This window comes from Caloenas nicobarica, chromosome 7 (genome assembly GCF_036013445.1).
Source record: "Caloenas nicobarica isolate bCalNic1 chromosome 7, bCalNic1.hap1, whole genome shotgun sequence".
Lineage (NCBI taxonomy): Eukaryota > Metazoa > Chordata > Aves > Columbiformes > Columbidae > Caloenas > Caloenas nicobarica.
In genome coordinates, this window is record NC_088251.1 from 35,247,443 (window position 1) to 35,369,363 (window position 121,921).

The 121,921-nt window shown below is 47.0% G+C and overlaps 4 protein-coding genes and 1 long non-coding RNA gene across 10 annotated transcripts; 2 read left to right on the plus strand and 3 right to left on the minus strand.

Moving 5' to 3' along the window:
- Positions 1–2,509: 2,509 nt before the first annotated feature.
- LOC135990623 (collagen alpha-1(XIII) chain-like) lies at positions 2,510–64,960 on the plus strand. Of its 2 annotated transcripts, XM_065638417.1 has the most exons (42): positions 2,510–2,530; positions 3,734–3,769; positions 4,387–4,413; positions 6,146–6,196; positions 9,958–9,993; positions 11,039–11,065; positions 11,840–11,866; positions 12,959–12,985; positions 13,090–13,116; positions 13,403–13,429; positions 17,143–17,208; positions 20,615–20,731; positions 21,205–21,246; positions 22,116–22,142; positions 22,840–22,875; positions 23,986–24,048; positions 24,630–24,656; positions 27,498–27,542; positions 29,243–29,275; positions 30,050–30,076; positions 30,725–30,787; positions 32,780–32,833; positions 33,577–33,663; positions 34,361–34,414; positions 34,622–34,666; positions 35,288–35,356; positions 35,915–35,938; positions 36,987–37,040; positions 37,566–37,610; positions 37,953–38,096; positions 38,884–38,982; positions 39,370–39,423; positions 40,223–40,264; positions 40,778–40,804; positions 42,550–42,630; positions 45,534–45,569; positions 47,578–47,631; positions 47,890–47,943; positions 48,629–48,664; positions 51,353–51,439; positions 55,656–55,694; positions 59,397–64,960. In XM_065638417.1, the coding sequence occupies exons 2-42, from the start codon at positions 3,749–3,751 to the stop codon at positions 59,427–59,429; spliced, it is 2,034 nt and encodes a 677-aa protein (XP_065494489.1). In that variant the 5' UTR covers positions 2,510–2,530; positions 3,734–3,748; the 3' UTR covers positions 59,430–64,960. The 2 variants fall into 2 exon arrangements, with proteins under 2 accessions (XP_065494489.1, XP_065494491.1); XM_065638419.1 differs by lacking the exon at positions 4,387–4,413 and having other exon boundaries at positions 2,513–2,530.
- On the minus strand, positions 31,627–72,414 carry LOC135990627 (uncharacterized). 2 transcript variants are annotated; one of them, XR_010606444.1, is made up of 4 exons: positions 72,367–72,414; positions 69,198–69,287; positions 49,165–49,273; positions 31,627–31,666 (listed from the first exon to the last, which is right to left on the minus strand). It is a non-coding gene; the product is annotated as an uncharacterized LOC135990627 (long non-coding RNA). The 2 variants fall into 2 exon arrangements; XR_010606443.1 differs by lacking the exon at positions 31,627–31,666 and adding an exon at positions 42,333–42,478.
- On the plus strand, positions 71,612–97,938 carry LOC135990625 (core histone macro-H2A.2). Of its 3 annotated transcripts, none has more exons than XM_065638422.1 (9): positions 71,612–71,686; positions 78,018–78,250; positions 86,329–86,435; positions 87,808–88,005; positions 89,634–89,744; positions 91,468–91,567; positions 92,485–92,574; positions 94,600–94,774; positions 97,228–97,938. In XM_065638422.1, the coding sequence occupies exons 2-9, from the start codon at positions 78,079–78,081 to the stop codon at positions 97,391–97,393; spliced, it is 1,119 nt and encodes a 372-aa protein (XP_065494494.1). In that variant the 5' UTR covers positions 71,612–71,686; positions 78,018–78,078; the 3' UTR covers positions 97,394–97,938. The 3 variants fall into 3 exon arrangements, with proteins under 3 accessions (XP_065494494.1, XP_065494495.1, XP_065494496.1); XM_065638423.1 differs by lacking the exon at positions 71,612–71,686 and adding an exon at positions 72,495–72,805; XM_065638424.1 differs by lacking the exon at positions 71,612–71,686 and adding an exon at positions 74,446–74,485.
- Positions 94,910–103,871, minus strand: AIFM2 (apoptosis inducing factor mitochondria associated 2). 2 transcript variants are annotated; one of them, XM_065638421.1, is made up of 9 exons: positions 103,620–103,871; positions 102,650–102,765; positions 101,864–101,983; positions 101,385–101,477; positions 100,964–101,072; positions 100,600–100,752; positions 99,641–99,841; positions 98,621–98,822; positions 94,910–95,462 (listed from the first exon to the last, which is right to left on the minus strand). In XM_065638421.1, exons 1-8 carry the CDS (start codon positions 103,792–103,794, stop codon positions 98,668–98,670), a joined length of 1,122 nt encoding a protein of 373 aa, XP_065494493.1. In that variant the 5' UTR covers positions 103,795–103,871; the 3' UTR covers positions 94,910–95,462; positions 98,621–98,667. The 2 variants fall into 2 exon arrangements, with proteins under 2 accessions (XP_065494493.1, XP_065494492.1); XM_065638420.1 differs by lacking the exon at positions 94,910–95,462 and having other exon boundaries at positions 98,379–98,822.
- A 6,858-nt stretch (positions 103,872–110,729) lies between these two features.
- On the minus strand, positions 110,730–119,299 carry CHST3 (carbohydrate sulfotransferase 3). The gene is made up of 3 exons (XM_065639080.1): positions 119,017–119,299; positions 112,684–112,895; positions 110,730–112,533 (listed from the first exon to the last, which is right to left on the minus strand). The coding sequence occupies exons 2-3, from the start codon at positions 112,818–112,820 to the stop codon at positions 111,303–111,305; spliced, it is 1,368 nt and encodes a 455-aa protein (XP_065495152.1). The 5' UTR covers positions 112,821–112,895; positions 119,017–119,299; the 3' UTR covers positions 110,730–111,302.
- Between the last annotated feature and the right edge of the window lie 2,622 nt (positions 119,300–121,921).

A 121,921-nucleotide genomic window follows, 5' to 3' on the forward strand; every position in this document is an offset into this window, starting at 1 on the left:
AGAAATCAGAGAGAAATCAACAGGTCAGTGCAGACGTCTCCTGGAGGGCGGTCTGCACCTTCGCAGGGTGAGGAAGACGCACACTCCAGGCTTTCCCTGCAGCAATAAGGGTTAGAAACTTAATATTGTAATGAGAGACTGAAGCCTGGCAGAAACACATGGGACCACCTGAGAAGTGCTGACAATATATGCTACTGTATCCCGGCTTATTGCGACCCCTGAACCTGTCTCCACACACAGACTTTCGGGACGGGCCGTGAGGAAAGCTGCAGCCAATGGAAATAACATGAGGAAGTCGGGCAGACCGAGCGTCGTTAGCCGAAGTGGAATTTGTCTTGGGCTAACAGCACCCTCGTCTCATTCGGGACCTCTGGGTTTTCTGGTCGGCTGGCAAGCGAGACCTGCTCAGTCAGCACGAGCAAAAGTTCACTGCTTGAAGAGTCAGGCAGAGTCCTACATGTCGCCATAGGAAATATTTCCCCCCCTCATATTTGTCGTGATTAAAACTGCATGGACACTCAAGATTATGAGCAACAGACCTGGGCTGGCTGATACACACAGTGTTCTGGATAGCGACCCCAAAGCACTGATGACCACATATTTCTCTCCCGTTTTTTTTTCCAGCTTGCAAAACACAACATGCCAGGCGGCAGGGCTCAGCCCCTGGTGCCGGTGTTGGCTTGAGAGTGGGAATAGGCAGAAATACTCATAAGAAACGCATTGAGCCCTGCATGTAGTCTAGGATGGCCAGGAGAGAAGCCAGGGAAATGGATGAGCAACACCCCAGCAGCAAAAGGGGCCTTCATGCTCTCCTCTTGCCCAACAGATGCTCCCACCGCTAGTCTTGAAGTCAGCTGAGGCTTTGGTGAAGACAAGGGCAACCCGCAGTCATGTAAGAAATTTGGTAAGATTGGGACTAAAAGGGGTGAAGGAAGGAAGGAAATGATGAAATAGTGCAATAGTCCTGAAGTTCCCGGACTCTTGCCGTCTGGACCACATCCGAAGGAAAAGATCCTCTCACGGACATTTTCTCTCCCATTTCTGAACGTGCAACATTTCTGTGGCGACTGCAGCAATTCCATACATGGAAAAAATAATATTTAGCAGATGGAAACTAAGGAAGAAAGTCAGAGGCCTGTAATTAGCTCGTTCTCCCTGGACGTGCAGATACCTTCAGAGCCCGTGTGGAGAGCTGTGGGTAGAACCACGCTGAAAGGAGACAAAACTTCACAAACAGGAGATGAGGAGACCGAAGTGATCAGAGCTGATGGTCAAGGAGCTGTGGAGAGTTTTTTAAACATTCTGTTTCCTAAGCCATTATATGTGATTTCGTCCCTTTATCAAGCCCTCCCTTCAGAGTTTGAAGCTAACTTTTGCCTTTTCTGTGTATTTTGTTTCAGCGCCTTACAGGAAGACTAGGGCACCCAGTAAACACTTAATTCGTTGTTGTTGTTGTTCTCTCTCATGCCCTCTGTCTGGCAGCACTTTTGTCAGCAGGTCTCCAGAGTTCGTAAGCTGGAAGAAGGTAGTGATCTCGCACAGCAAACCCAATGTGGAATAGCATATTGCAAACAGGCTGTGGCTCGTAACAGAGCAGGGGACACAGGACCTTTGTAGGACCCAGCTTAAGGGTAACACAATCCCTAGGATCCCTCCTGCACTTGGAAATGTGCTACTTTTGAAGATGCCTGTGTCAGCTTGAGGGTCTGCTTGAAAAGGCACAGCGTGCAGTGTTTGTTCTTGCGGATGGGGCTTGCTGATTGCAGCAGGATTTAAAAGGCATAAGTCACTCTGGGAGAAATGCAGAAGTCCGTAATAACAGTATTTGCATCTGAGGTAGATAGTCACGAGTGAAGAAGGAGCGTGGATTTTAGGGTTTGTCGTAGACGAGCGATTTAAGGTCCTTTCCTTATAAACATCTGGCATCTATTTGCTGTCCTACCGGGAGCTCCCCCTTCACTGTTCCTGCTTGGAGGGCTGTAACGCTGCGCGGTCACATACCAGACACGGTGCCGTCACGTACTGCTCCGACACCAGGTCCTCACCGGAGACCAGTCACAGCTCAGCCTCGACCTTGGGCTCTTCCTGCTTGGGCACCGGCTACAGCAGAGCCAGGAGAAACAAAATCAGCTTTTACCTCAAACTGTGAGGGAGCTCAGCTCTGGAGGAAAGCAGCATTTAGGGGACTAAAAGCACAGGAAAACTCAGCATTTTCTGGCAGCCACAAAGTAATCCCAGGGCAAGATGCTGACACTGGGAGTTTTGCTCACTGCCGGCACATAGAGATAGGCAAATATTAGCGGGACTGAGAACCTGCCTAAAACCCTAGAAGAAAGCGGCTTCCCATAACGCATCATCTACAAAATTTAAAATCAAACAGCTGTTCAGCGCTTCATCCATCTGCAAGGGATGCTTTTGTAAAGCATATATTGCTTTCAACTTATCAAAACTTATGCTGCATGGGAAGGAATGACTCCAGTCCCGAACAGCCCCTCAGCTCTGCAGAGGGAAGCAGCTACGCTTTCACCAGGTAATGGTTTGATCCTGGCAAACAATGTCTGAGTTTGGGATGCACAGCCAAAGGATGCTCTGTGTACACCTGGCAAAACAAATTCCCTTTCCAGAGATCTCAGACAGTGTTCATGTGCACGGGGACTGAACATTTTGGAAGGCACAAAGAGGTAGCATCCGTGGGGCTGGTGTCTCCAGCTACAGAAACCAGAAAACTTGTTTTTTGTCTGCAGATGCTGGCAGCCACAGGCAGGGACACTTTGTTTTACATATGGAAACGCCAAACATTGCTAGAAACAGAACTGAGAGATTATCATCACATCATTTTTGCAAAATATAGAGCAAAAGCTACATGGCTGCTGAGGACATAATCATCCAGATCCTTTACTAATCAGCTGCTATCTTCCAAATCTGCACAGCCTCCAGTTTTGGTGACCAGGAATGCAGAGGCTTTAAAAAAAAAAAAATTATTGCATAATTAAATTTAACTGTAAGAGGTAGAAAACTGCCTTCTAGGTAAGTGGCTGAAGAAAATTGCCACTGGTCTTGTGTTCATGTGTTTACGAGGCTCTGTTCAGTGTCACCTGACCCAAAATCATTCCCCAAACCGCTCTTAGGATCGTTCACACCCTGACAATGCACTGGGAAGGATCTCAAAGGGGTAGAGGACACTGAACACAGCTGCTCATATGTCTTCTTCCAGACGTGCTTTTTCCTGTGTCAGCTTGTTTTCCCACATTTTTCTCTTGCTTCTGGACAGGACTGTATTTTCAAGTCTAAGAAAATCCTGGTTTAAAGTGATAACTCTATAAATAAATAGCTAACACCCAGATGACTTCAGTAAAGAAAGAGAAAAATGTGACAGTTGGCTACTGCAGGAAGCCAGTTCCCAGGACTCGGATTTTATGAAGTGTTGGAAATTGGGATTATATTTTGTTAGACTGAAAACTCTTGCCTTTCTTTTGCTGCCTCAATCTCCACATGACATTTCTGTTATGAGATGTGCTGGTTTGTTATATGCACAAGCAAACTGGTGGCTTAAGTGTGTTCTTAAGGACACGTCTGGGCAAAAGCAAACACACTTGCCTCTCCAACTTGCTCTCTCCCTCTCCCAAAATCCCTGAACGCTCGCACCACAGTGTGAAGCTGCGTCATTTGTGCTGTTTTATAACCTTGCTTTTGGCCAGTTTCCAATTGCCTCTGATTTTGCTTTAATTACCAGGGAGACAAAGGTGCGATGGGGATTCCTGGGCGGCCGGTAAGTCGAAACCTCTTGCATGTGCCTTGTCCTCCCCATCCTCTTCCAACCCCCAAGATTTTAGGGGGGGGCTTTCAGGACGAACCTTGGCAGGTGTCAGCCTGAGCAAAGCCACCCTCCCTGAGCCCCACACCTGAGAGGATCTCCTGGTTGCAGCAGGGTGGCCCTGCAAACCATGCTGGGGGTGGGGGGGTGTTTCCATCCCCTCTGCCATATTGCTCAGACCCTCTGCTGGTTCAGCATCCCCCTGGTTGGGTGCCTCCTGGTGCCACCTCGTGCGCTGGCTGGGCTTGCTAGCTGTGGGCTTGCTAACACACACCCCTGCAGCTGCCCTTTCCAAATAACCCTGCCCCGAACGAGGCAGGGGCATCCCCTGCCTGGCTGAGTATTGTATTTCAAAGCTGCCCTTCGCTCAGACATCCCAGGGTGAGGATAGGGAAGAGGGCTGGGGTGGGAGCTGAGGCCAACCCTACTCATCCCAGCCCCATAGCCAGGGTTTCGGGGTGGAGGAGCGTGCCCTTGCCGCTGACGCCTGTGTTTGTGTGTCTCTCTCTCTCTCTTTTTCTCCCCACCTTTTGCCCTCTTGCATGTGGCTGTGACGGCTGCCACTGACCCAGGGACTAAAAGGGCAACCTGGAGAGAAGGTGAGTCTGCTCCTCGCAGCATCTCTGACTGTTTTCCTTTAGGGCCAGCCGAGCCCCCAGGTCACAGTCACAGCCGCTGCAGCCAGCTTTGGGCTTTCACCTCCCTGGGCTGCCCCTTCTCTCCCCCGGCAGCGCGAGTTTATCTCCCAAATTCTTTCCAGGCCACTCAGCCTCTGAAGATGCTGTGTTTCTTGACAATTTACTAACAGCGTAAGAGCCATCAGGGCACACGCAGGGCTCCCCTCAAGGCTTCCTGGGTATTAACTGTTCAGTTTCTTACCCGCTGGCAGTTCCACTTGCCCTAATCCACCCTCAGCTGTCTCCCACCTCCCAGGTTAGCCTGATTCCCCAATGCAAGCCATAGCAAAAAAGAAAATGGCACGGCACACTCCTATTTCTGACATGCTTGGACCTCTTCCTCCTAAGAAAAACTAGTATGGTTTAAGTTTGTGGGAGACCATCTCCCAAACTGTTTGTCATGCAGCAAATGGGTGTTTTGTCCATCCGAAGAAGTGGTGGTTTGCAAAGCATCCTACGGCTGACCCCCATGTTTTGAAGTGTTTGACACTTCGCCGTTAGTGTATTTTCCCCAGAGCTGTGAGTATCTCCCACCCACATGAACAGCGGGATGGAGGTGTAGGGGCGTATAATAACTGAATAATGATGTGTAGAAATAGGTAAGCGATGAATATTCACCTGATGGGGGGGATCATCCGTGCAGGGCACTGCTGTACCAGATCCATTCTCTCCTATTCATAGGAGACAGAAAAGCGGCAAGGTAGAACAGAGATTTTTCCTTCCTTGCTTTCAAGCTTCTGCTTGCTCGTTGGAGCCAACCAACATTATCTAAGAGACCAAGATTTCAATGCCTGAAGCCATTCTGCTTTTTCTCTGTGTCTCCTTGCATTTTTCCCTGGCCAAAGTTTTCAACATGAAAGGACAGCAGATAGATACAAACAAGGGAAAAATCACTTGTAATTGCCCATGCCCTCTGTGGCAGTCCCAGGTCCTTGGCAGGCTTTGTTTTGCAGAGAGGTTTGTTCTGCAGAGAGCTCTGCTTGCTCGCAGGCTGCTTAGTTTATCGGATCCTCCATCCCAAGGCTCCTCAGCCCTGGGCACTTCTGGAGCTGCCTCCTAGGAATACACCATGTTTTCCAGAGACCAGGGATGTGTCCTGCCCATCGCACGTCGTGGGTGGCTAGGAGCTGGAGAGGCAGCTGTTTTCTTTTCCAGCAAGGACTTTGCTGTTTTCATCCCCATCCCAACTGTGTTTGAGAAGCACACAAGTGAGGCGTTTCTGGAGGCAGCCAGTGAGCTGCCTGCAGCTCCCATGTCCCTGGAGCCCAGCACATCCCTCCTTCTTTCCTTTGTTGTGCAGGACTCGGTCCTCCTGGGCTCGCAGGAAGGAAACAGCAAGGGTTTCAGGCCATCTTTCACACTTGTAATGGGGCAGAACCTCTGTTTTGCCAGAAAGTGTTTTATATGTTTATAGTATTCCTTGCTGTGCAGCTTCCATTTTCCGGCACGTCTGATCAGCTTCAAATGACATCTCTTCTCCCAGATTGCAGGGCAAGAGCTGGGGGAGGCCGGAATGGCAGCTGCCCCATAAGACCTGAAGGTTTCACACCTTGAGCATGCTCATTTAACCCCAGTCTTGATGGAAATATTATTTTCTTTGTATTTCCCTCTCCTCCTTTTCTCATCCTTTTTCCTCTCCCTTGTCTCTCCACAGGGTGCTCCAGGAGAAGCGGGCATGTCTATCATTGGGCCCCGCGGTCCACCCGTAAGTGGCTTTTCTTTCTATTTTTGACTGATGCAGGATGTGGGCAAGTTATAGGGAAAGGCTTAGGAGGGGCATTAAGACACAGCATCAGCTGGAAAGAGCAAAAACCCTGTATAATGTGGTTCATGTGCTGAGCCAGGCTTGGTTTTATACCGCTATTATATACTATATATAATAAAATTACAGCTCATACTCCAGAACAAATGTGGAAGCTTTCTATTGCAAGGAAATCATATTCCTGTATTTAAAAAGAAGCAGCATATTTCCTTCTTGCAACAGGGCTGCTATTGCTTTTGGAGAAAATACACCCTTTGCCTGGCTGATCTCAGCCTTTGGTTTCATTAGCAGAGGACAAAACCCCCTAATTTTGCAGATGAGCAGCATCAGAGCTAAGCTGGTGACTGGGGAACTCACAAAGATGGGTAGTTCAAAGTTGTTCAGAGGTGCTTGTCAAGTACCTGAAATCTCAGAAACTTTTTGACAGCACTGTTACTGCTGGCTGGGAAGCCGAGGAAAGCGTAGGCAGGATTTCGCACCCTCTTCCAGCAAAAGTGTCCCTGCAAGGTGCAACAATTCAGCCAGACAAAGCTTTTTGCAAGGATATGGCCATAAAAAAAGACCAACATGAAGGGCTGGAGCATCTTTGTGCCCTAAATGCTGGATGTTTCTTGCACTGCGGTTCAGCCATCAAGTCTCTGCTTTCGTGCAGATGCAGCCAGTCCTCTGCACTCCATCCCCGCATAGCCTCCACTGGAGATTTCCATGAAAAAGACGTGGAGACTCAATTTTCCCCCTTCCAGCGGGCACTTCCGATTTTGATTAACCTGTGAAGAGCACCGTCCTTGACCTGCAGAGAGGATGGGCCGCCAGCAACTTTTGTTTCACAGCGGAGGTCAAGTGAGAGAGACCCAGGCCGTGCAAACACTTGGCTACATCTGGCTTTCCAATTAACTTTCTAAAAGCCCCATGATAAGTGTTTCTAATAAGAAACAGCTTTGCCTGTTCCCAGGCCCACCTGCCCTGAGTCTGAGAAACCACAGAACCGAAACGCAGGGCACAAATGGGTCTCCCCGAGTGTTTTATACCCAGCAGACAGTCCAGGGACACGTGGAAGGGCTGGCAGGTCTCTCCATGACAAGCTCTTCGTGAGGCCACCCTGCTCCCCAAGCAGCAGATTCTAGAGGATAAACGCCCCATTGCTTTTGCTATTTCTCACAAGTTGTAGCTCTCAGTCTTCTAAATAGTGTGGTTATGGTAATCGGAGAGAAAAGCCATCAGTCCCTGTCACCGTAGGTCGTGCAGAGACAGACACCACTGTTTTCCTGAAGGACACATGCCTGGTCTGCAGGGCAATTTTTAATGTCTGCTTTGATGCTTCTGCTGCTGTTTGGGAAAGTGCACAACACGTTGCCTCTCCAAAGCAGCAGAAAATTTAGATGGCAAATGATATTTAAAATGGGCTTTTGCCTACCCCAGTCAAAACCCCGAAGTGCCAGGACTGGCACAGCTCCACACTTCCACCCCCAAAGCCTGCTGTGAAGATGATCCAGTTTCCCGGGGAGCTGGTGATAGGTCAAAAGGATGGCTGAGTACTGAAGACAAACATGGAAACCCCGGCCAAGGGGCCACTCGGAAAGACGTGGGATGACAAATAGTTTCCAGATTTTTGTTTGGAGGTTAAAGTTTTTGCTAGAGCTCAGGGCTGCTTAACTTTTGGCCAGAGAGGGACAGTGCGCCGATAGTGGCAGAAACAGACGGTCTCCATGATTTGGCAGCTCCCGGGATTACATACTTCATACAATCAACATTTTAAAAGGAAGACAAGGAAAAACAGCCACCCAACAAAAACAGTCTCTTGGAATCGCTTGCTGCTGAACTGTTGTTTTGGCCCGATACCATGCAAATCACTCTGCCGTCCTCCAAGGAGAAAGCAGCAACAGTCTGTAGTCTACAGAGGAAGCCAAATTGCACAATTTCCAGGTTTTCTCCCTAATTCTTTTTTTAGCACTTCTTGTCCTGGGAGGTATCCAGCAGGGAACCTAAATTAATGAATTGTGGCTAGGCTCCTCTTGATTCTTGCCTTTTCAGAAACCAGCAGTGGACAGATCCTTTAATTTATAGCCTATCTCCCCTCCTGGTCACTGGCCAACAGGACCAGGTGGTTTTATATGTATCTTGCAAAGTGAGGCTGACCAAGTTCAACTTCGCAGCACTGAAAAAAACCAGTGCAAACGGGATTAGGTCCTGCTAGTATTGTGTATAAAAACACAACTGTTCAGCACAACATGAGGCATCTTGTGCTAGAAGCGTCCCTCAGACTCTGCAAAGAGGTTATTTGGCCCTGTCCTCTGAAGGGGCCAACCTTCATCGAGTATCTCTGCAGATGGAGGGAGGCTGGAGGAGACGTAACCCGAAGGTGAAGGTTTTCCCTGCCAATGTGGCTCTGAGCTCTCTCCCACGGGATTATCATTGCTTCACTGGTGCAAACCTCAGCCTCGCAGGGCAGCGTGCCCGTCCCCTCCTTCCCTTCCCTCGGCAGCACACAGGATCACTCTGGTTAAGGTCGAGATGCACCCACGTGTGTTTCTTTTCAGAAGTGAACCTTTATTTATACCAAGCTCTTACCTAGGAAGCCCTTGTGGGACTCAAACAATCCAGTCATGATATCTCAAATTGCTTAAGAAAGCATTTTCTTCCCCAAAACAAAGCACGAGAACACATAAGAAACCTGGGCTTTTTGGCATTGAGGCATGGCTTTCAGGGAAGGGAAGATGCCGCAGTGGTCACTCAATGTGCGTGGTACAGGATTTACCTCATCCTGCTGTTTCCATTGACATGGATGTGCTTCCAGATCTGCTGCAGTCTGGTCCATATTGCTTCCTGACTTGGCTGACATGGGTTTTTTGGAAACTGATATTAAAAAAAATCCTTCAATGAAGTGGTATCCAGTAAAGATACCCTACAAATCTAGGGTAACTCTGACCTGGGATGTCACAGGTCCCAGAAGCTGAAGAACCATGAAAAGTTAACAGCCAAGACAATTTCTTTTTTTCAGTGTTTTTAAGCGAGTGATGAAGCAGCTGCCAAATGCATCCCAAGCCAGTGTTTGCTGTACCTGATCCCAAACCGGTAGCCAATGCTGGCTAGCCAGAAAGAGGCAGGGGAAAGGACTTGCTGCTTATGTTCCTCTCATCACACTACCTAACTCTCCTTTTTCTCCTTGGTCTCAGGGGAAAAAAAAAAAGAGAAGGAAAAAAAAATCGTATCTTTTCCAGAATTATTCGTGAAGGAAAACTAATGCACTGGGACATGAGATTAGGGGAGGAGGAGAAGAGGGATGGCTGTATTTAGACACCAGTGACCTGCAAGGTTTGTCTTGCACAGAGCAGCACCCTGCACTAAACGCCTCTGGTTTATGGCAGCAAGAACTGCCATAAAATGAGCTCAGCCTCTGGAATACACTCCAAAAGCCTAGTCTATGGGCTAGGGACACCCATTTAATTAATGCAGAAACTTTGTGCAGTCCAAACTGGACTTGCTCCAGTATTTTCTTGGCCCTGTACAAATCGGAGTGGGGATGAGAGATTTCCCCTCCTTCCCAAGATGCTTTCCCCTTGCAGGGGAATTGGGTCTTGGGTAACTCTTCAGAGAGTCGCAGCATAAATGGGCAGAGGCTGGAGGAAAGGCTCTGTAGAGAGGACTTAGGGTCAGTCAAAATCCACTTCAATTCCTCTAAACTGTCTCCGTTTCTTCTTTCCCAGGGACAGCCTGGAACAAGAGGTTTTCCTGGATTCCCAGTAAGTGTAACTGTTAATTTATGAGGTATGGGTGAGCAATATTACTAGGAAGTATCCTTAGTGTTCACTGTATCTCATAATTTCTGTCTGAAACCAAGGACCTGATCTGATATCACTGGAAAAAGTAACTTCTTCTTAATTTGTTTTTCTTTTTTATCTTTTAAATGATACTTAGGGGGAAAACAAAACAAAAGAACCTCCACACAACACCGAAAGGAAATTAATTTTTTTTAAAAGTGTTAAAATAACATAGTTGAAGCCAGATCTGTTCAGTAAAAGGAAACCATCTTGAGAAATACCCCCAAACAAAGAAAATAAACCCTGGGCAGGTGAAATTCCAACCTTAATTGAGCTTTTAGGTGATATTGCAATAGCAGTAAGCGCCTGTGATCCAAATGTGGCCCTGCATGGTGCAGGTCAGCTGGGGACCGCACTAGGCTGAACACTCTGTTCACACCAAAGCGAAAGGATAAAAAGCACGGGGGCGGGAATTCTTCTCCAACACTGTTACAGATGACAAGGGAACAGAAAAGAAGCCCAGCAGAGGACAAAGCTGTCTGACCAGGCTCTGCAGCTCTGCCCTTGGCGAAAACAGAGGCTTTCAGCTGCCCCTGGGCTGAGGAGAAGCAGATCTCTCCTTTGCCTTTGTGGTCTTTGGCTTTTGGAGGAGCAGAAAACAAATCAGCCCGGCTCACGAGCAAACGCTGGGTGGGACAGCGCTCTGCGGAGCCTGTTTCTCATCAAACGGTACCTTCAAAATGCTGCTGAGCTGTATGTCACCTCTTCCCTGGGACACTTTTATTGTTCTGTCATTTGCAAAAATTCTTCTTCCCCCAGAGGTGGGTGTCTTTTTAAAGTCTTGAGAAAACTGCTGATTTTCAACTAGTTTACAGGATGCTGCAAAATTTGAAATGCTGAGAGTTTTTTGCAAATTGCCCACAAATCCCTCTTGCCTTTTCTTCCTTTCTTGTGTCTGGTGTTGCTGCCAATGGACAGATAGCCCAGTGAAAGCACTTCTCGTCATTTATCCTTTTTTGTATTTCAGGGCCCTATTGGCTTGGACGGTAAACCGGTAAGCAAACAGCTTCTCTAAAGCCTTTTTGCGCTGCCAGCCTGCCTGTTACAGAGTGTTTTTAAGAGGATTATTTTCCAATGTTAGGCACATGCATGGATTAAAAGAAAATTAGAAGGCTGGCAGGCAGGAGGATGCCACAGATGCCTTGGGGCAGTTGCAGGAGTCAGGAGATTAGGGAAGGCAGAGTGTGGCTGCTTCCTTTCTCGGCAAATCTATAAAATAGCACTTCGCGAGTGCAACAGCCTGGGTGCTGCAGGGAAAGCCCTAGCAGGCGCTCCCACCACAGCCAGCCAGCCAGAGCAGGTCCTCTGGGCACCAGCCCTCTGCCTTGGACAGCCAACAGCTTCCTTTGAAGTTGACCCTACAGCTTCTTTCTCTTTGCTGCTGTGCTGTGAAGACTTGCAGTAGAAGAGGAAAGGACTCTAAAGACCTCCACGCTGTCCTTAGAGCCTCCTTATAATCAGCGTTGTATTAGAGACCTCAGTTCTCATCCTTCAGAGAGCGAGGCACAAACTGCTTTCCTCTGAACCCAACTGACATGAAACCTGTAGCTCCTTCGTCCTCCAGAGCTTTGTTCTTGGCGTTTTGGGTAGCAGAGAGCGGTGTCCTGCCAGGTGTGTGAGCAAAGCTCCACATGCACTGTGTTGCAACTCCGTTGACAAGATGTAGTTAACCATGAGCACCTCCCAAGGCAAGGTTTAAGTGGGCTAAGAGAACATCTTCTAGAGACTGTAGTGGCCAAGGCTGATGTGTGTTTTCTTTCTTTTGCAGGGCCATCCTGGACAGAAGGGAGAGATGGTAAAAAAAAATATACGTTTGTCGGCGGGTGACGGGTTGGTTTGAAATGATGTTGCCTCTCAGCTGGAAACGAGCTCATAGGCAGGGTAGTGATCTTAGTTCAGCTAATGCACAATCTGTGTCTCTGATTCTGTAAGCACATAATAGCAGTGCTGGGATGCATGTCTGTAATTTTTACATTATGGCTATCAGATTAATCATGCGACAACAGCAACTGTCTAGTTACGCATGGGATATGTTTTCCTTGCAGTTAGCAATTACGTTCTTTAAATATACTCTAGGAGCTGACATTTTTTGTGGTTGGCCTCATAGCAGAAGTAAAATTTGATGGAAAGATTTCTGAAAGCCTATTTGGCAGCTTTCAACTTATCTAACAACAACAAAACCCCCATATTTTTTGTATTAAATGTCTGTCGAAGCTCTGTTTCATATGCGCATTGTGCTTAAACGCTTTTGGTTGAAAATGGTAAACTAAGGCCACACTTGATGGAAACCCGAATGCAGCCTTGTTCCTCTTGACATCTCTCCTCATGATGAAATCCCCAAACACGAGTACGCCAAGCTAGGAGCTCTGTAGTTACCTTCGCCTGCTGAAATGCTGAATGTTTTCTTCTGCTAATTCTGTTTTTCTGAGCCTGAGTGTCAGCGTCACCCTCTGGCGAGCACATGTTGATGATCCCCCCTCCCCTCCCTGCTCCTCAGGGAGGGGTGAGATGACATCCCCCTGTTGCACAATCCCAGTTCAGGCAGTTGCAGCTCAGGCTTCAGCCCTGGCTGCTTCTGGTTCCATCCCAGCGCGTCGTCCGACCAGACGTGCTGTCAACTGAGGTCCTGGGAACAATAAGGGTGTGTTTTCCTGATGATTTTTTCCCCTCTCCTTTTAATAATTCTCCCCTGCGGTGCAGCCAGAACATGTGTGCGTTTTCACTCCTCCAGAGTAACAAAGGGAACCCAGATCTCTCTTGGGAACTTTTCTCCACAATTGTTTTTAAAAGCCGAGTTTCCACCTACTCCATAGGCTGAGAGTTTTTGTCTTCTTGTCACTATAAACGGGAATCCATCTCGCTTTCATGACAATGTGTTTCTTTAAAGGGTGCTGCAGGTCCCAGGGGACAACCTGTAAGTATCCCATCTCTTGCAATCACACCTCCTGCTTATCACTTTCCCCTTACGTGCACTGAACTCCTCCATTTACTGAAGGCTTTTTGTTTTCACTTTTATAGGGACCCCCAGGACAAAAAGGAGAAAAGGTAATTTTTATGGGAGATGTGTTGAAAATTAAATGTAAAAAGTAAGCAGGGAAGGGATTCGATGGGCTTGGTGCTGCTCGGTCTGGCTGAGAAATACAGCAAGAGCAGAGGGCTGTGGGGATAGCGGACAGGAGGCAGGGTGCTTCTCGGGTGCAAATTGGCATAGCTGCACTGAATTCAATATACCCACAACGATTTACACCTTCTGGATCTGACAGTGTGTGTCTATTTCAGTCCTCTCTGTTCGTGGTTTAACCTCTTTCCTTTTAATCCCCTTCTTTCACAGGGTCAGTGTGCAGAGTACCCGCACAGGGTAAGTTGTTAGTGTTATTATCGTCTGTCCCGTGCCTTCCTGCATGTTAATCCTCCTTGGTTTGAATGGCTTTTTGTTGGAAATATAGATTGTTTCATTAACAAGATGCGTCACTGGGGCCCTGAGGGCAGCACTGGGCCGATTGATGTGTTTCGAAGAAAAGCAGCAGATAAGGTTTTCCAGGAGGGATGTTGGTTCTCCGGTCTGTTCCTGCCCACCGGGGCTGACCCCCAGCTAAATGCTGTCATCACTGCTTCCTGCAGACCATCCAATGCTCTGTGCCGGAGCGGGTTAGGTCTGTGTCCTCACCCCAAAACTCAGGGAAACCTGGGGTTTCTGGAGGAGGAGAGGTCATCCACTCGCACCTTGCACTGCAGCACCAGCTCTGTCCTGCTCCCGTGGCCTCTGCTGTAGTGGCATGGTCAGGAGAAGTTCAGGGTTTGCAGACCTTGGGGAAACTCTTATCATCATTTCTCCCTTTTCTTCTCCCTCATGCTGGCCTCAACCCTGCACAGAGACAAGGGGAAGGGTTGTGCTCCCTGTCTGAAAGTGACCCTGATCACCCCTGGCCACGGTGCTCTGGCCGGTCCCTGGTAAACCGGTCCCCACGCTGGTCCCTCAGCCTGGTGGGCTTTCTGCCCGCAAAGAAGAGGCGGAGAGGGAGGGTTGATGCCAGCATCTGTTTAATGAAAGCCAGGATGTTGCCTCTTCATCCTGGCCTGGCTGGCATGTACCGCAGCCAAGAGAGGAGAGAGTACATCATGGGGTTTGAGGGGATTACAGGGGTAAGATTTAACCAGCTCTAAAAACAACCGGAGTGCTGAAAATCCACTGGAAATGTGTTGGAACGACATCATATGATGTGGCTGGAATTTGCAATCTGGATGTAGAGGGAGACGGGCTTAAGGGCTTTCTTTTTATTTTCGATGGGCCTTTGGGCAATTAGCTGGGCTCTGGTCCCTGGCCCCAAGGCAGCAGGTCCCAGGATGCTCTATGGGGCAGAGGCAGGGGAGAGAGCTGGGCTGGCAACAAGGGAGAAGGGGCCATGGGTATGTGCCAGCCCCGGTACAATAATAGCTGGTCAGCTGTGTTTATTTAGGCGAGCTGGCTCACTAGATTGTTATGTTAAAAAGAAGCTAACAATATTCACCCAAGAGGTATCCTGGGATCCTGTTACAGCCCTTGGCTCCAACTGTCCTCAGTGCTCAAGGTGAAAAGCAGCGGCAGGATCCGCAGCAACACTGGGAAGCGGAGATGCAGCTTGTGCATTGCTGGCAGTAGCCAGGGCTCAGACCTGGGGGCAAAGACACACTGGTTTGGTGGGTCGGGGCTGTAGGCACCCTGGGGTGATATGCCAGAGAGTTGCGACAGCGAACAAAGGGCAGGTGCAAAGCCTCACATCCCAGCAAAGCCTGGTGATGCTTCCTTGGCTCTCATGGAGGTATTCTGGTCTCATGAGGCAGCAAGCTCAGCATTTTATAGAGCCCATGAGTTGTTCCAAGGCAGAGACATACTCACAGGAAGGGTGGCTGTCTCAGCAACTCAAGTGTGGGCTGTCACAGGCACAAATCAGCCAACAGAGGTGCAGTTCCCTCTCTTCCTTCCCAAAATGAAAATTAGGATGAGCATTGTTGTACAAATGCTATACATTTGACTGAATTGCAATTTGTTCTTGCTTTACTGGTTGACAAGGTCCTTTGTCAGATGTTCTGGGCGAGGAAATGAAAACCAGCATCCTGAAAATCCAGGGGTGTTGTTTCAGTTTTGTTTCGTCTTTGTTTTCTTAGGAAGGAAGTGTAAGGTTAGGATGTATGCCTTGGCTCCTGTTGTAGTTTCCTATTTTTTTTCCTATACGTCCGGCGCTGCTGTGAGGGACAAGACCAGGCACGGTACTATCCATTTGGTGTGAGCTGGCCCTTCGAGCTGCTCCTAGGTGCTGTCCTGGGGAAGGGTGATTAGCTCAGGGAGAGCGGGGCCCAGCCGCGCTCCGTCTGCTCTCAGAAATGCCGCGTGTCTAACTGTGACCCCGTTTGTGTCGTGTGTCTTCACCGTCCCCTAGGAATACCTAAGTACCACCCTTGCAGCCCTGCGCTCTAACCAGATCCTTACGCTAAAGGTTTGTGGGTAACGGTCTGAGGGGACCCAGTTCTGATGCAAAGGCATGAGGATGCGGATCCAATATTGCACCGCTGAAAAAACCTTGCCATTGGGACACAGAGGGGGCAGGGCAAGAGCCGGGTGGAAAAAGCTTCAGGTTTCTTCTCTAAACTCTCCCACTTGCACCTGAATCCATTGCTGGGTCTTGTTTCTCTGTTTTCAGGACTTCTTCCCTCCATTTTCCTCCTTATCCTTTCCAGCATCCTTCCTCTGTTTTCCTGTAAGTTGCATAATATTTCAGAGACACTTCAGGGGTTGAGGAGCCAGGTGTTCCAGCAGCGCTGCTTTTGTTGTGATAGCCTGTGGCTGTCTGGATCAGTGTATTCGAAAACAACCACCTGATCACAGGGCGGTGAGGCTGCAATATTGGGTCGCCACCTCACTTTGCAACAGGACTGGATCCTTGCTTCCCCTGCAAACACAAAGAACGGTGTTTAAAGGGATTAAAGTGCGCTGCTTCGATGTGCACGGTTACCGTGGTGGGAGACCTCTGGGCACACCTCTCAGATCTGAGCGCACAGCTCACACAGGGGAACGTTGCACTCAGGGGGGACATTTTTGTGTTTGAGCACAGAAAGCTTCTCTCTCTTCTTGTGCGTTCAAGAGCAGCTTCAATGGCAAACTGCTAGGAACAGGAAAGTGGATCAGGCCAGAGGAGCATTCCTGGGCCTGGAGCCGGCACGGTGGGTGCCAGGCGGACAGCAGCAGGTATGCAAGTGGAAACTGGATACAGGAGAAGGATGAACAAATGCTCCTGAGCTTTAGTGCATTTGATTTCTCTGTGTCCGGGTCAGCTTTTTGCCCTAGGGCAGCATTCCTGGCTATAAGCATTCAGTGGCTGATGTTACTGTTAGCCAGGAAAAGCAAAGCGCAGGCTCCCAAGACAATACCCTGCTCGGGGCTCACACGCACCAAGGTCTAAGTCTTCTCCCTTGGCCATGGTGGCAGAGTCTGCTCAGCTAAATGAACCACACCACGACCTGTTTTGTTCACTGATAAGCATCTCTCCTCTCCCTTCCAAATGCTGAGGAAGGGTAAGGCCTGGAGATACAGCGTTTCTTGTAAGGGAAGATGGAAAGAAATTGGAAACTGTACTTGGAGAAAATTGGCATTTTGATAGTTACATCAAATCTGACAATGAGAAATTAAGAGAAACAGTCCTGCGACCAGTGAGCTTAGCAGAGCCAGTGGGGGAATGTCTTGCAATAAATACTGTCTGAGGAGAGCATCAGAGATGAGTCAAAAATCCCCCGGGTGAGTTTTATCTTGGAGAAACAGGTAAAATCTGTGTGGTGGGAGCAGCGGGTTGGCGAGTGGCCACCCTGCACCTGCCAGAGCCGGCACATGGCAGGACCCCTGCGAACAACGCGCGGCGTGGAGATGCTCAGAGGTCTGCCCACAGGTACCCGTGCCATGGGCCCTCTCGCATGGAGGGTTATTTTCACAGCAATCTCTCTGTTCCCCTCTTCTTTGTTCTCTCCCCTGGCTGCTCTCTGACTCTCGTGGGCCCCAACGGGCTCCTTTGCCCCGCGACCTTCTGGTTTGATCTTCTTCAGCTGTTGCCTCTCCTCAATTCCGTGCGGCTGGCTCCACCTCCGGTCATAAAGAGACGCACTTTCCAGGTAGACTTCTCCTCATTGCCTGTTTCTAAGCCTACCTTGATTAATCAGTTTGCTACCTGTCTTTCTTCCCCTACAGAGGGCTTTCCAAGAGGTTCGGGTAGAGCTGAGGGGTTTTCTTTGAAGCGGAGGAAATCTTTGATGTGATAATGTGGCTAAAAAGAAATGCACCGAAGCCAGTTTTTTTAAGTAAAAGAAATGGGCCATGAAACTGTTCTTGGGACTGTTGACAAGGAGTCTCCTACCTTAAGGAGTCAGTTCCTGCGTATTCAATCTCCAGAAGTTAGAAACCGCTTGCTGAAATGCAGCTAATGTCTGTGAAAGTTAACTGAGATGAATGAATAGGCAAATGCTTCTTCCAAGGGCCAGTCTAGTCTGAGACACTTGGGAGAAGTGTTTAAATAAGCTCTTATAATGGTTTCATTAAGTTGCATTAAATCTTTGTGTAAACACATGTAGTTTGGTTTCCAGGGCCATAATTCCTGTTCAGTTTAGTTTGGGAATGAATTCATAAAATGAATTACGGACATATGAATAGTGAATGAGAGCGTCCATAGTCAGGAGTTCATGTGGCTTTTAATGAGCCCACTTTAAGCTCCCTCGTTTCTTCAGTCGGGATTAACTTTCCTGCGTGGACAAACCGCTGTAATTACCCCGCTGAAGTGAGCTGGGCACCCTCAATTAAGCGGCTGAGTTTTGTCACCCCGCTGCCTGTCTAGACAGTCAGATGCTTGCGGGGAGCTGCCATCTGCGATACAGGACTTTACCACGAGGTGCCCGGTCCTTGCCCAGAGCTGGTGAAATCCTGACGTTATTGCTCGAGCCCACAGTCAGTTCGGTTTTCTATCAATTCAGCATTCACACCACACAGAGCCCGACGGCTTGTGCTTGTTGTCCTTCGAAGCGACAGTCCGAAGAGCCAGGCCAAGGACTGAGCCCTTGGGAAGGCTGTGAAAGCTGAAGTTTGTATCCAGGATGAAGTGGGAAACTTGAATAGCAGCCCTGCGTCCTGTCGTCAGCCAGGGCTGCAAATTCCCTCTGTCCCCAGGGACTAACTTCACCGGAGAATTTTGCCGTGATCCGTTTTGCCATCGCTGTATTCATTCCCCAAGTGCAACAACGTGTAATCCACTCCCACAGATCTGCCAGCACCAAGCAATTCCAGGAGCCTGATGTATAAATACTGATAAAAAAATGTGAAGCTGCAAATTAAATGTTAGCACTAGTGCCTGTGAGAGGAAAGTCCTGCTGCTGCCTCTGAGCACATTGAATGCTTTGGCCAAGGGCTCGGGCTTAGCTGAGACCTGTGTCAAGAGGCTGAACAAGCATTGCATTGCTGAGGCACAATTAGGGTGGCTAACTGGTGTTTAAAAGAACTGCAAAATAGCTCTAGTCAACAGCTAAAAATATAGAATGACATCTAATGAAAATGACACCTTATCTCCCACTTACTGTATCCACTCACCGTCTAGTTAGATCTGTGGGAGTCTTTTTGTGCTGAATGCATTAATAAGAATATAATAATGTGGCAATAACGTTTTGTGTGTTTAGGGATCTGCGCAGACAGGCACTCACTTACACAAAGCTCGTTCCGTCCAACGCATTCCCTGCTAGGGTGCCAGCACCCATTCCCAGCACTGTGCTGCATTTTAGTGCCCTAAATCTGGATCCCATGTCCCCTCACATGGGCTACAGGATAGAGCCAGGATCCACTTGTAAAATGGGGAAAAGAGAGGGCACCTTCCCAGCGTGGGCGGCGAGGCGGCGGCTCTCGAGGGGAAGGACACGACACAGCTTCCCGTGAGCCTGGCCCGCGCGTTGGAAATTTTCTTTTAAATAGACCTTGTGGCAGAAGGGATGAAATTTGCAGCTTATTACTTTCATTTATCATTCTAAATAAAGCAAACATCCCTGTATCTGCATGTTTTACTAAAGGCAGCCAAGATAAACAGCACACTTGGTCTGAACACATGCAGGGGACAGATTTCGTGCGTTCTCCTGCACACACAAGTGTGTGAGAGAAGACTTAGTTTTACCAAGCAGAAGCGTATCAGGCTGTAGAGAGGATAAATACAGCGGAGACCAAACTGCCCACCCATTGATTTACGATTGAGAAATGACAATGTTTGATTTCTAGCTTCCTGTGGATCTACCAAGGAGAGATTTTCATATTTAAATTGGGTCACTAGCAGTAGGATGTCACGATATTTTATCTATGGAGGGGGGCCCACGAGACTAACAGCTCAGCACGGGTGCCACGGTGCCCTTAGGAGTTTGCTGGATCCATCAATTATGGATCAGCAGTCTGGTATTTAAACGCAGCGCTTCCAACCCACTGTCTCCTCAGCGCCGCGCGGTCCCAAGTCCAGGTCCTTTGGGCCAGATGACATTGCTGAGGCATGAGCCACAGCTGCCAAGCGGCTACTGAGGGGCCTGGGGAGGAACCGGCTGGAACGGCTTCGTTCCGAGAGCTTAAAACGGCAGGTGGCTCCGCACGCACTGGTGTGTTAAATCTTACAAAAACAGGCTCTGCCTGGCGTACATGGGCCTGTTTTTGGGCAGGCTCCAGAAATGCCATGATGATAGTGTTATTTTCTTATGGTTTTGCGGAGTTTCTTCTTTTGGTCCTTGGCAAAACAGAGGGAGTGTTGTCCCAACAAATATAGCACGGGGGGAAAAGCTTGGGCTGAGGTAAGACACTGTGGCTCTGCCTGGAATTGCCAGCATGGTCACGGGAGGCTTTGCTTCACATATGACTGTCAAGTGCTTTGGAAAGCCTCCTCAGAAGCTTCAGAAATGCTGGTCCTTGACATATAAATTGTACTCGACTGACTCAATGAAGAAAAAGATCTCTTTGGACTGTTCAGTCACCTGTAGGTCCCTTTTAAAGAGAGCTCTAACAAGGTGGCCTCAGATGTCTTTGTAAACTGTAGGGTGCGGGCTCCTGCCACCCAGGCAGCCTGGCCATCATAGAATCGTTTTGGTGGGAAGAGGCCCTCAGGATCATTGAGTCCAACCATAACCTAACCAACTCTAGCACTAAACCATGTCCTGAAGAACCTCGTCTAAACACCTTTTAAACCCCTCCAGGGATGGTGACTCCACCACTGCCCTGGGCAGCCTGTTCCAATGCCTGACAACAGAATTTTTTCCTAATATCCAATCTAAACCTCCCCTGGTGCAACTTGAGGCCGTTTCCTCTTGTCCTATCACTTGCTACTTGGGAGAAGAGACCATCCTCGCTGTGGCTCTCCCTCACTCTTGGAAACCTCTCCTGGCACTAACCTGGGACTTGCTTCTACTTCTGCTTCAGCCAAGCTGAGCTGCCTTGGTCCCTTTCGGGGGAGGAGGGGCGGGTATGACGGGTTTGCACTGCTTGCTCATAACCCCTTGTTTTAACAAACCTCAGGGTGAACAAGGACAAGCAGGAATCCAAGGTCCCCCGGGGCCCCCTGGCCCACCAGGGCCCATTGGACCAGCAGGACCCGAGGGAACCCCAGGACAGCCGGGGCCAGTTGGGCCACCTGTAAGTCCAGTTACAAAAAACCCTTTCTCCTTCCTCTTTCTAGATTCTTCTGGCCTTTTTTGCCCCTTCTGAAGCCAAGATAGCCATGGCCAGGAGATTTGCAGGGTGTGCGGATGTGTGGGGAGGAAGAAGTTCTCAGGAAGGCGGGGAGGCGGAGGTGCGCGCCCTGCACTGTTGCTATCTGGACACACAGGCGTGAGCAGGTGGCACCAGCCCCATTTCCTTCTCCTCAGTCTCCACAGACGGCCATGGGGAGGAAATAACATGAGGGGTTTAATTGCCCTGCTCACAGCAGAAACCTGACTGATAAGGATCCCCGTGACCCCTTTGAAGTCCTGTCCTCGTCCTGTTCTCAGGCTGGTAGTAAGCAGCCAAGGAAGGTGAAAACAGAAGCACCGTTTAAAATAATAGTAGTGCTAAATGGCAGGGGATGGGGCAGAAAATTCTGTTAATGTGCTTCTCTCTTGCAACAGGGCAGAGCGGGAGAACCTGGGAAGCCTGGCAGAGATGGAAAGGTAGGTACCAGAAACCTGCTCTGTTCCTGGGAGCTGTGGGGAGAAACGTGACACGCTGGCCCTGCAGCAACTGCAGCGTGAAAGGAGTTTCCATCTCCAAGAGTTTCCGAGGCCAGCTAGCAGGACAACCAAGTCTTGTCCCCTGAGGCAAAAGTGCTTCTCCACACAGCCCAGAGGGGTTGGATGTCCTGCCAGCATCCTCATCTTGCTTTGAGCTCCAAGGAGCCAAAGATGTGATGACTAAACATCTGAATTGCCATAAGCAGGCAACATCAAGGGTGCCATAGATGTCAGAGCATATCTAGACTAGTTTTCTCCTTCCATCTGCTCATATCAGGAAGGCAGGTCCTGTATGGATATTTTGTTTATTTATGTTTAGATAGACACATATCCGGTATGCTTAAGGGTTCATATCAGGTAAATTGTTTGGTTATTTCTCATTTAAAAACACAAGTGGTTTGTTTGTTAATGTATTCTCCCTATTTAGCTTGTCAGAAGGAGCTGCAGAAGCCTGATTTACTCCAGAGCTGCACTGTGGGCTGGGAACAAGTTTCCCAAGCAAAGCTAGAGAAACAGAAAAGATGCTGGAGCACAATGTATAAGGCGAAGCAGCTTTTTGGTTTTCTGATTCCACGAGACCATGCCTGGGGGCATGGAGCACGATGGGCATGAATTTATTTGGGAGTGTGGGTTAAGAGAATTTTCATCTATGTGAAGAATAGATCAGGGATGTTTGAGTTTGCCAGTGCCAATCATCTCTGTCAAGCGGCGTTTCAAATCAAAGCAGTCAGCATCTCCCATCACCCTGCAGCCCATGAAATGTTGTCTACGTGTGCCAACTCCAGTCTCTGTTTCGATTTTATCTACAGGGCTTACCTGGGCCTCCTGGACCAAAGGTGAGACATCTCACGTTGCTTAGAAGGGAGCAAGGTGATAAACAGAGAGGTGGACACTCCTGGCAAGGAGACTTGTGTACATTTTAATGGATGGCGGACGGGGAAAGGAGGTTACATCAAACAGCTGAGAAAGATTTCTAACACAGCTCGGTATTGCCTTTGGGGCTGGGCCCATGTGCTGACTCGTGGGTTTTGTCCGGGCGACACGTCTGAGTTGCATCTTGACCGAGCAAGGCACGCCTCTTCAGCCCCTCTTGCAAAATTCTTTGCCACACACAGCTTTATTGGCTTCTTCCACTCTCAAAGCATTTACCAGCACTTCAGGAACTGATTTTGCAATGCTATTGTTAACTCCGCCACAGCTTCCCATTTATTCAGTTGCCAAAATGCAAGTGGGGAGGTGGTGGTGGTTGTTTTTCAGCTACACACACCCACCCCCATTTGTTTTTATTCGAGATATTGGGCCAGGGTGAGGAGATGGGAACCGCAGAGCTAGGGCATGGAGCTGGCAGCAGTTGCCAGTGCCTATTGCAACTTTCCTGCCAGGGCTCAGTCCACACTGCAGGTAACAGAGTCACTCTGAGCAACAGGTGAATTTTCCCTATGGAATGTCCTTCCATCCCAGCATCTCCTCAGGGAAAAGGGCAGGGATTTGTCCTTCCTAGGCCAAGCCTCACTGTCTTTTTGCCTTTTGCAGGGAGACCCTGGGGTTCAGGGATACCCCGGCAGAAAGGTAAGAAGGGGAGCTCCAATATTGTTAAATGAATTAAGGTGCACTGATGCCTTGCACGATCACGGCTGCAAATCTTTGGACTCCTCTGGAGCCCTCTGAGCTCTGCTACTGCTGGACACAGGGCTGTGACAGGAAAGAGTCGATCCTGCTCCAGGTTAAAAGGCAGAAGCTGGCAATGCCTGAATGCCTTCAGCAGCAGCTAATTAACAGTAGGGTCATCAAGCCCAGAGGGTGTAATGAAGAGACAGAGGAAAGACACAAAGGAAGATCAAAGGGGAGAGAGGGAATGAAGAGATACTGCAAAAGCGATGGCAGCTGGAGAAGGGGAAGGCGAATGTTCCCAGGGCGGGAGTCCTGTGTCCCCTGTTATCTCCGTGTTGCTTTATGGCTGCTCTGTGAGCAAAATGGCAAGACCTGAGAGCTTCTCAATTAGTTCTGTATAAACTGAGAAGTTTTTGTTATGTCAGGAAGTGGAAATTATAGCCCCCGCGGACCCACAGCCCACTTCTGCAGACAGACGCAATTTATTGCCTCTTCTTCCAGTGAGCTGTCGTTTTTTCCATTAAGAGCCCATCCTGTTGCATGTGCGCTGGGCAGGTGGCTTGCAGCAGCGGTGAGGGGGTCCCCGCAACGACCTCGCAGCGAGGGCCTCTCCTACAAGCTCCTCTTACATGAAACAACTTGTCTGGCTAATTTACTTACCAAGCAAAGAGCCTGCACTGATGTCAGAGGGATGAGCCTGAGGTTGTGACCTTTCTCTGGGAAAGGTGGAAGGAATAGATGAAAGCAGAAGAGAAAATCCTCCCTGGGGAGTGGGCCAGGGGAAAGGGGAAAAAAAAGCAAAGAGTTGAACAAAGGTGTTCACTCTGATATGACATAGGATCGTGGGACTGTTCCCTTCAATCCATACATTTTGCAGCCTGAATATCTTGATGCGGAATGGTGTTCCTCTCCCAGAGAGACCCAGGTGGTATGTTGGTGTGTGGTGGGCTCCTCTGTATGGGACACCCCTTACAAAACTTTGCTGACCTTTTAGGCATCCCACAGGCTCCTGTTCTTGCTGCTCACTGTGTTTGCTTCTTCCTCCGTTTTCTTTCTTCTCTTCCTCAGGGTGAGGTGGGTGAGCCGGGCCTGCCTGGTGCACATGGCCTCCCTGGAGCTACTGGCCCCAAGGTAACCCTTAAACCCAGAGTCAGCGGGGCCGTCTCCCAAGGGCAGAGAAGTGGCACCCAAGCCTAGAGATGTGCTAAAGGAACACAGCGGGGTCAGGGGCTGGAGGCAGTTGTCTGCTGTGAGCCCTGGAAACAGAAAGACTTGCTCCTGTGTAAAGAGACTGAGCAATTTTTGGCCAGAGCAATTCCCTGTTGTGCTGAACCAGGGCCAGGCGCAGTCCTGCACAGGTCTCCATTAAAGATTAAAACTGACCTGGCCTTTAGAGGCTTTTGCATTAAGGCTGGGAGAAGGAGGATATTCTGGTCCATGGAACGGATCAATAGTTTTTCGACACCCAACACATGTAGGAAAGCATCAGTATGGGTGACCTCCAGCATCCACTCCAGCAACGAAGTGGGCTGGTACCATGTTATTACCAGGAGCCAGTTGTCTCTGGTGGCCTGGGGTTGCATTTATTGCACCCTCCCTCCTTCAACTGCTTTCTCCTTGGCCCTCGCTCTTATGATTTTACTGCTTGCTTGATTGTTCTTCGTGTTCACTGTCCCTCTCTGTTTCCTCCCTCTCTGTTCTTCGCTGGACAGGGCGAAAAAGGGGACGCTGGCATAAAGGTAGGCATGAGAAATACAGTTTTCTACCATGGCAGATCATCTTGGAGATGCTGGTCCTTGGGCTGATGGGTTGTAGGAGGAAGTTGGGTCCGAGGCAGCTCTGTGGGGTGTTTGATGGAGTACACATCTGTGCTCTGATTAGCCACAGACAGGCACTCCAAGCAGCCTTTATCCATTTGGTGGAATTAGATTCTTACCAAAGGCATTTCTCTGACTATGAAGCTTGATGGTGATTTGTTACAGCTCTCCATTTGATGGGCTGGATTGGGGTTTCCTCATAAAATCTGGTTAGCTGACGCATCAAATCCGCTCAAACTCTGCAGCTCAGGCTGAGGTTTGGCACTGGGTTTTTTTATCTGCTGCTGGACACTTTTTACAGGCTCATATGGTCTATGCCCAGATGTTATCTATTTGACTGAAATTTACTGTACTCATATATTTAAAGTACATTACTCAATGCAGACTGTGCTTAAAACATTACAACATTGGCAAGTGTTCATGACAGTCTGAGCATACCGTGTCATGCCGTACATCTTAAACATCATGAGAAAAGACTGGCCCTGTAATATTTTGAAAGGCATTACCAGTGACACATACATTTCAAGTATTTAACATGTAGCATGCATCTCATTTATTGTGCAGCATATACATTTTCTATATTTTTTCCATCTGGATGGATTACTGTTTGAAGGGAGAAAAGGCCCCTTCAGAACTTAACATGGATGAGTTACATCAAGTTTAAAGAAATGTTCTTGGGGAGTGCAGGATCTGGGTTAATAGTTGAACAGAACAGCAGCAATTGTCCTCCTACAAGGAAACAACGCCTCCTCAGAAATAATAAAGTCAAGTCTAAAGGCTCCCCCGTGTCCATCTTCACATCAGTGTAATTCCATCAAGTACAAAGGCATCGCTCCTGGTGTGCGCCTGTGTAAATGAAAGCAGAATTGCACCCAGACCCTATATCTGTGTCCCATGAAGGTCACTAGACAACCAGTAAGTGTGATCACTTGCATCATTTGAATAAGCATTTGACTCACAGCCCCCCAGCTTAGCCATCACATTCAGCTTTACTGACATATTCTTTCTTTTTTTTGAAAGCTCCTTAGATTGAGGCTTTTTCTCATGCTCTTGAGGAAAGAGTAATAAAGAAACTGGCCACAGCCTTGCTCAATAACCCCCTCATAATCTGCCTTCCACAGCAAGGAGCAAAAAAGGAAGGGTCTCTATTTTAATTGGCAGCCAGTAGCCAGTACTGCTAATGAGCTGATCTGGACAGGGCATGCTTGGTCGTGATTGGCACCGAGTGGGTATAAAGCTGTTCACCAGCTGTAGGGGAGGAAGGTGTGAGGGTTTTGGCTGGAGAGCTGTAGTGTCTCTTGTCCAATGAGAGAAGGGGAGCATGGAGGTGTTACCTAAATCAGTGTGAAGTTTAGGAGAGCTGGGAGATGCTGCTGACTGTCCTCCTGGAGCCCACCAGGGATCTGAGCCTTTCATATCTGCCTCTGGTGATGTTTCCCAGCTTCTGGCTTGGCTGTGCCACTGCAGTGTTACTTCTGGTGGGTTGCTGCTGCCTGGCTGTGGCATCCTGTGCAGCCCTTTCTCAGCCCAAAAGGCGTTGGGAGATCACAAAGGAATCAACCTGGTGGGTGCTCACTGTATTACCATGGCTTTCAAATACATAGGGTTCAAAGATGTTCTGCGGAGTTGCTTTTCCTGCTTATTCTCTGGCTTTGGCTCTGGGCTTTCTTTCTGCTCTTTAATGGTGCAGGGTTATGTTCGTTGCTCCTGCTCTCTCATTAGCTCTGGTGCCTGTGTGATCCTGCTGGTGGGGGCTGCGTGAGCCAGCTGAGGCCATCGTCAGAAAACACGGTTCTGTAACTTGCCCTCTGTAAGGGGCTACCTTTCTCCTTCTCCCTGAGGTGGCTTTGCTTTTGCAGGGCTAAATAATTAAGCGACTCTTCAGGCAGTTTCCTCCAGGAAAGTGTCAGAGATGGGGAATGACTTTCCCATGCAGGGCTGCTCTGTGGGGGCAGCCTTTGCAAGCAGCATGGGTGTCTCCAGGTGGAAAGCATTGGCCCTCTTGGTCTCATTTAAGAATAAAAACAGGGAGCACAGTTGGGAGGGAGGGACTGAGAGTGGTCCCCAATTCTTCAGTATGGAGCGTTCATAATTACTAGTTTATTTTTCTTATGGCTGAAAATACCCTAGTTAAGTATCTTGCCTAGGGTAGGAGGTGCCCATGCTGCCTAGATCTTGCATATTATAGTACTAGACAGTGTTTTATAAAATACAGTTTGCAAGATGTCGTACTTGCAAAAAGTACTTTTTAAAAAGAAGTATATACACGTATCCCTGCTTAACAGTCCTTCCAAGCAAGGACTAAACACCTAGAATTAAAAAAAAAAACAACAGTAAGCAGTCTGTCTAAAGATGGTTTATTTTCTATTTACCATCAGATAAAATTCCGGCTAATAATACAAGGCAACACTCGGATTCTGTGTCTCACCAGATAAGCTCATTCATGCTGTAGTCACTGCCGACCGGCTCCCTATGCCCTGTAGAATGCCGTGGCAGGGGATGCGGCAGCAGGATACAGAGGCTGTGGCAGCCCAGCAGGGTCAGTCCTGCTGTGCACAACAGGCTTGAGAGGCACCGTGATGGGAAATGCCCCCAGCCAGGGCAGTCGGCTTGGTGAGAGTCAGGCAGGGAAACGGGCTGTGCCCTGTCTCACCCAGGAGGGTTTCTCACCACCTGTGCCCTGGGAGCTCCTCACAGAGCCCTGGGAGGACTCACCTCGTGTCTGTTGCTCTCTTTTCTCTGTGTTTCTCACTCTGCTTCCAGGGGGAGAGAGGCATGCCAGGGCTGCCAGGAAGACATGGCACTAAGGTACCTTGTAAACAGCGGAGTGACGCTTGTCTGCCTGATCTCACCCACACCTCTCGACTGTCCCTGATGCACAAGCATCACCTGGATTTGTGTGTGTGTGTCTGTTAGTCAATGACTCTCCTCAGCTGAATTCTTTCTGCTTCTCAATTGCAAAATACAGGGCCTAATTTATGAAGGACATGGTGGGAGAGGAGGTGCTTACAAAGCAAATGGCATGCCCAGTCTGATGGTGTCTTGCAACATCAGGATTTTAATGCTTTATGCTAGTGAGAGCGGCCAATTGCCGACATTTATAGGGAATTGGTGTTTTGTAAATTGGGGGCCTTCAGCGATGTGTGGTCAGTAGGGTTACACAAGTGTGAACCTGCACTAATGCAGCAACAAATCAGGGTCAGCGTGTGAGCAAGCTTGCATGTGTGTGCATTGCAGTTTGAGGATAAATACTAGAAAATAACATAATCTGCCACTTAAAGGCCAAAGAGTGAGGAACAGGCATCCCAAATGCACTGCGAAAGCCTAACCCAAGCCACTTGCTGCATGTCATCCCTTTCATGACTCTAGCCCGAATTCACTAAAACCTACTAACCCCTGAGACGATCTGGAATGCTTTTTCCCCCTTTTATTGCATAGAATCCCTGATCTCCATCTTCTGTCCTTGTGTTTTTTAGCTTTGTCCCTGATTTCTGTTTCAGAAAGCTGAGAGGTATGATCCTGCTGCTCTCTGGCTCCCCACTCCTCCTTGTTTGAACTTTTTGAAGCTCTTTTCACTTTGAACTTGGCTCCCAGTCCTCCTCTCTGCCTCATGTGCTACATCCCAACTCCTCTCATTTCCCAGCTTCTAACATTGCTTCACCCCTCCTCTCTCCTTAGACCCTTAGTATCCCTCATATTTGCTTTACTAACTGGACCTTTGCACCAGGACCTAACTAATATTAACACAGGGCATACAGAGATTTCAGAGCAAAGGGCTGATAGGGAAGACCTGCTTTTTATACCAGCACTGTCGAAGAAAATGTGACTGTCCCTGTGGGAGCAGCTGCCTCCTGGGGTTTCGAAGCAGCTGTGTCGGATTGCTGGACTCCGTGGTCTCATGGCGGTGGCTTGCTCGGTGCTGCAGAATTATGCCCAAATTGCAGTGCCTGGAAGTTTGTTTGTTTGGTTGGTTTTTTTCCCCCTAAGGTGGTTGGCTTCAGAGCTCTCCTGAAAAATTTACTGCAGGGTTTGGCTTTGGTGAGAAAAACAGAATGGCTGGAAAAAGCAAGCTCTGGGGTACGAGCTAGCCTTTCTCAGGATGCTTGAGCTGATGTACCTGGGATCAAGCGCTGAACTTGGTGTTTGGTCCTCAGTCTATCATTGCATTCCTGAGTTATTTGACACTGTTCTGCTTGTTGGCTTTTGATTCATTTGCAGGACTCAAAACGGAGGGGGGTGGAAATCTGGTTGTCTTGACCGGGTTGTGCTCACGATATGTGTCTTTGGAGGAGCTTTCTGGAAAGTAGAGCCACTGCCATAGGTGAACAACCTGCACAGGGAAGGAGGATGCGTGCTGTGTGGTGTTACAGCATTACTTCTGAGTTTCGGAAAGAAAAAAATGTGGATTTTGCCTTTTTAGTTCCACCTGGCTGATACTATTTTGTTTTTAAAAGTTCATGTCCGATTCATTTCAAACAAGGTGTTCCTGTCTTTCCTCTCTCTGCCAGGGTGCTCCTGGGATGGCGACTGCAGGGATGAAGGTCAGTATTACACTGCGCTGCAATGGCTTAAGTAGGACACGCTTAAGAGCAAGGCCTGGAGTTAGGAGAGCAGAAGGCACAGGAAAATGGTCGGGCAGCTCCCACTAAAGGGGAATATCGGAACTGCTGTTGCTTTCGGCAGGGTGGTCGGTGAACTCCTGATACGCCACAGCAGTGATGGGATGGCAACAGAGCAAAAGGCTAAGTGCAGATTTAGGGGCTAAAGTTACCCCAGGGATCCAAGATGCACCATGAGACAACGAGCTGTTGTCCCGATTCCCTCCAGCTGCTGGGGAAAAAGAAAGAAATAAAGAAGTTATCTCCAGGGCTGGTGGGGAGGGGTTTCTTCCTTGATCCTATATTAACACTGCTTCCCCACCACCCCAGCTGCAACCACAGCCTTGCTCTGCTCCTGTGCGCACAGAGTGAGGAGCACGCAAATTCCTTAATGCCAGCGGATGAGTCTTGTCTTATTATGCCCTCTTGTATCTGGTAAACCTTCTTCTGACATACTGCAATGTGGCTCCTCAGCTTCATAAAAGCCTCTTGTCTGAGGCTTGCTGGTTTCCTACAGCGGCCCAGGAGCTGGCTAATGAAGATAAAACAAGCTCTAGCCACAAATACTAATATGCATTTAAAGCATCATCATGCCCTTATTTACAAGTCCAAGGCCTCCATAGATGAACATTCTTTTCTCTGCTCTGATAGCTCTAGGAGGTTTTGTAGTCTCTCATCCTGATTTTTCACTTTATTTGCCTGTCTCTTCTATTCCAGGGCGAGCCCGGGACTCCAGGAGAAAAGGTACTGTCAGAAGACTTTGCTTTGAGCCCGCACTTCGGGTTGGTTTGTGTATTTTTTCCCCTCATTCCCAGAGCATCTGCGGGACCTGAGGAATGGCTCTGTACTTCCTAGTGCCCAAATCCAGGCCCTAGTGGCACTTGCCAGCATAAGATAAGCGGTGGTAGCACACAGTGATGCCAAGTGAGAGGTGGGGCTGTACTGCAAACAGATTCCCTCCCTCCTGCTCAGGTCTGTGTTGATGGGAATACCCTCCAGCTGCCTTCCTCCTTTTCCCCCTACTCCACAGAATACACACAGCACACTTTGCTTAGCAAGTATAAGTATGTTCCCTCTCCCCCTTCCCTTGTCCCTCTTGGCCTCTGGGTACTTGTGTGCCCACCAGAAGTCTCCCCGTGCTACTGCAGGGAGCTATTCTGTCATGCACCGTGTGAGCTGCCCTGCACAGCCGCCCCATCTCAGTGTAGCGTGACCTGGCTTGAGTTCCTGTGGTGAGCACAACACAAAAATACCCCATTGCTCTCCATCACTAAGCAGCCAGCTTGGTTTCTGAACAGCTGGCTTGTCTTGTTTGAGGCTCGCTGGGTTATGTTACGGCATGCGATGGTCATGTAACAGACACATTCTCTGTCTCTTTTCTTCCCCATGAAGGGAGATCCTGGAGTCCCAGGGAGGATGGGCCCCCCAGGTTTGCCAGGGAAGAGGGGGCAGCGGGTAGGACATTGCGTGTTTGGGCTTGGTGTCGTGGCAGTGCTGTGTTCCCTGTGAGCAGGAGCCCGCTTTGCGTTGCGTTGTCGTGCTTGCGAGGGATTATGTGTCCTTCTCTGGCTCTTGCCCCACTTGGTGAAGTGTGTTTGCGTGTTCCTGCTTGCAGGAGGTGGGGGGCTGGTGGCAGGCAGGGTAGCATGGGATGCCTGGGATGTAGTCTTGTCCTGGGAACGATTAAGGACAGTGCTGCATCTTTTTGATTCCAGAAATAACACCCCAAACAGGGACTCAGTAATTTGACCTCCCTTCTCAAGCAATCTGCTGCTTTACACCGTTGTTCAGGCAGCACAGGATGTTTTCTGTATCCCTTATGGGCATGTGTATTGAAAACTAGTCCTTGAATGAAAAGTAGGATACCAAAAGGGATTCACAGAGGCCTGGGACAGAGTTAGACATTATATCCTAACAAAAACCCCAAAGGCCAAACCTTCTCTTTGGGTATGAGATCCTGCAAACGTTTTCCTTCTTTCCAGGGCAAGAAGCAGTAATTTACTGCAGCAACGTGCATGCTCTGGCAGGGGAGGAAAGCTGTGTGGCAGCCTTACAGGTGGCTGGAGGCCAAATGACCTTAGAGAAAGAGGTCACTGCACTGTAGAATTGTCTAAAAAAACAAGAAAAAGATTGCTGCTGCTTAATTATTTTCCATGGACCCACCAGTGCATGTCTGTTCCTGGAGCATTGATGCAAGTCCCCTGCATGCCAGATGTGTGCCCTTGAGCACTGGTGTGCAGCACCAGCCTCTGCAGGCAATGGCATGGCACCACGACGAGCTCTTTGCTAGCTTTGCTGATCTGGTGTGCTGCTGCAGTGGCGAGAGCTGGGCACCTGCTGGGGAAAGAGGTTTTGAATTGTTCTTTGTAACCTGTACAAGTTGTTAAGTCTTGAAGGTGTGAGGGTTGCAGGTAAGAGCACACCTTTCTCTGATGATGTGGTTAAAACACCACAGTAACAAACCTCTGGTATCACTCTCTGTCCTTGCAAGATGCAGACTGCTGAACAGGACACTGTAGCTGGAAACCATGGGTTTAGCAGCTGCATGGAATGGACTGACTAGAACTTAACTTCAACATAAATCCCACTAACTGAGCTCCGGCACTTAAAGGATGACCCAGATGCCATGGTGAACTAAGCAAAGTCACTTCATCAAGTGAATGCTGGTTGCCCTTCGTTGCTCACTGCCCCATGGTGCTTCCCGCAGCTCAGGCAGCAGGTCTTGCTCTCCAGGCATTGTTTTACATCATCATCTTCAGTCTCTGCTGGTTTTGCCACTCCTGTTTTCACTGCTTTTCACGATCAGTATGTGTCACAGAGCTTGGCTGCTGAGACACTGCACTGCCTTTTTTTTTTTTTTTTTTTTAAGAGCATAACGAGACTGGGAGTTGGGGAACAGGAGCAGGAAGCGCCTGTTGTGAGAGGTGCAGGAGTGTTGGTTCTGAGATTTTTGCCAAGGTGAAGCAGTGTAATTCAAACTGTAATGAGGAGGTGTGAAAACTGGGATGGACTCCAGCAGTGTACAGCTGTGAAAAGAGCCGAACTCGATCAGGGTGCAGAGAAAGTCCTGCACTCCAAATCAGATTTGCCCTGGGCAAGAACTTCTCTGTATATATGGAATGGGGTGAGCCTGTGCCGAAGGGCTGAGAGGGAAAATGGTTTAGCAGACCAGAGTGATAAGGCAGATGCACAGGTGAGATCCCGGATCCCTTTTCCATCCACCTTCCTTTGGAGAGAAATAGCAATGCTGTGCAGGGATAGTCTGAAGGACAGGAGAAAACGTTCACTGTCCTGAGTAGGTACTGCTGGAGGATGCCTTGTCTATGCCTAAAATAAAATTGCCTGGGGAAGGGAGAGTTTGAAACCAGGAGCAGGTCATCCTTTGGCTGCTCCTCCAGGACAGAGAGCCTGCAGAGTCAGCCCCGACCATGTCTGTGTTGCCAACAGGGTGAGAAGGGACGAGCTGGTGACCCTGGGCTTCCTGGACTCCCTGGTATGAAGGTTTGTATCTTCTCTGACTTTTTTGGGGGGCCACTCTCACCTCCTTTCCTTCCTGCCTCCTGTGCACAGCTCATGCACTCCTGGGTCACTGTTGCAGGGTGCAGCATGTTCTGCAGAGCTCAGCTGGATGTCAGCCCCAGCCAGGGATGTGACAAAGGATCCCTTTTTGTGAGGAACCGCGTGCTTTCATGAAGCGAGGGGGAGGCTGTGGTCCTGGGAATGTGACCACGGAATTGTGGCATTTCAGCCCCCTCCTGCTCCAAGATGCACGTGTGAGGAGGAGATGGGCTTTTGGGGAGCTGCACTGATGTGCTCTGAGTTGGGAGAGTAGCCTTGTGCTTGGAGAGACCCAGGGCAGGTCAGCTAAAGTGAAGGTCTGAAACTGTGGTGGTTTTTTTTTTCCCCCTGTGCTCTGGGATATGGATAGAAATCCCACCTTTTGAATCAGACTTTCATAAGGTGCTTTTCCTTTGGGAAGGGGAACAGTGCACCAAACGGCAGTGGCCATTTCAGGAAAAGATGAGGGTGTAATGACAACTCGGTGCAAGCACACCCAGGCAGAACTATTATATATTGGCCTGGTTCCTGGGCAGCTGGTGGCTCTGAACTTTCTAGGCTATCAAGAGGCCAGCTGATGGACCTTGTCTTGGGCCCTGTCTCTCTAAGCCAACAGTTTGGCAAGTGAAATTACGGAGATGCAGAGACTAAACTGCGGTGCATGGCTTGTTCTTCTTTGCAAACAGGGAGATAAGGGAAATGCTGAGAACACCCTGGTGGGAACTAAAGGAGAACCTGGCCCTCCAGGTCTGCCAGGGCCCCCTGGACAAAAGGTGAGTGTTTTTTCCTCCAGTGATGTGAGGGATTGTGCCCAGCACGAGGTGTGTGGGAAGGGGAAAAGGTTGCATTCATCTGCACCTACCTCTGATTACCTGCTGAAGGGGTTCTGCAGGGTGTTCTAGTTTCGTTGTTTCAAATGCTGAAGATGAGAGACAGGTTCATCTCATCAGAGATGAACTGTGTTTCTGGGAGGAGAATACCCTCCTTGTGCTCAAATAAGTCCCCTCTAGGCTCTGTGAGAAACCAGTCGCTCAGAATCAATGACAGCCTCTAGTCCCTGTGGTACTCAAGGCAAGGAGGACATGGGGAGGCAGGATGGAGCCCCTCCAAGTCTCCTCTCGCCCCCCTCCTCTTCTACCTCCTCAAAAAATCCTGTCCCTTGGCAAACAATACCAGGGACACTTACATCTGAGATCCTGTCTCGATATACTTGGAACAGCCCTCCTGTGCACTTACTCTGGGTCTGAATCAGGTGCTTTCCTTCATGCTGAACACTCCCTCCGCACTGGGTAGAAGAACAGGGCAGCTGGTGTGAAGTCACAGCGGGAGATTTGGGTTCCCTGAGGAGACCTGGGCATGGCAGGGGCACTCGGATGGTGTGTTTCTTCCTCCTGGAAGTGCAAAGCTGGCAGTGGAGTCACACCCCTGCCACACAATACAAACCCATCCCTTTCCCTTGTTTTCTCTCAGGGAGAAGCTGGTGACATTGGCTGGCCTGGCACTGCAGGGCCACGGGGAGAAAAGGTACAAAGTGCTTCTGCACAATCCCACTCCAGGTTCGGTAGCTGCAAATTTGTTCCTACATGTGCAAAACTTAGCTGAAGAGGAGCATTTTAAAATTGAGCTGTCTAGTCCCAGACGGTTTCAGAGAACTAGCAGAGAACAACAATTCCTAGAGCTAGAGCAAGTGAATGGATAGGCTTTGCTAACAGCATGTTCTTCTTGTTACAGGGGGAACGTGGTTCACCAGGAGACCAAGGACCCATGGGGCCAAGGGTAGGTGTCCCTTCACTGACACTTGAAGAGTTTTGGCACTTCAAAGGGATCTAAGGACAGTGGGACCACACTGACAGTCCGGATTTGGCCTCTGCTTGCTTGGCAGATGTTAGCACTAAAAGTGCTTATAGCTGCTCAATGGCTAAGTTGAGACTAGCCATTTCTCTACTCCATACCCTCATCAGAAGACACCCCTGCCTTGGGGGAAAAAAGTCTCCCGAGCCACCTCAGGGTGAATGCTTGGCTCATTGGTAGAGGGAGGTGGATCTGGACGCCCCTGTCCGAACTCAGGCCCTTGGCATATCGGCAAAAGGCAGCAGGAGGGTGTTTGGTGTGTGCCCAAGTCCGATAATCAGTCAGACAGTCCAGTTCTTGGATTCTGGCCTGAATTTCACCACTTCCCAGACCTGCCAGCTTTGATGGTCATGGCACGGTGATCTAGGCTTGCCTGGCTACACTTCTGTAGTGTTTCCTCTGTAAAATGTGCTTTTAAAAGCTTTGTTTAATAAATGAAAAACTGGAGGCCCCTCTGAGAGCCCCTTTTCAGGGTGAACCACAGCTCTGAGTACCCTATGGGAAGGGCAGTCCCCAAGCCCTGGCTGAAGAGCTGGTATTTTGCAGGGCCCCAAAGGAGAGCCTGGGAAGGATGAGATGATGGACTACGATGGTAACATCAGCGAGGCTCTCCAGGTGAGCAACTGCCCTCCTGTCCCACGAGCTGACTTCTGGGGGTTTTACTGTTTCCCAGGGGATGCAGGCAACCAGGAACAACCATAACTGCTTCCTTGGTAGTAGCAGCAAAAGGAAGTACGTGGTTATTCCATAGTCCCCTTCATCCCACAGCTCACTGCCTATAGTGCTTTGGTAAACACTTTGTCTACCTTGTTTAGTTGATATATTAACACTGGTGGGTGTAGAGGTCATGCGAATCCCCTCAGGAGCAGTGCATGATTTGGGTTAGATGGTGGATAAAGGGCTGCAAAGCTTCCTCGGGAGCGTGCACTGATGGGCTGCGGTGACCGAGCGGCTGTGCCCAGCTCTGGGTTAGCCTGGATTCTACTTGGGAAATGGGGAAATCATAGAATAATAGCTCCATGGGAGCTCCCTGGGTTTTTTGTGTTTATTCATTTTGTAGGCTCCTTGCTCATTTGGGCCAGTGTTACATTAGTGGAGAACAAACTGCCTCCAAGAAAAAGCTTAGTTTTCAAATCGCTGTTTTCCTTTTTGATTTTTTTTTTCCCCCCTTAGGAAATAAGAACTTTGGCCTTGATGGTGAGTTCCTAGCTTTGCTGTGTCATTTTAAGCAAGTAGCCATATGTTCATCCTAAGCAGATGGCCTGACAATTTAGGTGCAGCTAAAACATTTGGCCTTTGCTGTTGGGAGCTAAAGGTGGGGCTGCTGACAGCTGAAGGAAGAGCTCATCTTGCCTTCTGATCATGGCACTCAAATTCTAATCAGGCCTTTTATTTCACTGCTTTAAGAGGTAATACATGTTCGGAAGGGGCAAGGAAGAGTAATGGGGCTGATGGCAGCAGAGAAAAGGGAGACCTTGGGTGCCTTGCACCAAGCTTATACTGGCAGTCTGTAGTGGACACTTCCTGTGATGAGAGAGGATCTGTGATTCCACCATTGATAAGTATAACTTGACATAACAGTCCTGTACAAAACTGATCATTTAAAACAGCAGTGACTACAGGCCCTTTGAAGACAGAGGGAAAGTTGTTATTTTGAGCCAAAATAAGGGAAAAAGTGTCCTTGTATTTTGCTTGTCAGGACAAGAGACCCGGTTAGGAAAAAAGATGGATTTTAAAAAATGTAGCATGACAAGGCAGCACAGATGTAAGCAGCATCACTGGCTAGGCCAAACTGCTCCCTCGGTCTCCTCAAAGTGGTAATTGCCCAGACTGATCAGGAAATCTGCTCAAAATACTAGGGCCGTCTAGCTCTGCTTAAGCTGTGCTTGGGACCTAAGTAGTACGGTGTTTCCTATGATCTTTATTCTAAAAATATACTTTTGTAGATAGGAAGGGACAACCTTGTTAAACTCATTTTGGTTTCAGGAGCCAGATAGCTGTGGTCATTTTCATTTTCTTCCATGAAAACATAAAGAAATGCACACATAGCTATAACTCACTTTGGACCAGCCTCCCGCTCACTCAGGACTCCCTGTTGTTCAGCTTTCCAAGCAAAAACAATTTTAGGAGTCCCTGAGAAAATTCCCCTCACAATTTCCCCTTAAACTCAGAAGAGCTGTTTGGTTTCAAACCACGAAAATAAAAGCCCTATTGATAATCTGAAAATGTGATTTTCTTTACCTAGGGACCTCCAGGACTTCCAGGTGTGGCTGGACCTCCAGGGCCACCAGGACAGAAGGTATTTGCTCTGCTCAGCACTTGCAGAGCTGAGGGAAACACACGAGCTGTCCACAAAGAATTCTGCCCCACAACCTGCCCCAGTGCTCCTATTCTGCCTGCCCAGCACTATCAGACTGTCCCACTGGCTTCTACCACTCCTCCTCATGCACAATATTCTGAAAATCTCTTTTCCCACAATGATAATGCCTCATCTCAAAGATGAAGGATCCTTTCTGCTTGCCCTCCCCTTTAGGAAGCAGTTTAGGGAAACTGATCTCTATGCAGGGACTGTGTCAGTTGGGGACTATGTTATAGCACCGGGACCCTGAACTCTGTCAGGGTAAACAAGGCTGGTGAAATCCTTAGGCAGTCACAAATGTATTGTTTCAACAGGGATTTCTATGCTTTTTTTTCTGGGTCTATTAGTTACCAGAGTCCCTGCAGACTATTTTGCAATGCCCACCCTTCATCATCATAGTGCCATGCAGAAGGAGTCAGAATAGCTGCTTTTGAACTGCCAAAGTACCAAAATTCTCTGTTTCAGGGTGAAATTGGCTTGCCAGGTCCTCCAGGCCACGATGGAGAAAAGGTAAGACACGGTGTCTCTGCGGATTGCTCTTTCCTTCAGTGGTCTTATCTGGAGGTAGTATTTTCCATCTCTGTCGCTGCCATTGCACAGCTGCTTTTCCCACATGAGAAAAAAAAAATATTTTGCTTCACAAAAATGAGCATTCATGGTTTATCCAGGTCCCAGCTTATAAGGAGCAGCTGGGATGGCATGGCAAATGTACTTTGTCCTGCCCATGACTCCTCAAATGGCATTACTGTGAGTAAGAGGATGAGCAGTGAAAGGGTCTCCAGGTCAGGGAGTCGCTCTGCAGGAGTAACCTTAATCCCGGCAAATGTTTCACTCTGTGTGGATTTATTTTAGGGACCACGTGGCAAACCTGGAGAAATGGGTCCTCCCGGACTGCCAGGAAGGGATGGACCACCTGGAATAAAGGGAGAGCCAGGCCATGTCGGGGCCACAGGAGAAAAGGGCGAAAAAGGAGAGCCAGGACAAGCCGGCTCACCGGTGAGTGAACCAAAGCCTCTCGGGGCACTGCTTGGTATTTAGGTTATGGGGCAAAGCCCTGGGACTTCTCAAGTCCCTCAGAGCCCCTCTGAGGTGGGTGCTGGAGGCACCTCATCGCTGTTGTATCAAGTGAACCAATACAGAAGCCAGGTCTTGGCTCCCTGGCAGATGTGTTGTCCACCTTGCTAGAGTGGCTGTCCCCAGCTGCCTGCCCTGCTCTTTGGGCACTGTGTCTTTTCCTCAGCTTGCTGCCTGGCGTATTGCTCGCACCGAAATGCCGCTGTAAGCAAGCAGGCCTGACTGTGAGCAAGGCAGCTGAGGTACCAGCACACACACCTCCCTAGGATGGAGTAAGTCCCTGGATCCCCACCACTAACTGGGGCAGGGTGCCCAGTCTCCCATTTTCAGTCTGTCACAACTTCTGTGCCCCCAGCACCAGCCAAGAGGGTTTTACGCAATGAGTTTCTGCCTCTCTACAAGACTACTAGGATAAAACTCTTGCTGTCACAACAGCTAGCTATTGTGAGCAGAGCTTGGAGGCAGGAAAGCAGTCCTTATCCCCGCTCTGGGGACTGGCACATCTACAAATGTCTGGAGGGTGTCCAGGCATTTGAACATCCAGTTTCAGTACTAGCGAAGCCCTGCATTTCCATGGGCATCTGACGGTTGTGTGGGGTTTCCATTGTGTTCTTGGGATGATAGCCAGTCTCAGGTCTTGCAATGATGTCTTGTATGTCTGCCTGACTTAGTTGTGCAAAAAAATCCACAAGTCTTTCTTGATCCATAGGGTCTTGATGGCCCCACCGGAGAGAAAGGCGAGCGAGGTGACCAAGGGATGCCAGGACCGTCAGGATTGCCAGGTCCCATTGGACTTCCAGGATTGACAGTAAGAATGAAAAAAGACAGGCTGCTCTTTCCTGCTTGGCAAAGAAAAACAGCATAGAAAAACACACAAGGGTGCATTTGCTAAAGCACGGAGTATCTCAGGAGCCTCAGACCCCTTAGTTAGGTGCTTAGGTGTCACGGAATGTCCTGTGGCACTGCCCTTGGGCAGCCATGACCTCCTGGAGGTCTCCCTGTTTGTAGGGTGTCTCCTCTGGAAGCAGAGGTGCAGGAGAGCTACCGGTGAGCTGTCTGTGAAATACATGATGTGTTCCCACTCCTCCTTTGGGGAACTGCTGCTTCTCAGCACATGGGTGGGTCACAGATGGCTTCTGATGGAGCGAGACTCCGGAGTGCAGCTGGTGGTGACAGGGTCTGTCGTTGTGTACAGGGAGAGAAGGGCGAGCCTGGGGAGCGTGGAAACAAAGGAAATCCGGGAGAATCGGTATGTCACCTTCCTCATCTTCCTTCTGCAACCTCGGCAGTAGCGGAGGGATGATGTGGCAGCGGTGTTGCGGAAAACCAGCACAACCCACCCTTCGCTAAAGAGCAAAACTCATCTTGTGGGACTGAGCTGCCAGCCACCTCTAGCTCCTGGTGCCCTACTTCTCCCTTACACGTGATTGCTTGTCATGAGCTAGATTTTTCAATAATGAATGCCTAGGGAAGAATAGAAGCTCACGGAAAGCATAACAAATATTTTCCTTGGCATTTTCAGTGAAGAGATTTCCTGAACAAGACTTCCATGTGTCTACCTATATATATTTATATATATATATATGGGTTCTTCAATTTGTCTGTTCTCCCCTCAGAATTCACCCCTGGCTTTTGTGGCACCCTGCAGCAAAGAGTCCCATGGGCTATCAGTACACTCTGCATGTGTGGAGCCAGCCACCTTCTCTCCTACCTTCTGAAACAGCTGCTTGCTGTTGACCTTGTGCCTTCTTGCAGGAACAGTGGTAGAGTAGTGGAAGTGGACATGTTCCTGAAAAAAAAATGCCCTGCTTTCCTTCCTCCTAAATCTCTGCAACTGCTGCATAACCCTCCCCAGAGTCCTGCTGCTGCTTCTCACCCTCTCTGTCCTTGATTGCTGCCACTTCTTAACGCAGTCCTTAGGGGAGTCCAGGTTTCCAAGCCCAGCAGAGCTCAGCTGCATCCTGTGCCCTGTCTCCCCTCTCAGCAGTTCCCCTTCACCTCTGAGGACAGCAGACTATGACAGTAACTTCTCTTGCATTGCTTTCCAGATACCTGGTCCCCCTGGACCCCAAGGCCCACCAGGACCTCCAGTAAGTTTTGAGTGATTCACCTGAGGAGCAAAGCACTGGGAATGAGGATAGAGTGGGAAGTGGCTGGGGAGGATTCTGGGTGGAGAAAACAGCCAGAAACACTGTGGTGTGGAAAAAGGAATATGCTTAGGATCACTTCCAAAACCACCCCCAGGGTAGGTCAGAGCTGCGATGGGCTGGGTAGGTAAAGAGAGAAGGTTATGTTGGTCTGAGATGAAAGGGAAGACAGTGGCAAGACGGGATGGATGGGATTAAAGGGATCAACTGCAAAAATGGTCTTAATAGCAAGCCTGGCCTGCTGCCAGGTTGTTCTTGGCGTGAGCCTCCTCATTACCAGATGAGAACAGTACATGAAGTGCCCTTTACACAAATAAAGAGGTTCCTGGGCTAAGCATTTGTGCCCTCTGTGTGTCAGAAAGCGAACGCTCTATGCTGCACACTGAACTGGGATACCTGGATTTTAAAGCACATCCTTAAACATGACTCATATTTTGTCTCTCGTCCCACACACAGGGTCTTCAGGGCCTCCCAGGACCGAAGGTAAGACTGCAGAACATTGCATCCTGAAATTCTGCTAGACTGCCCCAGGTGCAAGAATTTTTCAGTAAGAACTTTCTAGCTCGCAACTGTTATTTTCCGTCTTGGTAAGAGGACAAGTACTTGTGAATATTTTCTTGAAGGAAATGGATTAGCAGCTCTCACTTTAGGACCCAGAAAACTGGTCATTTTCTCCAGTTTTCACCCAGAGAAGTGGGAAGTCACTAGCCCTTGGAAATCTTCCCATGAGAACGTAGTTGAAATCTCTATCCGAAGAATGAAGGTCTGTACGGCGGGATGGACAGCCTGTCATACAGTCCTGAGTAACTGAGCTCTAGCTTAAAATCAGCCAGGTTCTTTACCCTGCAAATTCTGCTGTAAAGCCACCCAAGAACTTCACTGTTCGTGGTGATTAGCAGCTTTTAAATCTCCATCTACATGTGTTTATGTTCAGCCTGCATCATTGGTTTGCCTGTAGTAAAACAGTACATCTAGATGAAAAAAATATTTCAGTGGAAATCTTCAAAGAGGAAGAACGCGGTGCTCCAACGTTATTCTTGACAAAGATAGAAAAATGTGGCAAATGTCTTCCGGTTATGCTTAGTATTTGGCTGCCAGTGCTATTTGGTTGCTAAATGAGATGGTATATTTACCCCGATTCATCTTCCAAATGTTGATTACAGATACAGTTGTCTATCTTGCTTCTCTGTAACTTGCTAGCCACTGCTACCAAGGGCCTGGGAAATTTCCGAAAGTGCAGTTGTCTCTGGAATATGTGCCAAACAAATGCAGATGAAAGTCTTGCACAGCACAGACTGGATTATAGACAGAGGAAATACTGCACTGGTTTCTCCTTGAACAGAGGATCCATGTAGTCTTAATTAGCAGGTGCAAAGAGATGTCTAAAATGAGGAGGGTTTTGTTCCATCCCTGCAATTTGTAATAAGTCTTTTTATAATGAGGCTTTCGGTAGTGGCAAGGAAGAGCATTTTATACCCTTTGCAGACATGTCAGAAATAAGTAACTCTGCTAGGTATGTGCCCAAGCCAAACAGTGTTGTAGGGCATGTGGTTGTATGGAAACTGGAGTGCCAGTAGAGTGAGGCAGCAATGTTACGCTTACTGTTTCTGTACAAACTTGGTTCTTCCAACACTTCTGTTTCAAAATGCAACCAAAATAGTGTTTTAAAATGGCGAGGGCATGGGGTGTGAGGCTTTGGGTTGCGTTTTGAATTTATGAAAAAAGAATATTTTGTTTAATAGTGCTTTCTAGTTTATAATACAGAATTTTAAAAATACCATTGGAAAAGGAATTATGATTTTTTTCCCAAATTTTGAAACTCATACTTTTCCATTTACAAAAACAGACACCTGTCATTCACTTGCATTGAATCTGCATCTTAAAATGTAACCTCACCCTACCGGACAACTTCTGGCTACTTTTATTTACCCTGACACTCCATGTGGTAGCAGGGAGAGCAATGTAGCAGCGAGCTCAGTTCCCCTTTGACCATCTTTACCCACTAGGCCTGAATCTCCTCTTACTGCCTTTGGCTTAAATCAGGTGCCCACACAGAGGTCATCTGTCCGATGCTGGTTTTCTTCAGATTGGGCCGAGAAATGGGGCTTGAGCATTGCTCCGCAGTCTCTTGGGTTCTCTCTGCCTCTTCAGTGCTCTCTGAAGGGAGGAATGTTTGTTATATAAGTGGTGTTACAGTGGGTTTATTTTCTGCTCCATCCTTCCTTTAGGGGGAAGCAGGGATTGATGGAATGAAAGGAGAGAAGGGTGCCCAGGGTGAAAAAGGAGACAGAGGGCCACTGGGATTACCCGTAAGTATCCAGGAAGCAAGCAGCACTTCATGAGCCAAACTTATATCAGCTGTAAAATGATCCCTCAATAGGAGACGCATGCAGGGATTTGATATGTAACGTCAAAGAAAGAGATGACCTATGAATACCTGTGCCTTTGCTTTTTAAACTTAAAACCTCAATTTCTGTACAGAACCTTCATCTTTTAGATCTGTTAAATAGATCATTGATCACTTTAAAACTTCCTGCTTCTGTCAGGATCTGGAAAAACAAGCAGCAGCTTTCCTGGGCGTTCTTTGCACTTCAGGGCAATGGGGCAAGACAGAAACAGAAGTAAAAAATATGTGGAAAAGGAAGATCCTTCCCAGCAGTTTGCCACCTGGGCCAGGCTTTGTACAAAAGCTTGCTGGTTCTGAATGCATCTAGCTTCTTCACTAGCCAAAATTTTCCTGTCACTTCTTTGATGGAGTCGATGCTTTCCCTGACATGCTAGAAGCCTCTGCTGCGTTCCCTGCTGTATGTGAACTCAGCCGCATTAGACTGGTGTTAGTGCGCTGCTTTGCTTAGCATGAGGGAATTTTGGCAGAATTATGAAGAAGCTACAGGAGCTTTAGATACAAACCTGAAGACTTTGTGAAGCTCTTAGCTCGCATCTGCTAAAAGCCTCTTCACCCGGTGTCTGAGACTCAGCTGACAGCTGATAATGAATCACTGGTTACTCAGTCCCACCCAGTTGCTCTCTCAGCCCCCAAGTTCTCTCATAAAAAGCACTTGCTGAATGTACTGCCTGGAAACCAGCACCGCAAAGTGTGTCTTGTGTACTGTGTGACTATGTCAGCCTGTGTTCGATCACCCAGATCCCTTGTCCCTAACTTTGGCTGAAATGTGTGTGTCTTTGTAAAATGTTTTCCTCTTGTAGTTGTGCTATACAGCAGTTACCTTCCACGGCCTGGATACTTTTTATCTGACTCTCGGCACTCGAGCTCATTTTGAGTGTATTGACTGCGGCTCCACCCACAGCCCGTGGGCTTTCGGAAGGCTTAAATGCAAAGGATAGGGCCACAAAGATGATTAAGGGAGTGGAGCATCTCCCTTATGAGGAAAGGCTGAGGGAGCTGGGTCTCTTTAGCTTGGAGAAGAGGAGACTGAGGGGTGACCTCATTAATGTTTATAAATATATAAAGGGTGGGTGTCACGAGGATGGAGCTAGGCTCTTCTCGGTGACAACCAACAGTAAGACAAGGGGTAATGGGTCCAAGCTGGAACACAAGAGGTTCCACTTAAATGTGAGAAGAAACTTCTTCTCAGTGAGGGTGACAGAACACTGGAACAGGCTGCCCAGGGGGGTTGTGGATTCTCCTTCTCTGGAGACATTCAAACCCGCCTGGACGCCTTCCTGTGTAACCTCACCTAAGTTTTCCTGCTCTGGCAGGGGGATTGGACTAGATGATCTTTTGAGGTCCCTTCCAATCCCTAACATTCTGTGATTCTGTGTGTGATTCTGTGATTCTGTGATTCTGTGATTGTGCTTCAGTGAAGCTGAGAGAACTAAAAACCTGTTTTGCCCTGAGAAATGCAAATGGCAGCTTCCCGTGTCAGTGTCAACAGTTATTCCCTCAAATCTGTGTGGTATCAGCGTAGGGGAGGGAGGTCCCTGTGACAGTCGGAGCAGAAGATGCTCCAGCAATTATCCTGACAAGCTCATCAGTGTGGCGAGGAATGTGCTAGCTGGTTCTCCTACAGCAGTGAGCCCCACGAGAAACCAGGGTCCCTTGGCTTTTCACATCACTCTTCCTGAGCTGTGGAGTGGGGAAGACTGGCTCAGAAGTCTCCTCTTAGAAATGTTTTGCGTTTAGATCAACAATACCAGCTGGCCAACTAGAAAGCACAGTTCCTGAGCTGTTCGTAAGATCAGAGAGAGGTTGTGGACCTTGTATCACTCCTCAGAGCTACCTAACTCCATAAGATTTTCCATGCCTGAGCCAGTGTGTTTTCAGCCCATCAGACTAAATGCAGTGCCAAACAGGTACTGAAATATTTCAAAGACTGACTCTGTATAAACCCCAGAGCTGGATCTGCTGCCTTTTCGTGTGTTACTTGGGGCTTGACATCATGCCAGAATTTCAGGACATTTTGGCACTGATTGCAGTAGCCTTGAGCTTCTCTGTATGGCTGACAAGCTGAGGAATTTGTCATACTCAAGAGGAGGAAAACTCAGTATTTGGTACTTATATTCTACCAAAGCTTTCTTCACTGGCCACTCTCAGAGATGAGACACTGGGCTAGATGGGCCTTGGGCAGAACCACTGTTAGGTCTTACGGATGAAGAAATTCAGGGCAAGAGCCAAGCAGACAGAAAAGGGCCACTTAATCAGGTGGAAGTCTGCTCTGGTGACACAGGAAGATAAGCCACCTGTTTTATAAGCCTCCAAACAACTGGATGTAGAGCGGAACAAGTTAAGCGTGCACCTTGGTTTCTTGGAAGGAACTGGAACGGCTGATGGCTCTGCACTGCTTGTAAATGCCTCTGACCACGGGCCTCTGAGACTTGTGTCTCATCTGTGTTGCCCAGCCTGCTGCTAAGGCAATGCAGGTTTCAGCTCCACTGGCACGTTGTCCTTTTCATCACCTGTCACAGAACAGCTTGTTCCTCAGGGGTTTTCGTGGTGGCACTGAGAGAGGGACATTTGTGTTCTTAAGGGGATCTGAAAGTGGCAGGTGAATATTATATCTATTCGGTGTTTCTATGTTTTTGTTGGTTTGCTTGTAAGTACCATCACCTGTCCATGAGATCTTAATTTTTGTTTATTGCAAGCATATGTTTGTCTCAAGTCACTGCTTCACTCATGTCTCCCCTCTCCTTTCCCCCTCACCCTCCCCTCTCCTCTTGCCTTGTTTTTGTTAACCCTACCCCATCTGTTCAGGGTGCTTCAGGTTTAGACGGCAGGCCTGGACCACCGGTGAGTTCTGTTTCTCCATTACCTTATGTTCCTTCTCCCCAGTATCGTGACTTGTCTCGTCTTTTCCACCAGAGTCTTGTTTATGCCAGGAATAACCTTATTTTCTCCAAAGCAGGCTTGGGAGGTGGGGGTTAAACTTAGACTGAGAAGTGATGTCACACGCTTGTCTTTTTTTGATGCTACAAGTCTGGATCCTGGGCTCACAGCCTATTTGTTCTACTTTATCTTAATAACAAGATGAATGAAACCTCTGCATGGTTCCATGATGGTCTGTTCTCTTGCCCTCTTTACCGTGAGGGGTCTCCATCCTGCTGTTCTCCATGGTAGCCTTGCTTACCACCTTTTCACGACAGTAGCTCTTTGGTTTTGTCTTGGGCACAATAATGCCAGTGTGTTTTGTCTCATGAGCAAAAAGCTTTGTGCATCGTTTTCACACACAGTGCTTAAGGCTGCATTGCCATGTCCAATCTAGTACATATAGTACATATGCATCTGAGAGGCAGCGACAGCTAATAGTGGAGCAGGAAGATGCAAGATTCCCACTTCTTGTTGCTAACTCGCTGTGAGATGTGAAGGAAATAAACTCCTTGTGCCTAAGCTTCTCAGTCTGTCAAATTCAGAATGAAACAAGTGATGCTAACCTGGTTCTGCAAACCATTTGCTAGTCTTTGGTAACAGCTATTAAATAAGGGCCAAATATTTTTAAGCCCTGTTGGGAAATCACGCATCACCCATGTACAATCCATTTGGCTATTTAAAAAGAAAAGGCAATTTTGCCTAACTGGAAATAATTGAGCCACTCGAACTTCTGAACAGAATCTGAATGGCAGCTTATACCCTCACTTGTTTTGGGGAAATGGTAGATCTAATTTTATCAATATGCAGGTGAGATTTCAATGTATTTCCTGGCACTAAATGATCTTAAAATGATGTGTATGTGTAGGCAATTAAGATGTCCATGATGTGAACTCCTGTGCAGGGATGTAAGGGAAAACCTGATTTTTCTCACTTCCTTCACTGCATTGAAGTTGTGTGCTGCACGGACTGCTTCTCCACTTACATTCTGCAGACCGTGTCTGAAAAGCTCTCCTGCCCCACATGAGTCATCCTGCTCACATCAGAGGGGTTACTTTAGTGACAAAAGATTGCAAGTTCACTTTAGAAAGTGCAAGACCCTTTTCCTTAAAGCTATTGGAAAAAGATTTCCCTGTTTCAGAAGCTTCATCCTTTGTTCTTCCCAGAAGGCAGGTTATGGGCCTCGAAAGTATCCCTTTCCTGAGGCTCCATGAAGAAATTGTAAGTTTGGGATGCTAGGGAGAGATGGCCCCTGTGTCAAGGGGTTAGCAAAAAGACTGGGTTTTCTTGCTAGTACGATTGAGAGCCTGGCGGAGTGACAAAAATGGCAAAAAGGGGACAGGGACTGAACGATGCCTCTCTGAGTTTGCATCTGCCTATGTATGCATCTGCGTTCACCTCTACAGCATGGTGTCTTTCGACTTGCATGACTGACGGCTGCCTGCCACCAAGTAACCAAACTCTTCTGGTTTTGCTCAACTCAACTGACTTAACAGGGAAAACAGAAAATAAGGAAATAAAGAAAAAGAAAAGAAAACTGCTTATCATATATCTAAATGGCCTTTAATCTGCTACAGCTTTCAGCCTTGTCTGATATAAACCAGAGAGGAAGGATTCCCTCCTGTGGAACTGGTAGAAATAAATGCCTGCTGTAATGATTGTCAAGAGATAGTTTCAAACTTTAAAAAAAGGCTCTGTAAAATGGTGCTGGTGTGATCTGGCATAGCAGCTCCCATGTTCTTCAAATTGCCTATAACAACTACTTCAAACCTGTCGCCACCAACACTGAAAGCTGTAGTGATGCTAGATGCCTCCCACCACCAGACTGTCCTTCCCAGCTGTGCGTTTTCCTACAGGAGCAGCAGTGTCTCCTAGCCTTAAGGAACCCCTAGAATAAAAATGTCCTGATGTGTTTTCCTTCCTACAACTACAGGGTACTCCAGGACCAAGTGGGGTTTCAGGACCAGCAGGACCAAAAGGAGAAAGGGTGAGTTTCTTTCAGAAGCGACCAGTGCTCTGTGACTTCTTTGAACATACTCCAGCTCCCTGGGATAGAGAAGCTCCAGGTTTTCCTAGAGCTGGAACTGCTCACCCCTTGTGCATACAAGCTGGGCCTTTAATTTTTGAGTATCTCATCCCTGGGGTTTTTAGGTGCTTCGAAACGTCCTTTACATTTCATCTATAGCACTGCTGTGCTGCACTGAATAGGAGTGTAATGATTTCTACTCTTTTGTCTCCATTTCAGGGCAGTAAAGGAGATCCTGGAGTTGTAGGACCAATGGGGCCAGCAGGGCTTCCTGTAAGTATGGGGGTACCAGGGATTTGTTATCTTCAGTGCCTGTTTCCTTGCTGTGGTTGGTAACTTAATATGCTGCTGTAATACAACATTTGCGATTTCAGCTGGGTTAGGTGTTGAAGACCCAAAGTTACAAGCTTATGTGCACCATGGGAGCAATAGAAAGAGCACATTTGCTCCGTTTACCTTTCCACAGCTTGGGTGCCTGCCTTCCACCTGTCTGAGGTGAGGGGGCCCTGTCCTGTCGTTGCTGTGACAAAAGCTGCCTTCAGTGAGTTTACTGCCACCGTTGGGGATTACGTTTTGCAAAATTAAACCAGTGTTGGAACTCTAGTTTTGTGTAATCATGGAGCTGCTTCGTTGTTTAACACAAAAAAAATGAAGTTTGCTGCTTTTTTTCAGACTGCATTCTCTAAACTAGTTTGTGATTTATTTGAAGAACCCTTAGAGTAGTAGTTGTGGTGTTACAGCCTGGATGGTCTAATGGAGATGAAGAGGAGGTGGTCTGCTGGAAAAGTTTGTGTGTTTGTTTTGTGTGGGGTTTTTATTTGGTTGGTTTTTTTACCATAGAGCAATTGGTAGGAATGGAAAACAAACAAACTCTTGGACATGCATTCTTCTTTTTGAGTGGGAATACAAGGGGGCCTACTTGCTTTAAAATATTTCTTCTCATGTTGATGTATTTCAGGGTTTACAAGGTCTACCTGGTGACAAAGGAGTCCGGGTAAGTTACCAGGCAAACTTCTTGTATTTAGTTACTAATGTCTTCACGTGGTGACAGACCGGTTAACTCCTGAGCAACCTCAAGTAGCTAACATGTAATTCTGTCTGCTAGGCCTTCATATAAGTAACTTTACGAACTTGTATTTTAGAAAGTGATACGTGTATCTCGTATAATCACCTGGGACAGTGTGATACATCTATCTGAAAGCTGTAGGAGGGATTTTCTAACAAGTTCATTGTTGTGATAGCTCTGTTCTCACTGAAGCATGGAACTTCATGTGTAGCAGAGTTAGGCCAACGTGCATGCTTTAGGAAATCCTGCTTGTCTATTTACTGATGTAAGGATTCCCGTGAGAATTAAATGAGGTGGAGCCAGCGAATCTTACTATGTTTCTTCTAAATTCCCCCTGAAACATGCAAAAGAAGGTTGCCCTCTACCAAACAATCCTCCAGAGAATTTGGAATATAGAAATTTGGAAAAGATAAATTAAATTAGTTTACCTTAAAGAATCAGAAATGAAGTTTCCTCAGGCATTGTCCTGAATGGATGCGATGGTGAAGAGTTGCATCAAAATCAATAACGTAAATGGCTGCTTTTCTGTCATACCACCTGTGTTATGGAAAGATAAACATTACTAAAAAGTGCATGTTGAGAAGCACCTTGCTTTTTCATCAGGTTTTCCACAACATAAGGAATTTCTTGCCTGTTAAGGCTCTGAATCTTTTTGATAAAAACAGCTGAGAGCTATAGTTGAATATAATTTATATTTAGAAATATAAATGACTTATGGATTAGAGTCTTACTGAGATTACAATTGTATAAATATGTCAAGCAGTTCAATATAGTACACATGTGTATGTCTCTATGCATGTACTCACACATACACATATATCTTCTCTTCATAAGACTTTGGTATCACCTAAGTTTTTCTGAAAATGTAAAGTTTTACAGTGCATGTGCCCATGCAATGATTTCTTTATGTGAATTTGCTTTTGATATATAGTGAGTGTTCTTTATCTGTCCTTTATCTGCAATGTATTTCTGACCTTACTCTGCACAGAATGGGCAGTTTTGGAAAGCAAGTAGCCAACTGGCATCTTAAACTAGGGGAGAAAGGTCCAAGTTTCATAGGAGTTCCAAAGTTCTCCCCTTTTTTAATCATTGCATTTCTGGCTTTGCTTCTTCTTCATTAAGGTGTGTTTTGCTTTGTTTGTGTGGCTTCTAAACAAAAAAATAACCTTCCTAGACTTTTTCAGTTGGTTTGTAGATTGGGTATTTTATTTAAAAGAAAGGTCTCTCACCCGCTGCAGGCAGACTGGTAGGGTTTTCATGAGCTTTCACATAAAAGCAAATGAAATCTGGGAGAAACTGTACCTCCTTGTAGAGGCCGAGTTGGAAGTTTTGCTGGCCCCTTGAAGCCTGCATGTGTTTTGCCTCGCTGCAATCAATATTTTGAAAAGAAAAGGCATGAAAAACTCGGGACTGGAAGTGGGCAAGTGCAATATCTCTGCACGAGGTGAGATCCTAGAAATTACCATGTTTCCCGCTAAGTCTGTGTACAGGGGCTTCCCCTCGCTCCTGCCCTCATTCAAAAATTGTGAACAGATCACTACCACTTATAGGAGTTAAACAGCACACGTGTTCATTTGAAATGCCTCTCTTTTAGACACCAGCAGTGTGCACCGCACTTCAATATGAAGATTTTAAGTGTCGAGCACACTAAACATGAGAATTTGCTTTGCCAAAATCCTCTCTGTTCCTGTAGGCAGAGCGGTGCCTTTCAAATCCCAGAAATGCTCGTGCTGCCCGTTGTTCAGTGTGTGGGAGTTGAGCACAGCTGGGCCTGGGGACAGGCAGAGATGATGTTGTGGCACCAGGTAGTGATGAGACCTGGTAGCCTTTAGAGCAACCCAGCTGAAAAAGTGTAAACCCTGGACTTGTGCTACCAAGCTGATATTTTCACTGTTATTTTAATGCCTTTTTTTTTTCTTGTGTGTATGTGCATCTTCCTCGCTCCTACAGGTCCACCTTTGTCCCCTTTATCCCTTTCTCCTCTTCCGCCTTTCTTCCTGGTTCCTTCCTCCTTCCTCCAGAACAGCCCATGCTGCATTTTCCTGGATTATCCTCTTTGTCCCAGTGCTTGGTTCTGGGTGACTTCTCCTTGCCTCTCCCATCCATTTCTCTCACCAGCTTTGGGTTTAACACCTTTTTTTAAGAAGAACCAGCAACCTGTGCTCTCTGATTTTTATCCCTTAATTCCCTTAACCTTCTCCACAAGGACCCTAAATTCAATTCTCTGTGCAGCAGCCCCTTCCCTTGTTTTACGCGCAGCAGTTTTGAGAATTTCCTCTGTTATACAGCAAGATTTAGTATAGATATAAGTGTCAAATGCCCACGTTATACCTTGCCTTGGCTGACCTGCTATGGGTGGGATGTTTCCCCCACTGCCCTGGCTCTGGAGCCTGCAGAGAAATTGTAATATCAAACCATTGTAAGAATCACACCTTCCTGGGGTATGTCTGTGCTGCTAAATACATTGTTTTTCACTTAACATCTTCTTTTAAAATGGTTCCTAAATGTTTAATTTAAAAAAACAAACAAACAACTTTCACTGACATTCGTTTGAAATGGATGATCCTAAAGCTTTTGTGTATTCTTTTTTTTCTTGGACTAAACTATTATTTACAGGGGGAGAGGGGCAAGAAAGGCTCTAGAGGGTCTAAAGGGGATAAGGGAGACCAAGGAGCGCCTGGATTAGATGCACCCTGTCCGTTGGTATGTTCTGTTTCATCAAATGTATTGTTTTAAGATCTGTTGATGGGGAAGAAAGAAGGAAATCATAAATAGTGGTCTCTTAAAAGTGCAACACTTGTATAAGGCCCAGCTTGGTTCCCAATGCAGTCTATGGCAAAGCTGCTTTCTTCAGTGGGCAACCACTGAGCCTTGGAGCAATCAGGCTGAGTGACCATGGTTATGTTCCTTCTTCCACACCTCACAAAGGTTTGGGATACATGGGGGTGTCCCATGTGCTGGGAGCCCTGGGCTTTCTCCTTTGCGGATAGAGCCCTGTGTCTCCTTTGCTGCTGGTTACGGCTCTTCTCTGGAGATGTTTCGTGTCATCGTGTCTACGTAACGGCAGAACCTGAATGATGTTTCTCTGGCCTTGGAATAACAGCCAGACGATGTGATCGCCTGAGAGCGACACAGGGCACTCCAGCTGCATTACCCAGAGGGAAAACAAATCTCAGTTATTTCAAATGGGTTATGTTTCTGTCAAAATACATTGTCTATAAATCTAGACACATGAATAAAGACAGGAATATGTATGCATTTTCATCTACACTCAAACGCTACAGTAAACACTGCCAAAAATCTGTAGTACTGCCATAAATCCCAGGAGTAGCTGTGGATCATGCATCTAGAAATCCAGCTGCTGGGTTTGCTAGTGAGAGCAGTAAGAATGGATGATTTCAGAATGGAGGAGACACCATTCCTATCCTCTTAGGTTTAACTCCGAGAAGTACCTCTTGGCTCAGATCACAGAAAAACAGAAAGGAAACTGCTACTACTGATTATGCAGACAAAACTAAAACTAAACCCATGAGCCATCTGTGTTCTGGCTATGCAGCAGAGTGCCCTGCGCCAGTCCCCGCGGGGGACTCGGCCTCTCCTCCCGTGACATGGAGGTGACTGGCATTAACTGAAATAACGATAGTGGTTGATTTCATGAACAGGGTCTCCGAGGTTTTAAAGGCGAGAAGGGTGAGCCGGGGTTACCTGGGCTGGACGGCCTGGATGCCCCATGCCCATTGGTATGGCGTACCTTCCCTTTCCTGCATGCTCGTTTGCTTTTTTCTCTATCTTGGTTGTTATTTTCTGACACCTCCAAATAGCTGCATGCCCTAGAAACCCCTGGCAATTCCTTCCTTACCCATCTCCATCCTACCTTCCTCACGCTGCTGGCAGAAACAGGCCCTTCCCTTCATGCTATGATTCACAGCTGCTCTCAGCATTCCTTTGTGGCATGGGAAAAATGTGGCGGGAATGTGAATTTACTTACAACTGCTTCAATTCTTCCTTTGCTTGCACTTTGAGAGCTTTCAGTAGACTAAAATATATGAAGACCTGCCTCTGCACCAGCTTGGCTTTCTAGCAAGAAGCTGCAATGTTCTCACTATTTTTAAGCGCTTGTATGTGGCTAGTGCAGCCTGATGCCAAGCAGTATTACCTCTGTCACCCTATACACTGCGATGACTAAAAACAATAGTTATTCTGTTGTTAGTGAGCACATGTGAAACATAGTAACTGGATACTTATCTCCCTTGATTCCTGCCAGAAAATTCCTATTTGTGACCCTTCCTAGAAGTCCAAATGTTACCCGTAGCGTCCAATATCCAGCTTATTCAAGTATTAAAGGATGATTATTGTATTAGTGCCTCATCTAACCCAGCTACTGTAGGATAGAGGTATTTAGGAACATGTAACTGCAACTGATTTCGAAGTATCCCATTAAACATCACCAATCTACTTATTTACTCTGAGATTTTCTGGAGATGCAGCATTCAGGTGAGGCTTTTGCTCCCTGTAGCTGTCTTGACAACTCCAAAATACATTGAAATTTGTACTCCACTGCCCTTTCAGCCCCCATTTGCCCTGACTGCTTGAGTACAGTTAAGCCAAGCTTTATGCTCACTGAAAGGTGTTCGATGCCATTTACAAGGTATGGGATATCAGTTAGTTCAACTAGCTGGGAAAATGTGTCCCTAAGAAAAAAGCCACATTTAGTTTGGAAGGTTTTTTTAGTTTGTGGAGGAAACTAGCCCTGAAATTGCCATTGAAAGCTTTTGTTATTTGACCTTTGTGAAGAGCTAAATTAGTCTTCCTTCCAGCATTCCCTCCTTTGGGTGCTGCCATTATCTCTTTGGAGCAGCAACTGTAACGTGACCACTTGCAAAGTCTCAGCTGCTGCTCTGTAAATTCTGGGTAACAGGAAGAAATTCTGCCAATCCCACAGGTGAAGCAACACCTGCCCAGAACAGTCCACAAAAGAGAAGAAACACTGACCCATTGTGTTTTGCCCCCCACTGATAATAGCCAGGTTTCTATGGAAAAAGTTTTGGCTGAATAAAGCACCTTAATTTCCCAGGCGCAAGGATTCTACTGGTGCCCTGGAAGCCTACCTTTCTTTTTTTGTCCTGCTCTCAGTTAGGATTCACTCTGCATGGCCGTATTAGAATGTGTACCTCTTTTCATACCTATTTTTGTTAAGGGAAACTTGCCAGAAATCTGGTGAAATAGAGATGCCTTTTTTTTTTTTTTTAATATATATAGTGTTCTGGCATGCAAGCTAGCTTGGGAATGGAAATAAGCATGTTTTTTGATCCAAGTAGGTTAAAAGCTTAGCATCCAGCTGATGCATCCGTGTGTGTAACGTACAGAGGCCGTGAACTAATGCTTTCCACACCCGAGCTATGTGGAAGGAGATGCTTGGTAGTAACGAGCACGTTGCGTTTTCCTTCTTGGCAAATTTGCCCGCAACAAACACTTCCTTGTGACCCTGGTCTTCCTTTGATCCCTAAGCTGTAACTCCCTGGCCTCCCATGCCTTCGTACACCTAACTTCCCATCTCCTCCTGCCATGCACCACACCAGTCATTCCTACCTTCACCAATGTACCAATGGGAACGCCACAACTGACCCACAACTCAGTATTTCCACATAATGTGGGGGCAGGAAATATCGCAAGGAGACCACAGTCTAAAAAACACTTTCAAAAAGCAACATGGTTGTAGCATCGTGTCAACATTTACTTAATCAGTCCCTTGAAAGTGCATCTCCTTTAAATAGTTTAATTCTCAATATACTACCGCGCATTTGGTTTTTTATTTGTTGTTTTTCCTTCCCCCTTCTCAAACGGGATGATTTGCACTGCAGATTTCTCACACGGTACTCAAAGAAGTGAGAACTGAGTCATTTGAATGAAGAATCGTGTGTTGTACAATTTCACTCCCTGTTTTCCTGGGCAACAGCAACAGCCCATGAACCTGACATGCACACACAGCAGAAGTATTTGACTTCTCCTGTCAGAGGTGCATCTCCATCCTTACATCTGACTTCATCTCCCGCTCAAGAGCACTTTATCATTGACATAATTTCCTGTTTTCTCACATCAAGTAGGGCTGCACTGAGATGAAATTCATCGCACTAATTCACAAAAGCATTTCCCAACCACATAGTCTCAGTCTTTCAGTAGCACGGCCCTTGAAGTATCCAACCTTCCTCAACATCAAAAACAAACAAAAAAACCCAAAAAAACCCTATCACACGCTCACCTTGGGATGTGTAGCCTAAGACTTCAAGGTCATAGAAGTGCCAGGGGATTTTTGCAGAAATCTCACTGACTTTATTGAGGTGTCAGCTGAGACACCTCAAACAGCACAGGGTCTGCTCAGCTGCTCCCCTTCTTAATTTCCCTGGACTAGGATCTTTTTGGAGGCAAGAGGGGATGGCCAGGTAATGTCTCACGCATGATAAAGCAAACTCTTTAATAAAAAGGGCAGAATGGAAATGGAGGTTTTTTCCAGACCCTTCTTAGGACTCAGATTTACTGCTTATCACCTCCACGTTATAGAGTCAAGCTTGAGGACACAGACCAGCCATCTGGTCTGTGACATTTTCCTGGCTGAATGGGACCTCCTGTGTCCCCTCCTTCCTCCAAGGAAGCCTGGCTAAACATCTCCCTCAGTGAGGAATGAGAACAACCTCATGTACATAAGTTCCCCCTCTTCGGCCTCAGCCCTTGCTTGGAGCTACACTGGTTATGTGAGCCAGGAGCCTGGGTCACTCCAAAGGGGCAAGGAATATCTGTCAGACTATTCCTCCAGCCCCGGTTCAGACTGTTTGTTGCAGCCGTAACAACCCGCTCCTTCTTTCCTCATTCTCTGCCTTATTTTCTGTGCCCTAAGCTGCTATTTCATCCACCTTTTTTGCAGGGGGAAGATGGCCTTCCAGTTCAAGGCTGCTGGAATAAGGTAAAATAATCCTGGAAATGTTGTGACCGTGCCGAGTTGGCAGTGCTACAGGTCCTGCTGATGGTTTTCAATAAGTGTGGCTAAGAGCAAGTGAGGTGTGGCGTGCATGGGATTTCCAGGACCAGACCCCTGAAAAGCAGCACGCAAAACCCTCTCTTGTTTGTATATTGCTGTTTAGTTTTATAGGCTGAACGAGAGAGAATTTTTATTTGCGGCCTTTCAGCTGTCTGGCCTCAAAGTGCTCTAATACTTGCTGAGCTGTCACTAACAATTGTTGGTGAATTGTCACTAACACCTGTTTTTGTTTTCTTTTGCAGTGAAGAGTCTAACCCTGGACTGGCCTGTGTGTGTTATTGTACATAGGATATTTATTTTTATACAGTGTTCTTCTCTGAAATGCCAAAAGTTATGCATTTTTACAAATTATCAAAAAGCTGCATATTTTTTGTACAGAAAATACTAGATCTCCCTTCCTTCCCATTTGTCAGTCCTCTGTATAATTCTATGTCCGCATTATGCTTGTTTTGTCATGGACTACAGCTGTAATATTTACATGATATTTGTACACACATGATGAATATAGGAACTTAATAAATTATTGCATTAAAAGTGCCCAAAGGAACTGTCCTGTATAGATTAAAATGTCATTTTCATTTTTCATGCTGGAATCATTCCAGACTATTCTGAAATATTACGTATTTTTATTAAAGTAACATATCAACAATTTTGTGGTGACAAAATTAAGGTATTTCTGGAAAAATTCACAGTAGCCACTGTACACTGGGAACTGTACACTGATTAATAATTATCAAACAAGGCGTGTTCCTCTGCAGGCTCTGCCTTGGGCATGCAGGAACGTTAACACCTTCCCCAAGAGTTGTGGACTTAGCATGTGCAAAGAGAATTGCCTCTGGCTAAATCAGAGCCCCTCCCATGAGTTGGAAATAATAGTAAATAAAATAATAATTTAAAAAATCAATAAAAGTAAAATAGAGCACCTCCCGCAAGCTGGAATAACTGTCATGACAACGAGCCCTGGTCAGGAAGAAATTCTAACATCTTTCTGAATTGTAAGCCTGCAAGTAGCTTAATTAAAGGCTCATTTACAATTGAGCACATGGCAGAATACCTCAATGATATCCTAATGAATGTTTATTAGATAAATCAATGCACATGGCTTTTTAAAATGTTAACCAAAGGTCACAAGCAAATTTGTGGAGTGTGTCATTATAATTTGCATATGTACATCTTTATTATCCTTCTTGACCTACCTTTGTTAATGTCTCAAGTCTAAACTACCCATCAAGAAAAATTACACTACCAGACTAAAGTGAACACCAAAATATACTTTTCTTAGAAAATAAGCAAAAGAGTGGAAGCTTAGGTTTATTCCCTGAAATACGTCTGCTTTCCTTGGGCCTTCATGCAAGGAGAAAGACAGTTTGCAACCCAGAAGTTTCTGGGATAGAGCAGCTGTCTGTATTTAAAGATCACAATAGAGAAACACAAGCAGTAATTAGTTGGTTAGACTGATCCACTCCAGTCCCGCTCTTTGCATAATGTGGCCACTACAAGAGGAGCTCAGCACCCTCTCTGCAGCGTTGCTGTGTAGTTGTTCACCCCAGAGAGAATTCTATGTATGGATCGCAGGCGGGGTTCACAACAGCTTCTCCTGGCCACAACTGAGCCAGCTGGAGTGGTCACCACCACCTCCTACACTCACCTGTTCAACTCCTGCATGCAAGTTTCCATCTGTGCACAAGCTATTCAGTAGTTATTTTTTCCACCTGATTCCATACAGCCTTTTAGCACCATCAGAATAAAACAGTGCAGTAAGAGATGTGTTTCTACCACCCAATGTCCCTTGCCTCCCCGTCCCACAGGTTGTCCCCAACTCAGATAGCTCTCACAGTCTGGAAACTCCTTGCAACTTTCAATCTAAACTAATTCACGATATTTACTGCCATGTTTTCTCATGCTAACATTGTCCTTTGGATGAAACTTTGCCATGGATGATGTTTTCATGAGATTGTTGGTGTACTAGAACTGAAATGGCACAGAAAGCAAACAAACTGCAGAGCAGTAAGGAACTCTTGTTTGTGTTCTCAGTAATCACTCTCATTAAGGTAAGACCCGGCTCCTCGTTATAAGGCTTTGCAGCTGTGAAGCTCAGCTAATTGGATCAGCAGTTATTTAAATGAATGCCACACAACTCTGGTGTTTTAATTACACACCTGTTAAACACAAAACAGTTACTAAAGACCCAACCAGTAACACTGGTAGCAACCTTGGTTTTGGAAGGCTGTAGTAGTGGGCAATGAATTTCTACTCTGGTCTTGTGCTCAGCCTGCAAGGTAGGTAGTTTGAATGCTCCAACTCCTTCTAAAAATGCTGGTTATGTTTAATCCTCAAAAATGTATAGATCCTTAGAAGAATCTAACAACACCTTCTGTTCCCTTTAGTGTCTGGAGTGTATTTTTGGTTTATCTGTGATTGCACTGCATGGGATTCTTTGCTTGGGTTCGTCTTATCTAAAAGCAAACAAAACACGCATCTGTTATCTTGTCTTGACACAGCTACTGAAAGGTAAAGGAGTTTTGAGGTGATGCTGTATCTGCTTTATTTCTTGGGCTTTTTTTTTTTTTTTTTTTGACTGATACATTTGTGAGAGAGAAAGCTTTTGCCTGAGGCATTGGGGACCTTGAAATGCAATTGCCAGAACTCTTGAAAGTCCCTGACTTGTGTCAGCACAGAGGCAGGAGAGGAGGGATAGTGTGAGCAAAACAGGCTTGATTTACTTTATTCCCAGCTTTGCCCCAGCATCATTTTTCTGCAATCAGTGGAGATGCTTCTGACTTAAACCAGTGCAGACCACAAGAGTCTCTGGTGCCACAGCTTCCATAAGACTCAGCTACTTGTTGTCAGCAAAACATATGTGCGCTGTCAACGCATACTCTTATCCTTATTACCTTTTTTCTTCTTTTTTTATCTCAGATCATTCTGTTCATATCATTGGTTTGGCTTCAAATTAGCTGCTGGACTCTAAAGGTGCTTATTGTGGGCTGCAGAGTTTATGACCTTCGGAGGCTTGTTTAATGCTTCCTTTTGGATTTCCTTTAAAAAGCTGAACTTAATTCAGCAAAAAGCATTTTAAAGCCTTTCTGAGAATGATATTTTGGAGTAAAGTCTACTAATGCAAAAACTTCTTTAATTTCTACTTTCAATTTGCAAACCAGCAGCTCCTTTTGCACCACACAAAAGGGATTGATATGATAGACTTCAGCAGTGGAGAAAACTCAGCTCACGCCTAATTCTCAAGGGCACTGAGGTGGCCAATTCCACAGATTTCTTTAGGAAGCAGGCACTGAGGTAGGAGCGGAGCACTTTTTTTTTTTTTAACTGAAATAGAGAACCACTTCAGACTGCTGCTCCCACAGCCTGTAGCCCCTTATACTGATATAATAAACCAGAGGCTGCAAATTGGTGAGACTTTTACCGATTCTTTGCTCTTCCCACGCACAAGTGCTTTGCATTTCAAGAAAAAACCCAGTGGCAGAAGCTGGGGCTGCACGACCCTGAATGTGAGAGTTTCATTCGAGGGTCCACCCCTACTAAAACCTGTAACTGGGTTGCTCTCGCTGTTGTTGACTGTTACTTCTGCCTGGCTGTTTTCACATCACACTGTCTGTCTGCCACTTCAAGGGTCAGACTCCTTGGCTGATAGCCAAAAAGTGAGCCAAGCCTGAGGGTGGACACGCTTGGGACACGACAGCAGAATGAAAGGAGAAGAACGGACCTTCCTGAAGGTTTGCTGGAGATGTTTTGTGAGTTCCTTCCCTGGAGCTTGGGAAGAGTTCTTCAGCTGCGCCCCATGAATCCGTGCCCAGCCGCTGCCCGCTGGGGCTGCGGGAGCTTGGCGTGCCAACGCTTTCTGCTTTGCTTTCTGTCTTCTCCCACAGGCCAGTGGCAGGGTTTGAAAATGACACCGTTTATGTTCTTTTTTCCTTTGGTCATCTTCACTTGATTCTACTATTGTGGTCAGACTCTTCAGATGAAGAATTAGGCTCATTTTGCAGCAGCTGCTGTATAAACGAGTGCAAGACTTGGACAATATTTCTGGGGGGGGATCCTTTGATCCAAGAAAGAAATCCTTCTTGAGCAATTATCTTTAGAAAAATCAATCAAACCCCACATGTTCAGTTCAGAGTGCTGCTCAGAAAGGACATGGTAAAACGTTTTGCTACTGTTTCTGGTTACCAGATGACAAACTTCCACCTATATCATTGATGATTCCATCTTTAACCTTTTCATCACAAACTTCTTGTGTTATATTATAAAGAAATGAACTTTTTATTCCAAAAAAGGAAAACCACACTGGATTTTGAAGGCATGAGGTATCTTGTCTGAGAAGGAAAATATGGAGTGTGGAAAAAAATCTGGTTTCACTGAATAATTCCTTTGCTTTGGTCTCCACCATGCACCCTGGATGTATTTTGTCTGGAGCTCTCCAGAAATATTATTCTGCTGGCCTAATGAGGCCCTCTTGTGGGTACCCCTCAACAGATGTACCTCCAGATGGAAAATAAGGATCATGAGCATTAAATTCCACTATTACATGTTTGAATACATTCACCGAAGGGAAATAAAGATTTGGCAAAGTGCTGAGGGGTGCAGAGGAGGTTCCCCAGCTGCCTGAAGGGCAGGATATATAACTCTGGATACTTCGTACCAGCGGCCATGCAAATCTGGCATTCCTTACCCAGCTCCCAGTGCTGAAGGTTAAATTCTGCTCACATTTACACTGCAGTGTCATTTCACCACAGCTCCTGCAATTTATTAAAAACCCTACAATTAATTGTTAAGTACATATATTACAAACACGACTCACAACTTTTCTACTTCATTGAGTGCATTGGGAATCCCATTTGCCCAAGCACGAAAACACATATTTAACTTTCAGTGTGTGGTTCCTGTAGGCCTAAATGATGCTATTTGCATATTTAAAGTACTCTGGTGAGTCAGGGCCATTATTATTAGAGTTAATGAATGATATTATCTAAATCATTAGGCAGAACTAAATGATGAGCAATTCACATTACAGTTCAGAGAGAAAGAACTGATTTCAAGTTCAAAGTGATGTCTTGTAAATCAGAGCAAGTCCCAGAAAGGCAATAACCTTCATTCAAACAGCTCCTATCAGCTCAGCTGGAATAATCCTGACCTTCTCATCAGGACACCTGTACCCGGCACACACTTCCTCTCACCAGCACAGGGAGAGTCCACTGCTAAAATAATTCCAAGGAAAGAAGTTCTACTTTTGGTTTCATTCGAAGAATTGCAGGGTTTTTTTTCTTAAGACTTCTAACAGATGTATTCAGTAAATAGAGTTACAGGAAGAAATTGTTCCAGTCATGAACTAGGCTGATGAAAGGGTTAATTTATTTTATTTCTATTTTTTATTTGTACTTTTTTTGTGGGGGGAGGAGGGAGAACCAGGCCAGAACTGCAGGCGGTAGGTGTGCTTTTTTTCTTCTTTTTTTAATGAAAACAATTATATATATATAGTTTGATAATGTTACTTTTCTTTTTATTAACGATTTTTAGGAGCGATTTGTTCGCTCTTTTCTGTTTTCTTGTGTTTTCTTTTAGGTATATTTTTAACAGGCTTTTGGAATAAGTTTGTAAAAGTTCCTCACCCAAAATGTCCTAAGGACATTCCTATTGTGTTTTGTTTTGTTTTTCTCCCTAAGTTCAGTAGTAAAATGGTGCTTTCCATAGGCAAACCATTTTTTGTTGGGGGTAAACATATCCACGCAGGCCAGGGACCAGGTACCAGTGACCTCTCCCAGACAGACTGGTCTCTCCAAAACTCTTTTACATTTACAGAATTCAAAAGGGCTATGTTAGGGACCACTTGATTGAAAATGGTCTCTTCTGATCTTAGGTAGTCTGTCGTAAAGCAATTAGTCTGGCAAGAGTCATTGTGTCCTCTTCAGCAGCATTCTACAGCCTGAAATCTCAGGCTTAGCTAGAAAGCTCTGAAGTAGCAATTACAAGAAATGTGTTTTCTTGAGAACCGTAAGCTCTTACCTGCTAAAGTACTGTTGTCTCTTGCGATTGTTTTCCCTCCTCGAAATCCAGCAATGCACTCATGTTGGAGCTTATCTTTAGGCTTTGCTTCACGCCGAACCTATGTGCAAACGCTTTGCTGGATTGAGGGTCTCCCTTTCTTTTACGCTTCCCTCCCCCCTCCACTTGCCCAAAAGTTCCTATTGCTTCCAGATGTCTTTGTCCCAAGCAAAACAACTTTCTTTTCTGCATTTGCAGAAAATCTCTGATGGTCCCACGTTGATCATTTTTCCACTCACTCTTATTATCTGTACTTCCTCCCTTCTTGTACCCCTTCATTGTCAAACATTTTGACCTGATGGAGAAACATCATGGCAAAACATGAATTAAGATTGTAGGTATCTGTTGATAGTTTTTGGAGTTGACTGTAAAGCTTCTACTGTTTAAAATGCTAGGCAGCAAAACCAGTTTAGCTTTATAGCTTTCTTATTATTTTGCTTGCTTGTGGAAGTTATTTGATAGTGAGCTAGTCAGAATATTGCAGAATTTTTTAAAAGATAAACCTGCTAAACGTTTTTGTTTGCCACAAAATATGACTTTGAACTGCCATCACACCTGAGTTTAGTAGGTTAGACATATTTTAGGTATGACAGGACTGGCTGTGAAACTTGTGGAGCAGAACTCGCATTCTTGCTTTCCATCACATGCTGTTTGTCAGTCCATTGTCTCTGGTGGGGGTTTGCTGGGAGTGTGAAATTCCATTTTGTGATAATTCCATTGTTTTCTCAGAGTAATGTTTCAAAACATTGCTTCAGTAAATCTTTCCTTCTACTCTCCTGCAAAGATTTGCTTTTACCCTGATGATGTGCACCAGCAGCAGTGCCACAGACCAAGCAGTTTCACACTTTTGGGGAGTATTCCAAACGAAGCTTCCTATCTCAGGAGTACACTCTTACCCTCAGGAATTCTTGCCACTTCTCTAACCAAACAGGATTCCTCTATTATTCCCTCTTGTCCCTCACTGTTTTAAATTTAAAGGTAGGAGAAACTGCAGTAGAACATCGTTGTTGTTGTGTTCCCCCCTCTCTCAATAAAAGGAGGGCTGAGCATCCCTTTGATGCAGGGTGGAATGGCCTGATTCCACAACATTCTCCTAGTTTTTAATGATGCAAAATTGACTCCAGATGTTGAGCAGCGCAGCAACGGGAGGGGTTTTTGATTTATGGGGGAAGCCTGCAGATGTCACAGGCTCTTCAGTGGTGCGACATGCAGTGCCAGAGTTACAGGCCACATCTGCATCACGAGTCAGTGCAGCATGAGAAGAGTAGGTCTGGAGAACAAAACGGGTCCTGCCAAGGAAACCTCTTGTGTCAGGAGGTTTAATTGTTGACTGCTCCAGCCTGGCATTGTGGTCAGTGAAGCACTAACTACTACTGGTAGTGGTTTGGACAGTGTGGGGTCAAGTAGATACCTCCCTGTAGCGTCCACTGTCCCTGCTTCTCGTCTTTGTACAATTTGGACACCAAATTCTTTGATACTGGGACACTTTTCCACTTTTCTGTCAAAGATCTGCTCATCAGCCAACATCAGGCAAACATTTATGACCTAATCCCTGTAGGAGAGTGACTTCTGAAACAACTTGTTGTTGTTACATATCTGGTTTTCTTGAATTTTACAAGAGAGATTTTACTTTTTTTTTTTTTAATTTGGTGGCATAGAATGTACAATATTTAATATACCTGTAGTAAATTGATGACTTAGGAGTAGAACGTGACAGGGCATTGTTTCTGCGTATATCTGACAAACACTGATTGAGACGTTTAAATCTGAATACACTTTTTACATGGTGGGTTTTTTTTTTCATATTGAACTTTTCAGCCTGTATATTAAATATCCAGTGTTATTTGGCATTCATTAATGTAAGTGCTGTATATACTTTAGTGTTACCAGTAATTATTACTGTCATTGTGCTGATTCAAAGGCATTATTTCAATTTCTTTTGACACAGTTTAGCTACTTGGAATTTTTTAGCCTTCAATAATATTTCACACTAAATAAATGCTAGAATGAAAAGAAAAAAGGGCTGTCCTTTCCCATAATCTTTTCAAACCCAGCAGGAGCTTCTTCAGCCAAAAAGAGCATTTCCTTTTTCTTTTCCATTTTTTTCCTCAGTAATAGGATAACATTGATTTGTTTTGGTTTTTAATCCTGGAAATTCTGAATTCCATGTTGACCATTTCTAGCAATATTTTAGAAAAGTAGAGGTAGCTGTGCCATAAGGATTTACCGATCATAATGGAATTGAAATATTGTAATAATTTTGTTTTTCTTTATAAATATTTTTTCACTATTGTTTTTAAGCAAATCTTTTCTCAGCATGATTAAAAATTGAAAAGACACTAAAGGATTAAACACTAAACATGTATGAGGAAAGGGATTCCGTTAAATTATTTCCATCCATACAAATGAAAAACAGCTTATGAATTTTTAAGTCAGAACAAAAACTGTACCTCAGTTGCCTATTTCCCATGTCCATTAACTAATGCAGTGATTTCAGTGAAACCACACCTCTCCTTAAAAGTAGGGATACACGTAAAGAACTCACTGAATCACTGCTCAGTAGTAAGTAAAGTTCAGTTTCATAAAAGTAAGCTGCTGCTTAATTATAGTGCCTTTAAAACATTTCTGCTTTCTTGTAAAAGATGGCAATTTTATATGTTTAATCACCAAGTATCCATTTATCGGATAAAGAAAATAGTGCTTGTCTTATTTGGAGGTGCTGTTTAATATTATGATGAAAACCGCTACGTGAGAGCTGTATATTGCTATTTTAAATACCTTAGCCTATTCACTACATCATTATGAGAATAACAATGAAAGATTCCAGGAGGAAGTTAGTTTGGGAATGGACTTTTGGAATACCAAAGGAGGGCTGAAAAACCGGACAGGACGTAATGAAAAATGTCTTGGGCTGGATGGTTGTTGCAATGGTAAACATGACACCATATTTAAAGTGTCATCCCATTGTTTTCCAAGAGGAGTTTGATGAATTCCCTGTGCCTTGTGTTGATGCTTTACTCCTTTGTGTCAATGTTTTAGTGAGGTTTCTATTTTAACTTGTGTGCCATACATATTCCAATACTATCTGCATTTGTTACCTATGATGTACATACTTTGTTCTCTCTTTTATAAAAATACCTGTTTACTTACACACGGTTTCTGTCTTTTGTAAATGACAACTTATGCAAATAACAAACCATGAATTCACTTACACATCATACTTCTATTTGGGGATGGTTTTTATGTTAATATCCTAGGGAAATCACGCTATCTGCTGTTTGCCAGTCAGCCCCAGTAACTATGGAACTAGGTAGCAAATTTCAACAGATTTGGCAGCAGGACAGAAGTCTCAAAAATACTGTTTTCACCAGCTCCATGAAAACAGATGGCTGGATAGAGGAGAGAGTTCTGCTTAGTGCCTGTGCTGAGGGAAAGGCAGCAACATCAGCTGAGCTGTATTACTGGACACTGGGAAACCTGCATAGGAGAAAGCCTGATTCCTACTACTGCATAAATAGCCTTATTGGAGCTCTTTCTTAAGACATGAAATTAATCAACTACAAAATCAAGCTATACAAATTGTGGAACTGAGAATGAGCGCAAACAGGGGATAGAGCCAAGACGAGAGGAAAGTAGAGACTGACTCTCTGGTTATGCACATGCTGAAATGATTGTGATTATCAGCTTTGTGTAGTCTTACTTTCCTCAAAATGAAGAGAATGAATAACAAGGCACACATCTGACTCAAAATCCAAGAGTCAGTGGCCATTTGCTGAGGGACCCTATCTAAAGTAAAACGTTTGCTCAGTTTCTAAGAATGCCTGCTAGTGTGGGGAAACAAAACAAATAAACAAAAAACCACAACAAATGAGATGACTGAGCCTTTGTCAAATTGTCTGAGGGTAGCAGAATCTGTCCTGTTGACTTGGTCTTGGCCAGGCATGGTAATAAGGGGGAAGGTAACTTTGGTTTCCAGTGCCACAACAGCTATTTCGATGATTGCAGTATATACCCCGCAGTGATATATTCCTCACATCTAACTTTAGACATCTGAAAATTAGACATCTACATCAGAGCAAGTTGCCCTTGGCTCCTTTTGCAGCCAAAGAGGAAAAAGAGGCAGCTCTGGGAACATCCATCTCTCCCTTCCTGCTCTGTTTAGAGCCTGCTGGTCACTCCTGTACACTGTGGTTTGTTTCTGTGTCCCCAAAGGTGACATATGTACTGACACAGTGGTGATTCCTTGAAAGGAAAGTGATCTGATGAAAAACCTTTAGCTCTTGAGTTGCCAGACAGCAAAAGTAAGTGCCTTGCTCCTCACCTCCTCCGAGTATAGATATAATGAGCCTTGGATCATGAAGCAAAATCCTCAAGGATCTGGATGTTTAACAGCGATCGATGCATTAAGTTACGCAGAAAAATGAACAAGTTTGGATGCTCCAACTTGGAAAGGACAATGTGTTTGAAACATATGATTTCTCTTATTTCTTAAGGCTTTAAGGTCACTCTTGCTTTATAAAAATTATGGCTCATGGATATAGATCGTTATACCTTGGGAGAGCAGTAAAATTCTGCACTTGTGCAATAAATAAATGTTTTGGAGGTTTGCTGTGTACTGCCTTAGACAAACACAAGACCCAAAGGTAGGTTTATTTCAATGTATCTTCATTTATTTATTGGTCACAATTCTAGATTTCTTTTTTTATTACCCCACAGGGCTCTGTAGTTAGCAGGAAAAAATAGTCAGTTATTTTAAGGATGTAAATTGATTTTTAAATCAAACTGAGGAACAATTATGAAAGCAGCCAAACAAGCAGTGCTGTCCTGTCCTGTGAAGTTCCTCTGAAAAGAACTAGGAGCTTAATGGTCCCATTCAGAAAGACAATGTGCTTGTAAATGTCATCAGAGGAAAAATTAAATGCATATCACAGCTCCAAACTACAAAAAAGAGCGTAAAACAAAAATTGCTACTAGCACAGGAAAAACTGATCAGACATAACTACAAATAAATCCCTTTGCAAAATCATGAGAAGTGGGAAATACAATCTAGTTTTATAAGTGAGACGCTAGTTTGCTAAGAAAGTATCCTGCAGTACAGACCTGGAGTGATTTGTAGATGAGACATTTGATGATCAAACGGTGCAGTGACACAGTGCTACATCTTTGTTCCTCCAACAAAGAAATGTAGTTCTGCAAATGCCAAAACTGAAACATAATTGCATCAAAAGTCCCCAGACACCTGCTGGGATGTGTCACTTTCTGCATTTAAAAACTGTGCTATATAGTAAAAGCACATTTTGTTGCAAATAGTTTGCTTCAAGAAATTCACATGCATTACAAAGAGAAAGGCTTTTTTGCCTCTTAGATTGGCAGTGCTTTATTATCATATTAATCTGTGGCCAAATGCATCACTCACAAATCTATCATTTTATGCATCCAGCTTTCCTTACAATCAGAAACAGCTTTTTATACTAGTTCATATCAAAACTGCATTCCTTTGGAGGCGTAGGGCAACATCCCAGACAATCAGCTGCGTCCTTTCTCCTATCGCTCCTCAGTTTTCTTAGCTGGAAGCCCTAACCTGTTTAATTCTTCAGAGAAGCCATGCCATACATGTGATCACCACACCACTTTTCCCTGTACCTCACCCATTTTTGGTTATTGTTTCTGAGCTGTGGAGAGGAATCCTACAGAGGATTCCTGAATTGAACACAATATTATTTTCCAAGTTTTGTTCCCTTATTCTTTTTTCTATAATTATGAAATATATATTTGTAAATCTCCATTTGACAAAAAAACCCCACCATTTTTATTGTGAATAACCATGACTACTCAAATATTTGTATTAAATGAGTATTTTTACTTGTATGACTACGAAATTATTGAGTCAAGACAATGATCCCTGCAGTCTGCATTGACATGTTTAAGGCTAAGTAACAAGGATGAAAACACTCTTTTTTTTTTTTCTTTTTAAGCTAATAGCAGCATTTAACTTTTCGAATCAGTGGGTGTTTGCGCAGGAAACTCTCCTCCTTGCTTACGTGTTATCTAATCTGTGACTTTTGAAGACACCCAAACCATCAGACTACCTTAAACACCATGTCAGAACCTGACACAAACAGAAATGTTTAATTCTGAAGTACGTGGGATGATCTAATTTTAAGAAAAACTGCTATAAGAGAGTTACCAAAAAAAAATATTAGGATTTAGCTTTTCTGGTTTCTTTAAGAAGAAAAGCCCATCATACACAATCTACAAGCATAACAAGCTCATAAGCAGCACGGAGGGTGGAGGAGGAGGCATTAAAAATGACTCAAAGTGGGGGGAAAAAGTAAATACAGAAGTCTAGATTATTTGCAGAACTCAGTTATTACATATGTTATCTACTGCCATAATATAGACATCCATCAGCTTTGATTATGTTAATGACATGACAACACACTGATTTGATAAAACTCCTGGATTACAGATGCCCACAAGACAGAGCTTTCAGGGTACTTGACATTACTGTTCTGCCAGGAGGAGCCTGGATGCTGGCCAGCCTAAGCAAGAGTAAAGCCGTATCTCTTGGCTCTGAAGCTATGAAATATTCATTATAATGTTTGAGATATAACAGCTTCTGTCCAAAAGTGAGAGTGCCACAAACAGGCTGTTTTTCCAATAGTCAGGCAGTCAGCAGTCTATATACGCTCCATCAATAGACATGTTGTTTATTTTGACAAAGTAACAGATTGTATTTGCACTCTGAAGTCAACTGGCAGATGGTCTTTGTACAACGTAGGGAGGGCAGACTCCACTCCTGCTGATTGGGGAAAGCTCTCTTGATTCAGCATTGCAAATTTTTGTCTTGAAGAATGTTAGCTTGTAACAGTTCTTTCCCAAACAACTAGGTCTAAATGGCTAGAACATACAGCTATGGTGACCAAAAATCTTGGCCTTTCAGTCATCTGCATTACAGAATTTGTAAAGGTATCCACCCTGCCAATTCCTCACCATGGTGTTGAGGTGACCTGCTGCTTATTACTTTTCCATTGCAGCCTTAGTGTTCAACACCAAACTTGGAGCTGGAAAAACCCATGTATCTTAGCTGCACTGAAAAAGCAGGCAGTTCCAAAAGTGCAGTTACTGCAGAACAATTCACATGTGGTAACTCTCTGTTGAAATGCTGTCTTGCTTTGATGTGTTCTGCACAAAAATTGTTTATATTCTTGTGTCACAAAGCAATTCAGAATCTTCCAGAAATACTTGAGGCAACAAAAAACGTACACATAATCCTGCTGCCGTGAACACAGAAACTTTTTCCAGATTGCAACTCCCCCTGAAATAATGGAAGTAACAGCAGAAACCAGCTGCAAAAGAGAAGATCTCTCATACCTGCTCTGCTGCCCATAGCACAGTGGTTTGCTCAGGGATGTGACTACTTCTGGGATGCACTGCTCTTACAATGTGAAAACTGGCAGTAACCTGCATGGGTGAGAAAGAAGAAATTGAGAGAATTAGACTCTTATTTCAGGGAAGACAAAAGCTGCATTAGGAGGCTGCAGCCCAGCGCTCACTGAATTAAGGGGTTTTTTTTAAGGCTGTGACACTTGATGACCACACTGTACTGTGATAGACAAGTGTGAAGAGGAGCCCCACCCTTACAGCAGTTTATTTCATCTAAACAGCACATACCTAGGTGGCGGATATGAAAAACACAAAATTAAAGCTAAAAATAAGCCTGAAAGTAAGCAGGATGTTTGTTTACAAACAGAAACATGTTTTTGTAAGCAGAATGAGTTCTAATGTTGAAAGTTTGTCTCACACAGAAGACATTATTTTCTTTAGACCTCCTACATGTTTGTGTTAACACACAGCAACCATTTGATGTTAATCTGTAACAAACTGGGAATGTTTTCAAAAATTTGTGCTTATTTTGTCCCATCTCAGATTATTTTTAATTACAAAGCTATGTATCACATGCGTCATTTTAGGATTATTGGATGCGATTATTTGCATCTCTAAACAGAAAAATGCTCTTTCTCCCTTTTCACATGCGTTTTAAATTTAATTGAATTTTTATGCTTAGTACTTGAAAATCTTTGTATTCCTCCTATCCTCTCAATGTGGTTCAATACACTTATAATTCTACAGATAACTTTTCCTTTGCTAAGTTCCAAGTCTCAACAGGAAAGATCCAAGTCAGACTTCCCCTTACGTGTAAAATAATTCAAACTCACACCTGTGAGGGGTTTTTTTCCTATGGTTTCAAAGCATTTTGACCTTGTTTTCAAAAAGAAGTGAGGAATAGACTGCAAAGCATTAATCCACAGAAATGCGTCAGATCTCTTACTTATTGAATGGCTTCCTTAAAAACAGGAAAGATATCTTTATTTCTGTTTTAATGACAGTCAAGATACAGCTGGTGCTAGTGAAATGCTTTACCCAGGGTCAGAGAGCAGCTGAGAAAACCCCAGGTTCTCAATTCACGCCCCCTTTCTTCTGGAGATGGTGTGGTCCACAATTAATATCACCTGAAGGAATACTTCATTGTTTTTCCCCTACCAAATGCAATTCTATACAGACAGAAAAGTTTACTTTGGCAGAGCAAAAAACAAACTCTGGGAAGCCAGTGAATCTTTACGATTTTTTTACAGTGACAAAGGGAAAGCTGAAAGCACAGATGCTTCTTTATCACTCTGTTCTGTTGTTTCCAGCCACTGTCCTAAAGGATTGCATGTGAGCTGGAGTGGTCAGGGTTAATAATGTATCTCCTAGTGCATTACAGTAGACCCCAAATATCCTTCAAGTGAAATGAGTGTGACAATGTGAAATGTTTGTTGAGGAACGACTGTAGACCAAATTTCATGTAAAAATATCCCCGAGATTTGTTTAAGAGGCGTAGCCCAGCACTCTTCTGTTTGCATCAGTCTGTGATCACATATTTGGAGCTGCCAACAGACATACTGTGAGACTCGGAATACAATAACTTATTGCATATCTTAAAGCTGAAGCTCTTGAATCTGTGCAACTGCAGGAAAACAAAAACCAAACACAAACCTTCAGCTTTGATTTAGAAAGCAAGTTAAGTTTGCAGCCCTCGTGGCTGAGTTGAAAAGCTTATGAACACCTCAAACGCTCCAACCCAACAAGACACAAAGAGCTGCCAGTACTCTTTGTTACGGCCGTTTTAAGCCGTTTTCGGGATACTGGTACATTTGGATCAGATGCACTGTACCAAGGCGTGCAGGTCACCTTGCTTAAGGGCTACAGGGTGGGCGGCTCCCTTCCTAACAACAACCGGGCGGGGTGCGCAGAGGACACCTCAAAACCGACCCTCGAGCATCACCCCAAGCCGGGACTCCCTTTGAAACCTCTGTGGCTCCAAACTCCCCCATCCTGCGACCAGGGGAAAGGATGGGAAGCCGCGCTTTCCTCCTTTATGCTCCCGATTAACAGCTTGCGGGGTCTGGGGTTTAGGGGAGCCCTTTCTCCCCCGGGCGGGCGGCGCTGGAAGGGGCGGGGAGGGGGCGCCTGTGGGCAGCAGCCCGGGGGCCCGGGCAAGGAGGAGCGGCGCGATGTCGGGGAGGGCGGCGGGGATAGGGGGGTTGTTGCGAGGCCCGGGCTGCGGTGACTCCTCCTAGAGGCGGTTATGCGGAGCGGGAGGAAACCCCTTCCACCCCCCCTTCAAGAGGAGCCGCCGCCATCGCCATTGAAACATACAATACGGGAGGAGAGCCGGCGGCTGAGGCGGAGCGAGGGGTGGGGGAGCCAAAAAGGGAAGGGGGGTGCGAGGAGAGGAAGAAAAGAGGGGAGAAAAAGGGGGGGGGAAAAAATAAATAAAAAGAGGAAGGGAAGAAGAAAGCGGCGGCGGGCGCCGGCAGGTGAGGGGAGCGGCGGCGCGGGGGCTCCGGGGCCGCGGCGAGGCCCCCTCCTCTCCTTCCCGCTCCCGGCCGCCCGACCCACCTCCTTCTCCTCCTCCCGCCGCCGCTGCTGCCTTTTTCCGCAGCCGCCCGGGAGGGCCCGGCCATGGCCGGGGCGGGGGCAGCGGCCGCCGTGCGGGGAAGGGGGCGGAGGTGGCGGGGCTGTGTGTGGGGGGTGTCCGGCTGTGGGGAGGAACCGCCGCGGGCGACGGTTGGGGCGCGTGGCGGCGGCGGCGCGCGGGGCCGGCCCCGGGCGGGGGGGGGGGCGGGGTGCGGGGCGCGAGGCCTCCCCGGGGGCTGCGCGCGGGGCCGGCGGGTCCCGCTCGGTGCCTCCGCCGCCCTGCAGCCCAGCCAAGCGCCGGCACTTCCCCTTCCGGGGGCGCGTTTCGCGGCGGACCGCCACCACCGCCGCCGCCCCTCGCGAGAGAGAGGGCGAAGCCTTCGTGACGGAGGGAGCGAGCCCGCTGAGGGGAGGGTGACCGGGGCGGGGGTGGAGGAAAGGAGGTGGAGAAGGAAGGGGGAGCGTTTGCGCGGGAAAACCAACAGCCACTCCTCCTCACACTCCGCCGCGCCCCCGGGCGCCTGCGCGGCCGGCAACGGAGCGCGCACGCGGCGCCGCCGCCCCTTTCCCCCATGCTCACCGGCTGCCGGTCGGTGGGCGCGCGGCCTCCTCCTCGGCGGCGCTCTGAGGGGGAGTGGGCGGGGCGGGCGTGTCCAGGCAACGGCGCGGCGTGCGCGGGGCGGGGCCGCTAACGGCCGCTAACGGCCGCGCTCCTCAGCGGCGAGCGCCGGGCGGCCGGGTGGACCGCGCCGCTTCGCCGGGCCTTCAGCTGGCTCCCAGCGGGCTCAAAAGTAGACTCGGTCTGAGACGGCACCAGCCCCTCTCAGCGTGAGAGCCGTGCGGCGCTCGGCATCTGCGGTTTGTGAGGGCAGCTGCTTCCTGGCTTCAGTGTGACCGGGAAGCTTCTTTCACCAGAAATGCGCTCTGTGTTTATTGGCTTGGAGTGGGTTGAGTCCAGGAGACCCACCGTTTGCCCATGTAATGTTTGCGTGTTGGTCGTGCCTTACCAGTTTATTCAGGTAATGAGCTTCTGTTCTGAGTTATTTTGACAAAGTAGTGTTTGCATATGAGTGCATGGTCTAAGTTGACCCCCAGGTATAATGTCTTAGGATTGCTCATCAGCTCCTAACTGAGGAAGTGGATAGTCCGGCATATCCTTGATTTCAGTCTTTGCCTGCTGAGTTTGAGTTTTCTCAGCGTTTGGAATTCAAAACCCCTGGATGCCAAGCACACGGGAACGGTCCAGAAACAGTTTCAGTAGAAACAGTTACGGTACAAAGCTTTGCAAAGCTTCAGGTCTTAGTGCTGTGAGCCAGGTCAGCACCCAGCCCTGCCTGAGTGTTTGAGCCTGTGCGAGCTTTTGGCGTAGCTCCCATGTAGTGTCCGCTTGTGGATGTCTAGCCGTCTGAGGGAGGGCACTCAATGCACTATGCCAAATTTTAGTCCTCCAGATGATAGTAGCCACCTGTAAAGTCCAGAAGGATAAGCTGCAATGCTAGCTGTTTTAATTTGACTGGGGATTTACCTAATCATTGCTCAAATATTTCATGATAACTAGTTGGTAGCGCGTGTGTGATCTGAGATGTGAAGGGGAACAGCCAGAATTTACTTTTCTCCACAGTGTTCGAACAGTTTTGGTGCTACGTAGTGCAAAAGCAGCTTTCTTTTACTGTTTTCTGTGATTTTTCTCAGAGAAAAAAAATTAGGCATTTTGTACCACACTGAACTTTCTGATTTGCATCTGTGCTTTCTTGCCAGATTTTGACATGTTAATCTCTGGAACTGTTTCTGGGCTAGCTTTTTAGGTTCAGGCTCACTTGGAGGTCACAGTCTGGTTTTGTGTTTGCAGCTTATTCCTTTCTAAAAATTGTATGCGTCCTTACTGCCTAAAGATGATTATGAGATTTTTGTTCTTCAATGCATCTGTGTAGGAAGGGCTGGAAAGTGGTTTTAAGATTGCTTTGTTAAACCTTGATCCGTCGGGTTGTGGTGTGGGATGCAAATTGCAGAATGGTGGGAGGAATGTTCCGGGGTGGTCTGTTATTCCGATGTCCTTGTGTAGCAGTTATCACACTCTGCAGATAACGATGGTGGAAGAAAATGAGGTGGTAGCGTCTGTAGCGGAGGGACCCTCCAAGTGGCCAAAGCAGATGCCACCTGGGAGTGGCAAGGAGGTAGAACTCTTTCCAGCAGGATAAGAAAAATATTGCTGGTCATTTTGGGCTCTGAAGATTTAATTCACAGAGGAAGGCCCAGGTTGCAAAAGTCTACCCTATTTTCATCGTATTGTGGAGAGCTCTGGGAGATTTGATAGCTACTAAATCCACCATAGCAACACAGGGATGTTGGATTCATGGCAGAGTAGGAGTGTGCCGTGACCAGTTAAGGGATTAGAAACATTAATTGCTTTAAATTGCCCGAGCATCGTGATGTCGTGGTAGCCAGATATAGACACAGTTCTTCTAACTCAGTGAGGATGGACTTCACATAAATAACATGGCTGTACTTTTTAACGGAGACTGTAGTTTAAAAGGACAAATGTAGAGACGATGAATCAGCTGGCAGTGAGGGAAATAGTGTGGGTAGACTCAAGTGATTTTCAACTGCCAAGCCCTTGACGCTTAGGTGCATCACCCAAAGAGAGCAATTAGGAGAGCAGTGCTAAACTTGTAGCTGCTTGCAGCTTTGGAACAGTTCAGGTAAGTGCAGTACTCAGCTGTGTCGAGGCTGAGCTGATGTGCATCCTTCAAGGCAAACCAAACCGCTGCCCTGGGTAGGAATAAGCCAGCATGGCCTGAACCCCTGTGGCCCCGCTGCAGGCCAGGTGTAGCTCTTGAGTGCAAGACAGCTTTGTGATACCAAGAACTGACTGTCACCTGAGCCTGTGAACCATTCCCTTAGCATCCACTCTCCAAGATCCCTGGCATAGATAGTTGGCAACCCCAGCATACCACATTTCTTTGTCCAGGTCCACAGGAATTTTTTTAGTACATGCGATGCTTCCATAGCTTGCTGCTTCTACCAAAAATTGCCTCCCATAGGAGACAAGTTGTATATGCCACTCTTCAGTATATCCTGGTCCACATAAGTTGCAAAGAAGAGAGAGACAGCGTTAGCAGAATTTTGAAACCTCTTTTGTATTTAGACTCTCACAAAATTGTGCAAACATACCTGATCTGTTACCTGCAGTGTATTTGGAAAAATGTGTTGGGATTCCAAAGGTTGCCTTGGCAGCAGGGGGAAAAAAAAAGGAACAATAACGGGGTGGAGAGACAGGGGTGGAAAGTTCAGTGAGGCAATGGAAGAATGAGCCAGAAGTGATTAATTAAACAGAAATGTATATAATGCAACAGTATGCCCCAGGGCGGTGTGCTTAGTTATACAAATATGTTTTGATTTTCTATCACAGAGATAAAGTGCAACCGCAATATTTTCTGTGTATGTAATCCCATTAAGTTTGTTGTTTGTTTTTTTTTTTTTTTCTTTGATTTACATACAACTGGGATTTGGTACTATGGGAACAAATATGTGAGAGGGTAGCTGAATATTATTTTGATAGATGATTGCTTGTAGTGTGCTCTTTCAGTATGGCTCTCTGTAGGTTTTTCCGTGCAGGACCGAACTCTGGAGTGATGAAACTGTCCTGCCAGCATTGCAGGAACCAGACCATAGCCTAGTGCATGCATTTATTAAGTTCCACCTTAGAATGAGTTATTGTTGCTCATATTACTCAGAAGGCTGTTCCAGAAGTTTGCTCCTCTGATGGCTAGAAACTGAATTCCCAGCCTATGTTTATTCATTAATTCGAATGTCAGTTATCATGAACTGAAAAGAACAAAGGTTAATCAGTAGTATAATATGAAATTGAATGTTTATAAAAGAGTTTGTCACAAATTACAAATCTCGTTGAGCAAGAGGGCGGGAAGAAGGGACCTCGAGAGATCACTTCCTCTAGCCTCCTGTCCCAAGGCAGATCCAACGCTGCCTGTGCCAGTTCTGACATGCATTCTCCAACTGTTTTAAAGTTGTGCTGGCAGGAAGATTCTGCCACCTCCCTGGCTGACCAAGTCCAGTGCTCCGTTCTCCTCCCTGCTACACAGCTTTTGTAAGAGTTCTGCTCTTCTGTCACTTTTATAGGGAACACTTATTCCCTCCATCTTCAAAGCAGTCTTTTACATCTCTAAAGAGCATTATCCTGTCTCCCCGCTTCTTTTCATCTGATCATTCTTATCGCCCTTCTTTGGATTCTCATTGTCGCATGTGCCTGAAGCACCATATCTGCAGTTGGATGTAGCTCCTCAGCTCAGCGCTGACTGTCCTATTCTTTACAAACCCTTATGTGAAGTTTGCCTTTTCACAACAGCCCTTTTTTCTCCGCCACTGTAACCTGCTGAAGGTGCTTCTTAGCAATTGTTCCCTGTTCTACACAACTGGTTATTCCTGCATCAATGCAATTAATGGTTTGCTTAGTAATGTTTTCCTCTTGTATCTGTTTGAAGTGGCCATCACCTTTAATCCGCACTAGCAAGTGGCAGTTTATGAGCTCTTTTACCACCACTCGTGATTCCAGGCTGTCAGTTTGCAGGAAACTCAGGGTGGGATGATGAGCAACATGAGTTTTGAGGCGTCTGTGTCTGATAGGCTTATTGGTTTAATCTTTCCCAACTTTTGTTATCATGTCCACCTAATATATTGCACATAGAAAGAAAAAAATATCTTGCTGATAGACAAGGACACTCCAGGGTTTTATACATCCTTGCAGACCCTGTGGTGACTTTATTTCCTTGATATCATAAGTGAAAGCAGCATTCAAGTTGGGTTATCATAGAAACCAACCCTTAATTTTGGCTGTTATGGATGACCTGGCTTCTGTGAATGTCTGGCTTTGTATGGGACAGGTGACCTTCTTTGCATATGCACTTGGTTTGTAATAAGCAGGATAAGAAAAAAATGCAGATTTCTGTGCCCTCCTCAGGTGAATGTTGATTGTTCCCAAGGGCTGTCAGTGGTGTCAAATGACTTTTTTTTTTTTTAAGGCTATTTAAAATGCAGATCGTGATCAAATTTGACAGTATCACCTAAAGTAATCATAATGTGTTTCAAATTATCTCCCTGCTTTTGTTTCCTTGTTTCATTGAGGTGACAGAATACTGGGAATTAAGTAGCAGTGTTTTCATTGACAGAAATACGATCTGTGGCAGAAGTGCTCATCATTTACTTCAGTGGAGTGAATCTTGATCTGTTGTGTTGTGACCAGGATCATTGGGCTACCAGGGCGGCTACCAAAATGGAGTTAAAACCAAATTTTGGAAACAGAGATAAAACTTCTGCATTGTGTGATTGAGAGTGAGAACTAGGGGTGTAACTGTGACCACGTGCACGCTTTGAAGTGGAGTGGCTGGCTTCAGGATTTGTTGTCCATTTATTTACATTCTCACTGTCACCAGAAAAATAAGGAGAAAATTATATTTTGTCTTTGCTCCTATGTATAGACTAGATTGGCTCATAATACAGGGCAAAAACACATCTTCAGAGAGCCTGATGGACAGAAAACCTTGATAGCCAGCCCTTTGAAGACGAGGTTAAAGACTTCACCTTGGCTACGTGGAGGAGCTGCCAGAGCTGCAGCGAGGGCGATCAGGGGAGAATTCTGAAAGCAGGGAAGGCTGTGAGCAGCGGGAGGGGAGCCGCTTGCCCGCTTCTCTTCAGCCATGGGTGTGAAACACCCATATAAGAGACCTGTGAAGAAGCAGTGTGTTTGGAAGGAGGTTTTATCTTCTCCTGTGCGACCAGTATTGCTTCCTCTACTTATAGGTGGCACCAGTGTCTGCTTTTCAGCTTGTTTAATGGTGTCCATTATGCCAGTACTTCTCAGCTGTTTATAACTTGCTAAGCTTAATAATCAGCATGGAAATATTCCATGCCATGGATGTCTGTCTGCCTTGGTGTGACTTTTTTTTTTTTAAGATTTATTTAAGGTGCATTTGATTTTTTTTTTTTTTTTTTAATATTCTTCGAACCACTTTTTTCTGTGATATTGCTCCTTCGACAGTGCAGTAGTCAGAAGAAAAGTTATAGCAAATGTTTCTGTTATCCAACTTTTAATGAATAATGCCTCAGCTTTAACAAGTATTGAGAATGGGTTTGGAGTTTTTCTTCTGGAAGAACCAGATAATGTATAAAGATGTTTTTCACATGCTGAACACCAGTCCCATTTCTGTTCTCTTGCAGCTTTTGGATTCGAGCAAGGGGTTAAGAATCACCAGCACATTGAAAAGCACAAAGCTCCAAGATGTCGGGCCGAAGTGGGAAGAAGAAAATGTCCAAGCTCTCACGCTCAAGCAGGGCGGGCGTTATTTTCCCTGTGGGGAGAATGATGCGCTACTTAAAAAAAGGAACGTACAAGTACCGGATAGGTGTTGGAGCACCAGTTTACATGGCAGCCGTCATAGAGTACCTAGCAGGTAAACCAAGAACCTGATCCTGGAAGTGCTGATCACACACAGAAGCCAGGGATATCCATGGGATGGGACACAAACGTGTTCAGCACTTCTGAAAATCAGGCTCTGCAAGGGCAGGATTTGTTGAAGTTTGCTTAAAACACTAAGGTGATTAAATTGCTTCTTGAAGAGGCTGAGAATGGAAATCTTCTCCTTTAGAGGCACTTGGTCACTGGCCGGAAGGATTATTTTTTACTGCTTTGTAGAGTGAGGCATCACATCTAGGTAGCTTCTGTCCAAGAGAAAACTGATATGAATTAGCCTTTTGATACATCTGGATGTGAATAACAGGCAAAAGAGAAGCTAACCCACTTTGTACATCTATTGTGCCTTTTTTAACTGAACAAACTGTTTCACTGGCTGCATTTCTCCTTGCAGAACAGTGTCGAAGTGTTATGAAATATGGAGGTTGTTCATTTGTATTTTTAAAATACTTTTGGCTTGTCTAAATGTATAAATAAACTGTTTCAGGGTTTAAATCTTTCCACATACCCTGAGTTTTCTTTTCCCTTCCTTTCTGAAATAGACCTCAGAGGAAGGGGCAGGTGATACATCACAGTATATTTGTATTATAATATTTCAGACTGTCCTGCAATCATATCTGCTCAATTTCTTATTTAATTGTGGAAAATAGCACCTTAGCAAATTGTTACAACACCCGGCGCAGAGAGGATTCTGATTCAGGTTACTTAGGTGTTACAGATCAAGACTGAGGTGCATTAGAGAACCTGTGAGGAGTCACAAGTCTGCATGGAATTAGTTGGGTGAGTTGTGTTTCAGGAACATATTTTGCATAGTTTTACTTTCTAAAGTGGTGTGAAAATGCTTGCATGGATATTGGTTGTTCATTTAACAGCATCACAGCCTTTATGCAAACGTTGCTGTCTCTTTTACGTGTGAAAGCCTGTTCTCAGTACCAGACAATAAAAGCACTATTTTCTTTCGAAGTCATGGAGAAAATCTACAATAGTGGTAACTTCACTATTAAAATTAAATTTCTGATGATGCCTAATAGCATGTTACAGAAACTTCCACATTTATGCTGATTAATTACAGAATGAGAATAGATTTTTTTTTTTCTGAGGCTACTTATGCAGTTGGAGTGAAAAAGTATTGCTTATATGAAAGAAATGTAAACAAAATGTTTAAGATTGCATTTATGTTCACCTCCAGCTCCTTCAAGAGATAAGTCCAGAAAAGGAGCTGGTTTTAAAATAAAACGTCACTGAAAACCAGCATCCAAGATAGTGAGCATTTCTCCCAGTCATTTGATTTTATTTTTTTTACTGTGTAAGAACAAACACGTTTATATGAAAATCATTTCATCATAGAGAAAGATCAGTTTTCTAAATTATTTCGGAGAAGATCTTTCACTTTATTAAGAACATACATAAACTCATATTTGCACAACCCAGCTTCCTACATTAAAAATGAAGTCTTGCAAGTGCGGTCTCTCAGTGGAGCTGGTGCAGTTGTGCTGTACCCGGGAGGTCCACAACTTGCAGAGCTTGTTTATCTGTCTGCAGCACGAATGCTACTCAGCAGGGATGCTTCAGAGGCTGCAGGGAGTTAGGGGGAGAGGTGGAGATGGAGGATTCATAGCTCTCGTAGCTCCCCTGCTCTACCACAGTGATTTTTCAACTTTTTTTTTTTTTGGTAGGACCCTCTGTTTTCTAGTGGAGGTTCAGGCATCTTCAGGAATGTCATGAATAGTAATTTCTCTATAGCAAGGTGTGGCTGCTTTACTTTATCATCTGTTGTGAATCACTTAAGTCATCTACAGACTTCTGAATGTCTGGGTGTTGCAAGATGAAAACCATATTACATGGGGTTTGGAAATTGCGCTAGCTTTTGTAACTGAATATTGTGCTGGGTAATGACTCTGCTTGCCTTCAGTCTGGAGAGGAATGCTTTTTTTTTTCTTTTCCCACTCTGCAGGGATCTATAGCATTCAAAGGAGTTTCTAGGATAAACATTTGGAGATGCTTGTTCTGGACTGTGGCAATTACTACAAGGTGTAGTAATAAATTGTCAACAGCACATCTGTTATATGCCGTACTTTGGTAGTGCAGACTGAGTTATGGTCACCTTTTTATAACATACAGCGCAGCACTGTTTACCTATTATCTGAACTAGAACAGTGTATATCTTGGCTCTGCTTCTGGCTAGTAAGTGTAGTTTAATTTAAATCATTAATATGCTAAGGGCAGATTATGTGTGGGCCTACAGATTGTTTTAGGAAAAAAGAATGTGTAGTCAACCAGGCAAGAAAATTGCTAGATGTGTAGGCTGGGGGCCCACATAAATTGTAAGGGAATGTTATTTTAAGCTACGTGGTTCAGCAGAGACAGAACCGCCTCTTGCCCCAACCCTGTATGTATTGTTGTAGAATGGAGTCATTTTTCTGAGTAAACACCTATTGCTTGTGGATAGTGGTCTTTCCAAACCAAAGTTTCTGTACTCTATCCAGAGTTTTGGTTGAAAAGATCACAAAGGTGGACAGTTCAATTAAAAAACTGTATTGTAACATCTGACCCTGCTGATCTAGTTATTCCTAATGTGTAAGTGTGAATACAGTCTTTGGTTTTGGGAAGCCCTTAGAAACAAAACACGTTTTTCCAAGGCTGCTGTTGAACAGGGCGTTATGTATCAAACTGGTAACATTTCTTAACATTATCTAATACTTTCTATTACAAATTCCAGTTTTCTCTCATGGACTTGCAGCTGAAATGGTGGCTACTCAGGCTGAAAACCTGCATACAGGGGAACTTCTTCAGGCTATATCTGGGAGGGTGGGAGTAATGGAGACTGGTTCTTAAACTGTTTCACAGAAGCAAGTTGAACTGCGTCTTTAAGTTAAAACATTCATGAGAACTCTAAGCATCTGGGTACTTCTCTGCATTTGAGCAGAGACTTGATGCTTTACGAAAGGGGAAGGGTGGTCTCTGCTGTCTCAGAGGAATCTGCTCTGTGTGACTGAGCTGTAACTTTGAATAATCACAAGCTCCTCAGAGACTTATTTGATTTTAACAGCTAAAATCTCTGAAGACTTGCTCATCACGGAGCGTTCTCAAGCCTCTCTCAGCTCCCAGTGCTGCCCAGACTGCCTGTGCATCATCCTCCCGGAGCGATGGAGCGTGCCTCCACCTCTCAGCTCCAGTGTGTGACAGGACCGCACGCGAGCCACTCCACGCAGCAGCTGAGTGTGCTTCAGCCCATGGCTACAGGTGCTCAGAAGGACTTTCCCCCTCACAGCTGTCCCCGGCTGCTCCTGGTCACAGCACTGAGAGCAGGGAATGGGCTTTCTGTGGTCTCAGCGGTACCTGGCAGCACAGGGGAGGAAGCTCTCTGATGCGAAGGCAGAACCGACAAAAGCCACATGAAGCGGGGTGGCAAGAGGTCTGGGACTGGAGCCATGGAATACATGAACAGGAGTTGAAGAAGAGGCTGATCCTACTTACTGTCTGTGAGGTGGAAAGGGAAGGCTGGAATTAACCGGATAAGCAGACTGAGAGACTTGGAACAGGTTCCACAGTGATCAGAGAAGGAGACTGGTAACAGGTCATAATGTTTTGGGGAGACGATGGTTATGGGAGGAGAATGGAGATGTTAGAGACAGAGCTGGGGATGGATCTGGATAGTGGGGAGAGCTGAAATGATGACCAGTGGGCAAATAAATGGCAAAGGGTGTCCAAAAATCCTGCCAGGAAGCTGGAGAGTAAGTTGAAAAAAAAAGGCGCAGGCTTTATTAGCATCCCTTATAGGATTGGATGGAGGGGGTGTTGATAATAAAGAACCTAGAAAGGAAGGCTGAGCCTGAGTATTACTGAGGAGAGTGGACAGTATAAATGGAGACTGTCCAGAAAGGCAACTGAGATAGAAGCATAAGGTGTGGATCACCAAGGAAAGGTGAATGGGCTGCGGAGCTGGGAAAGCAAGTCATGGCTGGGATGGGGGCAAGGTGGAGGAGGCAGGAAGGGTCGAACAGGACCAGAACTGCCTGATTGTGTCCATCCAGGGCCCAGCATGACCAGCAATTCTCCTGTGAGTGATCAGCTGTGCACATGCTCTGTTGATAGCCTGTATTGCCCTGAAGCACTTAGCCTTTTAGGCTAAGGTAGACTTAGGTATTAGACGTATTATTAGACTATTAGACTTGGACTTAGGTATTGCCCTGAAGCACTTACCTTTTGACTAGCATCATCTGGATGGTGCATACACATCTTCAGCATCTTTATTCCCAGTTGCCACATGGTTCGGACTGCTTTGATATGTATTCTGTGTCACGAGCTAATAGATCTCCATTTTTGCCCTTTGTATGCAAGATTGATTGTGGCTGCACCCCACAGCCATTATCAACGCCATTGTTAAAATGCCAGCAATCACTGCAATATATCTCAAGAAGAGGTACTCTTTACCTTGATTGATTAGCTAATGATAATAATCATCAGTGATCTAAGACTCTTTTATAATCTCTCTATGCTGTTTTATATCTTAGGCTTGAAAATCATATTGCAAAACTGCAGCTTAATTCCTATCCAGTAGGTTATGTTTGCTGGAACAGTGTTAGGCTCCACTGGCTTTGGAGTTAAAACTCCATGGAATAATTGGCCTCAATCCCATTGGATTTATGGACTTTGCAATAGACACATGCCAGATTATGCTCTGAGTGTGCACGGGGCTCACTACAGTCATCATTATCTAAATCAGACATCAGCTGCTTGTGTCCCATAGTGCACCTTCCCAAAATGCAGGCAAAGAATACGGATGTCTCTTGATGAGGAAGCAGAAGACGTGTGAATACTGTGCTCATCAGAGGAACTCATGGAAGATGTCAATGGAACGCCATCTTCTCTAAATTAGAACAGAACACAACACCAGCAAATACTTCCTCCTTCAAAGGACATCAACTGGCATACTTTTTGGTCTGTACTCATCTGCCGTCAAGAGACAAATCGAGCAGATACTTCTCCACTTGCAAATGGAGGACCAAGGACTCCATCAGCTGATACGTCTTTTCAGAGCAAGGTATTATTGATAGATTTGTATGTCTTAGTGTTACAGGAACTGCCACAACTTATCCTAAAGGGGAAGCGGAAAACAAGATAACCTGTCTGAAATCTCTGCAGTTCTGCTATCAGTAGTTCTCATTCATCTTTCTTATCAGTCCAGCTGAGCACTTCACAAAAGCAGGCTGAACTCAGCTGAACAAATAGCTTTGGCCTGACTAGGATGCTTTTAATTCTCAGACACTCCATATCTGTTGATCCATCAGCTGAAGAAACCTCTTTTTTCCTCTGTGTCACAGAATGAGAAGATGTAATCCCATTCAGGTCATAGCTTGGCTGCTGTTTGTGTCAGTTGGAAGACAGTTGCATTCTTCCTTGGTCCCGAGTCCTTATCAAATAGGAGAAAAGACTCCTTTAAAAACAGTAGGTGATATGTGTCTGAGGCCAAAGTAAAATATGGAGTGCAGAAATAAGTTAGTTTTCTTGTAGCCATCTGCACTGAAGATGTCTGAATTTGAAGTTATGCTTCCAGTGTGGAAGCATCTTTGTGGATTTTGAATCTTGAGAGAAGCAAGATTATTTCAGATTTCACTTTAATTCTTCATGCCTGCTGCTGAGAGAACGTAAAGTAAAATAAACTTACGTCTGACAATATCAAGATGCCTGATTCCAAGAGAGCTTGTTCTAGTATAGGACTTCATTATAGCATCTATGTTCTCAGACTAGTCTTCTTAGAGTTTAGGTAACTTCAGCTCTTGTTTTTACTTGAAATGTAAAGCAGTTTCCGTAGGGACCTGTTATTATCAGCAGAGGATGTGATAACTGAAGCCTTTAGATTTGATGTTGCATTTTGCCAGTGCTGTTTTATATTCTTAAGACTATGCCTCCAGCATTAGAAAAACATGCATACAAACAATGGTTAGAAGAAGGTAAGGCATTTATTTATCTATGAAAATAACTGGCATCCTTTGATAAGTTTTTTGCATATTCCACAGTCTGCCATACGTCATCTCTGCCTTGGATTCTCTTCTTCCCGGTGTCCTGTGGTAGAAGGCTGCATTTGAGTGTTGTGCGTTTTTTGCTCTTAACATTAGGCAAAGGACATTTGAGTGCACCATCAGGATGCTGCTGGCCAAAGGACCCAGAACCTGGGGGAGTGGGGTGAGCACACAGGTAGCAGGATGTGCCGGTTGTTGGCACATATGAAAGAACTTCAGTTACCATGCAGGTAAGTATGTGTTGCCTTTTTTTTTTTTTTTTTTTTCTTCCTGATGCAATTTTCCTCTGCTGTCAGCACACATCTGCCAAACCTGCTGGAGGAGTCTGGGTCTCTTTCCTTGCTCTATGCTGGTCTGCACAATGGATGGCAATCTGTTCCTGCTGTCATCTGCTACGTTAGCTCCTCTGTCTAGGAGTTGGGTCTGAAACTCCCAGCCCTGCAGCCCCTATGTCGTGAATATAACTGGATTACACAGGATCTCTTTTCAGTCTCTAAAGTTAAGAAAAGCCAGTGCTAAGGCTGCTGGCCTAACTTTAAATGTAGGCCTAGTGTGTATTTGTGGTGTGATACTAGTTCTGATTGTTCGATCACCTACTACTTTTCCTCATAGCAGTGGCCTAGTTATTGCAACAATGGTTCTAATATTTCCTTAAATGTTAGCGCTTGTCTTTGCAACTTTGATAATGTTTATTGAAAGCGGTGCATGAATAATTTGTGAATGTTTTCAACATCAGTCTAAACAATGGCTTTTACATCTCCACCATTCAGTTAAGTATGTATGCTGTATACTAGTGAAAACTGGATGACAAGTATGTGCTTTTGTTATTCTGAGTGAAACTGAAAGCTTGTATTTTTTCCCATGAACGAAACCTCTTGTTGAAATCCTTTGGTTTTAGCCAGACAGGATTATGTAGATTTCCACTAGATTTTTTGTGGAAGTTCTTCTTTTTATAGTAGTTACAGTTCTTTGTTTAGTTCATGAAAATGAGTAAGATATCATTAATAGGACACTGATGGGCTGTAACTTTCCTACTGCTGTTGCTGACAGTTGTAAATACAAAACCAAAAACCAGAAGGCAGGGATGCAGGTTACTTATAAAAATCATATTCACGCCTTGTTTCATTTTAGGATTATTTGGAGCAAAACATTCCCTTCTCCTTCTTCCTCAGTGTTTCAGTAGAGTTCTTACATGAGAATTAACTCGTGAGTAGGGGCCAAACTCTGTAAGTCAATGAATTATACTGTTTGCTACAGTTTAGATAAAGTCAGAAAAACGTGTCTGCGTTTCTTGTGTAATGGTTAGAAAAAGCTCAGTGACTTTAGTCACAATATAAATGTTATTGCAAATTTAATGGAACTACTTTTGAAGTGACCTCCTGTTCCCAGAGATGTAGAAGGAACTTTCTACCAGTAGTTCATGCATTGAAGCTCTTATGTTGTCTCTGCTTGCCTCTAAGTCAAACTTTTCATACCTTGTTCTGAAATAAAGCTTCTCACAGATTTCCAATGCCATTTAATTCAGAATTGCCGCATCGCCTGGCTAGTTTGTTGGCTTTCAAAACGTTTCTTTAAATGCACCTCAGTCTTCGTCTTACCTGGTCCTGAAGAATCTTTGCTGTTCTGTCAGAGCTGTCTGTGCTAGGTTTGGGGTTTCATTGCATGCTTTACTGTTTCATTGTTACAGGGTTACTGCTAAATTTTGAATTGCTGATGTACATTTTTATAGGGTGTTTCTTGGGTTTTTTTAGAAAGAGTATTCTGACTTGGGACTTGTATAAAAAATTATGTGAACCAAGCTTAGCATATTTGCTGCTGGCTATCCTTTAGGGAATTAGGAAGGACAAATTATTTTCTGCAAATTTACAAATACATTGAATGTGGTTTGGCTTCTGCTTTTCTGTAGCAAAGACTGTTTCAATTGGGAAATGCCCCTGAAAAAGTAAATGGATATTGAGAAGGAATGTAAAATGTGTATACAGGGTGTACATGAGCTTCATTTTTGTTACTCATTTTTATCTCGATGTGTTTACAGCTGAAATTCTAGAATTAGCGGGAAATGCAGCGCGGGACAACAAGAAAGGAAGAATTGCCCCCAGACACATCCTTCTGGCAGTTGCAAATGATGAGGAACTGAATCAGGTACCCGTTTACATTTCAGTGTGAGAGTTACGTGCTGTCGCATGAACGAAGCTGCTACCATGGAAGATTAGAAACAGTTTAGTCTGACACATGAATGAGAACATTATTATTAGAGCAGAAGTTGACAGGATTGTGGCAACTTGTATGAAAGCAAACAAATAAGAAGGTTCTGGGATATCTTAAATCCTCTGGATATAGATTTTGCTGCTTATGTAGCCCGTGAGTCCTGCTGAAATGGGAAAACTTCATGCTTAATTTTTTCCTCAGGGACATCCAATACTTAAAGAAAATGTGCCATATGGAAGACCTTTTCCCAAAAGCTGTAGAAATGTGTGTTTTCTATCATACTGACTGTGAGGCCCATCTTGGGTAGGCATCTGGCTCACTCTCTGCTATTGCTGCCTCCGGTACTGCCTTCCCCTCCATATGCCTACGTCTCATTAGCACCCAGACTGTGGTTTGCAGTGCTCTGACTCTGAGGATCACTTGTGGGGTCACTTCTGCTAAACTTGTTGAGTGAGACGACAGATCACAGCATGGACTGTGAACTGCGGTATTCAGGGCTGCCAGGAAGGTTCAGTCAGCATCAGAAGATCTCTTCTTGCTTGGCCCCATGTGAAGAGGAATGACATCATTCACACTTTGAAAGATTCCTGCACTTAATTTGACTGCTTTAAATAATGAAAGTGTGGTGCACATGAAGTCATCTAGCTCTGTTTCCAGTCAAGGGGACTGACAAGTCAAAACAGAGGCCAGGAGAGAGGGAAAAGCACGCTGACACTATCAGCCCATTCCTTGCTCTGTGGCACTGGTCACTGGCCTGTGAACTGTGGACTAGGTCCGCTGTTGCCTATTAGGAGGTAGCCAGATTTTGTCCTCCACATCACATTGCAGCCCATTCCTGTTGTTCACCTCTGCAAAACAGGTTCTTGGGCTGCATACTTACTTTCACTAAATCTGTTTCCCTGCCAGAGGGATGTACAACCAGTTCTTCTTTGAGCAGGGCTGTGGCGCAATCATTTTTTTTAAGCAGCCTGCAGGCACTTACCGTTTCCTCTTATCCTCATTCACTGCTCATGAGTCACCAAGGACAGGTATAGCAGAGAGACCAGCATTGTGAGAGAAAAGGGTGACTGAGTAACAGAGTTCTTCAGGATGTGCTGGCTGACATCACTGTCGCCTGCCAGGTTTCTTTCTTTTTGTGGATTTTCTCCCTGATGTGTTTTGGTTTTGTTTTTCACGATAAAGAGACAAGGTGCAGTGCTTTAGGGAGTGTTGATTCTTGTGTATGCGTAATGTAGTCAGCAAGAATAGCTTGAGTGCAGACTAAGAGAATCTGTAATGTGCTCTTTTACACTGTTTCTCCTTGCAGTTGCTAAAAGGTGTGACTATTGCAAGTGGAGGTGTCCTGCCCAGAATTCAGCCAGAGCTTCTAGCCAAGAAACGGGGTGCCAAAGGCAAATCTGAGACCATCCTTTCCCCTACTCCTGAGAAGAAGGGAAGGAAATCCATGGTGAACAAGAAGACTGGGAAGAAGACAAAGTCTGCCAAGGCCCGGACACCCAAAAAAGTAAGTGTGAGGCAGATATGGGATTGCAGAGATGTGGGAGATGGCGTGGATCAAAACCAACTAAGATTATTAAGAGGAATAAAGTAGTGTTTCTGCACTGTTTGTTTGTAACAACTGGAAACAGGAGGTAGGAGTTGATAATAGACACAACAGGACCTTTTTTTTTTTCTCTAACTTTAGAAAGAAAGGCAGGCACAGTATTTTTTAAAATGAATTTTTGTAGCAAAAACCTTTAAAGGTTTGAGGAAAACTTTTCAGATTTCCATGTTACTCTTTGCAACACTTTCTTGATAACTTTGTAGAATCTCTTTATCTCCACGCTAACTCTGTGACAGTGAACTCTAGCTTTTAAAATAAAGGAAGCTTTGTTTTAAAACATTTTCTGCCTGGGAGATGTCACACCTTCAGCCTTGTACCATTACTGGGTAAAAGATTTTTCACTGTCCAGAGAACTTGTCCTGACATGGTACACAAATGTCACTTTGACAAGCTCTTTGTTTGATGTGTTCTTAAGTGTGCTGCTGTTAATGGTTTTTAAAAGAGTGGTGAGAAGAATAAATGAATCAGAACTTGACCGCTGCAATTTCCCTCACAGTTGCCCATCCTCTGTCACCATCCAAAATAATTTAATTTGGTAAAGCAGGAACCCAGATCAGTGCTCCTGATTTGTCATTCTAGAGCATGCATCTTAGAACACTGCTAAATTTTTGATTGAGTAGGATTAAATGATGTTAAGCTTTGACATAGGCTATTTAAACTTGTGTGAAGCACATCTTTCTGGAGGTCTCTGAGCTTTAATACTTACACAGCTAAGAACATGCAGAAACAACTTTTAAAAAGAAAACAGTGTTGCTTAATAGGATGCCCAATAGGATACCTCTGTGTATTGATCTCAGCTATCACCTTACTTTGAACTGTGCACGTGCAGAGTTTGGGACTTGTTAGGAAGAATTAGCTTCTTGACATACCTTAAAGCAAATATTGAGAGATGAGAGGAGATGTTTCTGCAGCTCTGGTAGGAACAGGTTTGCTGCTCCTGGAGCTAGGCTGCACGAAGGAGTGCATCCCACAAAGGGGGTTTTACGTTCAAGCTTCAGATATTAGTTATTTCATTTTGTCATCCTAACTGCTTGTATGGAGATGCGATGGCTCGTTCCTGTCAATATGGATTCAGCTCTACGATTTATTAACTGAGACTTACGATTTTTTTTTTCAGATCATAAAGTTGTTTTTTCCTTCAGATTGGAGCATTTGACTGGGTTACTAAGTTAGTAAGTTGAATTTAGTATGAGCTCTGCTTTGTTAGCAGCAAAAATAAACTAGCACCCCGCACCCATAAATACCACCTTAATTGTTAGTAAAGCTACAGATGGATGTGGGTGCCCTGACTCTTAATGTGACTACAAACTTATGTAATACCTCAGATGAACCTCTTGATGTTTTAAAATTTTATAAACAGTGAAGACCTCTGTTGTTATGTAATCTTTGGGGATTAAAAGACTATGAGTAATATATTGATCTGAGAAGATGAAATTTGTAGTAACTGATTTAATCTATCCCTTACTGAATAATAATATATGTTGATTTTTTTCCTGAGAGAGTTCTTGCTTTTTTCTCCCCCCAAATAGAACAAACAGAAGGACAATGAAAAAGAAGGAGCTTCAAATTCAACATCTGAAGATGGACCTGGGGATGGTTTCACTATCTTGTCCTCCAAGAGCCTTGTGCCAGGACAAAAGGTAATAAATACGAAGTTATAACAGATTGGTATCACAGCAATGGAGCCTAGCATGAATGGAAGGATGCTTTTGACCTAACACCAGTACAAAATATTCTCTATGTTTTCCTTTAGTGGTCCCAAATTTAAGGCCAAAAATCACTCAAGTCATGGGTGGCGTGGAGGGTCTCAAAAATATGTCTGCATGTAAAAGATTTCCAAGAATAATGCTGGTCAGCCTCTCTTCTCTATAGAGAGCCATACTAATCCATTTCTTGGCCTAAACTGTGTTAGAGTTTTGTTCAGTTTGGTCTTGGCTGCATTGTGCCTGGCATATTGCCAAACCAAGTTTAACCTTATGGGCTATTTATTATTTATAAAAGAGAATTTCTGGGCCAGGTCCCAGGATCACCCCAGCAACTTCCACAAGCTGATTTGTGCCAGAAGCCAGGGTGTTCCATCTGAAAATGGGCTGTGGGGTACAGCTCTCTCACTGTAAAAACTGAGGACCTTGCCAGAGCTGCAGGGCATGCCTATTCTGTCTCAGCACAGACTGTGACACCTTGACTGGCCAGAATTACCAAACTGTCCCACCAAGATACCTGCATGTCCTTGGTGTCCAGCCAACTGTTGGTCCCATACTTTTTTTCTTATACTCACCGAGAGAGATGTTTTTGCCTGCTGTAATTTTTGGACGCTTTGATTGAAACTAGAGTTTTTCTTACAGATATAACTATGAAGATATGGTCAAGATTTTTTTAATTATTATTATTTCAAATAGTAAGCTCATCTGGAAAAAGTGTTCTTCCCGAAATTGCTTCTGTAAGCCCCCTGTACCGATGGTGTACTCTGGTGTATGAAGCAGCACTTAAGAGTTCAGTCTGTCTGATCCTATCTCTTGCTAAAGCAGTGATCCAGAATGTGCCAGACACATAACATCCAAAAGATTGCTAAAAACTTTAATCTGTCTGAGTAGATGAAACTTCAGTCTCCTTTACTAGAGTTCAGTCCTGTCCTAAGTTCTTCCAGAATCTGTGCGGCTTCTCGCTTTCTCCTCTAAAATGAGCAGTGCTTATTGTTCTGTTATTGTATCTTGTAAAAAATGAGGCATGCTGTGCACGTGGTCAGCAACTGTAGAGTCTTTTGAATGATTTTTAGGGTTTCTGTCCTCTGTTGCTCAGTGATGAGGCTGTGAAATCTGGGGAGCAGCCTTTTTTAAGCACCTTAAGACATCAATTTTTGTCCAGTTCCTATATCCAGATGCGTGGGTGGGTAAATCAGTCCTTATTTTATTTATGCCAGGAACCGAAAGGGTAATTATTTACTATAGTGGTGAAGCCTTTATACATGAGGATAATGTTCAGCCCTTCTCAGCCCCTACAGCAGTTAACTGGGAGCAAATGTTTCCACAGAAGAAAAGCTTTTTAATTTTAGTATTTTTCTCTTAAAACAAAAGCATTTCCAAAATCAGCCTTTTCTCTTCAAAGCATGATGCTAGAACATGTGTTTTCTAGCAGTAACTTCCCCTAGAACAAGCTCCCAAGCTGTGAGCATATCACAAAACAATATGAGTGGTGTACAAATAATTAAAGGCTAAAAATCAGAATCGCATATATTGAACACAATAAAACTACTGACCTCTGAAAGACTGAATCCAGGCACTTTTCATTTTAGCTTTTTGGTATGATGGTTTCACACTCAATTACTATTTTATTTTTTTCTACTCCCTCATTATTATTTTACAGCTTTCTCTGACACAGAGTGACATCAGCCATATTGGCTCCATGAAAGTAGAAGGTATCGTTCACCCTACAACTGCTGAAATAGACCTCAAGGAGGAAATAGGTGAGGCTCTGCTACGCGCAGAAAAAACAGATCTAGAGTTGGAACAGTAGCTGGTCTACTAGCTGCCTGCTGAGATCCCATCCTGTTTCATCTGAGTCTTCCCCAGGCCATAAAATATCACTTACAACACTTCTGAAAATCAGGCTGGATCTGACTAGGTATAACAGGCTAATCACTAATTTGTCTTTTGTAATGATGACTTACTACAGTCAAAACACAGATAATTTGTTGAAGCACATGAGCAGCAAAGGTGTAAATAATAATTATTGCAGTCTTTATTGGGTTATTTTTACATTTGCCTCTGAAAATTCCATGACAAAAATTATACATTAATAACACTTCCAATTATGCTTTTCATTGTAGGATTTTACATACTTTGGAAATACTCACGTACAAAGCCTTATACTGCTCATGTGAAATAAGGAAATATTGTTATTGCTGGTATACAAATATGGAAATGGAAGCAAGAGGGAGGTAAAAAAGATAGGCATTCAGTGACACAGATAGGCACAGAATCTAGGAGCAGGCTTTTGAAATAATTGGTTTACACAGTGAGTCATCAAGACCTTCACTGGCAACCCGGCTGGGTTTATTTTGGAAAGTGGTAGAGTTTGTATGTTGAGTTGATTTTGGAGGCTGAAAATCTGAGTCCTGAAAATCCCACTTTTTGCTAATTTAGCCATAAGACAGACTAAGATAGCATTCTTATTAAAGAAAGTTCCAGTAATAACATACGGGAGTTTTCAAAAACAATGAAAAGTAAACTGTGGCTAGATAGAGTGGTAAACATAAACAGCTGCTGCTGACCTGGGGAAATGGGATAATTTGTGTACAACGTTCTTCTTTTAAATACTGTAGAGTTGTTTTTTTCACGCTGGTACTTTGATGCCAAGGCCCTTTGCTTTGTGTCCTTGCAGGCAAGGCATTGGAAAAGGCTGGAGGGAAAGAGTTTTTAGAAACTGTGAAAGAGCTTCGCAAATCTCAAGGACCTTTGGAAGTTGCTGAAGGTAAAAAGGATACTACAGTCTCTTTTGGAAACAGCTCATTTCATATGTTCTTTCCTCTAGACATTCTGTTCTGTTCTTGGTTGTTACGTGCCTTTGCCTATGTGATGCAGATGTGTCTGTTTCTTCTTTGAAGCTGTTGCTGATATGGACAGCCTGTTTAGACAAAACCAAGCAAGAACAGGATACCCGTGTGCTCCGCACATTCTGTCTTTTGGCTTCTAGGCGACACCATAAGTTACAGTGGGCTGATTAATTTATCTTAGGCAATTTCTACCTGTGGGAGTCCAAAAATTAAGGAAAACTTTTGCTGTCACCTATGTGCCATCTTTCCTGTCCCGTTTGTACTGCATTCCATAGTGACAATCAGAAACAGCTCTCAGTCTAACATGTGAAGTATAAGAACAGTGGTAGCGTATAAATTATTCTGCTTTATGCATATTTGATGAACAGTATAATCCAAACAATTACCTTACTTGGCACACAAATAAAGATGTGATAAGATCTTTAGAACTGGCATGCTTTTTGGAAGAGCAATTGCTGCTCTTCTCCCAGGCACTACACCTACGTTATAGAAATACAAATTAAAGCAATGCTTTCTTCAAATGTTTAACACATCTGTAGCAGTGAATAGTTTGGGACTTGAGATTATGCCTGCCTTTGTAGATAAGTTAAATCAATTTATAGGGGTTGAAAGTGGCTGGAGGATGGATGGAAAGAAATTATAATATATCTTCTAGTGCCTTATTTGGCTTAATATCTCAATACTCAAGAAACCAAAACTAGACTATTTAAAGTATTTAGAAATTTCCTAAATGAATAGCCTAGTTTTACAATCTCAAATGACAGGGAAAATTTGGTACAAGATATTCTGCTTCACTTTTGCATTGAATCAACAATATATACCATGACATCAAAGTAAACTACTTTTCTCTGTCAACATCACCACCTAACTAGATAATAGACTCCTTTTATGCTATTAAGGCTATCCCAGGAAAAAAGAAAATCTTAGTTTAATAGATAGAAAAATGTATGCTCTTGAACATCGTGTTGTGGTGCTGTATTTGAAATTGCCCATTCTACTGGTTTTGACGCAAGCAACAATAAATGGTTGTTAATCACTGGAGGTCTAGTGGAAACACTTGAGCTCCAGCCTAATGGGCTTGAATTCAAGTGCTGCTCGCAGGACACCCGTGCTGTTTGCAGTCAGTTTGCTCCCTATGGTGAAAGGCCTGATGTTTCTCTTCTAGTTGAAATTTAAGTGGCACCGTGAAGCATTAGACAAAATTCCTCTGTGACTGCAACAGAATTCCTCTGTGATGGTGGACAAGTGAATAAATCCAAGTTTTTCATTCTTGGGCTTTAATTGCACAGCTAATTTCAGGGTGTTTAACCTGAGATTCCTGAGACCCAGATTTCCAGAAGTGCTAATGGTCAAAATTGCAACAAAAGCAAACTGATGCCATGCTGTGAACTCTGCAGGTCCTAGAGAAACATTACGCTTTCTGAAAAATTAATCTGAGATACCTAATTGGACATAACTGGTGGAGACTTTCAACAAACATCTTTGGTTTTCGTGTCATCTGGAATTACCCAGCTGTGAAGTGGGTCTAAATATTACTCCCTAACACTCTGGAGCTGTAATGATGATGCAAGATGTTTGTGCAAAGCATTCAGAGAAGTCTGCACTGTAGAAATGTCTACTGGAGGATTAATGATACTGTGTTCAGTGCAAGATTTGATACTTTGCATAAAACAAATCCAGAGGCCATGCTGAATGAGAAAGCTATAAAATATTATTGAATAACTGTGTGTTAACCAAATAAGCCCTGGGTTCTTTGGTCTCCAAAGAAATAATAATTGATCACAAAAGACAGATTATGATTGCAAGTGAGCCATTGCAGCATATTTTAGTTCCGAATGTATTTCTTTGGAGAGGTAGTGTAATTAAGGAAGTACTTTGGATTGGGAGGTCATTGCAGGGTAGTTTCTATTCAAAACTAAATGTTATTTTTTTGTTTGTGTTAGCTGCACTTACTCAGTCTAGTGGTCTAGCGGCAAAGTTTGTCATCCACTGTCACATCCCACAGTGGGGCTCAGACAAGTGTGAAGAGCAGCTTGAAGAGACTATCAAGAACTGCTTAACAGCCGCAGAAGACAAGAAGTTGAAGTCTGTGGCTTTCCCTCCGTTTCCCAGTGGCAGGTATGACTCAAAATGTGCTCGATTAAGAAATCCAAAGTATTTATATTTTTCTTTTTTCTTTCTTTTTTATTTTTTTAACTGACAGTTCGTTAATCTTGCTTGGACTCTGATCACAAGAAACCTTACACAAGCCCCACTAACTGCAGTAGTTTTTCTTTTGTGTTGGCGTTCACACGCTTATGTTTAATTTGAAATGTAACTAACTATTGGTTTTGTTAGCAATGCCCAAGGAGTAGAGTACATAACACAGTCCGGTAGTGAATAAAATGAAAGTAAAACTTCTTTTTGATAAGCGAAATCACCACACATCACTGAATACACAGGAAAAGAAAATGCTGGTTTTACACAGACACTTCTAAAGACAAAATATTTTTGTGGATCATGATAAAAGAATAAATAGAGGTGCAGTGTAATTTTAGTGTTTTTTCTTCCCTTTATACACAGATTTTCTTGTTTATAGTGTTCCGTCAAAGCAAAGTGTGATAAATTGTTTTTATCGCTCTTTAATGCTAAAGTTCAACTTTCAAAAATTAACTGTAGTTTTTAATTCCAATAGAAATAGTCTTGATAGACCTCATGTCTCCCGTGAGCGTTATCTAAGAATAATCCCGTCTCGGAGCATCAGTCTTAGTGCGGATCCTTCTGCTGCTTAGTTTTGTTTCACTTTCTGCTGCTCTTATTGCTCCTGCTAACAGAGAGAAAATAAAGTCAGTCTTACCAGGTGCTGCTGGTTTCCACTCTATTTATCAAAGATCCTCAAAGTTGTCTGAAAAAAAGACAGTTTTTCAAATAAGACTTAAAGGTTTTGCTGTATCCCACCAACATGTCTGCACAAGAAATGCTGGTTTTTATGGGTACGTTAGGAGTTTTGCTGTATTGGTTCTGTGAATTTTCATCTTCCCTCTGTCCCATTTTATGGACTGTTTACAGTAACTGATCTAATGTAGCAATAGGTAAGATATCTCAGTTGTGCCAGGGCTTTTCACCTCTATGATCTTGTCATTAAAAAGTAGATAAATGCAGTTTAGATTAAGTTACTTTTGCTATGAAGTGGATAGAAATTAACTGGAAAACATTTTCAAAAAGTCCTTATTGATAACTTCCTGCCAGAAAGATGTATTAGCTGGGTTGCTGCAGATGCTGTTTAGGGACCAGAAGCAGGAAAATCTGTTTGCTAGTAAGCATTTGGATTATGGTGAATACGGATACAGCAGTTGTTGATGACTAGTTTCCAAGCTCTTTTTTTGGATGGTATTTAATGTAAGTATGATACGTAGTCTGAAATCACTAACATTAAATTGAGTAAGGAGAAGTCAGTAGTACCAAACTTGGAAATCAAAACAAAGGCACCTGACAGTGCTAAACACTGCAAAGGCAGCTCTAGATGCTATTAAAAGAAATATCATAATTTTTCAAGTGTAAGGATTGTTACGCACTGGGATGGCTTATCTGTGTATTCTGAAGCAGCCCCATCGCTGAAGATCTTTAAGTATAGGGCAAGGAATCTGTTGAGTGTTAGACAAGTAGAACAATGTGGAGACATGAGCGTACTGCAAGGCAGAGCATCTCATGAGGTAGGCATCAAGTTCAAACTGTAGAACAATTCTTGAAATTATGTCCGGTATTATAGCAGTCGTATTTTATATAAACAGAGATGCAAAGCAGCTGACCTTCAGAGTAACTGTGCTCTTTGCGATATGCTCTCAGCCAGTTCTCTTGTAGTGTGGAGGTGAGGGCAAAGGAACTGCATTGCAGCTGAACAGTTTTGTGACTTTAAAAAGGAGTATGAAACTAAGATGGAACAAATGCTGCTGCCAAGAAACTTTAATCTGAAGGATGTGGGCCAGGTGCCCCAAGAGTGTCAGCAGGGGTCAAAAGTCCACTTACAGTAAAGACTGGTATCTTTTAGCCTTTCAGTTTGTACGTTAGAGAATATTACCATCCAAATGAATGAATGAGTGGGTCTTGGCCTTAATTTGGGTTGTGGTTGTAATTTCAGTTAGTTTCACTGAAGCTTCAAGCAAAATATTTTTTAATGACAGAGTGAGGAAGTCAAACAAGCTATTGATTTTGTTTGTTTGTTTGTTTGTTTAGTTGAAAATGGAAAAAACAAATAATAATCCCCTCAACTTTTTAGCCTGCCCAGCATGGCATGGAAAAGTTTAATTCTAAGGGAGAATGTTAAAAACTTTGTGTAGTTATAAAAAGTAGAAGGAAATGAAACCAGTAACTATGTCAGCAAGGAAACTAATACAGCAGCAAATGAATATCGCTAACAAAACCTTGGGGTTTGCTTCTGGGATTTACACATTGCAAAACTGCAACTGGCACTATCTTTTGCAGCAGCCTGTAGTTGATACAACTATAGTTTGTTCCTTTCAGCATCACGTGTGTATAATGCTTGCCCAAGCTCCTGACACTCACTTGTTCTGTTCTCTTCCACTACCACACAGAAACTGCTTCCCAAAACAGACGGCAGCCCAGGTGACTCTAAGAGCTATTTCCACCCATTTTGATGGCACCAGCTCTTCCTCCTTGAAGAACATTTACTTTCTGCTCTTCGACAGTGAAAGTATTGGCATCTACGTGCAAGAAATGGCCAAGCTAGACACTAAGTAGCAACAGCAGCCAAATGAAACTTTATTTTTCAACAAACTTGAGTAGCATTAAAAGCATTAGAGGTGGGTTTTATTTTTTCAATGTGATGAGGAGAGGGAGTGGTAGTAGTGTGATGTGTTGTGACTTGATGAAGAGCTGTGACTAGAGATGAGAGGGGTTTAGTCCGATTGCTTCATGCTATCAGCATCCTCTAGCCGTTTCTATCACCTTAAGCAATTGAGTTGCCATCTCTTTTCAGGAGGGTTTGTTTTTTTTTTTTTTTAGTGTCCCTTGTTACTTTAGTTTAGAAGTTTTTAAAGAGTAACCTGATTTTAGATTTGTAGTGATGAGTATTTCACACACACACACACACACACACTTTAAAGAAAGTTCTTAAAAATGTTCCCTTTTCCCCTCCCTCGAGGGTAGATGGTAAACACAGAGTGGGGAAAGGATTTCAGAAGTGATGCATGAGGAGCTTCTGTTTTGCTTTGGACTCACAATAATCTCTGTAATTACTGAAAATATTTCATGGTGATTTTGTTTGTTTTATAAGAAAAAAAGAAAAAGACCTGTCAAGTGTGGTTATTGTTACAAGCCCTACTTTTGCTCTGGGAATTTCTCACCTTTTAAAAAAAAAAAAAAAAAAGGGGAAAAAACAAACAAACCCCAAACAGCAACATCTGTAATTAAGTGCTTGCTGTATCATGCTTTAGCACACAAGTAACTAGCTCTTCTGGCTGCAGTATATAGTGCTACAAGTGACACAATTAAAGCTGCTGTTGAGACGTTGACACAAAGCTGCTTTATATTCTGTTGAGTTCCAGGATAACTGTAGCCTCTTCAAGGCTTAAGGCCAGCATTCCCCAGCAGTGCTACAAGCCATTCTTCTTGCACACTGCAGAGTAGATCCCACATCTGTACGAGGCAGGTACTTTTCAGAAGAGCAAAAGTAGAGAAAGCCAGGGAAAAACCACAAACAAACTATAGAGATCTTGAACACCACTGTGTTTATTGTTACAAAATGAGGTAAACCAAGTTTCTTCCTCGGAGCTATCTCAACAGAAAAGAAACATGCCTTCCCTGGTTTTTATCATGAGACTTTTTGTGCGCTTCATTTGGAAAGTGCCTCCTTTCCCTTTCTAGCAAGGCAGGGCACCCCTTTAGTGCAGCATGCTGACAGGTGGCTTCAGGAGATGCTGCAGGAGACAGTATGGGTCTGTCCAAACAATATAAGTGCACCCTCACCTTCTTCCAGTTGCTGTATTCCTTGCTGGTTTGTCACTGATCCCCTCTTAAGAAGGCATTGTCTGTCCCATTGTCTTCCAGCTCTTGGAGACAAACAGGTCCCGGCTCTTAGCAATGGTCACCAAGAGACGTCCCACATAGTAACCGTTCACCTGGCCAACACCATCATTCCTGCCCATTGCAAGCAGGAATGTTAGTGACCCTGGAAAGATGGAGAGGTTTAAGTTAAGCAGTTTAAAAGCTAAGTATCAAACCCCACTACAGGTAGATGTTGCACTTCTTCCAGACCCTCCCCTCTCAGCCCTAAGCACAGGACCCATGTGCTGCATGACAAGGAAAGAAGCAGGCCCAAGAACTCAAAACTCTCTCCTTTCTACCGTCTGCTCCACCGCTTTCATTAATGGGACTGCTGAAGGATTGGGCTGGGTGTGTGCTGTCTTATGATTCTCGCCCAGGAGGGAGTCCAAGAGGTAGACAACAAAATTTAAGTAGAAAGAGATGTAAATAGAGTGGGCAGCCTTTAAAAAGCAAACTGCTGTCCAGATATCCTCCATCCACATGGAACAGCTTTCAGCATAGTTATGGTAAGTATTTACATCAGTTGCTTATTAATGAGACCCATCACCTAGCTAGATCTTTGAGATGAGTCTGTCAGTTTGTGTTTGTTGTATAGTTTAAGGGGAGAACGGAGGAGAGAGTCAAGCCATCTCCTTGTTCCTGGGATTCTGTTAGCACTTTAAAGAAAGGAAATGAGTTTGAATAGCAGGCACCCACCAGCAGATTTATCAGGAAGACATCAGTAAAGAAAGGGCATGTGTCCATAGACTGACACAGGTAATTAACTTCTCCAGTTTCTTTGGCAAGAACTAAGATGAAGTTTGAGATATAAACTTATACAGTCAACCCCATTTGTGGGTTCCCTCACTTCTAATTGGTGTCCTGTGCATGTTCTGATGTGTGCACATTTAACAGCTGTTCCCTACAGGAAAGCAGCCTGACAACTAAGGCAGAATACCTTACCTGGTTCGTAGGTTTTAAGAGGCTTATGTGTCAGGCTGTTGATGATATTTGTCACGGCAACATTGGCGTGAAGCCCAGCGTGGTAGGCCATCTTCGGTTCTTTCAGATCTGCGCAGTCCCCAATGGCATAGATGTTGTCATAGCCTTCCAGCTGGAGGTGCTTGTTAACTTTCAAAGCGCTGTTACTTGCCAGTTTGTCCCCTGTTTTGCCAAACAAAGTTTGCAGAAAGAGTTTTGTGGTGCTCACTGTGGCCTGAGACCTCAAAAATGCAGGTGATGTTATCAAACACGTAATTGACACAAAGTACAGCGTTGTTTTTTCATCCTTTTTCCTGCATGTCAGGGAAGAGATGCTTTTTGCCTTGCTGTAGTTATTTACTGCAGTCTCGTGCAATGAATCATCATTTGATATTTCAGTAGAAACATCAAGAAACAGTAAGAGCTAGCGTACACAGCCTGAGAAAGAGACTGCTCCATAGTTGTGGTGCCATAACTGAAACTGGGCTGTAAGAGGAGTCAGACTGACAGTGTATTACTGAATAACGGATCGGCTGAATGCCCTGTGACGCTGATAGTTCAACAAGAATGCTGAATGTGCTGAGCCTATTTTTGCACAGAACTCAGTCAGCTTATATCTAGGATGAAATCCTGGCCTTGACAGCAGCAGTTACCATCAACTGGTGTCATCTGCCTCATGCTGAACTAGGACACCAAGGTTCCTCGGAGGTATTAGCAGAAGGAGCTGGAGAAGACCATTGGCCACGTGATCTATGGTCTGTAAGTTTCCGGAGTTCACATTTCAGAGTTAAGTATTTAATGTGATGTCAGAGCATTTGCTGTATCCTGGAATAACAACTGCAGGTTGTATGAGGTTGATTCCTAACCTCACAGTACTTAAGTACAAGACATTGAAGCACTATGCTGCCTCTCCCTCCACCCCGCAGTGTTTTTTCACTTACCAAATGCAGCAGCATATGCTGAAGAATTAATCTTTATCCCTGTGCACAGGACCACCATGTCAACAATCACCTCGGTGCCCTTTTCTGTCCTTACTACCATGTCCTTCTGGAACCGGTTTGGTGTGAGGCTTTCCACATTGCTGACCCTTTCACCTGTTGCGACAGAGGGCCCTGGTTCACAAACCTTGACTAGGCTGCCATTTCCAGCTAGTTCAGATGTATCTAGAGAAACGGGAACTCAAGGGAGCCACGCTTAGTCAAAGAAGTCAGAAAGAGGACGTCGGAAAGAGGTGCTTTGGCTAAAGGAAGAGCAGTTGATAGAGCTTCAGAATCTAGATCTTCAGGGGCACTGTTAAGTACGTACCTAATAGGAGGCGCACTCCTTTTCTGAGGAGAATCTCTTTTGCCTCCTGGCGGACGCTATGTAGCAGCTCCACATCAGCTAGCACGACTTTTGAGTGAATGAGAATGACCTGTTGGGGACAACACAGCAAACATGAGGACAGAGGAACGGGACAGGACTCGCCGCATGGGAGCAGCTCTAGCTAGCTTCCTTCCACCCCGCTTACTGCCCAAGGAGAATGAGACAGCAAAAGACATCTAGTGCCAATAATTGCTGGTGATGTGCTATAGGGTGCTCTCAGAAAAGCAGGCAGTAGGGGTGAAGGCTGCCGTTGCATGGAGACTCCTGATGTGCAGTGATATCACATACCTCCAGCAGGACCATCACAGAAGAATGGGCTCAGAAACAAAGATTAAGTTTATTGTAGTTAATATGCTGCTACCTCTTTGGCTGGGTACTCTGTTTTGATCTCTGCAGCCATCTCCACTCCAGCAGCACCACCTCCCACTACCAGGATGCGCTCAGATTTCTCAATCTTGAAGTAAAGAAGAAACTCACATTAGAAGAGAACTGCTATGTGCAGGAGGTTAGATACCTTCAGCCACTCTGTGAACAGACCTTTCTGAGATACAGTACTGACCCAACAGCAATAAGCCACCTAGTTTGTTAAGAGGAAACAAAAAATAAAAACCCTGTATGCTCTTCCTGTGTATGCTGCAACACTGTTGAGCATTTCAGGGTTCCCCTTTGCAGGTACCTGACCTTCCCCTGGGGTGAGCCAGCACATGCTCCTTGTCCTGGCCTGGCCCTGCAGGCATCATGGTCTCTTGTTCTTAGACACTGATGGCTCCAGGTACCCGTAGTGGTGTCTTGGACAGGGAAGCTGAACAAAGGCAGGCAACACTTCCTTAAGTTCCTCACCTCCTTAACCATGTCTTCATAGGTCTGGATGGCGCTTTCCATGTCAATGACTTTGTTGAACTTCCCAGGGAATGGCCCATCACTGCCTGTTGCAAGAATGAGATGGGAGTAGTGAAGCTCCTGGGTGGGCAGAAGGTGGAATAGGACATTAGACCTCTTAAAAACAGAGCCTAGAATACAGTTGTTGCCTCCTACGTACTATTTGCTCATTCCCCCTCTTCCAGCCCCCACTGATGATTAGGAAAGTACTTGCTACTGTCAGAAAGTGAGTTTAGGAAGAGGCCTGGCCCAGGTGCCTTGCTCAGGGTCTGAGAGAAGCACCAATCTTCAGAGGAGCTGAGTGCTCTGAAGAAGCTATCAGAAGCTTACAGGAAATAACCTGGTATTTATACCAGACACTATCACAGCTCTCTCCTGAGACTAACTCCCCTTCACCTTCTTCTGAACTCTGCCTGAGTTTCTGCCTGCTGAGCTGCTGCCCTTGTTTCTTCCTGCAGTTAGATAAGGACCTCGAGCCTCAGGGTTAATTGTTGAGCTCTAAATCCAGCTTTAAGAGCACTAGATGGGGTGCGGTATTCAGTGCCCACCCACATCCCAACACACCTCTAGGCCACGTCACTTGGCTAGAAGGGATGCACGCAGGGTAAGACGGTCTGTGCTGCCAAGCTCTTCAGGATGATTAAACACTACGGTCTTTCCCTGACCTGCACTGTAGGGTGTTTGCCACAACTGAACAGCATCCCCAGCTCTTATCCAGCTTGAGGTCCAAGTAATTGCATCACCCACCTCACCATCGCTGAGCAAGACTTGTTGCCTCCCAGGGTCTACGCCAACAACTTCGCCTTGTCGGAAGCTGTCCCCAAAGGTGACGGAGTAGGAGATGAAAGTCTTCCTGGCAAATCCTGCGGCAAGAGGAGACAACAGGGAAGCAATCTCCTTCTGCGGAGGCTGACAAACCCCACGTCCCTTCCCCTCTCACACCATCCTTGCTCAGACAAAAGCATTGTATCCATCCAGGGCCTCTGCTGGGCGTTATCTCTGCCCAGCAATGAGCTTCGGGACCTTTGCCTCGCATTTGGTGACCAGATCAGCTCTTCAGAGGCCAGGTGACACCCTCGGCTAGATTGCTTTGTCTCTGCTTCCCATACAGAATTTCCTTGTACTGGTTTGCCAGTAAGTGCTCTACTGTGGCCTGGGGCCTTTCAGGCAGGATGTCAGAGGCTTTTTGTCCTGTTATCTGCCCCGCACTTTTGACATCCTTTTGATGCTTGTTCCCAGCCTTGAACACAGGGTTTTCCCCCTAAATCCCCAGTGACTGGGGAAATGGGGTTAGCCCAGTCTCCCCAGTAAGATCCCAGACAAGCCTGAATTTTATCATGCAGGGCCTCACTGCTAAGCTGCTTGGCATTTCAAATGTCAGATACAGTAAGGCATTAATTCAGCCCTTCCAGCTGCTGCTGGGTTTAGCTTAGTCACCTTATAAATTCTCAAAATAATAATTTAAAAAAAGACCATCCCAGTAGTTTTTGCTCAGTGTTGCCAGCGGACATGCAATTAGCTTAACACAGATGGTCTGTGGGTCCTCCCGGAGCCAAGTATTTGTCTTCCAGGTGGAAAACGTCAGGTCTTTCGCCGTCACTCAGGTGGAGGAGGCAATTTCCCTACCCCGTTCCTTGCTATTCCCGAGTACCTCCGAGCTGCTGCCGTCACCGGGGGGTGCTAAGAGAGGGGACCCCCGCCGGGGCAGGGCCCTTACCGCTGGCCACGGCGGCGCGGAGGGCGGCCACGTTGTGATGGAAAGCGTCTCTCACGTCCACCAGCACGAAGGGGACGGCCCGGGACTGGAGCAAACTGGCGGCCGCCGTGCCCCCGAAGCCTCCCCCGACCACCACCACTCGCACCGAATCGTCCACGGACAGGCTGGACCCCATCCTCCGGCTCTACCCGCTGCCTGCACCCGGGGAGGGCGGGCCGAGCCCGGGCCAGCCCCTCCGGGAACATCCCGCCCCCGGTAGCCGCCGGGTCATTGCACTCCAGCCTCCGCCTCCCCAGCCGCGGGGGCGGCTCCACTACCGGCTGATCGGCTGCAGCAGCCGGGAAGCTGCAGGGAGGGGTTGGGTTTTGCAAGATCTGAGCGCCAAAGTACAGAATATTTCACTTTTCACCTTCCTTACGTTCTCTCACGTGGAGAAAGGATCTTACGAACCAAGGGAAACACCCAAAGCCCGGGGGAACTGCCCCAGCTGAGCTCGGGGAGCGCAGCTGCAGCCTGGCAGCAGGCAGGGATGCTGTGCGAGGCAAGAGGCTCTGCTCATGCCGAGGATGTGCGGTCAGTCCTGCCACACTCCAGCATTTAAAGGTCATGAGCTCATCTTTTCAAAAAAGCCCCAACAAACAGAAAAGGAGACTTTCGTTTTGTTTTGTTTCGGAAAGTTTGTCCATCCCCCTTGGCTCGTCCTTTGTCAGCTATGAATGTTGGCTAGACACCCCGTTTTGGGGGGGCAGCCGGGGGCTGGCAGCAGAGCGGGCTCTGCTCTTGCTGTCCCCTAGTTTCACATTTCTCAGTCTGCAGCCACTGTGGCTTGGAGGGGCTTGTCAGGAAACCCATAAACTGGCTGAGGGTGCAGGCTGGGCGAATAACACAGCCGAAGGATGGCCCTTGGAGAAGGGGAGCAGGGAGCAGAGAATGGGCTTTACAGTAAAAAGGACATTCAGATCGTGTTCTTCCGCAGCACGGAAGTAACCCCCAAGACTTTCGGCTCCTGTGGCATTCCAGATAAATATAGTTGCTGGCCATGTAGATAAATATAGCTGCTGCACACACTGCGGTGTTGTGAGCTGGCAGAGCTGTCCCCGCGCTCCCCTTCCCTTCATGGTTTGAAGGTTCCCTCTGCTCCTCATTCCTCCTCCAGCCTGGTGCCGAAGACCCTTCCCACCGGGGTCCTGAGCAAAACTCCTCGGGTGGGAGATGGAAGAAGGAATTACATCTTTTTTTTTTCCCCAGGAAAAGCAGGGCCTGGAGTCAGGGTTGCCACCAGAGGGTGCAGCCGGCTCGGCCGTGGGGACATGGGACATGGGTGTCCAAGTCCAGCGTGTGGTGCTGGACACCCGAACACCCTCCTCTCCATCACAGGAAGGGCTCGGGGAGCAGAGAAGAGGGTGACAAAGGGGTTGAATGCATTGGGGGGTGTTCCTGCTCCACACAAGGGGACTCTTCAGCCTGGAAAGGAGCTGAGAGAGGAGGGATGGAACATCCAACAGGAAGGTTCCTTGGCAGGAAAGTCCACGGCCTCAGCTGAAATAAACTGAGGGCAGGTTTGTGCTTTTTGTTACTCAGGGCTCAGCTGGAGGACGCTAAAACCTTCAGTGAGGAAAAATAATTTTCATGAGTCTGGGGAAGGTTAGGGGTCTGGACTATCTTTCTTATGAAGAAAGGCTGAGAGCTGGGTCTGTTCAGCCTGGAGAAGGCTGAGAGGGGATCACCAGGTGAATCCAGTTGTACACCAGAAGATCGAGATGATCTTTTAAAAAAAAAAAAAAGGTAAAAAAACCTCTGGGCTGGCAAGCTGGAGATGCACCAACAAGCAAGACAAGGTCACTGGCAAAAAGAGCACCCAAAGCAAACAGGGAAAGGTAAAAGGAGCTTTTGTGAAAACCTCACACCCAGCCCCAGGCTAACAGGAAGAAACTCCAAATGCTCAAAACTGTGGTTGAAGGGACCTTTCTGTGTGCAGATGCGCGCTCAGCATTGGCAAATACATTGTTTTGATGATATTCCTCCGGCCATCTGAAAACAGATGCTGCAGTAAGAGCTGGTCACCTTCACAGAGGGTTTTGTCTTCTGCTGGTGATCTGTACAGCAGAGGCACACGGGGAAGCTAGGGCCAGCTGTCGGCTCAGGCAGCACAAGGGGGAATGTGGCTGGACCAGAGTTACAGGCAAATGCCTCTTCTGTGCTTCTGCAAAAGTACCTATTAGGTTGGCTTTTGCAAAGCAAATCAAGTTCAAATTAATTGTAGCTTTGCAAAACAGCATGAGGGATAAGTAGCTGTTCAGAGCCAGAAAGCGGATGTCAGAGGAGTGCCCAGCATCCCCTTCCCATCCTACTGCACACGGAGAGGCCTCGGGGCTTGGGCAAAGCAAGGGGTGGGGGGAAGGAGAGGCAAATAAAGGGAAATACAAAACAAGCAGCAAGGGAAGGGGGAGCTGTGCTGAGCTGAGGCCAGCGCGGACGGCGACAACCACCCCTTGTCACCTGCGCTGCCTGCATGGCCTCAGCCCCGGCTCGCTCCAGCCCATCATTTCTAGCTGAGCATGAACATTTTTTCCTGGACACCCTCCAGATTCCCATCAAAAATGTCACAGGACAGAAAGAAAACACACCGCCGACCAGTGCACAATTCCACAGGGGCTAATTGCTCCCATTTAAGCCCACAAAGCCGTGACTCCCGTGCAGTGCCAGACACATTGGGAAGCCACGAAGGAACACGCAGCTCCTCTCAAGACCAAAGCAGCTCAGTTCTCTCTGTGCCAGCCAGGGGGAAGGTTTATTCCCCAGGATGGGCACCTCCTGCTCGCCTTGCTCCAGCCACTGCCAGGCTTTGCTCTGCTCCTTCTCTAGAGGAGGAAAGGCATGGATGGGGGAGAAAAAGCACACATTGGGGAAGCCACAGCAAGAGACAGCACCTAAGAGCAAGAAAGTACCTGTGTTCAGACATGCCACACAGGGAGCCTGCAGCAAGGACCACGGCAGATGCAGCTTTGATCTTCCTCCATCTACACCAATACAAAAAAAAAAAATCCTCTTTTTAAGGAATTCAAGCTTTCAGAAATAAAACAGCTCCTAAAAGCACTTGGTTTGTCTTAAAACAAGCGAATAAATGAAGGAAAAAAAAAAATCAAAACAACTCCATCCTTTCTTTCTCCAACCCAAGGCTGCTCCTATCCCCTCTCTAACCTGGCCAGGTCAGTGCTTGCAGATACGCTGCCTCCAGGCTCACCTGCTCAGTCTGCCACAGCTGTGTTTTTGGGGAAATTCAGGCACATTGTGCTAATGCTTATTGTCACCAGTGAGACATCTGCTTCAAGTCACCCACAGCAGTGAGAGGACACGTGTCCTGTGGGATGGGGCCACCAGCCAAAGCCTGCTTCTCTTCAGGGTTATTGCAGGTGACATGAGATGATGTAGCACCAGTGAGAGCTTTAATAAACCGTGTATGTGCTGTTCCCCTCTAAAAGGGATCTCTCAGGTTAATGCTTCCCTCCGCCGGTCTAATCCAGACTTGACTTTGGACGGCAGGTACATCCCGCTGCTTTTCTGCCACCTTAGACACTGTGATGTTTAATGCATGGCCCAGGTGGCAAACTGCTCCCAGCAGTTGGCACAGTGGATGTCTGCTGGGCCATGAAGCCGAGCGACCAGGCTGGCCCACAAAAATGCATAAAAAGGCCTTTTTCTAGCTCGGCACAAGGTTTGTCCCAAACCTCAGAACTCTTGGCTGCTCCGCCAACTGTCCTGACCCCCCATCCCCTTCTCCTCACTTGCTCCAGCTCCATTTAATGGGATTGGATGAGCTAATCCCCCGTGTCCCCTTGCAGCGCTATCAGATGGGATTTCTGTGCCAGGGCTGGAGGAAAATGCATCGTCCGAACAGACCTGTGCCCTCACCCAGCCCCAATGCCTTCTCCTGGAGGCCAGACCCCCCCTTGCCCTTCGCCCCATTGTGGGGCTCAGTGTGGTTCCACAGGGAGCTGGAGCATCACTACGGCTTGTCTGCCCGGACCCCAGCTCGGTGGGGGGACCCGCAGGCCAGCGAGGGATGGGGGGCTGCAGTACACGTGGACATTTCAGCATTAAATGACAGCCTTGTTTTCTGTTGTGTTTTTTTAAGAGACTGCATGCCTGAGCAGACCGCATTTCTTGGTCTGCATCCCATATTTATCCTGTAATTACACCTTCGGACAAAGGCTGCCTGTCTGTGAGACTGATTTTTTTTTAGGGACACAGTTTTATTATATGCTGTACTTTCACTGTGATGACATTTTTGGGGAGTAGAGGGGGAGAAAACTCCCCACAGTTTGGGACTGAATGCTGTTTATTTCTCAAAACCGACCCCAAGAGCAAAGGAGCTTGCCCAAGTCCTCTCCCTTTTGTTGAGGAAACCCCAGCCACTGACATCTCTCCTGCTTCTCTACCACCCACGAGGGTTAATGCCACAACACCCATCTCCGTGTTGTCCCACAAGAGAAAGGTACCTCTGAGACGTGGCTCCTCTGCTGCCCAAGCAGAGCCTTGCTGGAGAGGTCTTTCCAATCCTTATAACCAGCCAGCTGAGCTGGATAAAGCTGATGAAGCTTCTTGTTGCACCTGCCTGGCAAATTCATCCCAGCCAAGGCAGCAGGTTGGATGGGAAGTGGGACATTCACTGAGCTGTGCCAGGCAGGGGAAGAGGAGCTGGCGAGCAGCTCGGCACAGAGCCACTTCGTTCAGATACAAAAATCAGGTGAGTCACAGAGACCAACACATTTCACCTTTTGGATGTTCCCAAATCTCTTTTCTGGGTGGGATCTCTAACCAGCTGGTACGTACATGGGTGCTACCTATAAATACAAATGATGGGCTGGTCCAGCCTGACCAAAATAAGGTGACTTTGATGCTGTGGTTTATGGGAAGTGGACAACAGCTGGTCTCCTCAAGCTGGTGTCACTGAAAAACTGGAGATGAAAAATGAGTTTTGTTGGGGACAGAATAAATTAAAAGGGTTCTTGTTGTTTTTCGCAAAAAGTAAATTCTATTTATAAGGTATAAAATCACAAGTTTTGATGTTTAGAAGCAGCCAGTAACTGGCTTAAATTGGTTTTTCCAGGCAATTCTTTGCCCTGGACTGACCTGATTCCACCCTTGCAACAGCAGAGAACCCTGAGGTGTGCGGTGGTGATCGGATCACCTGGCAAAACAGGGAGCCCCAGAGCAATGCGGTCTGTGTAGCAGAGAACGATCCTCCACTGCACCCCTGGAAGACACAAAAATACCGTTTCCCGGCAGCGCAGCCTCGAGTGTCGCAGCCGGAGGGCTGCACAATGCTGCCGGGGCTGTGGCAGGACGATGTGCAGGCAACGTCTGCGGGCAGAGGGAATGTGCTGCACCAAGCTGCTGATACAGAAGAAGATGAACACGCTCGTCCTCGGGTTTTGCAGAGATAGCTGCTATCCAGACACACAGCCTCCTTGGGAGCGATTACTCCGCAACGAGTTTAATGACATTTATTGCTAAGTCCTGAATTATCTGTTTATTTTCTGTGTTTGTGAGGGACGTTTTTCGCTCCTACACTGAGGCCAAGAAGAGGTGCAGCTGGGACAAGTCTCCTTTGGTTTTATGGCAGGGACATTGTCAGCGGGGGGACAAACAGGTCCCCCGCAGCCTCCAGGCCAGCCCAGGGGCAGAGCAGCTCTGCAGAGGAGAGTGAAGGGAGGGATGTTCATGCTCTTCCAGCCTCTCGAGGGCTACAGCTGTGATGAAAAGGCCAGGGAGCCTGAAGGAAGCCCGCAGCTGCGGGGTATCCAGCCGACCCCGCCGACCCCGCTGCTTTCCCAGCGGGAAGCCTCCAAACAAAACCCGATTCACTCGGCAAACCCAGGGCTGCCTGCGAGACAGGCAGGGGGCTGCCGGCTCTCCGTCGCCTGCGAGTTACGAGGCTATCGCCCCCTCTGCACTTTTGCACCCTCTCCCCAGCCAGCTGGCGTTGAGCACCCCGAATTCACACCTTGAGGCCAGATGCTCCCCGGTGAGCGAGGCGGCCACGCTCAGAAAACCTCTCGAGCCGGCACGGGCGGGCGACCGCCCAGGGCTCCGGCATGGCAGCTCCCCGCCGGCCGGCCCCGCGCTCCTCAATGCCGCCTCTGTTCTCCCTCTTGGGTCAAAAACGTGGCTTTTGTGAGCTCGCCCCAGCCGCGGCTCGTCACCGGAGCCCCGGCGCGTTCCTCCCGGCAGCTTTCTGCCAGCAGAAACGCAGCCCAGCTGTGGCCGGCCGCCACCACCGCCTGACTTGTACTTATTTATTTTGCTTTCAGCCAATAGATTTGGCTCGGGAGAGGCGATGTGGGGCTGCTGGCCATGCCTGGGGGACAGCAGGGACCCCTCGGGTCTCCCCAGCAAGTCTTTGGTGGGGACAACCGCTCACCTCCACCAAAATGTCTGGCTTCTCCTTCGCTGGCTGCCATAACCCAAAATACATGGGGAGTAAAAGGATGTGTGGCAAAGTGGGCTAAAAATAGGCATTTTAATCCATTAAATGTGAATTGGAGGGGACAGCTCAGCACGAGGCTGCTGCTGGGTGAAGGTCTGCACGTTGCCAACACCCCGAAACTCCCTGTGTCTCTACCAGGTATCGGTCACCTCCGAGCAAATATCCATGGGGTTCCCCCTGGCCAGGGGACGCACACAAATACCAAGGAAACAGGAGATGCTCTGGCCTCTGCGCCTTTGTATTTTGGTTTTAATTAAATAAGTCCGACCGTCTCCCAGCAGGTACCAAGTTTCGCAGTCGCTCTGGTGCGGGGTGGGTGCAGCCCCGGCACCAGCCACGTTCCGCCAGGGATCTGGGGGGGTTATAGCCCATCGGTCCCTGGGGGCTCTCCTGGGGGCACTTTGGTGATCTCCGGCTGAAATCCAACCTCCGCCACCTCGGCTCTGGTGTCTATTTCTTTGCGGTAGATTGTGCTGCTCTGATTTTTTGGGCTTGGCTCCTTGACCCGCTTCTCCCTCTCTTTTTCACGTAATAAATAAATAAATTCACCTGGTGACCCTGGTATGTGAATACACAGGAAAAAAACCCAAAAAACAGCACCCCACCCCCCCCGCCCCAAACCAAGCCCCACTCCCTCTCAAACCAACTTTGAAGAGCATCAAACCACAAAATCACCTCATTTCATTGCAGCCCAAGTGCTGGACGGGACTCTGCAGGTGACTCCTGCCCTGGCACGCCTCCCGGGCAGTTCCCAGTCTGTGCTGGTGATTGAAGGCACTAAACCGGTAAGGCTTTAGGATCCAGGTCCTTGCTGGCATCGTGGGGGTCTTGTCCTTTCCTCCTCTTAACTGGGGGGCCAAGGCGGAGGTGCTTTGCCCCCTCGCCCTCTGCTCACCCTCCTCTTCCTCGGCACGGCCCCCAAGCTGGGGAGGTGGCCCTGGTGCCGAACCCCTGGCTCTTCCCCACTGCCCCCACCCTTGTGATTTCCCCATTCCTGGAGAAATTCTGTACTTCGGGCTCTGCGGAGGCCCAAGGTGGGCTCTGCCGGGATGCTCCGGCTCCCGGGGCAGCCGATTTCCACCCAGCAGTGATGAGGAGCATCTCCGCAAGCAGGGACCTCTGGGTCTCCTCCGGGCCGACCGGGAGCGCAGCCGCAGCCCCTTGTTCCCCCCCTGCCGCCGTTCCCCCCGCTGTTACGTGACCCAGGAGGGCTGTGCCTCCTCCAGCAAGCTGAAGGAGCGGTTGGCCAGCACGGCGGGGTCGCCGGCCAGCTTGTAGCCGAAGAGCCGCATGGCCGGGGCGCAGGCGTCCTGCACCACCTGCGCCAGCTTGAAGGGGATGCTGAACCGCCACTTCTCGAACTGCTCGGAGGAGTTCTTGCGGGTGGAATAGACGCCGCTGCCGTCTCGAGGTGCCTGCGTGTTTTTGCCAATCCATTCCTCCACCTGGGAGGTGAGGGGCAGCCCGGCGAAGCGGTACATCTCCTCTGCCTTCTGCAAGGGCGCCCGCGCCACGTCCTCGTAGCGCACCAGCATGTAGCGACCCCGCAGCCAGCCCGGCCGCCGCAGCCCCAGCTCGGCCGACAGACGGATGCTCTCGCAGTTCCCCCGCAGCCGCTGCACCTCCTCCTCGCGGAGGGGAGCCTCTCCTTCGGATGCCCACTTCTTCCAGGTCTCGTACTTGCCAGAAAAGGCCACCATGCGAGAGGCCAGGACGGCGCGGGGGTCCCGCACCAGCTGGATGATGCGCACATCCAGCCGAGGGTCCTCCACCAGCGGCTGCAGGAACTCCAGCTGCCGGATTCTCACCGTCTTCAGGGCCACGTGCTGCTTGCGCCGGCACGCCTCGGCGGCCAGGGTGATGTTGAGGGGGCCGCAGCGGCGGTTCTTGCAGTGGTATTTCTCAAAGACCTTCTTGGCGCTGGGCGTGCAGACGGGCTCCTCGCAGAGCGAGCGGCTGGAGCCTCGCCGGAACATGAAGGGCGTCAGGTGGCCCTCGGGAGCTGGCGAGATGAAGCTCTCCAAGATGTAGAGGTCACAGAGGAGGAGCTGCTTGAGGACGTCCCGGTAGACCAAGGCTGAGCCCACCGCGTTGGCTCCCCCTGGCTCAAAGGTCACCGTCCTCTCGATGTGCCAGAGGGGCTCGAAGAGGTAGAAGACGCTGCCTTGCTGGTTGAAGAACTCCCCCACGAAGGAGGAGCCGGTGCGGGTGGTGGCCATCAGCAGCACGTGCCGCCGTGGCCCGGGGTCCCTGTCACCGGCCAGCTGCAGGGTGACATTGTGCAGGCGGGACCTCAGCTGGGAGAAGGCAGCATCCAGCTCTCGCAGCGAGGCCAGCGACCCGTTCTCGGCCGGCGCCGGGCTGGTCTCTGTGCTGTTGGTCTCTGCCAGCGCCTGCGGGGACTGCTTCAGCTTGTCCGACACCCTGCGGGGAGACCAGCCCAGACTGGAGGGGAGCAGGACCACCCCCACATCCCAGCCGGGAGATTTTGGGGGGCTCCTGCTGCACAGGAGCTCAGGACATGGGGGAGAGAGAGGCTAAAATCGTGTGGTGGCTCAGGTACCCACTCCCTACCTGGAGATGAAGTTGTTCTCCTTCTCGATGATGACGAGGCCGATGACAAAGACCAGCAGGATGGCGTACTTGCTCCTCATCTTCAGGCAGTGCAGCAACTCCCGGGCATCCTGGGGCAAAGCACGTCGGATCTCCATGGTGGGGGACACCGGCGCCCCTCCCGCCCGCCGGGGAGGTGTCCTGGGCTAACCCCCCGGCATCCTCTGCCCTGCCTGGGGGAGAAAGAGGGTCAGCAAAGCCCTGACAAGAGCAATAGAAAGGGGGAGGCTCCTCCATACCATGAGGAGCAGCTGCCCACAGTCCCCATCAGCTGCTCCTCCTCCTTCCCAAAATACATCTCCCGGACAGGATCCCTTCCCATGCCGCCACCAGCCGCCCCTGCCAGCCCTGAAACCCAATCCCCGCCACCCCGACAGCTGCCTGTGCTCCCCACCGGCCAAAAACCTGCTGCCAGCAGTGAGAGCAGCTCCTCAACCCCATCCACGGGGCATCGTGGCTCCCAGCCTCTGGGAAGAGCTACTTTTGGGGAGGGACGTAGAGCCCCGGCGCGGGGCCACGCGGTTTCCGCCTTCCCCCAGCACGGCAGCGGCGGCTCTGCCATGAAAATGAAACACGGGGGTTTCCGAGAGCAACGTCAGGCCAGAAAACGCTGCTCCTGCCACCAGCCCCCCTCGAGGCGTCCAATGTTTCTGAGGGCTTTTTCCAAAAGAAAAATAGCCCCAAATGACGGTGTGGCTGCTCGGCAAAGGACGCAAAACCTGCCACGAGGCTCAGCATCCCCCCCAGCAGAAAAGGTCCCCCCGCATCCTTCCTCTTCTCCTTCCTCCTCCCAGTGCCGATGAAATCGGGGTGATAGCAGGAGCCACTCTGAGTTGTGCTAAACCCACATCCCAGTTGGACATGGTGGAGACTATGGGGACCAAAGCTACAGTTTGGGGACCCGTGGCAGGTCCCCAGCACTTGTTGCGTGTGCAGTTTTACAGGCGTGGGGTTTGCCGGCGCCGTGACCTGGCGCTGGTTCCTGTGGCCGCAGGGGTGATGCTGTTTGCTCGTCCTGCTTTCTTGGCCAGACTTTCTGTGACTCAGGAAAAGTTTATTTAGATCGGGTTTGGCTCCTGCCGGCGTGACCCCGGCTTGCACGGGTGAAGGGGGGTGGAACCCGGCAGAGCCCTGTATTTTGGGGGGCCCCCGGCATTTGGCGGAGGGGAGATGCCCCAGCCAAGCCGCGGGCCCTCGGCAGGGTGTGGAGCGGGGCACCCTGCCAGGCATTGCGTCACGCTCCAACCTCCTCAACGCCGTCTGGGGCCAAAATGTGCAGTTTTTGGTGTTGCTCGCTAGAGTTTCCCGGTTCGAACAAACCTTTCGGCTCCTGGGACTTGGCTTTGAGCCATCTCCTTCCCAGCAAAAGCTGCAAAAAAGAGACACCCACGCCCATGCACCCAGGAAGCTGATGCTTCGGGGGCGATGCAGGGACCCTGGCGAGCCCCCCCCGGCTCCCCCCCGCAGCCAGCGGCACCGCCGTCCCCACGCACACGCCTGTCTGTGTGTTTGACAGCCCTGTTAGTTCAGTTTGTCAGCACCTTGCTCCTCGGGGACAAGCCAGCGGCTGGGGCAGGTGCCTTTCGCCACGCCGTCCCCCAAGTTCCCTCCCTCCTCAGTCCCACTCTGTGCCCCTGTGACGACAGGACTTGTCGGAATATTTGAGCAACCGGGAGAAGAAGTAAAATATACAAAGCCCTTGGCGTGTGGCCGCGTCTCTCAGCGCTGGGCTTTGCTGCTGCAGAGGACTTTGGGGTTTGTGGCATCCCAGGGAGCGGCGGTGCTCTGCATCCCTGCCCTTGCCTGCCCGGTGCAGGGGACCGTCCCCTCGCTGCCTGGAGCAGGCATGCGGGGGGGATGGAATGTCATAGTTTGCTTGGGCAAAATCCCTGGGCAAAGCCTGCCTGGGGTTTTTCCCCCTTCTTAGTGTCCTCAGACCACAAGTGATGCACAGGCCAGGAATTATTCATAGGGATGACACAGAGAGCCATTTCCAGCAGCGCTGGCAAAAAAACCCCCGATTCACAGGCTTGGGACAGACATAATTTGTTAAATAAACAGTCAGCTGCAAATGTCCTGCCTGGGGACCCGCAGGGTGGTGGCGACAGGCGTGGGGGCCCTCACAGGGCTGGGGGACACGGGGGGTGACCCAGCGAGGCTGGGGGACACAGGGGGTGACCCGGCAAGGCTGGCCGGGGCTGCTCAGCATCCTGAAGCTCGTCCTTGCTGGGGCCCACAAGGGCCAGGGCAGCGAGCAAGCCACAAGCGTCCCTTTGTGAGGGGGAACAGAGGGGCTCTGTGCGCCCCGCGTGCTCCCCGCCGGGATGGGAGGTGCGAGGGGAGATGCCGGGATGCTGCTCCCGCCTGCGCCCAGGGGATGCCCGTGTGAGCGGACAGACGGATGGACATCATCCCTGGCGACAGCAAGCAGCGGCTTGGCCGATGCTCTCCTCTCACTCTGCACATCTCAAAGGAAGGAGGAATGATTTCCACGAGCACTAAACCGAGACATCCTGGACGGCAGCACATGTGGCTTGGGGGGAACTCCCCCAGTGCTGCTCCCTGCCTTTTCCCACCCTTCCGGCTGGAAATGCTTTTCTTTTCAGCAGGGACGGCTACAATTCCCTCTGTCGAGATGATAAAAGGCTCTGTGGATTTCCCAGCTGAGTCAAAGCCAGCAAAGGGGCTTTCTCTTTTGAGCGGTGGTGGGGGTGATGTTCCCACGCGAAGCTGCTTGGGTGGATATCTGCCATTACCAGCAAGTGAACTTAGCCCTGCCGCAGCAAGAAGGAAGGACTCAGACAGTAACAGAGATGCCAGATCATTCAGGTTTGCTGCAGCAAGTTGGCTCCTCAAAAGGATGGATGTTCCCATCGGTGTTTTAAGCGGGGTGAAAAGGGCAGTGTAGCCCCAGGGCAAGAGCAGCAAGGGAAGGATGCTCTTGTGGCCCTTCCGCAGGGCATTTCGCAGGACTGCCCACCGGGCAGAGCAGAGCCGGGGTTTTCAGCTCAGTTTTGGGAAAGGAAAGGTCTTTCATGAAGCCTTGTGGTTCTCATCCCCTTCCTCCAGCTGCCCCCAACACCTACCGGGTGGGATCCAGGAAAGGAAAGCCGTCTGTGGGCTGGCGGGCAGAGCCAGCTGGAGGTGCGACTGGATGAAGTCACATTTTCCTCCAGTGACTCAACAGGCAACGACTGAGCTCCTGGATGAGGAATGGTGGTGAAGCACCTACTCACAAGCCCCCTCCCTGCCTGAGACCCCTCCTCTGTCCATCCAGCTCCCCGCCTGCCCTCCTGCATCCCTGCCCCTGGGGACCTGCGGCTGCCTCCAGATTAATTCCCTCCGCGATGCTTTGCTTCATCAGATTAACAGCAGCAGCGCAAGCCAGCAAAACACAGGGGTGGAACAACAAAGAGATAAGGCACACAGGCTTATCTGCTCTCCTCACTGCTCTTTGTCTGCAACCTGGGGAAAAAAACCCCCACCCCAAGCTCCCTCTGTATTTACTCTATCAACTATTTCCGCTCCCGACTTCCTCCCAAGGCTGGCTATGGGAAACACGCCACCGACGCTTCCCTCTTTCCTTTCATCTCCCAGCAATTTCCATCCTGCCCCTGGCTCTTCTCCAACGCATGGCACAAGCGCAGCACTGCTTTGGTTTGCCCCCTGGCGCAGCTAAGGAGGCTGTCTGGGCAGGTATTTTTTGCTTAAAAACATGTGCACTCAAGCTAAAAAAGGGGAAGAAAAAAAAAAAGTCACCACCTACAATGTTTATAAAGTTGCCTAGAATAGCCTCAAGCCTCGTCAAATTGAGACCTGGAAACTGCCCATTGGAGGAGAAAGTTGGGAATGCAAAGTCTTTCTGGCTGGGGCAGGGACAGGGCACTGGCGCCTGCAGCAGCCCCCGCGGTGTCCCCTGGCGGGGTGGGAAGGACAGAGGTGCTATCCCATGCTCGGGCAGCCCTCAGGGGACATGGCCAGGGGTTTGCTTCTCCATGGGTTTGGTCCTTCAAGCTAAGGTGAGAGCCAAGCTTGTTTCTCCTCCTCTCATTCCCTTCCTGGCTCTGCCCCTTTGTCTTTCAACCCGCCCTGGCTTGATCCTCTGTTCTCCTCTTCACTGGGCACCCCAGGGCTGAAGGACGTGGGTGAGGGCAGACACGGGAGGTTATGCTCAGGAGCAGTGGCAGTGGGCGTTGGTACAAACAAGCATCATTTAAAACAACTTGTTTTTCATTGCATGTGCTCTCAAATGCCAGGTGCACGAAGTTGTCTTCTGTCCACTGTTTATTATCCCCCTGAGGGGGCACAGTGAGCTCTGGGGTGACCCAGATGAGCTGTCCTTGCTCCTTGTGTTCCAAAAAACACTGCCCAGAAGGGATTTAGAGGCTGGTGTTGGGCACAGTAGTGCCAGTGACAGGACCAGTTCAGGCTTTGTGGCCAGGACAGGGTGGTCTTTGCTCTCCCTCACCTTGGTTGGCGTCCAAAGAGACGTGTTTTCTCCTGACCCAGGAGAGAGGAGAGCTGCTGCTGCTGCTGAGTCCCTGGTGAATGTGATGGGACTTTCAGAGACATCAGTGCTGGGCATGGGGTTAAAATTGTGCATGTGCAGGTGCATCAGGCTGCGTTGTCCTGATTTGATCGGGACCAGGAACAAGTGGGGACCAGCTGAGCTGGCTAACAAGACTACAACCTTGAAACCAACTTGCTGGAAACCATGGATGCTGGTGGGGTGGGTTTTACAGCATCACCTGCAGCAAAAGTACGTGACTGAAGGCGCCAACCTGCCAGGCAGCAAGGGGGTCTGGAGAGCAGACCACCCAGACGGGCCAGAAGACCGCCTGGCTCCGTTCGCTCAGTGCTGGCAGCACAATGCCGGCCGCTGTGCACGCTGTCATCCCCCGGCCACGTTGCGAACCGCAAATACCCGTCACGGCTTCAATGCACCCTTTCTCTGGGGCGCAGAGCCCACGATCCCTCCCACCACCTTGTGCTCCTGCTTCCTGATGCTTCCCGCTAGCCTGGGAGCTCCTCTGCCAAACCCACCCCAAAAACCAGGGACCCTGCTTGCTCTGTGCCCTGTTCCGCTCCCCTTTCACCCCGAGACAGGCGTCTGTAGCCCTCTGGGAGGGACTGGCAGTAAGAGATGTTTGGTGGGGGAATAGTGAATCCCTGCTGCCCTCGGGAAAATGCAGACTGTGCCCATGTCCTGGCAGCGCAGGGAGACCAGCAGTGTGAAAAATTAGTCTTACACCAAAGCAACATGGCAGATGTGGGAAAATTGCAAAGTTAAATCCTTGTCTTGGCACGGTGTCGTAAATTGCTGACTGTGTGTGGAAAAGGAGACACTTTTCCCCGGGGGACTAAAGCCAGGCTTGGGTCCCGCGGTGCAAAGGCAGTAGGATGTGGGCAGCTCCCCCAAATGTGGCTGTGGAAACCCCCGCAGGCACTGAGTGGGGACTCTGCCCAGGTGTCCCTTTCCCCCCCAAGTAACCAGCCAGGTCCTGTCTGGGTGCCTGGGGCCCATAGGGTGCTGACGGGATGGCCGTGCCCCGGGTTTGGCAGAAAAGCCGCTGGCTCCTGGCGGCCGGGGGCCGGGGTGCCCCACGGGCCCGGGGCAGGAGGGGAAAGGGTGAGGACAACTTTCCACTGCTCCCTGGTAGGGGCTGACAGGCCGGATGATGCAACTCCGGCATGGTTGTGAGAAAGTCTCCTTTTCTTGACCCAGACGCACTTCGCTTCGGGTGGAAGCTCAGCGTTGCAGCTGGAGAGCTCGCCCTTATTTCGATTTTTTTTTTTTTTTTTTTTTTCTTTCCCATGAAGAAAGCAAAACCCAGAGAGCTGCTCGGGCAGTCATGTGCCGGGAGGACTTTCTCTCCCAAGGCAGGGCGCTGGGATCCGGCTGCCGGGCCGGCGGGAAGCACCGCCGGGGCTGCCCCGCTGCGGGAGCGGGGCGGCGGGGGGCCCCGCACCGAGACAAAGGAGCGGCCGAGGCCGGAGGGAGCACAAAGGAGCCGGCGGAGCCCGGGGCCGCCCCGGCGGGGGGATGCAGCCGCGGAGCCCCCGGCCTCCCCGCTGCCCCGGGGCTTGGGGGGATTGTCGGGGCGGTGGCCCCACTTCGCACCCCCAACTTCGCGCAACAAGCCTCCGCGCCGGGAGGGAAAGGCCCGAGCCCCGCCGCCATCCTCCCCCTCGCCCCGGGGCTCCCGTTCCCGGGGCTCCCGCTGCCCATCGCTCTGGCTCCCCGGTTGCGCTCCCTGTCTCGGCCCCATCGCTCCCGCTCCCCGCTGCACCTACCCGGCGGCGGCCGCTCCGCGGGGCGAGCTGCGCTGGTCCTGCCGTGCGGGAGGAGGGAGGGCAGCGGGTCCCCTGCTTTTCTTCACGGCGCTGTCATCCTCCCTCCCTCCTTTCCTCCCTCCCCTCTTCCCTCCCTCCTTCCTTCCTTCCTTCCTCCCTCCCGGGGCGGCGGCGGGGGGAGCGGTCCCGGCTCCTGGGCGCGGGTCCCGGGCGGAGTCGGGCAGGGTCCCCGGGCCAGCCTCCCCGCTCCCTCCCCGCTCCCTGCCCTCCGCCCCCCCGACACGCCGGGGCTGGAAACCGGGAGTCGCCGGCCCCAGCCCTGAGGTCTCGTCCCGGGCTAGAAGGGGCCGCCTGGGAGCTGGCTGGGAAGGAATGAGGGGCTGGGAGCGCACAGACACCCCGGGAAATTGCCCCAGCGGGGACAATGTGAGTCCCCTCCCGGGCACCGTGGGGTGATTCGGGCCCCAGGCTTCTGTCCAATGCGGGGTCACACCAGGTTGGTCAGGGCTTCATCCTGCAAACCTCCAAGGATGGAGCCTGCACAACCTCTCCAGGCAGCCTGTTCTCCTGGGGAAAAGCTTTCTCCCTCTATCTACTCCGAACCTCTCTCGTCCCAGCTCTCTGCTCTCCCACCAAGTGAGCAACCCGGCTCCATCTTTTCCATGACCACCTCACAGGTGTGAGAAGGCTCCTTCTTCTTACCCCTGGCCAAATCTGGCTTCAGGGTCAGGACTTTCCTCCCCAAAGTACTAAACTCTGTTTTCTCCCGGTACAGGAGCTGTGGGTGGGTTTGCCCTGTGCGATGGCCATACACCATGGTGTGCCGTGCTGGTGAGCACACGCCTGTGTGCCCTGGGAGAGCAGGGAGTCAGAGCATCTTACTGGGAGCAGACCAGAGCTTTGTGGGACACTGGCTGTCACTGTCCCCACAGGATTAAGGTCTGGAGCATTAGATCGTATAAAAATGGCTAATCTGGTTTATGTGCAGAAATTCGTACAGCTCCCTCCGAGCTCTGTAACATTAGACGCTGAGGAGCTGAGAGACATCTGGCTTTGCAGGCAGAGAGAGATCCGAAAAAATAGTCCCCATAAAAAGTTTCAGCTCTCTTTCACATTCCTGACATAGTTTTTCTGCTGCGCATGTTGCATAGCCAAAAAATGCAAGTTTTCTTAGCATTCATGTGCGATGACCTGCATAAGCTCGTTAGTGGCTTCCTATTAGCGAAGGTAATATGTTCAGGTTTACGTGTGGAGTGCCAGCACTGTGTTGCAGCAACACTGGATGTGTGCAAACCTATATGTGTGTGTACTCATATATCTGTAAAGACATATATTAATATTAACGCGAGGGTGTTGCTGACGTGCGTGGTGTTGCTTAGAGGTGCATGGGGCTGGTGGCACGGTTTGTACACAAACATCAGCACAGGAAAGCCTGGGCGCAATGTTTGTGGTATGGACTCCATCCATCCTTCTGCTTTTTGTGTGTCCTGCTGCCTTCTGCTTTTTTGGTGTCCTGCAAACAGTAACTCTTCAACCTGGCTGCAGACGGGCACGGTAACTCCGGTATGGCCTTGCCGTGGCTCTGGCTCCCACAGCATCGCCGATGGAGCTGGGGCGAAGTCTTGCAAACTCCATCTAAATGAGGCAAACATGGGGCTTGCAGGATCAAGCCTGTGTAGGCTGTCAGATTAATCACGACAAAAAGAGCGGATAAGTCTGGTTGTTTACATGCTGCAGGAGTTTTGTGTGGTTTCGAAACATTTTTAAGCTTCTTGCTTGTTATTTCAATTGAAACAGGGAATTTTGCCTTGGATTTATTGTGAACAGGGGAGACCTTGGTGAAAATACAACCCTAATATGTAAATAACTTGGAGATAAGGGCAGAGAGAGGCTGGTGTGGAGTGGGACACCCACGCTAGCAGTGTCACTGCCTTTGTAGGATGCTTTTGCGAATGAGATCACCTTCCTGCTTCATCAATAAATAAAGCTGGCACAGGGAGGAACAAAGTGCCTTCTCCTCCCTGCAAATTGCCAAGAGAGGTGATGGGAGAGGTCAAGTTGTGTTTCCCCCACTCTTGGCTGGCTGTGGGATCACATTCCCTTTGTCACCTACTCCTCTTCCCCTTGGGATAGCAGAGACCGTTCTCCTCGCTCCCTCATGCACACACACACCTGCCATGTGGTCCCCAGAATGACATCGGGAGCAAGGAAAGGGGGGCATGTTGCTATAGCAACAAGGATGCTCTGGGTTTTCAGGGAATAAAGGCATCTGACACTCCTTTTCTGCCCTCAGCCCAAGCTGGTGATATGGTGGTGACCAGGTTGGATTCTGATTTAAAAAAAGCCTTTGCTGGCTGTTGTTCTGTTAGTGTTGGGGCAGTGTCTGCCTAGAAATTTTTCTGCAGATTAGATGTTGCCAAATTTGGTACTCACATCCCTTCAAGTGCCATCCGGTGCCACCTGGCAGCAGGACATGGTGACGGGGCACCTGGAAATGGGCTGGAAGCTGCAGTGCAAGGGAAACTCTGTTCTCCTCCTCTTTGCTGCTTCTTCCTGAGGCTCTTCAGGATTTTATTTCCCAGGAGGTCAAGATGTGGCTCAGAAACGACGGAAAGCAGAAGGATGTCTGTTGTCTGGGGTTATGAGGTGGAGAAGGTGCCTTGGCTTTGTTTCAAGGCTGAATCCGCAGGGACTAATTTCAGATTTATTTCTTGCTCCCCAGAAAGTTGGAAACCTGTTGGCAGCCTTCCTTCTGCTTTTCACGGCCAGGCACCCGTGCTGCATTGAGCTGCTTCTCGGCACGTTCCTCGGAGAGATGATGGTGCGTGGCAGGGGGACGACCTGCCAGCTGCAAAATAAGAATCGCAAACACCCGTGTTTCTTTCTGTGCCAGGGCCTTTTGCAA

What these genes read in the sequence shown, in the direction of transcription:
- LOC135990623 (XM_065638417.1), top strand. Translation starts at nt 3,749, where the DNA reads ATGGGGATTCCTGGGCGGCCG. An exon ending in TGGCGACTGCAGGGATGAAG is followed by an intron (nt 29,276 to 30,049) that starts GTCAGTATTACA and finishes CTTCTATTCCAG; the next exon opens with GGCGAGCCCGGGACTCCAGG. An exon ending in CAGGGCCACCAGGACAGAAG is followed by an intron (nt 37,041 to 37,565) that starts GTATTTGCTCTG and finishes TCTCTGTTTCAG; the next exon opens with GGTGAAATTGGCTTGCCAGG.
- LOC135990625 (XM_065638422.1), top strand. Translation starts at nt 78,079, where the DNA reads ATGTCGGGCCGAAGTGGGAAGAAGAAAATGTCCAAGCTCTCACGCTCA. An exon ending in CGTCATAGAGTACCTAGCAG is followed by an intron (nt 78,251 to 86,328) that starts GTAAACCAAGAA and finishes ATGTGTTTACAG; the next exon opens with CTGAAATTCTAGAATTAGCG. An exon ending in AGGCCCGGACACCCAAAAAA is followed by an intron (nt 88,006 to 89,633) that starts GTAAGTGTGAGG and finishes CCCCCCAAATAG; the next exon opens with AACAAACAGAAGGACAATGA.
- AIFM2 (XM_065638421.1), bottom strand. Translation starts at nt 103,794, where the DNA reads ATGGGGTCCAGCCTGTCCGTGGACGATTCGGTGCGAGTGGTGGTGGTC. An exon ending in TCTTGCTCAGCGATGGTGAG is followed by an intron (nt 101,984 to 102,649) that starts GTGGGTGATGCA and finishes CTGCCCACCCAG; the next exon opens with GAGCTTCACTACTCCCATCT. An exon ending in ATGAAGACATGGTTAAGGAG is followed by an intron (nt 101,478 to 101,863) that starts GTGAGGAACTTA and finishes CTTTACTTCAAG; the next exon opens with ATTGAGAAATCTGAGCGCAT.
- CHST3 (XM_065639080.1), bottom strand. Translation starts at nt 112,820, where the DNA reads ATGGAGATCCGACGTGCTTTGCCCCAGGATGCCCGGGAGTTGCTGCAC. An exon ending in GAGAACAACTTCATCTCCAG is followed by an intron (nt 112,534 to 112,683) that starts GTAGGGAGTGGG and finishes GTCTCCCCGCAG; the next exon opens with GGTGTCGGACAAGCTGAAGC.